The sequence below is a fragment of the Salvelinus alpinus genome, chromosome 5 (genome assembly GCF_045679555.1).
Source record: "Salvelinus alpinus chromosome 5, SLU_Salpinus.1, whole genome shotgun sequence".
NCBI lineage: Eukaryota > Metazoa > Chordata > Actinopteri > Salmoniformes > Salmonidae > Salvelinus > Salvelinus alpinus.
Window position 1 is genome coordinate 55617025 of NC_092090.1, and position 144179 is coordinate 55761203.

General features: G+C 42.8%; 2 protein-coding genes across 4 annotated transcripts; both read right to left on the minus strand.

Moving 5' to 3' along the window:
* Positions 1-13021: 13021 nt before the first annotated feature.
* Positions 13022-70921, minus strand: LOC139576352 (hypermethylated in cancer 2 protein-like). Of its 2 annotated transcripts, none has more exons than XM_071402368.1 (2): positions 70705-70921; positions 13022-16355 (listed from the first exon to the last, which is right to left on the minus strand). In XM_071402368.1, the coding sequence occupies exon 2, from the start codon at positions 16313-16315 to the stop codon at positions 14573-14575; it is 1743 nt and encodes a 580-aa protein (XP_071258469.1). In that variant the 5' UTR covers positions 16316-16355; positions 70705-70921; the 3' UTR covers positions 13022-14572. The 2 variants fall into 2 exon arrangements, with proteins under 2 accessions (XP_071258469.1, XP_071258468.1); XM_071402367.1 differs by having other exon boundaries at positions 70672-70921.
* Positions 70922-123863: 52942 nt separating this feature from the next.
* il12b2 (interleukin 12B 2) lies at positions 123864-131053 on the minus strand. 2 transcript variants are annotated; one of them, XM_071402369.1, is made up of 9 exons: positions 130915-131053; positions 130730-130758; positions 127441-127522; positions 126960-127187; positions 126742-126844; positions 126110-126300; positions 125607-125755; positions 125362-125472; positions 123864-124085 (listed from the first exon to the last, which is right to left on the minus strand). In XM_071402369.1, exons 2-9 carry the CDS (start codon positions 130742-130744, stop codon positions 123954-123956), a joined length of 1011 nt encoding a protein of 336 aa, XP_071258470.1. In that variant the 5' UTR covers positions 130745-130758; positions 130915-131053; the 3' UTR covers positions 123864-123953. The 2 variants fall into 2 exon arrangements, with proteins under 2 accessions (XP_071258470.1, XP_071258471.1); XM_071402370.1 differs by lacking the exon at positions 130730-130758 and having other exon boundaries at positions 130915-131051.
* Positions 131054-144179: the final 13126 nt, after the last annotated feature.

A 144179-nucleotide genomic window follows, 5' to 3' on the forward strand; every position in this document is an offset into this window, starting at 1 on the left:
CCAGGCGCTCTCATTCGTTGACTTCTGTAACCGTAAAAGCCTTGGTTTCATGCATGTTAACATCAGAAGCCTCCTCCCTAAGTTTGTTTTATTCACTGCTTTAGCACACTCCGCCAACCCTGATGTCCTAGCCGTGTCTGAATCCAGACTTAGGAAGGCCACCAAATATTTGTACATTTCCATCCCCAACTACAACATTTTCTGCCAAGATAGAACTGCCAAAGGGGTGGAGTTGCAATCTACTGCAGAGATAGCCTGCAGAGTTCTGTCATGTGCCCAAACAGTACTTTTAAAAATCCACCTTTCCAGAAATAAGTCTCTCAAAGTGGGCCGCTTGTTATAGACCCCCCTCAGCCTCCAGCTGTGCCCTGGACACCATATGTGAATGAATTTCCCCCCATTTATCTCCAGAGTTTGGACTGTTAGGTGACCTAAACTAGGATATGCTTAACACCCCGGCCAACCTACATTGTAAGCTAGATGCTCTCAATCTCACACAAATTATCATGGAACATACCAGGTACAACCCTAATTCCGTAAACACGGGCACCCTCATAGATATCATCCTGATCAAACTGCCCTTTAAATACACCTCTGCTGTCTTCAACCAGGATCTCAGCGATCACTGCTTCATTGCCTGCGGCCGTAAGGGGTCCACGGTCAAACGACCACCCCTCATCACTGTCAAACGCTCCCTAAAACACTTCAGCGATTAGGCCTTTCTAATCGACCTGGTATCCTGGAAAGATATTGACCTCATTCCGTCAGTAGAGGATGCCTGGTTATTCTTTAAAAGTGCTTTTCTCACCATCTTAAATAAGCATGCCCCATTCAATTTTTTTTGAACTAGAACAGATATAGCCCTTGATTCACACCAGACTTGACTGCCCTTGACCTGCACAAAAACATCCTGTGGCGTACTGCATTAGCATCGAATAGCCCCCGCGATATGCAACTTTTCAGGGAAGTTAGGAACCAATATACACAGGCAGTTAGGAAAGCAAAGGCTAGCTCTTTCAAACAGAAATGTGCATCCTGTAGCACTCCAAAAAGTTCTGGGACACTGTAAAGTCCATGGAGAATAAGAGCACCTTCTCCCAGCTGCCCACTGCACTGAGGCTAGGAAACACTGTCACCACCGATTAATCTACGACAATCGAGAATTTCAATAAGCATTTTTCTATGGCTGGCCATGCTTTCCACCTGGCTACCCCTACCTCGGTCAACAACTCTGCACCCCCCACAGCAACTCGCCTAAGCCTCCCCCATTTCTCCTTCACCCAAATCCAGATAGCTGATGTTCTGAAAGAGCTGCAAAATCTGGACCCCTACAAATCACCTGGGCTAGACAATCTGGACCCTCTCTTTCTAAAATTATCCGCCGCAATTGTTGCAACCCCTATTACGAGCCTGTTCAACCTCTCGTTCGTATCGTCTGAGATTCCTAAATATTGGAAAGCTGCCGCGGTCATCCCCCTTTTCAAAGGGGGAGACACTCTAGACCCAAACTGTTACAGACCTATATCTATCCTACCCTGCCTTTCTAAAGTCTTCGAAAGCCAAGTTAACAAACAGATCACCGACCATTACGAATCCCACCGTACCTTCTCCGCTATGCAATCTGGTTTCTGAGCTGGTCATGGGTGCACCTCAGCCATGCTCAAGGTCCTAAATGATATCATAACCGCCATCGATAAAAGACAATACTGTGCAGCCGTCTTCATCGACCTGGCCAAGGCTTTGACTCTGTCAATCACCGCATTCTTATCGGCAGACTCAACAGCCTTGGTTTCTCATATGACTACCTCGCCTGGTTCACCAACTACTTCTCAGATAGAGTTCAGTGTGTCAAATCGGAGGGCCTGTTGTCCGGACCTCAGGCAGTCTCTATGGGGGTGCCACAGGGTTCATTTCTCGGGCCGACTCTTTTCTCTGTATACACCAATGATGTCGCTCTTGCTGCTGGTGATTCTCTGATCCACCTCTACGCAGACGATACCATTCTGTATAATTCTGGACCTTCTAAGGACACTGTGTTAACAAACCTCCAGACGAGCTTCAATGCCATACAACACTCCTTCTGTGGCCTCCAACTGCTCTTAAATGCAAGCAAAACTAAATGCATGCTCTTCAACCGATCACTGCCCGCACCCGCCCGCTCGTCTAGCATCACTACTCTGGATGGTTCTGACTTAGAATATGTGGACAACTACAAATACCTAGGTGTCTGGTTAGACTGTAAACCCTTACTTTCAGACTGAGCATCTCCAATCCAAAATTAAATCTAGAATCAGCTTCCTATTTCGCAACAAAGCATCCTTCACTCATGCTGCCAAACATACCCTCAGTTTTACGACTATCCTACCGATCCTTGACTTCGGCGATGTCATTTACAAAATAGCCTCCAACACTCTACTCAGCAAATTGGATGTAGTCTATCACAGTGCCATCCGTTTTGTCACCAAAGTCCCATATACTACCCACCACTGCGACCTGTATGCTCTCGTTGGCTGGCCCTTGCTTCATATTCGTTGCCAAACCCACTGGCTCCAGATCATCTATAAGTTTTGCTAGGTAAAGCCCTGCCTAATCTCAGCTCACTGGTCACCATAGCAGCACCCACCCATAGCACCCGCTCCAGCAGGTATATTTCACTGGTCATCCCCAAAGCCAACTCCTCGTTTGGCCGCCTTTCCTTCCAGTTCTCTGCTGCCAGTGACTGGAACGAATTAAAAAAATTACTGAAGCTGGAGTCTTATATCTCCCTCATTAACCTTAAGCATCAGCTGTCAGAGCAGCTTACCGATCAATGCATCTGTACACAACCCATCTGTAAATAGCCCACCCAACTACCTCCTCCCCATATTGTTATTTATTATTTGCTCCTTTGCACCCCAATATCTTTACTTGCACATTCATCTTCTGCACATCTATCACTCCAGTGTTTAATTGCTTATTTGTAATTATTTCGCCACTATGGCCTATTTATTGCCTTACCTCCCTAATCTGTATATACATTTACATTTAAGTCATTTAGCAGACGCTCTTATCCAGAGCGACTTACAAATTGGTGCATTCACCTTATGATATCCAGTGGAACAACCACTTTACAATAGTGCATCTAACTCTTTTAAGGGGGGGAGGGTTAGAAGGATTACTTTATCCTATCCTAGGTATTCCTTAAAGAGGTGGGGTTTCAGGTGTCTCCGGAAGGTGGTGATTGACTCCGCTGACCTGGCGTCGTGAGGGAGTTTGTTCCACCATTGGGGTGCCAGAGCAGCGAACAGTTTTGACTGGGCTGAGCGGGAACTGTACTTCCTCAGAGGTAGGGAGGCGAGCAGGCCAGAGGTGGATGAACGCAGTGCCCTTGTTTGGGTGTAGGGCCTGATCAGAGCCTGAAGGTACGGAGGTGCCGTTCCCCTCACAGCTCCGTAGGCAAGCACCATGGTCTTGTAGCGGATGCGAGCTTCAACTGGAAGCCAGTGGAGAGAGCGGAGGAGCGGGGTGACGTGAGAGAACTTGGGAAAGTTGAACACCAGACGGGCTGCGGCGTTCTGGATGAGTTGTAGGGGTTTAATGGCACAGGCAGGGAGCCCAGCCAACAGCGAGTTGCAGTAATCCAGACGGGAGATGACAAGTGCCTGGATTAGGACCTGCGCCGCTTCCTGCGTGAGGCAGGGTCGTACTCTGCGAATGTTGTAGAGCATGAACCTACAGGAACGGGTCACCGCCTTGATGTTAGTTGAGAACGACAGGGTGTTGTCCAGGATCACGCCAAGGTTCTTAGCACTCTGGGAGGAGGACACAATGGAGTTGTCAACCGTGATGGCGAGATCATGGAACGGGCAGTCCTTCCCCGGGAGGAAGAGCAGCTCCGTCTTGCCGAGGTTCAGCTTGAGGTGGTGATCCGTCATCCACACTGATATGTCTGCCAGACATGCAGAGATGCGATTCACCACCTGGTTATCAGAGGGGGGAAAGGAGAAGATTAATTGTGTGTCGTCTGCATATAGACTTTTCCAATGTGTTATTTACTGTACATTTGTTTATCCCATGTGTAACTCTGTGTTGTTTGTGTTGCACTGCTTTGCTTTATCTTGGCAAGGTCGCAGTTGTAAATGAGAAATGGTTCTCAACTGGCCTACCTGGTTAAATATATATATTTTTTAAATCTATCGATTTCACATGACTGGCCAGGGGTGCAGCCATGGCTGGGCCTGGGAGGGAGCCAGGCCCAGCCAATCAGAATGAGATTTTCCCCACAAAGGGCTTTATTACAGACGGAAATACTTCTCAGCACGCCACTTTCCTGCTCCTGAGACGATCCCGTAGGTGAAGAAGCTGGATGTAGACTGGGCTGGCGTGGCTACACGTGGTCTGCAGTTGTGAGGCCCGTTGGATGTACTGCCAAATTCTCTAAAACAACGTTGGAGGTGGCTTATGGTAGAGAAATTAACATTCAATTATCTGGCAACAACTCTGTTGGTCATTCCTGCAGTCAGCATGCCAACTGCACACTCCCTCAAAACTTCAGACATCTGTGGCATTGTGTTGTGTGACAACACAGCTAATTTTAGAGTGGCCTTTTGTTGTCCCCAGCACAAGGTACACCTGTGTAATGATCATGCTGTTTAATCAGCGTATCGATATGTTACACCTGTCAGGTGGATGGATTATCTTGGCAAAGGAGAAATGCTCACTAACAGGGATGTAAACAAATATGTGCCCCAAAAAATTTAGAAATATGCATTTTGTGCATATGGAACATTTCTGGGATCTTTTACTTCAGGAAGTCCGCAGATGCAGGTTGTATACAAAAGACACCTATTGACTAACTGGAATGTTATTGCAGCCTGAATTATGCTTGGGTTGCTCCAGTAGTGGAATGGTTGTTTGTCTGGTCGTGAAGGAGTCTGTGAAAGGGCTGTCACAAACAGACCTGCCTTTAGATCTTTACAATACCTCATTGGCCTGTGGGCAGAGTTGTTTTAATGTTGAATGTGGCAAAAAGTAATGCAGGTCACGCGCTACATATTTATTTATATTCCTTTGTAAATCAGGTATGATGATAATTTGGCCAATATTAACTGTGGGTGGTTGGCATTGATTGCAGAATGGGGCACGCCCAGCAAGAGATGTGGATAATGATCTCAGGTTACAGTAGAGGTTATTTAGAGTGTAGCTAGGTCATAGACTATGATTAAGAAGTGTTGGTTGTGAGGGACATAGCACAGCTCATCACACATATACATTTGAAGATGATCCCTAGGCTTTGATGGACAGTAAAAGGGTTGCAGAGACCACTTGCAAAGACCATTATCTCACAATCAATCCCCAACCACCATAAATAATTGCATACAGCAAGTTCTACCAACCTAAGGTGCCTCTTGTTTTCCATAAATGGCATATGTCCATATATGGATGCTGGGATTACTGCCTAGACCAATGCATGAGTCACCCCAGCATGAACGCTCATTCTTCACATGCAAGTCCTTTTTAGGTGTCACATATGCTGGCCAGTCAATAGGTATATATGAGGACAATGCACACAAGCAACTTCCAGACTGCATTTTGGCTGTTAATTGGCCTCCTGACATGTGGCAGTCCAGTTCCATGGTGTCTCTGTCTCTAGCAACTGCCTGAGGGGAGGACTGACGGCTTAGTGGGCTTATCAAGGAAAGTTCTGGGAGATTCAGGATGGCATTGACATTGGATAGGTACAATTCCTTTGATATGTGAAGGCCCACTAAGTTGATGGCATTTATTGTCAATGAGTGTTAAGTTGTGTTGGTTCATTGTAGTGAACACCTCGCCTTATGCACTTGTCATGTGTGGTTGCATCCTACTCATACACCATAACTGTCACCAAGTCAACATATACAGCAACTTCAGGGCAGACAGCCAGGATAGTGGACATTATTGTCTGGAAGAAGCAATGTGCCAGCTCAACCCGAACAGGATAAGAATGTTCATCACAAATGAAGGTCATGTTGGATTCAGGTAGACATATTGTACTAGCAATGAGTCAAAGCTCACTTCTAAATGATAAGGAGGTTACTTAAGAGCTCAACCCTGGAGAGGCAAGTTGTAGAGCTAGGGAGAGGGTGTCAGAGCCCAGGATTGGATTCTCTTACCTTTCTTTTGAGCCTCACAGTTGCCTCATTGATCCTCAAGCAGTCTGCTGAGTTTTTATACGGGCTATACAAAGGTGTTTGAGTGTATATGGTGGGCATATTGGATTCCAAAAATCTGAAAAAATATAATTTAACACATGTACATATACAGGTGAATAAACCACCATTTAATGGTAATGTGGCAGACATATTGGATGCCATATTGGATTTGGAGTCAAACCTGAGGGAGGGCCTAACATAATTGCAAGGGGGGCTAAACATATAAAATCCACTGGAGAAAATAAGTTTTAGTGCCGATTACAATAGCCACAACAGCATCAACAACAAAACATGTGTAACTGTATGCAGGACCAATGAGAGCTTATTTGACTTGGGAAGTTGTCTTTTGAACAGCTACCAAAAAGTGAAGTTTACATAACAGTGAACTTTAACACTTTTTCTCAAAGCAACTGTTTTGATTATGCAAAGGTTGTTGATTCTGCTCTTCACAGGTCCTCACTATCAGCCCTAGCTATGGAAACACAATTACCCTAGTATAACACAAGGGTGTATACACTAGTGTAGCACATAGTCGAAACGCAGCATAAGTGTAGTGTTGGACAGCCATCCATCTCCTTACCCACCCAGGGCAGCCATCTCTCTCACATTCCCCAGTCTGGCAGCTCCTCTATAGGCCTTCCCAGACGAGCACAGGCAAGCCCTGACCCACCTGGGCAGGGCATGGAAATTCCACTAATTCCCACAGCTTCCTCCTAATGGGAACACTGGTGAGACACGTTGAAGATTAGGTTGCCCCTGTTGCCCCCAAACACTGATACTGAGTTAGTTATTTTTAGATGCCTCTATTGGTCATGTTCGGAATTGGACGTAGGGCAATCTGATCCTAGACCTGCACTTCAGCCAAACTCAATGAAAAACATTTAGAGTTTGGTACTTTTCGCGGTTTTAGGAAATCGTCTTGAAAATTGGGAACATGACTCAAAATGAAAAGCATGCAGAGGATAATTTGTGTATAAGCCTTGAGTGCCCGACCACCCCCTCCCCACACCCATTCCACTTCACACACATTGTGTTAGCTTGGCGCTGGTGCTAGGTGGGGGCAAGATAGAGGGCTGGAGGCTGGGAGGACAGTGCAGGGGTATAGACAGAGTCATTGTTCCTCCCTGACCCCATTCAGGGTTATTTAGCATATGACACCTCCAGGGGCACCACATTACAAATGGCACATATACAACAGCCATAAAAGTGCCCGCTCCCTCCTCTCCTCTTTTATTAAAAGAGGGAAGAGCAAAAAGAAAGAGGATGAAGGAGAGATGAAAAAAGAAAGAGCTGAAAAAATTAAGGTAGGAGAACAAGGGGGTGGAAGAAGTGGGATAGAGAGTGAAAGTGGGATAGAGAGTGAAACAGAAGATGTGAGAGCCAAAGCCAGAAAGGAAGGCATGAAAGTCAGGAAGGGACAGAAAGAGTAGAAGAAAGAGTAGAAGAGAAGAGAGTATTTGACTTCAGTGAATGGCCTGAGATATATACGTGTACACATATATACCATTTTTTTTTTCACCATGCAGGCAGTCAAGGGCATGTGCCACACCTTTTCCATCAACCTACCACTGGCTTTATCTGATAGACCAGCCAATAGCCCTCAGCTATGACAGCCACACCCTGCCTGGGAAGTATAATGTGTGTGTGTGTGTACGGAGATAGGCCAGGTATACATACTGCAGGAGCTTCCATTGCAAACTAGGTCTTTATGTGCCACTTATTCTTAACTGACATGGAGAGGTCATAACTGTCATAGATGTAGGCCATTTAAGCATTCTCTCCATGTCAGATAGACAAAAGCAATAATGGGGCTTTCAGAAATGGCTCCTAGTGAACACACACATACACACAGGTTCTTCGACTGCACACAAACCTCAAACCCTGAGGCAACGATCATTTTCAAGGTAGACAGAAAGATTTACATATACTGTATAGGACATATCCATCACTTGTTTAGTCCATACATAAGTACATACTTCACAGACATGTGCGTGTATATACGCGCACAAAAACACACAGACACACACACACACTTTTAAATAGACAAGCCCACAGACAACAACAGTTAAAGACAGACGACAACAACAGGGTTGGCTTTTCGATCAAGCTTTTAATGAAAAGATCATAAAATAACAGTTTATTTTTCTCACCACTGTATATTAAGACTGCAAGGTTGTGAGTGCTGAGGTCAGCTGTATTACACTTTTATGACACTGAGTTAGCGAGCCCCATCGCCGTAGCGACAGCTCTGACCTGAATACGAGCTCTCAGAGGAGTGGAGAGAAGGGCTCAGCCTGGGTGCTGCCGCTAGCAAGAGGAGGTCATGGCATTAGGCCGTGTGTGTGTGTGTGTGTGTGTGTGTGTGTGTGTAAACAAGTGTAGAAGAGTGTGTGTATGGGGGGAGGGAATGTTAGCCCTCAATTATTCATAGTCAAAGACCCTACATGTCCATTCCAGAACCTCTGAGCCCCTGGATCCTGATACATTATTGAACGGCGGCTGTTCATGGATCCGAGAGAAGCTTGATATACCTGCTTCACGGACAACTTCTTTAATTAAGTTTTCAAGTACTAGTTTAGCAGCTAATAATGTCTTTCCATCAACATGGAGTCATTTGACAAGACTAACAAACACTATTTAAAAAATAAGTGATATTTTGGTTACAACTGGACGGTAAAAAAAAAAAAAAACGAGTAAAAAATACATTTGCATCTGCAGAAATGCTGAGATGTAAAATGGCAAGTAAACACAGAGTTGAGGTAATCATTTTTTTGTCCCTGGAGGTAAATACTGATGTCGAATATGTGGAACACACTGAAGTCACAGATATGTGGGGAGAAATCACGATCACTAGCTTCGTTAGCCGCAGAGTCATGGAAGCTAAGGGTGGGGTCAAAGGGCGGTTGGTGTAGGGTGAGCTACATTGTGGGTATAGCGAGTGGTAGTAAAGCTTAGCGGTTAAAGATACTCCTTGGCTTTAGAACACACTGTGGTGTGCCAGACGCCATTTCAAAACTAGCTTTGGTTTAGTTTGATTAGGTAAATTGGAGCTACTCCGTAGACACAGCGCAGACCAGACCTGGTGAATAGACAGGGGACAACAACAACAGGGAGAAAAAAGGTGAAACTAGACCATCGCATGGGTGTAACTACAGTAATACAAAGAGAGGTAACTCGGACAAGCTTTGAGTAGGGAAAACATCATGGTTTGAATTCCCAGAACTTTGTATAACGTTTCTTAAAGCTTTGTAACACTGCATAATGATACTATATTTTTGAAACACACAGAAACACTACAATGATGAGGTAAGAGAAAGAGTAAACTGCAATTAATGTGAACTGATATGAGCGCGCCTGGACCTTCCGAGAGGCTTAAAAAAAGCAGCCCTAATACCCCCTCACTCTATAGAATTGTCAGAGACACAAACAAATAAAAAAGTCCAAGAGAAATGATAAGCGGCGAGTGGTTTAAGACAAAAAAATGTACATCATAGAGACGACTCTATCGTTTGGAGAAAGAAAGGGGTGAGGTTGATGAGGAGGAATTGGTTTTCTAAATGGCAGTGGCTTGGCAACACCCAGGCAGAGGATGTTTGTGAAGAGATACAATATATGGCCCACAGATGAGCCACGATGCCCGACAGACATCGACAGAGGTACACAGGGGGTTAAAGTTAATCGTTTAAACCCCTATGTCCAGCCAAACAGTGAGTAACTCCTCTTGACACCCAAAACATGTTGTTTGTTTTAACTGAGAGAGAAGATACAAAAATGCCATAGAACGTCGTCGTCATTTTGACATAAAAATGAATCTGTTCACCCCCAAAAAAGTCTACAACTTCACAGATTGTGGTTGATGGCTATGTTTTGTGTCTCATTTTTGTTTCTCCGCTTGAAATCCTCAAAATAAAATACAACCAAAAAGGGTCCTGCCTGAACCTCAGTCTCACACACTGAGAAAAGTCTTAGCGGAGGCAAGTGCAGGACCAGAGAAATAAATACATTCATCACTGACAACAATAGACATTTGATTAAAAAAAGAACACTGTCAATAAGTGTTTGCACCAACTTTGTATGAGGCAAGGCCAGCCATAAGATTGTGTTGCTTTTACAAATAGGCAGAACACAGGCAGCTAAGAAATCATCATCATCCTTTCCAAACATCAAATAAGCAGAAACATCAAGAACATTCACAGTTAAAGGAAAGATTCACTCATTTTGAATGTTATATCATATTTGTGCATCTCTGAGAAATGTTCTATGTATTTACAGGGTCATTTAATGTGTATCGGACCTATTCGCCGTTCAAGTTTTGCGCCATATGATGAAAAACGATTCATACCGGCAGTATTTCTGCCTGCTTGAACAGTGAATAGCTCAGATACACATTAAACATGAAATGACCTTGGGAATACATAGAATATCGGTCAGAAATACACAAATACAATATCACATTCAAAATGGATTAATCTTTCATTTAAGACCCTAGCAAATAGACCTGCTCACATGCAATTAACAAATCCCAGTCACTATAGTTTTCAATTATGTTTTTAAAGTCCCGAGGTACAGTAAGGCTGCATTTATACAGGCACCCCAATTCTAATAATTTTCCCACTAAATTTGTCTTTTGACCAATCAGATCAGCTCTTTTGCCAATAATTGTGCAAAAAAAACTGAATTGTGCTCCCTGTGTAAACGCAGCCTAAGAGAGTTCTAACGTCATCCCAGCCCTTCGTGCAACAGCAACACCCCCCCCCCCCCCCATCCAGCACCCTAACCCCCGTCCTGTCCCGTCCCATCCCCCCAGTCCCATCTTCTGAAGACGGTTCATAGGGCAGGGGGACAAGGTCACCCCAAAGCCAGCTGGCAGAGGGGGGGCGATGCACCCCTAAAACTGCAACCCCCTCCCCAATTTAAATATGAAGTAGTCTGCCGCAGGGTTGACGCTGACGCTGAAGCTGAAGCTTTTGTTTTGGCAGCAAAACCTCTGTGGAAAAAGCAAAAAACACATACAACCACACCTCTGACTGGCCGAGCCTCAACTGAGGTCTGTAAAACTGTAAAAGTTTATGTAAACAATGAGATAAATACATATGTATCATTTTTTTTGCCACACACTGTTCCATAATCATTCAAATGTGCTTTGGTTTAAAAAATAGTTTGTGGATTTGGGTATGAGCTTTTTTTTTAGGTCTTAGTTCTTTGTACAACTTTGCGACTATTTCGGAACATATTATGATACTAACTAAAAAGTCGACTTTTGTATTGAGCTGCCCCGCCTTTTGTTAAGGCTCTTTGTGTTAGTTGAAAAAGTACCCCCCATTTTTTTTATCTTTTAAATATGAAACTAGTGTTTTGGTTTTCTCATGAGTAAAATACAGAGAAATTGATACAATACTATGTCTTACAAATGTAGCTGAGAGTCCTACATTCATAGATGCAGAACAATCCCTGAAGTATTTGAGTAGTAGTAGTAGTAGTAGTAGTAGTAGTAGTAGTAGTATCGCAGTTTTAGTTAATATTTTTTTCGTTCTTGCCAAACTAATAAACGCTAGTTCGGCTGCAGCTGCAAAGACTTTGGAGAGATGGCTAGAGATCTTGCTGTACAAAAAGACCTTTTGAGCGTCACAGACATTACGCTGTACTGCTTAAGTGCTGACAAGAACAATAGCGTCTGAAGGCAATGCATCGTGGACTCCCGAATAAGTAAGAAGAGGTCACAGGAAAACAATTAATTACATGATGGATTTCAGGTTGGAGGGTGGGTGAGGTAAAAATACACACGTACCATGCAACCACTCAGCAGTAACTGTTTTTACCTCGGCGAGAACAGCAAAACATTTTTTTTTATAAAGTAACATCTCAGAGTCCAAGACGCAGTTACCTTGAAACGATAACGATGCTTGTATGACTGCAGCTGCATCCCTATATGATGACAAAACATTCCACAGACCAACCATGAGGATGAAGGAGGAATAGAAATAAAAAAGATAGGTAAAACCAAAATAATAGAGGAATGCCTATACCAAAAACTTGCAATGAAGGTTTCTCTCCCCCCATAGTTTACCATAAGAGTCGGGACACACCGGACAAGCTAAGACAGACAGCTTGGGTTTCAGTGGAGAATGATTACAGTAGAGGGACATGCATCCCTCTTGTAGTAGTGTTTGTAATTTGTAGTACTATGCTAATAAATAAATATTCTATAAGAATGGCCCATATGGGAGGCAACTGGGAGTACAAAAAAAAGTACAAAAATGTATGCACTCACTACTGTAATTCACTCTGGATAAGAGCACTGCTAAATTACTAAAATGTACATTTTCATAACCATGCGGTATGAGTGAATACAATTGAGAGAAGAATTGAGCTGTCCAGTGCATCCTTGCCTCTCCCTTTCCAATACAAGCTTTCCCAAGTCTGGCTCAATAAACTAACAAGCAAACTTAGAACTTCACATAAAAAATGTCATTATTATAATTTCTATCATTTTTTCTTCTTTTTTTTGGTCTGAACAGAACACATGAAATGTAATCAAGTCCTGCTTTTAGGTCGGGGAATATAAAGTGATGAGAAGGACCCTTGTTACAAATAAAAATAAAGTTCAGGGAACATTGTAAACTCTACAGTTACTTTACATGTAAAGTTTATGTTAACACCAGCCCACCAATCAGCACAAGCTTTCCTTGCAAACCATACAGAAACTCAAGAGTCTCAAGAGTCATTGGTCAATAGTCCAACACAACTGTGGGTTTCAATTGTCTGGACCTAGAATACAATTCTTAAATTGTTTTTTCATACAGGAAAAAGACAAATCAAAAGTGAAATAATTAAGTATGCTATATATCTTAAGTACATCTTTTTTTTTTTTTTTACTTTGGTTATGAACTTGTCTAGCAAAATGTGTTAGTCAGCTCCGTCCGCCTTAACATTCATTAGATCTTTGGAACACTGTGCATCTAAACTCACTAACCACTATTTGCAAGAAAATACAGTACATTGTGAGGTGGGGGCCTATTCATTGAGAAGAGCACCCGGAAAGCTATCTTTATGACAAGAAGAAAAAAAGACAGTTAAAATAATGTTAACATATAAAAATCTAAAAAGCATGAAAAACCTGTGTTGAGAGATGGGCAGGTTAAAGCAGGTTAAAGCATTAGGGGAAAAGTTACTATCTACACACTTTATACAATTAATTACATTTAGCAACTTTCAACTAATCAACGTAGAGTTCGTAAGAGTAATCAGAGGTAGCGAGTTCACAAGCCTATCGAAATAAGCTTTTCTTTTTTGTAAGGGGAGGAAAGCTATACTGACAAAAAATAAATGTACCCACCAAACGAGAAGTTCAGCCTACACCGACCCCCCTCCCTCCCGTCTCTTCCCTGTTCAACTAACTGCCCCACCCTCACCCCATATCCCCCTTCCCCAAGAAGAAACATCCGAAGACCTTCCAGTTTAAACATTCACAGAAACATTACAGGTTCTTTGAGTAAAACAAGTACCTCCATTTAGTTTTTTTGTATCCCAGGATGAGCTTTCGTGGGCAAAATGACTAACCCCACCTCCCCTCTTTCTCTTACTCAGAGACCAGCTGTAGAGTGGAGACTTTAAGGTGAGTGTGTGTCTGGAGTAAATTAAATTGAGCCCCTCATCTGGAAACTCAGACATAAAACTTTTAGGTAAAGCATGGATATGACCAACAACATCCATCCACCCTAATGCAGACATCCCTACTATCTCCAGGTTCACTCACATTAGCATTGGACATATACAGTAGCTGCTGTTTGGTTACAACAAAAACACATTCTTTGAAATTATTGCCTGTAGTGTACATCATTGACAGAGTGAATAATATTAGACCTGTCTAAATTAAAAGGAGGAATGGCGTAGTTGTTTGACTAATGAGGTTGGAGTATAGAGGGAACCCTGAATACCCCCAGAAGGGATCAGTTTGAAAAAGTCAAAGGCCTAAATACTCCCAAGTAAAGGTGTTGAGGGTGTATTAGGACTGAGAGGCATGAGGTGGGCCTGAGGTTACAGCAGTACCCCATTCACATTTACAAGATCTAAGAGAAACAACCACCGGTCCATGCCCTCACACCCACCATAGGTGACTTCAGAGAGAGGGGGGAAGGGGAGGTACACTGCCCATCTAGACTTCCAGAGGTGGTGGACATGCTGGGGTTGTTTTCCATGACCATCCTGCCACATGCTGACTCTGGACAACCACTACACACACTAAGCCAGGTGGTTGTGTATAGACATCTATGTTTATGTGTGTGTGTGAGAGAGAGAGAGAGTGTGTACCTGTGTTTCTGCATGAGTGTACATGTCCATTTGTTTGGTTGTGAGGTGGGGGAAAAATGAAAAAGCATTCTTTGGCTTGATGTTGTGTTTTAGGAGGGTGAGGTGTGCATTCTCAGGTGGCTGATGAGGTTGCGTTGCTGGGTGAACTTTCCACCGCACAACTGGCATTCGTACGGCTTCTCTCCCGAGTGGACGCGCATGTGCTCCGTCAGCCGGTACTGGCGTGTGAAGCGCATGCCACACTCATCGCATGCAAACGGTTTCAGGCCCAGGTGGCTCCGCATGTGGCGCGTCATAGTGCCTCTCTGGGTGAACATCTTCCCGCAGATGTTACATGGGAAGGGTCGGGTCAGCCAGTGGCTCTTCTCGTGCTGTCTCAGGGTCGCCGGGTCTTTGTAGCTCTTACTGCATACGGTACATTTGAAGGGCCGTGGCTCGGAGATGCCGAATGTGGTGGGAGCCACGGGGGCCGAGAGGTCCTCAGCCTCTTCCTCTTTCACAAAGGCCCCTCCCTCCTCTTTGATGTAGAGCTCGTCCTCTGTGTGCGTCTCCACATGGGCGTTGAGCTGCTCCGAGCTGGGAAAGCCCTTCCCACAGGGGATGCACACATACAAGTTGTCCCCAAACGCTGGCTCAAACCCTTCCTGCCGGTACACATAGTTGGCGCTGTGGTGCCCTCCTCCTCCACTCTCTCCATCACTATGCCCGCTCTGGTCACTGTGCTCCTGCCCATTCTCCCCTCCTTCCTCCTCCTCTTTACACTGGAAGGACTGGTCTGAGGGAAAGCTGCACCTGCTGTCCCCACCTATGCCACTGGATGAGCGGCCCTCTTTAGGTCCCACAATCACACCATTGACCAGGGGCGGGTCACGATCCTCAGCCTTCAGACCAGAAGCCTCTCTCTTGGGCCACTCCTTCTTGCGGGCTACCTGGCGGGAGCTCTTGCGAGGTGGGGGAGCGTCTGGATGGGCCTGACTGTCTTCAGGGGCTTTGGGGGTGGGTATGAGCTCCATGGGCTCTGGGCCGGTGGTGTCCAAACCGGGCAGAGTGATGGTGGAATCATCCAGTGAGGCACTGTTGGTTGTGGATACTGAGGCAGATTGAGGGGAACCCTGGGAGTTGCTGTGAGGGCTGAGTGCGTCTGTTGTGGTACACGCCGATGGAGGGCTCTTCTTGGACAGGTCCAGCCCGAGATCTGTCTCCCTGCCGCTCAAACCGTTACTGAGGTTTCCATTACTACCACTCCCGCAGGTCCCATTCTTCCCGGCGGTGCTCCCGATGAACATCTCATCATCCGAGAGCTTGTCCCGGAGGCCGTCATCGGGCTGTGGCTGGTCTGCGTCGGAGGGGGCGAGGATGTAGTGGTTGTGGGAGGCGGTGAGGGTGGAGGACGAGAGGCGCTCGTGGTTGAGGCGCAGACGGCTGAGCGGACTCGAGGTGGAGAGTTTACCCGGCAGAGGCTTGCCGCCGCTTCGCTTGAGCTTCTTCCTGCACATCGCGGCGAGGTCATGGAGCTGGAGGTAGCTGGCTGCGGTCAAGAGGGCACTGTAGTTCTGCTCACTACTCTGGTCCAATGAGGACAGGAGCTTCCCCGTGTAGATGAAGTCCAGGACTTGTCGGAAAACAGAGGGATTCACCATTTCTGTGTCCAGGTTGATGAGGTTGTCGTGGAGAACCAGGGACTTGAAGTAGATACTGCTGGCTGCTAGGATGTTCTTGTGGGCTCGGAACAGAGCGTTCTCCACCACGATGATGACGTCACACAGGAAGCCCTTAGCCCTCTGCTGGTTGAGTTGCAGTAGTATTTGTTTGGCATGATTTGGCAGTTCCATTTCCACCTTCCTTTTCTCTCTCTTCCTACACAGGCAACACCTGAGAGAGAGAGAGAGAGAGAGCGAGAGAGAGAGAGAGAGAGAGCGAGAGCGAGAGAGCGCGAGAGAGAGAGAGAGAGAGAGAGAGCGAGAGAGAGAGAGAGAGAGAGCGAGAGAGAGAGAGAGAGAGAGCGAGAGAGAGAGAGAGAGAGAGAGAGAGAGAGAGAGAGAGAGAGAGAGAGAGAGAGAGAGAGAGAGAGAGAGAGAGAGAGAGAGAGAGAGAGAGAGAGAGAGAGAGAGAGAGAGAGAGAGAGAGAGAGAGAGAGAGAGAGAGAGAGAGAGAGAGAGAGAGAGAGAGAGAGAGAGAGAGAGAGATGTTAGTGTTATCAAAAATAGGCCTAAGACCAGGGAGGTTTTCCAATGCCAAAAAAAAACAGAACAAAAAAAGCACAAATGGAATATCCGTTTGAGCATGGTAAAGTTATCAATTACACTTTGGATGGTGTAGAAATAGACCCAGTCGCTACAAAGATACAGGCGTCCTTCATAACTCAGTTGCCGGAGAGGAATGGTGACTTTAAAATAGTTACAGAGTTTAACTTCTCTAGGGTAGGGGGCAGCATTTCGGAATTTTGGATGAAAAGCATGCCCAAATTAAACTGCCTGCTACTCGGGCCCAGAAGATATGATATGCATATAACTGGTAGATCTGGATAGAAAACACTCTAAAGTTTCCAAAACTGTTAAAATAGTGTCTGTGAGTATAACATCACTGATTTGGCAGGCGAAAACCTGAGAAAAAATCCATTCAGGAAGTAGTTTTATTTTGGTTTTGTAGTTTTCTATTCAATGCCATTACAGTACCCGTTGACTTAGGCCTCAAATTGCAGTTCCTATGCCTTCCACTAGATGTCAACAGTCTTTAGAAATTGTTTCAGGCTTGTATTCTGAAAAATGAGGACGTAAGAGCAGTCTGAATGAGTGGACCCTAAAGTGTCACAGAGCTTTTTCATGCGCGAGTCCGAGAGAGTGCCTTTCTTGTTTACCTTTTATATTGACGACGTTATTGTCCGGTTGAAATATTATCGATTATTTAGGCTAAAAACAACCTGAGGATTGAATATAAACATCGTTTGACATTTTTCTATGAACTTTACGGATACAATTTTTATTTTTTGTCTGCCTGTTTTGACTGCGTTTGAGCCTGTGGATTACTGAAGAAAACGCACGAACAAAACAGTTTTTTGGATATAAAGAGACTTTATCGGACAAAAGGAACATTTATTGAGTAAATTAATGTCTGCTGAGTGCAACCATATGAAGATCATCAAAGGTAAGGGATTAATTTTATCTCTATTTCTGACTTGTGTAACTCTTCTACTTGGCTGGTTACTGTTTGTAATGATTTGTCTGCTGGGCTATGTTCTCAAATAATCGTAAGGTATGCTTTCGCCGTAAAGCATTTTTTAAATCTGACACCGTGGTTCACAAGAAGTTAATCTTTAAACTTATGTAAAATATGTTTTGTTTTCTGAATTTTTATAATGAGTATTACTGTATTTGAATTTGGCGCCCTGCAGTTTCACTGGCTGTTGAAGAGGTGGGACGCTACCGTCTCACGTACCCTAGAGAAGTTAATGGAGGTAATAAGAGAAAACTGAGGATGGATCAACAACATTGTAGTTACTCAACAATAATAGCCTAAATGACAGAGTGAAAAGAAGGAAGCCTGTACAGAATAAAACAATTCCAAAACGCACCCTGTTTGCAACAAGGCACTAAATACTGAAAAAAATGTGGCAAATGAATTAACTTTTTATCTTGAAAACAAAATGTTATGTTTAGGGCAAATCTAATACAACACATTACTGAGTACCACTCTCCATATTTTCATAGTGGTGGCTGCATCATGTTATGGGTATGCTTAAGGACTGGGGATTTTTTCATGATAAAAAATAGAAGGAATGAAGCTAAGCACAGGCAAAATCCTAGAGGAAAACCTGGTTGAGTTTGCTTTCCACCAGACACTGGGAGATGAATTCACCTTTCAGCAGGACAATAACCTTAAAGACAAGGCCAAATCTACACTGGAGTTACTTACCAAGAATACAGTGAATGTCCCTGAGTGGTCAAGTTACAGTTTCGACTTAAATCTACTTGAAAATGGCAAGACCTGAAAATGATTGTTAAGCAATGATCAACAACCAATTTGACAGAGCTGGAAGAATGTTTTAAAGAATATCGGGTAAATGTTGCACAATCCAGGTGTGGAAAGCTCTCAGAGACGTAAATCCTTATGGATAGGGGGCAGCATTTTCACGTTTGGATGAAAAGCGTGCACAGAGTAAACTGCCTGCTACTCAGTCCCAGTTGCTAATATATGCATATTATTAGTAGATTTGGAGAAAAATCCAACCAGGAAGTGGGAAATCTGAGGTTTGTAGTTTTTCAAAGCTTGGCCTATCGAATACACAGTGTCTATGGGGTCATTTTGCACTTCCTAAGGCTTCCACTAGATGTCAACCGTCTTTAGAAACCTGTTTGAGGCTTCTACTGTAAAGGACGGGCTCATAAGGGCTCGTTGAGTTAGTGGTCTAGCAGAGTGCCACAAACTCTTGACGCTCGTTCATGTGAGAAGTAGCTCTCGTTCCATGGCTTTTCTACAGACAAAGGAATTCTTCGGTTGGGACATTATTGAACATTTATGATAAAAAAATCCTAAAGATTGATTCTATACATCGTTTGATATGTTTCTACGACCAGTAATATAACTTTTTGGAATTTTCGTCCGACATTTCCGCTGGACTTACCCGCGCCTCGTGAGTTTCGATTTGTTTACTAAACGCCCTAACAAAAGGAGGAATTTGGACATAAATGATGGACTTCATGGAACAAATCAAACATTTATTGTGGAACTGGGATTCCTGCGAGTGCATTCTGACGAAGATCATCAAAGGTAAGTGAATATTTATAATGCTATTTCTGACTTATGTCCAACATGGCGGATATCTTCTTGGGTTGTTTATGTCTCTGAGCGCCGTACTCAGATTATTGCATGGTTTGCTTTTTCTGTAAAGTTTTTTTGAAATCTGACACAGCGCTTGCATTAAGGAGAAGTATATCTTTAAATCTGTGAATAACACTTGTATCTTTTATTAATGTTTATTATGAGTATTTCTGAGATTTGATGTGGCTCTGTGCAAATTCACGGGATGTTTTGGAGGCAAAGCCAAATGTAAACTGAGGTTTTTGGATATAAATATGAACTGACCGAACAAAACATACATGTATTGTGTAACATGTTGTCCCGGGAGTGTCATCTGATGAAGAATATCAAAGGTTAGTGATTCATTTTATCAATATTTCTGCTTTTTGTGTCTACTCTCTTTGCTTGGAAAATCACTATATGCTTTCTGTGACTAGTTGCTGACCTAACATAATGATATGTTCTGCTTTCGCCTAAAATATTTTTTGAAATCGGACACTGTGGTTGGATTAACGAGAATTTTATCTTTAAAATGGTGCCTAATACTTGTATGTTTTAGAAAATTGAATTATGAGATTTCTGTTGATTCAATTTGGCGCCCTGCAATTTCATTGGCTGTTGGAGAGGGGTTCCGCTAGCGGAACAGGGTTCAGGTTAACCAGAAAAGGCCAGAGAAGGCTAAAGGTGCTTCTACGCATGTTCTGATTTAACCGTTTGACGCGTACAAGAACATGGCTGTGATCATTCTACAGTGGTCCCTGCAGCGTCTACTCAAACGGCTGTGATTAGATTACTTTATTACACCAATAGAAAATACACTTAGCAACAGAATTTGGAGAATGAACAGAGTGCATCTTCTGGACCCAAAATGTATTAAATACGTAAATGAAAAAATAAAAACCTTTACCATTACAAATGTAGACAGAGGACAGAAAAAAAGCCGACACCTGATATAATTTCGGATGCCATTAAGGCGTACATCATAAAAACATACTACATTATAAAATCCATGTACACTAACAACAAAATGGCAGTGCAGAATGCCTCGTGAAAAAGGGTAGACATTTATGTCCCCAAAACATGACCAAATAATAGCACATTTACGCTGATCTGGTCACTCGTGGGAAACAACATTCAAACTGGATAATAACTCAAAACAACTTGTAAGGCTAGATCATTTTATAGATAACCACTACCAATGCAGTAAAAAAAACATGGCAGAGAATAAACACAGAAAGAATGAAGAACCGAACTCTAAAAGGAAACTAAGACTTTTCGACTGACACGGATTACCTATTTTCTCGACCCTGTACAGTAAGCGTGGAAACCGAACTGCTAAAATCAATAAATTATAAATTAGGCATGCTTGAGTTCGACCTTAAAGATAAGATGAAGGCAAGCCTTGAAATGAGTGATGAGAAAGCCGCGACACAGGAAAAATAAACTGTAAAGCTGAAGGGGTACAGTCAATGTAATCAACACAGACGTTAATTCCCAATCTGGCCCTCAACCATCACGGTCACCTAATAATCCCCAGTTTACAATTGGCTCATTCATCCCCCTCCTCTCCCCTGTAACTATTCCCCAGGTCGTTGCTGCAAATGAGAACGTGTTCTCAGTCAACTTACCTGGGAAAAGAACGGGAAAAAAAAAAAAAAAAAAAAAAATGAACTTAAGAGAGAACAAGTTGTTAAGAGAATACCTACTTGATATACAGACTAGATCAATGCGAAAAAAATCTGGTGCTTTCCGGAATTAAAGAGGATGAAGATCCAAAGAGTGTGGTGAAAGAATTCATGGTTAAAGCACTACAGATCCCAGGCGACACTGTCGACCAAATTAAACTCGAATGCATCGTTTTGGACAGAGAGGACAGCGATACGAGTGCCCAATCATTGCCAAATGTGCATCCTTTAAAGATAAAATAATAGATAAAAGCCTGGGCAAAAGACTCACCATTAAACTCAAACACGTACAGTACATCGTTTCGGACAGCGATACGAGCGCCCAATCATTGACAAATTAGAATCCTTTAAAGATGAAATAATGGTTAAAAGCATAAAATAGGCATAAACGATCGGTTCCCAAAGGAAATCGCAGAGCGACGCAAGGTACTGTATCCATTATTCAAAGACAATAGACTGAAAGGGAGACGTGTAGCTCTCGTTATTGACAAGCTATGCATTGATAACCAACTGTTTTGAGACCAAAACCACTCCATTGCTATTCTAAATAAAATGGAACATTTAATACTATTAATGGCAACAAAAACAAAACAAATTACAGAAATAATAAAATACAACAATTAATAAAGAAACTATAAATACACTATATTATTCAAGTTAGGGAATGTTGTAAAATAATTTGTATTCTATGTTTTATGTATAGTATTTATAAATAGATAAAAGATAGGACAATTCATGAAATAATAAATCCCCAAATACAAGGAACTGCAACACAAAAGATCCCAAAGCCCAAAATTAGGCAGGAATCAACAAGGTAGAAATAAAAACACAACAAGCAGAGGACACAAAAGACACAGTATGTGGGTATGTACTTCGGGCTTCGGATACTTTTGTGTTCCAGTTCCTTGTATATGTGAGGGGAGTAAGGGTGTGTAGTAAGATGGGGTACCTGTGTATTTTGTATGACTGGAAAAGTGTGATGAGTTAAGTGAGTAGGTAAGGAAAATGGTTGCAAATGCCAGAGCCCATGTGTGTCTGCGAGCAGGAGTTGTGACAGACTGAGTCTTTATATTTGCACAGATATGGTACATACATTTTCAAATTAAAATACAAATATATAGTTTATTTTTGTCCTATCATGATGGAACGGTGCCAACCCCATATCCTAGATACCGACCTGAGCGACCTACCTATTAAGGAGAAGTCCTTATCCATTTTATAGGTCTACTGCAAGTAGCCTACGCAGCCATGACAGAAAGGTGAACGTGGTCAGGACCCACAAAGCAGCACCGCCCCCTCAAAAGTCTGAGCCTGCATGGCAAGGTTGGTCCAAAAGCCAAAGCCCCTGGATGGGTGAGCATAATATACAAGGATTTTCTCAAAGCTGCTAATGAGAACCTTGATGACCTCGTACCTAGCCGGTAGGAATTCCGGTGGAGTACCCCACCCAGGTAGTGGCAGTGCTGGTAACACTGGCTGCAGTAACCCATGGGGAGGGAGTCACACTCTGACAATCAGAGAGGGGGCATATTATTGTGGCCCTGGCGGTACAGAATAATCAAACGGTCTGACTGCACAGAGGTGCTTGGGAAGATGGGTCTCAACAGGGGACCAGCGTGTGTGGGTGTTGGGGTGAAGAGGGTTTACAGACAGATTTATTCACTTATAATTCACTGTACCACAATTCCAGTGGGTCAGAAGTTTACTTACACTAAGTTGACTGTGCCTTTAAACAGCTTGGAAAATTCCAGAAAATTATGTCATTGCTTTAGAAGCTTCTAATAGGCTAATTGACATCATTTGAGTCAATTGGAGGTGTACCTGTGGATGTATTTCAAGGCCTACCTTCAAACTCTGTGCCTATTTGCTTGACATCATGGGAAAATCAAAAGAAATCAGCCAAGACCTCAGAAAAAAATGGAAGACCTCCACAAGTCTGGTTCATCCTTGGGAGAAATTTCCAAACCCTGAAGGTACCACGTTCATCTGTACAAACTATAGTACGCAAGTATAAACACCATGGGACCACGCAGCCGTCATTCCGCTCAGGAAGGAGACGTGTTCTGTCTCCTAGTCTCCTAGAGATGAACGTATTTTGGTGTGAAAAGAGCAAATCAATCTCAGAAAAACAGCAAAAGACCTTGTGAAGACGCTGAGGAAACAGGTACAAAAGTATCTATATCCACAGTAAAACGAATCCTATATCGACATAACCTGAAAGGCCGCTCAGCAAGGAAGAAGCCACTGCTCCAAAACCTCCATAAAAAAGTTTGCAACTGCACATGGGGACAAAGATCGTACTTTTTGGAGAAATTTCCTCTGGTCTGATGAAACAAAAATAGAACTGTTTGGCCATAATGACCATCATTATGTATGGAGGAAAAAGGGGGAGGCTTGCAAGCTGAAGAACACCATCCCAACCGGGAAGCACGGGGGTGGCAGCATCATGTTGTGCTTTGCTGCAGGAGGGACTGGTGCACTTCACAAAATAGATGGCATCATGAGGGAGGAAAATTATGTGGATATATTGAAGCAACATCTCAAGACATCAGTCAGGAAGATAAAGCTTGGTAGCAAATGGGTCTTTCAAATGGACATGACCCCAAGCATACTTCCAAAGTTGGCAAAATGGCTTAACGGCAACAAAGTGAAGGTATTGGAGTGGCCGAACTTGTGGGCAGAACTGAAAAGGCGTGTGCGAGCAAGGAGGCCTACAAACCTGACTCAGTTACACCAGCACTGTCAGGAGGAATGGGCAAAAATTCACCCAACTTATTGTGTGAAGCTTGTGGAAGGCTACTCGAAACGTTTGACCCAAGTTAAACAATTTAAAGGCAATGCTACCAAATACTAATTGAGTGTATGTAAACTTCTGACCCACTAGGAATGTGATGAAAGAAATAAAAGCTGAAATAAATAAATCTCTCTACTATTATTCTGACGTTTCACATTCTTAAAATAAAGTGGTGATCCTAACTGGATTAAATGTCAGGAATTGTGAAAAAAAACTGAGTTGAAATGTAATTTGGCTATGATGTAAACTTCTGACTTCAACTGTATGTGCTCAGAAAACCACCAAGTGGTATAAGACAATATTTGTCCATCTGATCAACACTGCTACCCTCAATGGCCACATAGTTCACCGCCAGCTAACAAGTGAGATGATTACTGAACTAGGTTTTTTGCAATTGGACATACAGGTCACATACAAATCAAATACAGCTCCAATATGCAATTATATTGACAATATATCACCCACCTCCCCACTGCCTCATCCTCCTCCCCACTCCCTCATCCTCCCCAATCCCTCTCCAAACAGTATGTTGCTAGCATACAAAACCTGGCTTCAATCTTCAACAAGACAGTCCAGTTTCAGTTATGATGTTAAATACTGTTTCTGAAAGTACAGAATTAAGAGGAATTATTAGTAATTAAAATACAATCAGTATATAGCAATAAAACAATAAAGCAATAAAACAATAGTATAAGAAAGTAACATAAAATATATACAACATAATATATATATATATAAAATATATACAAATAATACGTTGCATTGACAATATGACACTTATGAATGATAACTGAAGAGCTCCACAAGGGGGCGGAAGTATGCTAAACAGACCAAATGAATACACAGGCTAATGCAATGACAAGGCCAGGGCAGCTTCAAAAGACATAACACAAGCTAACACCATTAGCATTGTTTTACAGAACTAATAGAAGAATGTAGCTACATAAGAACAATTATGCATAACAGCACAAAGGTTATGAAATTAGTACCTTGCGTGTCTGTGGTTGTAAAGGCATCCACACAAAATACATTAGGCTCCATAAATACAGTGTGCTACAGTAGAAATTACATTACACGATATACAGAAACTGTATTATGATAAGGTAATAAAGCACTTACTTTGATAGGAACGCACACACGTACAAAGTAATTATTAGTAATCTGTTCTGTTCTGACTGGAGATGGGCAAATGTGTCCATACTTGACCTTGGGAAACACTGGGGGAGTGCTTGGGCTCTCATCGAATATTTTCCTGGTCATCTAGCTAATCCACGGCGTACATTAGCATAGCATGCCTCAAACGTAAATTGTCCGCCACAGTGATATGGGCTACTTCTATGTGAATTAATGAGCCAGAACGCACATCATTTCAAGCTGTTCTATGAAAATAAAAATCTTTAAAAATAAAGTTAAAACAGCCTATAGATAATTAACAGGCAGCATGGTTTGATAAGGTAAGATAACAATGTATACAGTAAGTCTAATGTCTGAACATCTCATGTTTGTTGTACATTTACATGTTTTGCACTCCATCTGAATGTAGAGAGCTAGCTAACTAGCCAGCTAACGTTTGGCTAGCTACTGATTTAGTTAACGTTAGCTATTATCAGCTAACCAGCAGGGATGAATGCTAGCTATAAATAAAATGTATTTATAGCTAGCAGGAGTTTAGGGTTGTTGCTAGCTAGTTAACTAGTGTTTGTCTGGGAGTTCCATTTGTTGATGAAGCTAGCTAGCTAGATGGCTGGCTAGTAAGCTAGTAGTTAACAACCCCAGCTAGCTAGCTAGTAATTAACAATCCCAGCCAGCTAGCTAGATAACTAGTTAACTAGCTAGCTAACACCTTGGCTAACATTCATCGGGCAACTTTGTCGTAGACAGCTAGGAGTAGGCAAACTCAAAGGCAAGCCACTACCAGCAGAAAGGAGCCCTTATTTCCACAGCCAACATCGGTTGCTACCTAGCTACATGAATCACATTTCTCTACTCCACTTATTTGTTACAGGGCTCCTGTCTTTTGACCCAGTGTAACAAGGGGGATTTCATAGCTACATAGCTAGCTATTGAAATTATGTTTGAATTCATGTTGACCTGGATTTACATTCATGTGTGTTTAGTGACATCTTGTGGTTGGTCGACAGTATTGCACCCCTTGACTTTTCTCCTCAGACTGTTTTATGTTGCTGGAGAGAATGTGAGGAGTGAGAGATTCCTTCAAGTCAACTAACACTACTGCTATGTTATGTGCTCATTACCCACCGAATAAAACAAATTGAAAAAGCTACATCATCACGTGCTTTCTTTCCTGTTGCCCTCAGAGGGAAAAACTAGAAAGTTACAAAATTTTTACAATTTTAAATGTTACCTTTATTTAACTGGGCAAGTCAGTTAAGAAAAAAATATTATTTACAATGACAGTGGGTTAACTGCCTTGTTCAGGGGCAGAACGACAGATTCTTACCTTGTTAGCCTGGCCCAACGCTCTAACTACTAGGCTACCTGCCGCCAGCGGAAATCTAATTAGCATAATAATAAAAAATCCCCACAAAAGCTGCTAGTTTAAGCTAGAGATATTGTATCTGTTTAGTTTTTTTGCATTGGATGTGTCTCAAGCCACCGCATAAACCTATGTCGCCCTTCCGCATCTGCAGTGAAAAGTGACAGAGCTAGAGCAGTGTTTGTCAGACAATGAGACATCCCGAAAATCGGTCTTCTCACAAAATCGTCTGTAGCGTCCGAACGGTTTTGCCTACAAACTATTATGAACAACCCCTCTATGGAAAGATGAGACGCTCACAAACACGGTAGTGGTCTCCGTTTTGCTCTACGACTAGACGCGTCTTGGGACTCGTCTGAAGTCGGTACAACCGATCTGCCAACTTCTGTCTGTAGCGTCCGAACAGTTTGGACTACACACTAATATGACCCCTCCATGTAAAGGTGAGACTCTCACAAACATATCAATTCTTAATAACCAATGCCAGTCACGTGATCGGGTCCTTCTCACAGGCCTCACAATGCCGAAGTACAAGTGAAGACAGAAACATTGTAAATGCAACGCCGACATTGTAGATGCAACTAGCTTATATCATTCTACTACCCCCCAAAGTAGAAAAGTTTACCTATTCTATTACCTTATTGAATTCCGAGGCGCACTTCAAAGATTTGGGGCTCCTGAGTGGCGCAGTGGTCTAAGGCACTGCATCTCAGTGCTAGAGGCATCACTACAGGTGAGATTCTAAAGGTCTCACCTGTAGTGTTGCAGGCACTATAACCAGTGCCTGCAACCTGGACCAGGGTAGTTACAAACAGCACAGGAATGAAATCATGTAATGATCACATTTTTACTAACGCTGCAGATATTTGCTTTAAAGTAGTATCCAAATCCATAGGATGTAGTGATCACAGTATAATAGCCATATCTAGGAAAACCAAAGTTCAAAAGGCTGGGCCTAATATAGTGTATAAGAGGTCATACAAGAAGTTTTGTAGTGATTCATATGTTGATGATGTAAAGAATATTTGCTGGTCTGTGGTGTGTAATGAGGAGTAACCAGACGCTGCACTTGACGCATTTATGGAACTACTTATTCCAGTTACTAATAAGAACTGTAAAAACGTCTGTAAAATGACTGTAAAAAAGGTTAAATACCATTAGATTCATGAGGAATTGAAAAATTATATGGTTGAGAGGGATGAGGCAAAGGGTATGGCAATTAAGTATGGCAGCCCAACAGATTGGCAAACGTACCGAAAATTAAGAAATCATGTGACTTAACTAAATAAAAATAAAAATAAACTACACTATGAAACAAATATAAATTATATAAAGAATGACAGTAAAAAGCTTTGGGGCACCTTAAATGACATTTTGGGAACACAAGCAAACTCGGCTCCTTCATTTATTGAATCAGATGGCTAATTCATCACAAAGCCCACTGATATTGCAAACTACTTTAATGATTTTTTCATTGGCATGATAAGAAAACTTAGGGTTGACATGCCAACAACAAACGCTGACACTACACATCCAAGTATATCAGACCAAATTATGAAAGACAAGAATTGTACTTTTGAATTCCGCAAAGTCAGTGTGGAAGTGGTGAAAAATTATCTATCAACAATGACAAGCCAACGGGGTCTGACAACCTGGATGGAAAATTACTGAGCGTTTTGTCACTCCTATTTGCCATATCTTCAATTTAAGCCTACTAGAGAGCGTGTGCCCTCAGGTCTGAAGGAAAGCTAAAGTCATTCCGCTACCCAAGAATAGTAAAGCCCCCTTTACTGGCTCAAATAGCCGACCAATCAGCCTGTTACCAACCCTTAGTAAACTTCTGGAAAAAATTGTGTTTGACCAGATACAATGCTATTTCACAGTAAACAAATTGACAACAGAGTTTCAGCACGCTTAGAGGGAAGGACACTCAACAAGCACAGCACTTACACAAATTACTGATGATTGGCTAAGATAAATTGATGATAAAATGATTGTGGGGGCTGTCTTGTTAGACTTCAGTGCAGCTTTTGACATTATTGATCATAGTCTGCTGCTGGAAAAAACTTAAGTGTTATGGCTAAAATGTGGATAAAGAGTTACTTGTCTAACAGAACACAGAGGGTGTTCTTTAATGGAAGCCTATCGAATATAATAATTCTCCCGGGTAGCTGTTTAGGCCCTTTGCTTTTTCAATTTCTACTAACGACACGCCACTGACTTTGAGTAAAGCCAGAGTTTCTATGTATGCAGATGACTCAACACTATACACGTCAGCTACTACATCGACTGAAATGACTGCAACACTCAACAAAGAGCTGCACTTAGTTTCAGAGTGAGTGGCAAGGAATAAGTTTGCCCTAAATATTTCTAAAACTAAAAGCATTATATATGGAACAAAACACTCACTAAACCCTAAACCTCAACTGAATCTTGTAATAAATAATGTGTAAATTTAGCAAATTGAGATGACTAAACTGCTTCTTGTAACCCTAGATTGTAAACTGTCATGGTCAAAACATATTGATGCAGTAGTAGCTAAGATGGGGAGAAGTCTGTCTATAATAAAGTGATTCTCTGCCTTCTTAAGAATCCTATCAACAAGGCAGGTCCTACTGGCCCTAGTTTTGTCGCACCTTGATTACTGCTCAGTCCCATGGTCAGGTGCCACAAAAAAGGACTTAGGAAAATTGCAATTGACTCAGAACAAGGCAGCACGGCTGGCCCTTGGATGTACACAGAGAGCTAATATTAATAATATGCATGTCAATCTCTCCTGGCTGAAAGTGGAGAAGAGATTGACTTCATCACTACTTTTATTTCTGAGAGGTATTGACATGTTAAACTACTTCTTCTTATTGGTGTCTCAACTACTGGCACACAGCTCAGGCACCCATGCATACCCCACAAGACATGCCACAAGAGGTCTCTTCACAGTCTACAAGTACAGAACAGACTATGGGAGGCACACAGTACTACATGGAACTCTATTCCACATCAATTAACTGATGCAAGCAGTAAAATTAGATTTAAAAAACACCTTATGGAACAGCGGGGACTGTGAAGCAACACAAACATTGGCACACACACACACACACACACACACACACACACACACACACACACACATACACATACACACACACACACACACATGGATTTAGTAATGTAGATATGTGGTAGTTGTGGAGTAGGGGCCTGAGGGCACACAGTGTGTTGTGAAATCTGTGAATGTATTGTAACGTTTTAAAGTTATTTATTTATTTTATTTATTTCACCTTTATTTAACCAGGTAGGCAAATTGAGAACACGTTCTCATTTACAATTGCGACCTGGCCAAGATAAAGCAAAGCAGTTCGACACATACAACAACACATAGTTACACATGGAGTAAAACAAACATACAGTCAATAATACAGTGAAAAATAAGTCTATATACAATGTGAGCAAGTGAGGTGAGATAAGGGAGGTGAAGGCAAACAAAATATATAAAATATATATATAAATAAATAAAAATATTTAAAAAAATATATATATATAAAAAAGGCCATGGTGGCGAAGTAAATACAATATAGCAAGTAAAAAAAACACTGGAATGGTTGGTTTGCAGTGGAAGAAAGTGTAAAGTAGAGATAGAAATAATGGAGTGCAAAGGAGCAAAATAAATAAATAAATACAGTAGGTAAAGAGGTAGTTGTTTGGGCTAAATTATAGATGGGCTATGTACAGGTGCAGTAATCTATGAGCTGCTCTGACAGCTGGTGCTTAAAGCTAGTGAGGGAGATAAGTGTTTCCAGTTTCAGAGATTTTTGTAGTTCGTTCCAGTCATTGGCAGCAGAGAACTGGAAGGAGAGGCGGCCAAAGGAAGAATTGGTTTTGGGGGTGACCAGAGAGATATACCTGCTGGAGCGCGTGCTACAGGTAGGTGCTGCTATGGTGACCAGCGAGCTGAGATAAGGGGGGACTTTACCTAGCAGGGTCTTGTAGATGACCTGGAGCCAGTGGGTTTGGCGACGAGTATGAAGCGAGGGCCAGCCAACGAGAGTGTACAGGTCGCAGTGGTGGGTAGTATATGGGGCTTTGGTGACAAAACGGATGGCACTGTGATAGACTGCATCCAATTATATAAACTGCCTTAATTTTTCTGGACTAATGGGGATCCATAATAAATACAAATATAAAGACACAGCGGTTGGAACCAAAAATCTAATATTTGGACTCATCTGACCAAAGGACAGATTTCCACCGGTCTAATGTCCATTGCTCGTGGTTCTTGTCCCAAGCAACCGGTCTAATGTCCATTGCTCGTGGTTCTTGTCTCAAGCAAGTCTCTTCTTCTTATTGGTGTCCTTTAGTAGTGGTTTCTTTGCAGCAATTCGACTATGAAGGCCTGATTCAGTCTCCTATGAACAGTTGATGTTGATATTTGTCTGTTACCTGAACTCTATGAAGTATTTATATTGGCTGCAATGTCTGAGGCTGGTAATTCTAATGAACTTATCCTCTTCAGCAGAGGTAACTCTGGGTATTCCTTTCCTGTGGCGGTCCTCATGAGAGCCAGTTTCATCATAGCGCTTAGTGGTTTTTGCAAATGCACTTGAAGAAACTTTCAAAGTTCTTGAAATTTTCCGAATTGACTGACCTCCATGTCTTAAAGTAATGATGGACTGTCGTTTCTCTTTGCTTATTTGAGCTGTTCTTGCTATAATATGAACTTGGTCTGTATACCACCCCTACCTTGTCACAACACAACTGATTGACTCAAACGCATTAAGAAGGACAAAAATTCCACAAATGAACTTTAAACAATGCACACATGTTAATTGAAAAGCATTCCAGGTGCCTACCTCATTAAGCTGGTTGAGAGAATGCCATGACTGTGCAAAGCTGTCAAGGCAAAGGGTGGCTACTTTGAAGAATCTCAAATATAAAATATATTTTGACACATGCATACAGACACACGCACACGCACACGATAACATACGCACTATACATACACATGGATTTAGTACTGTAGATATGTGGTAGTGGTGGAGTAGGGGCCTGAGGGCACACAGTGTGTTGTGAAATCTGTGAATGTATTGTAATGTTATACATTTGTATAAACTGCCTTCATTTTGCTGGACCCCCGGAAGAGTAGCTGCTGCTTTGGCAACAGCTAATGGGGGGGTGGGGGGGGTTCCATAATAAATACAAACACTACAGACCCTGGTTTGATTCCAGGCTGTATCACAACCGGCCATGATAAGGAGTCCCATAGGGTGGCGCACAATTGAACCAGCGTCGCCGGGGTAGGCTGTAAATAATAATTTGTTCTTAACTGATTTGCCTAGTTAAATAAAATGTTAAATAAAACATTTATAAATGTAAGAAATGTCCACAATTACTTTTTCTCAGCCAACAAAACGAGTAGTCTAACAAACACCAAAATCACTAGCTTATGTCAATCTACTACCCCCCAAAGTAGAAAAGTTTAGCTATTCTATTGGTCAGTTTGTTGTTCTGTGCGAAAAAATAAATATTACAAAACATACTCTGGGACAGTTGTGGGACGATAGATCCCAAATTCATGCAAACAAGCTTACATCAAAAAACTTTAAAAAGCAATGAAGCTGATGCAACAGATAAGAATGTTTAGCTTAGAATGTTGATAAAATATTATGCTATTTCTTGCATTATACGCTAAGCAATGCACACACGACAATAGGCTATACGTGTGAATGTTCCAAAATGCAATTAGAGGGAAAACACCGATCTCAAAAGTGTACCACACATGCAAGTGGTTTAATGTGACAGAGATGAACATATCTATTAGAAATATAGAAAGAGGGGAGATCTAAAGATGCAACAACTAGCATGGGTTGCTAATATGACTATTGTGCCTTTGGCTACTGGACAATGATAGAAAGCTGGTTTGAAACCCAATAGAACATTATGATTTCAATGACATAAGGAAGTGTTTATAAAATAATTCCCTCAACATATAGGCTTTGGTCGGATTTTGACTATACTTTGAAACAAATAATGACAAAACAAATCCAGGTTTTAAACAAATAATTCAATTTATGGTTAAATAATAAAAAAATGCTGACTGCCTCCACTCAGATTCCAAGGTGGGTGATGTTGCGGTGCCTCGAGTAAGTCGACAGAATCAAGCATCGGTGTGGACATGAGAGGCTGTAGCCAATACGCATCATCTATCACCTACACTTTGACATGTAGGAAAATTATTTATGTATATTTACATACACTTATGTTTCTCTTAACAGAACACCTAGTGTTTTTCAGCTTTCTTATCAATTGAATTGCATATTTTGGTTAATGGCCTTGGTGCAATGGCAGATTGGGCACCTCTTGAAGACCAAATGGCTTGCCCCTAAAATCCCAAAATTCCAGGCCTGGTAACTACAAAGAAGCCTATGCAGAATCATGATTATTTGCATCAATCCAGTGGCCATTTGTTTTGAAAACTCCATCACAAATGCACTACAGAAACACTGAATTAAAGGGTAACTACACGAAAAAAATCTACATTTCTCAGATTTTTCCAAGATGGTTAAGCGCTAAATATAAGTGTTGATATTATTTGGCAGAGGTCTTTACTTCAACATGATTGTGTTTTCCCACATAAAAAAATACTACAGTTTACTATAGAATACTACAGTACTTACTATAGAATTATTTAACTGTAGCACACTGTCGAATACTATACACACACTGTAGTATCCCTCGATCATGTGTAGTACTTACTATATAATGTTGTAGTATACTGTAGACAGTATTATCCACAAAAAAACACTGTAGTAAATACTACTATAATATCCACAAAAACACTACAGTCCGCAAAAACACTACCATTTTTTAACTATAGCACATACTACAGTATTTCATTTGCCCATCTCCCTCGCCCATGTCCCAAGTTGTGCCAATAATAAGTGAGAAACCTCCATGCCAAGAGAAACCTCCATGCCAAGTATAAACCATATATTGTGTTCCCTACAGGTTATTGAAAAGAGCAAACGCTCTGAACTACTCTGAACTATCTGTTCAGACCCCAGTTCTACTTACCCACAGGTTATGGAAAATTTGCTCTTGTAGTATTTCTCCAGTATTTCCCCAGTAGATTTACTCAAACCTCCACTACTAAGTCAAAGAGAATAAAACCCAAACACCATAGTAAATACTACGGTAATTTCTGCCAAAACACTACAGTAAATACTACCATATACTACAGCCCGCAAAAACACTACGGTAAATACCACAAGTATTAATACCATTAATATTAGTTACTATATTATACACTAGTTATTTTACTACAGTATTTATACTATAGTTACCTGTAAATAATACACTTTATTACAGTAAATACTACAGTATTCACTGTAGTTTTTTGCTGACTTTAGTCCGCAAAAACACTACTGTGAATACTACAGTAAAGTGTGCAAAAACACTGCAGTGAATACTATAGTATTTATTTAATGTGGGTTGATGTATTCCTAATACCTGGGTTGATGTATTCTTCAGACTTTTTCTGGTATATGTTGTCTAAGACCCCTTTTCCATTAGTTTCACCACAAATCAAAGCCTTGAAAATGTATATATGCCTTAATAACAAATTTGACACCCAATTTGACATGCTCCTATAAACTTTGCATGTTGGTGTTCATGGGTCCTTTTACATGGAAATGCCCATCTGCTTTCACACTGCTTTCTCTGGATCCCCCCCCCTTCTCTCACTCTCTCGGTTCCTATGATTGTCCCCTCGGAGTTGGCCAATGCGTCAGTTACCCTCTGCCCCTAATGACTGAGCTAGGATCAGTTAACCCCACCCTACCCTAACATTAGGTATAATTTCACTATTTGAATAGTATAATGATTTTTTGTTGGTTATCCGGATATTTGAAATACAACCTGAGCACTGCTGCGCGAGGGAAAGAGGCTGGAACTCTATTGCTGTGTGTGCAGCGAGCAGATGGAGGGAGAGAGACACCAAGCCAACTTGGCTACAGCCAAGACTAACTAACTTGTTGCAGCCTCCATGCTATTTATCATCCCATATAACAGTGCCTGCCTTGACTGGAATAGCCTAGAGAAGCTAGCTAAGCTTACCAGCTAACAAGGCTAATTGAGGCCACATACTGCACTTTCTCCCCAACGCCATTCAGATAAAACAACAATCTACTTGTTGGTTGCTCGTTGTAGCCTACTTCCTTCTCATTTGCCAACTTTTAATTCAATAATTTTACTCAAACTTGCATTGCATCAGTGAACTTTCACTACACTTGTTACACATTGAGGCTCTTTGCCGCTTTGATTGGCCAAATTAAACAACAAGCTACACATGTGAATGGGGAGCACCGTGAATGACATAAATGAGTAGCACCGGGCATGTCATAAAAACTACATTGAAAAGTTTTGTTGTTTTATTAAATTAATAATGGCATGGTATATCCTTGTATGTAATCCTTGTATATTAATTTAATTTAGAAAAAGCCTTTTCAGTGTTAAAATCAGCCTATAATAGTATTTTCGCACAAAAATGAAAACACAAATATTTCAATACTAACTTCCATTCAGATATTCTAACATAAAATATTATAAGCTACTCAATAACACGGGGCCCTGGATCAGCAGTTAAAAGTGATGTGATAAAATGATGTCCAGTACTCAACTCACTGACAGGGTGACGCAGAGAAAGAAAGAGGGCTCTGCTTTGATGCCAGCCAGGTCTCACTCACACGCAAACATGTACACACACCTCTGCAGGTTTTATGGGGGAATTCAAGAGGATATACTATGTAAAAGGGGCTGGGCTCATAGTGCAGAACCCAGCTCAGGAGGGAAAAAAAGCCCTCCGCCACCCCCCTTTCATTCTTTTCCCCTCCCTACCGGCTCTCCCCCTGGTCCCCCCCTTGCTGGATTCCAGGGAGCTGGTAATGGATTACGGCTGATCTATATGCAGCCAGGGTGGGACATGTGTAGGCCCAGCTCCCCCTCTCTCTGGAGCTGCCATGGGAAACATGGTTTATTCCTACCACTGGGGACTGAGGGGAGCGGTAGGCCAGCACCAGAGCAGCTACCATCTGTGTACACAATGCATATACACTACCGTTCAAAAGTTTGGGGTCTCAACGTCAACAGTGAAGAGGCGACTCCGGGATGCTGGCCTTCTAGGCAGTTGCAAAGAAAAAGCCATACCTCAGACTGGCAAATAAAAAATGTAAGATTTTGTGTGCTGGCCAGAGTTGCCTCTTCACTGTTGACGTTGAGACTGGTGTTTTTTCGGGTACAATTTAATGAAGCTGCCAGTTGGGGACTTGTGAGGCGTTTGTTTCTCAAACTAGACACTTAATGTCCTCTTGCTCAGTTGTGCACCGGGGCCTCCCACTCCTCTTTCTATTCTGGTTAGAGCCAATTTGCTCTGTTCTGTGAAGGGAGTAATACACAGCATTGTACGAGATCTTCAGTTTCTTCAAGCACTATGATGAAACTGGCTCTCATGAGGACCGCCACAGGAATGGAAGACCCAGAGTTACCTCTAACAGACATATCTCAACATCAACTGTTCAGAGGAGACTGCATGAATCAGGCTTTCATAGTGAAATTGCTGCAAAGAAACCACTACTAAAGGAAACCAATAAGAAGAAGAGACCTGCTTGGACCAAGAAACACAAGCAATTGACATTAGACCGGTGGAAATCTGTCTTTTGGTCTGATGAGCACATTTGAGATTTTTGGTTCAAACCGCCGTGTCTTTGTGAGACGCAGAGTAGGTGAATGGATGATCTCTGCATGTGTGGTTCCCACCGAGAAGCATGAAGGAGGAGGTGTGATGGTGTGGGGGTGCTTTGCTGGTGACGCTGTCTGTGATTTATTTAGAATTCAAGAATTCACACTTAACCAGCATGGCTACCACAGCATTCTGCAGCGATACACCATCCCATCTGGTTTGTGTTTAGTGGGACTATCATTTGTTATTCAACAGGACAATGACCCAACAGACCTCCAGGCTGTGTAAGGGCAATTTGACCAGGAAGGAGAGTGATGGAGTGCTGCATCAGATGACCTGGCCTCCACAATCACCCGACCACAATCACCCGACCAATTGAGATGGTTTGGGATGAGTTGGACTGCAGAGGGAAGGAAAAGCAGCCAAAAAGTGCTCAGCATATGTGGGAACTTCTTCAAAACTGTTGGAAAAGCATTCCAGGTTGAGAGAATGCCAAGATTGTGCATAGCTGTCATCAAGGCAAAGGGTGGCTCCTTTGAAGAATTTAAAATATAAAATATATTTTGATTTGTTCAACACTTTTTTTGTTACTAAATTATTCCATATGTGTTATTTCATAGTTTTTATGTCATAACTTTTATTATACAAAGTAGAAAATAAAGAAAAACCCTTTAATGAGTAGGTATGTCCAAACTATTGACTGGTACTGTATACGGTTTATTGTATACAGTTTACATACACTTAGGTTGGAGTCATTAAAACTAATTTTTCAACCACTCCACAAATGTCTTGTTAACAAACTATAGTTTTGGCAAGTCAGTTAGGACATCTACTTTGTGCATGACACAAGTCATTTTTCTAACAATTGTTTACAGACAGATTATTTCACGTATAATTCACTGTATCACAATTCTAGTGGGTCAGAAGTTACACGAAGTTGACTGTACCTTTAAACAGCTTTGAAAAATCCAGAAAATGATGTCATGACTTTAGAAGCTTCTGATAGGCTAATTAACATACTTTGAGTCAATTGGAGGTGTACCTGTGGATGTATTTCAAGGCCTACCTTCATACTCATACTTCAAAAGAAATCGGCCAAGACCTCAGAAAAATTGTAGACCACAAGTCTAGTTCATCCTTGGGAGCAATTTCCAAACGCCTGAAGGTACCACGTTCATCTGTACAAAGAATAGTACGCAATTATAAACACCATGGGACCACGCGGCCGTCATACCGTGTTCTGTCTCCTAGAGATGAACGTACTTTGGTGTGAAAAGTGCAAATCAATCCCAGAACAACAGCAAAGGACCTTGTGAAGATGCTGGAGGAAACAGGTACAAAAGTATCTATATCCACAGTAAAACGAGTTCTATATCGACATAACCTGAAAGGCCGCTCAGCAAGGAAGAAGCCACTGCTCCAAAACCTCCATAAAAAAGACAGACTACGGTTTGCAACTGCACATGGGGACAAAGATTGTACTTTTTGGAGAAATGTCTACTGGTCTGATGAAACAAAAATAGAACTGTTTGGGCATAATGACCATCATTTATGTAAGGAGGAAAAAGGGGAAGGCTTGCAAGCCGAAGAACACCATCCCAAACGTGAAGCACGAGGGTGGCAGCATCATGTTGTGGGGGTGTTTTGCTGCAGGAGGGACTGGTGCACTTCACAAAATAGATGGCATCATGACGAAGAAAAAGTATGGGGATATATTGAAGCAACATCTCAAGACATCAGTCAGGAAGTTAAAGCTTGGTCGCAAATGGGTCTTCCAAATGGACAATGACCCCAAGCATACTACCAAAGTTGTGGCAAAATGGCTTACGGACAACAAAGTCAAGGTATTGGAGTGGCCATCACAAAGCCCTGACCTCAATCCTATAGAAAATTTGTCAGCAGAACTGAAAAAGCGTGTGCGAGCAAAGAGGCCTGCAAACCTGACTCAGTTACACCAGCTCTGTCAGGAGGAATGGGCAGAAATTCACCCAACTTATTGTGGGAAGCTTGTGAAAGGCTAACCAAAATGTTTTACCCAAGATAAACAATTTAAAGGCAATGCTACCAAATACTAACCGAGTGTATGTAAACTTCTGACTCACTGGGAATGTGATGAAAGAAATAAAAGCTGAAATAAATCATTCTCTCTACTATTATTCTGACATTTCACATTCTTAAAATAAGGTGGTGATCCTGACTGACCTAAGACAGGGAATATTTACTAGGATTAAATGTCAGGAATTGTGAAAAACTGAGTTTAAATGTATTTGGCTAAGGTGTATGTAAACTCCTAATAATTTATTGGGTAAAACACAGACGTTTCGGCATCACTGTGCCGCCTTCTTCAGGGTAATGTCATGAATGCTTGAACCAGGTTATGTAGATAAACAGTGCAATTAGTGCAACCAATGGCAATAGTTAGGGGTGTGTCATAATTATTAGGTTGATTTGAATGAATTGAGTGAAACTGTTAAAAGACAATAGTTTACAGCATATTTAATATATTAGGCTATTGTTATCATTGGTATTAGCATAAGATTAGCATCAACATACACAATTGTTTAATTTAATTTCACATATATATTTAATTGTTTCCAATCTCAAATGTTTTGTTACATGTAATCTTTTGGTTCAACCATAATGCATAATAAGCATCGTCAACAGGGGGAACATATTGGGTGTACGCTGATAATGTCACGACTTCCGCTGAAGTCGGCTCCTCTCCTTGTTCAGGCGGCGTTCGGCGGTCGACGTCACCAGTCTTCTAGCCATCGCCGCTCCATTTTTCATTGTTCCATTTGTTTTGTCTTGTTCCCCGCACACCTCGTTTACATTCCCTAATCACACTGCATATATATATTCCTCTGCTCCCCCCATGTCTTTGTGTGGAATTGTTTTTGTTTTGTGTTTATTGTATCGTGCCAGTCTGGTTTTTTCACCCTGGGCATTGCCTGTACCCTATTGGGGAAATTTTGGTGAAACTTATGGTTGTATTTCTTGATGGTATTTTGCGCTTGTCAGTTTTGCCGGTTGGCTTGAGTTGTAGCTGTTTGCGCCCCTCTGTTATTGCTCTAGGCAAATAAAGTCGCCTGATCACCTATCTCTGCTCTCCTGCACTTGACTTGAATGACCAGCAGCGAAAACCCTGACAAATAAGCTGTAGAAAGAATATATTAATTTATAAGACTTGATCATGAAACATATTTGTTCATAAGAAAGGCATGAGCTCAAAGTCAATATTCAGACCACTAGGGGTCAAAGTTTGTAAATAGCATATCCAGTAGGCCTCCCTCTGTAGGCCTCCCTCTAGGATCTTGATGTTACCTCCTCTCCTTGGTAGATCAACATGATCAATGGGAGGAGATGGGATCTTCAACAATCTTCAACAAAATGAGCTGCTACTTGATAGTCAGTGTTCTTGTTTTTGTTTGTTTTTTTCTCCCCAATTTCATGGTATCCAATTGGTAGTTACAGTCTTGTCCCATCGCTGCAACTTGCGTACAAACTGGGGAGAGGCGAAGGTCGAGAGCTGTGCATCTCCCGAAACACAACACAACCCAGCTTCTTGACACAATGCCCACTTAACTTCTTGCAACTATAGGGGGTGCTGTTCCGCATTAGCATTTTTTGGTCTCCAAATTAAACTGCCTCGTGCTCAATTCTTGATCGTACAATATGCATATTATTGTTATTATTGGATAGAAAACACTTTCTAGTTTCTATAGCCGTTGGAATTTTGTCTCTGAGTGGTACAGAACTACTTCTACAGCACTTTTCCTGACAGGGAGTCAGATTTCAGAAATTTTGACCCCTGATTTGGGGTCGGTTTTAAGGTGCCTGTAGATGCTATGGAGAAACCGACACTGCCTACGTCTTCCTCTGGGTGTCAGTACGTCATCACGCTTTGAATGGATTCGATTGCGCAATCAGAGCCACTATAAAACACGAAAACGTGGAAGTACTGTTCTCTTCCTGCATGCGTCTTGCGCAAGATGGACATCAGACCTGCCTCCTTCCAAATGGTTGTTTAGCCAGTGATATTTCTCCGGTCATGTTTTTAGTCGTTATAGTTGTTAAAAACATCATAATGTAGTTAATTTGAACCGTTTTATAGCAATTTATATCCGTTTAGTGCGATTTTGAGGAATTTCTTTGTCGTGCACTCTGAAACTTTGGGCACGTTTCGGGGTCCCGTTCGATCGTTAGTGGACATTTCGAAGGACAGAGGACATCTATCGACCAAAAGAAGATTAGACCCAAGAAAGGATACATTGCCCAAGAATCTGATGGAAAATCACCTCATAGTAAGAAATATTTAATATGATAAATCGTTGTTCTGTCGAAATATTTTAAACGCATATTACGCCATTTTGTTTGTTATAGCTTCTCTTGGCGAACGCTGTATAAGAAAGTAAGGATAATTTTAGAAATGTAAATCAGCGATTGCATTAAGAACTAATTTGTCTTTCGATTCCTGTCAACCCTGTATTTTTTAGTCAAGTATATGATTAGCTTTCGATTAAACTAGATCACTCTGAAAGATGACGTCCGACATTTTGAGGCTTGATTTCCTACTATTTTCATTGTGTAACCACGGTTTTGTATGGCTAAATATGCACATTTTCGAACAAACTGTATATGTATGTTGTAAAATGATGTTACAGGAGTGTCATCGGAAGAATTCTGAGAAGGTTAGTGAAAAAATTAATATATTTTGGCGATGATTACGTTATAGCTCTCTTTGGCTTGAATCGATGCTCTGGTAACGTTTGCACATGTGGTATGCTAACTTATCGATTTATTGTGTTTTCGCTGTAAAACGCTTAGAAAATCTGAAATATTGTCTGAATTCACAAGAACTGTGTCTTTCCATTGCTATGCTTTGTCTATTTTTATGAAATGTTTTATGATGAGTAAATTGGTCATACACGTTGCTCTCTTTAGTAATTCTAGTCGAGTTGTGATGGTGGGTGCAATTGTAAACTGTGATTTCTACCTGAAATATGCACATTTCTCTAACAAAACCTATCCTATACCATAAATATGTTATCAGACTGTCATCTGATGAGTTTTTTTCTTGGTTAGTGGCTATCAATATCTTAGTTTAGCCGAATTGGTGATAGCTACTGGTGGAGAGAAAAAATGGTGGACAAAGAAATTGTGTATTTTGCTAACGTGTTTAGCTAATAGATTTACATATTGTGTCTTCCCTGTAAAACATTTTAAAAAACAGAAATGATGGGTTTATTCACAAGATCTGTATCTTTCATCTGGTGTCTTGGACTTGTGATTTAATGATATTTAGATGCTACTATCTACTTGTGAAGCTATGCTAGCTATGCTAATCAGTGTGTGGGGGGGTGGGGGGGTGATCCCGGACCCGGGGTAGAGGCTCATGAAAGGTTAACCCGGAAGCCAGCCGCACCAATGTGTCAGAGGAAACACTGTACACCTGGCGATCGTGTCAGCGTGCATTGCACCCGGCCCGCCACAGGAGTTGCTAGACCACGATGGGACAAGAACATCCCTGCTGGCCAAACCCTCCCCTAACCCTGACGATGCTGGGCCAATTGTGCACCGCACCATGGGTCTCCCGGTCGCGACTAGCTGCGACAGAGCCTGGACTCAAACCAGGATCTCTAGTAGAACAGCTAGCACTGCGGTGCAGTGCCTTAGACCACTGCGCCACTCAGGAGGTGCTGGACAGTCAGTGTTCTTACACCTGATTGAGCTGCGGTGTTCAGCTATGCGTTTTTTTAATTTATTTTAATTTTACCTTTATTTAACTAGGCAAGTCAGTTAAGAACAAATTCTTATTTTCAATGACGGCCTAGGAACAGTGTGTTAACTGCCTTGTTCAGGGGCAGAACGACAGATTTGTACCTTGTCAGCTCGGGGATTCAATCTTGTAACCTTTCGGTTACTAGTCCAATGGTCTAACCACTAGGCTACACGTTGATCCTACTACTACAGAGGGAGGCCTACTGGATATGCTATTTAAAAACACTGAAGTTGTCCTGATATTTCTTATACCTGTCCATGCCTTACACAATCAATAAATCGGCAGCCTTTCAACATTAAGCTACAATCTTTTCTGCAGATAATCCAATGGCTATCAGTCTACCGCACACGTACATACACACACACATGAGCAGATTAACAAATAATTTAGATAGCCTAAATAGACTAGTAAATTGAATGAATAAAACCATTAGGTGAAATAGCTCAGGTCTTGAAAATATGGGCAACCTTTTCCCCCTTATTATCCACAATGTGCATTAATGAGGTGAATACAGACGATTTGACTGTCGGTTTTTCCTCCCTGTACTCTCTTTCATTCAGTCTATATTCACATGAGCAAAGAATGACTCAATGTTTCAAAAACTCACGTTATATAGAGTAGGGGCCATCACCCTTTCCGATGCATCCTCCTCCTCTCCCACATGTAGCCTATTGTACCCCATGGCATGTGCAGTGTGGCTCGTTTTCAGAAAGGGAATATGTATGCCCTTTTGTCAGCAAATGATATTGGAACATTTGGTTTGATGAAAAGGGACCCCTCTGACAGCCATTTAAGATAATAAAATGTAAATGTATGACATTTTCATTTATGTTGGTTAGGAACTAAACCCTTCAAATATTCACAGAACAAAAATATAAACACAACATGCAACAATTTGAAATATTTTACTGAGTTACAGTTCATATAAGGAAATCTGTAAATTGAAATAAATAAATGAGGTCATAATCTGTACATTTACATTTAAGTCATTTAGCAGACGCTCTTATCCAGAGCGACTTACAAATTGGAAAGTTCATACATATTCATCCTGGTCCCCCCGTGGGGAATGAACCCACAACCCTGGCGTTGCAAGCGCCATGCTCTACCAACTGAGCCACACGGGACCACATGACTGGGAAAACAGTCTGTTTTATATGCATCTGTTGGTCACATATACCTTAAAAAAAAGGAAGGGGTGTGGATCAGAAAACCAAGTCAGTATCTGGTGTGGCCACCATTTGCCTCATGCAGCGCTACACATTTCCTTCGCATAGAGTTGATCAGGCTGTTGATTGTGGCCTATGGAATGCTGTTCCACTCCTCTTCAATGGCTGTGCGAAGTTGCTGGATATTTGTGGTAACTGGAAAACTCTTTTGTACACGTCCGTCCTGAGCATCCATAACTGGCTCAAAGGGTGACATGTCTGGTGAGTATGCAGGCCATGGAAGAACTGGGACATTTTCAGCTTCCAGGAATTGTGTACAGATCCTTGCGACATGGGCCCGTGCATTATCATGCTGAAACATGAGGTGACGGGGGCGAATTAATGACACGACAATGAGCCTCAGCATTTCGTCATGGTATCTCTGTGCATTCAAATTACCATCGATAAAATGCAATTGTGTTCGTTGTCCAAAGCTTAAGCTTGCCCATACCATAACCCCACCGCCACCATGGGGCACTCTGTTCACATTGTTGACATCAGCAAACCGCTCGCCCACACAACGCCATACACGTGGGTCTGCGGTTGTGTGCACGGTTGGACGTACTGACAAATCCTCTAAAAAGACATTGGAGACGGCTTATGGTAGAGAAATGAACTATTATCTGGAAACATGTCTGGTGGACATTCATGCAGTCAGCATGCCAATTGCACGCTCTCTCGAAACTTAAGACAGGTGCAGTTAATACAGGTAATGACTGGAGAACAGGAGGGCTTCTTAAGAAGCCCTCCTGTTCTCCACTCTACCAACCAGTAAGAATTCTGGCTCTCACAGACCTGTTAGTTTTTCTTTAAGAAGCCCTCCTGTTCTCCACTCATTACCTGTATTAACTGCAATTATTAGAAAATGGAAGAAGTTGAAGATGACGGTCAATCACCCTCGGTCTGGGGCTCCATGCAAGATCTCCATGCAAGATCTTTTTTAAATCGGACATGATGGGTAGATTAACAAGATGCTTATCTTTCATTTGCTGTATTGGACTTGTTAATGTGTTGAAGTTACATATTTCGGAAAAATATTTTTGAATTTCCCGCGCTGCCTTTTCAGTGGAATGTTGTGGGGGGGTTCCGCTAGCAGAACGTGTGTCCTAGAAAGGTTAAAGAAAAACGAACAGGTCTGTGAGAGCCGGAATTCTTACTGGTTGGTAGGTGATCAAATACTTATGTCATGCAATAAAATGCAAATTAATTACTTAAAAATCATACAATGTGATTTTCTGGATTTTTTTTATTCCGTCTCTCACAGTTGAAGTGTACCTATGATAAAAATGACAGACCTCTACATGCTTTGTAAGTAGGAAAACCTGCAAAATCGGCAGCGTATCAAATACTTGTTCTCCCCACTGTATATGTCTATGGTGGCCTGATATGGTTCCCAATCAGAGGCAGCTGTTTATCGTTGTCTCTGATTGGGGACCATATTTAGGTAGCCATTTTCCCTTGGGTATTAGTGGGTTCTTGTCTAGCTTCACGGTTCGTTTTGTTATTTTGTTAGTTTTGTTTAGTGTTCATTCTTAAAATAAAGAAGAATGTACGCATACCACGCTGCGCCTTGGTCTACTCCTTTTGACGGCCAGGACAATTGTAAAGAATTAAGGGGTTAAATACATGTAAAAAAATATATATTCTAAATGAAATAGCAAAATTATCCTTGGTATGACCTTCTAAAAACAATTCCATATAGCTTAGTAGAACGCCCCTCCCCCTTCCCCGGCTTAGACAAGGCTTAGAGTCTTATAGGTTAAACACTATTATTGCACACAGAGTGAGTCCATGCAACTTGTTAAGCACATTTTTACTCCTGAACTTATTTAGGCATGCCATAAATACTTATTGACTCAAGACATTTCAGCTTTTAATTTAAATAATTTGAAAAAAAATCAAAAAACGTAATTACACTTTGACATTATTGTGAGTGGGCCAGCGACACACAATCTCAATTTAAATCAATTTTAATTTGTCTGTAACAGAACAAAATGTGGAAAACGTCAAGGGGTATGGATACTTTTTGAAGGCATTTGAAACAGGTATTTAATTTGCAACAGAGTGTCATTGACTAGAACAAAATATAATTGTATGAGCTATACATCTGTGTACCAGAATTTTTGTAGCCCTGTACTAGCTAGCTAGATAGCGCAGTCCAGTCCCAGGGAGGCAGTCCATTCTGCATGCCCTCCTGACTTCGATACAATGTGTCGTCATGTATTTGTGCATGCACGCTGGTAACTGTCACAGCTATCTTGCTAGCTAACTTAGCTAGCTCATCAATCAGTATTTGATTTGCTATAAATGCACAAAGACAGGACTGTCACCACTGGTCACCTAGGTAGCTGTTTAGACCACAGGGTTGCATCAGTTTATCTTAGAATAGAGCTTGCTAGGCTGGCTAGCTAGGTAGCAGCCTAATTTGACTAGCATTGCTAGCGTCAGCTAGCTATTGTTGATACATCATAGTCGTGGGTCCTGAAAAAATCAAGCAAATGGTACTGAAATCATGTTTTGACATTGATGTTTGGTTGTTGGTTTTTTGCTTAGTGACTTTGATTTAACTACCGATATGTATCTAATCCAGTTCCGGCATAAGAACATGAGTGAAGTCACAAATTCCCGCAAGATAGACAGAATTTGCACACTCATGAATACGGAGCATCAGAAATAAAAGTTCTGGTCACGGATTACGTGTCACGACTCCCACCGAAGTTGGCTCCCCCGCCTGTTCGGGCGGTGCTCGGCGGTCGTCGTCACCGGCATACTAGCCGCCACCGATCCCTTTTCCCTTTTCTGTTAGTTTTGTTTTATTAGTTGCACCTGTTCCGATTTGTGTTTTCTTGATTTGCTTCCCTATGTAAGCGTGTGGAACCCGCCCTTGCGGGATTATTTTTGTGTTCACGTTTGTGTCGTAGGTGTTGTTGTGCTCCGGACCGTGTTTACCCTGTGTTTGGGTTGGTCAGTGTTTTGCGCCCTGTGTTTTGGGCATTACCATTTTCGGTGCCGGAATAAAGTGCATTTTTCTGCTCTCTGCACCTGATTCCTACCAACACACCTAGTCAGCCTTGACATTACGAGCCACTCACCTATCCAAAAGTTATGTCCGGCTGTAGATAATAATACAAAGAAACGTTCTGGGCAAATAATGTAAGAAATAACACCCCAGAAATACTAGAAAGTTGGCAAGGAGCTAGACACAGGGTGACCGTACAACAGTCATTTACAACATTAACAATGACTACACTGTATTACTGTATTTCTGATCAATTGTATGTTATTTTAATGGACAAAAAAGGTGCTTTTCTTTCAAGAATAAGGACATTTTTAAGTGACCCCAAACCTTTGAAAGGTAGTGTACTATTTTGCATACACATTTTACATACATGGTACTTTTATATAAAGCAGTCACATAACAATAATACATTACAAAAACATAAACTCTTTAATCTCAACCCTCAGCCACTCTCAGCCCATCCCACCTATCACCATAGACCACCCTCGTTTGGTTTCCATGTGCCATATATTTTTCAATTGTGCTGGGATGTTTTACATAATTTTTTTAACCTTTCTAATCGTATAGCATCCACAGATTGTGAGCTAAAGATGAAAACCTTTCCTACGAGTAATATTATATTATTTATTGACTGACTATGGCTTTCCAAATCGCCCAAAACTGCTATTTGTAAGGTTAATTTTAAGTGCATGTTGTGATGTTTTTAACCATTCCTGAACCTGTGACCAGAAACAAGCTACATAGGGGCAATACCAGAATAAATTATCTATTGATTCTGTCTCTTCGCAGCAAAATATACAGAGCTGAAACTGTTGTATGCCCCAAATATAATAACATTCTGTTAGTGGCAAGAATTTTATATGATAATTGAAATTGAAAAACTCTAAGTGTTGGTACTTTGAAAATCTCTTCCCATTTATTTTGCAACCTGTATGGCACAGCTATCAACATTTTTGTCCTCAAATGAAACTGGTATATTTTTCTATTCATGCCAGTTCTTTTCAGCCAATTTGTGTCTTTAATATATGGCAGGCAAACAAGTTCCCTACCTTCTCCCTTTTCCACTTGCCTCGTCCATTTTTTTGGTAATGCTGCAATCAATTGGTTGTAAGTTTGGATTGAGCACACGTGCTGTGTGGAAGGAAATTTGCAACACAAACAAACATGGAGGAGAGTGAACATGACAAAGAGCACGGAGACACAGAGCTCGTACCTAAAAGAGGGGCTACTTAGGTCGCATGGATGTGGTTTGATTATGACAAGTCTGACACGGACCAGAAAACCATCCTCTGCAAAATATGCCCACAGGCCGGTCCCGACAACAGGCTCAAACACCACTAACCTCTTTCACCACCTACGGAAGAACCATGTGAAACAGTAAGGAGAGAGTCTATGGATGAGACCCAAAAAAGTACAGTCCCGACTCAGACGTTGCAAGAGGCTTTTGCCGCGGCACACCATATGGCAAAGAATCACGAAGATGGAAGGAGATAACAGCTGCCGTTACAACTTACATCTGCAACAACATGGCCCCAATTTACACGGTCGAGAAACAGGGGTTTCGTGAGTTGGTGCTAACACTCAACCCAAGGTACCAAATGCAAATTGATATGTGACACGTATTAATGCCAAAATAACATGCAAAACAGGCAAGCACCGAGATATATATATATATATATATACACTGCTCAAAAAAATAAAGGGAACACTTAAACAACACAATGTAACTCCAAGTCAATCACACTTCTGTGAAATCAAACTGTCCACTTAGGAAGCAACACTGATTGACAATAAATTTCACATGCTGTTGTGCAAATGGAATAGACAAAAGGTGGAAATTATAGGCAATTAGCAAGACACCCCCAATAAAGGAGTGGTTCTGCAGGTGGTGACCACAGACCACTTCTCAGTTCCTATGCTTCCTGGCTGATGTTTTGGTCACTTTTGAATGCTGGCGGTGCTTTCACTCTAGTGGTAGCATGAGACGGAGTCTACAACCCACACAAGTGGCTCAGGTAGTGCACATTTGTGGCCTGCTGGATGTCATTTTGTAGGGCTCTGGCAGTGCTCCTCCTTGCACAAAGCCAGAGGTAGCGGTCCTGCTGCTGGGTTGTTGCCCTCCTACGGCCTCCTCCACGTCTCCTGATGTACTGGCCTGTCTCCTGGTAGCGCCTCCATGCTCTGGACACTACGCTGACAGACACAGCAAACCTTCTTGCCACAGCTCGCATTGATGTGCCATCCTGGATGAGCTGCACTACCTGAGCCACTTGTGTGGGTTGTAGACTCCGTAAATCCGTAAATCAAGATAGCTGATGTTCTGAAAAAACTGCAAAATCTGGACCCTTACAAATCAGCCGGGCTAGACAATCTGGACCCTCTCTTTCTAAAATTATCTGCCCGAAATTCTTGCAACCCCTATTACTAGCCTGTTCAACCTCTCTTTCGTCTCGTCTGAGATTACCAAAGATTGGAAAGCTGCCGAGATCATCCCCCTCTTCAAAGGCGGAGACACTCTGGACCCAAACTGCTACAGACCTATATCTGTCCTACCCTGCCTTTTTAAGGTCTTCGAAAGCCAAGTTAACAAACGGATTACCGACCATTTTGAATCGCACCATACCTTCTCCGTTATGCAATCTGGTTTCTGAGCTGGTCATGGGTGCCCCTTAAGGTCCTAAACAATATCATAACCGCCATCGATAAGAGACATTTCTTTGCAGCCGTATTCATCGGCCTGGCCAAGGCTTTCGACTCTGTCAATCACCACATTCTTATCGGCAGACTAAACAGCCTTGGTTTCTCAAATAACTGACTACCTCGCCTGGTTCACCAACTACTTCTCTGAGAGTTCAGTGTGTCAAATCGGAGGGCCTGTTGTCTGGAATTCTGGCAGTCTCTATGGGGGTGCCACAGGGTTAAATTCTTGGGTCAACTCTCTTCTCTGTATACATCAATGATGTCGCTCTTGCTGCTAGTGATTCTCTGATCCACCTCTATGCAGACGACACCATTCTGTATACCTCTGGCCCTTCTTTGGACACAGTGTTAACTAACCTCCAGACAAGCTTCAATGCCATACAACTCTCCTTCTTTTGCCTCCAACTGCTCTTAAATGCAAGCAAAACTAAATGCATGCTCTTCAACCGATCGCTGCCCGCACCTGCCCGCCCATCCAGCATCACTACTCTGGATGGTTCTTACTTAGAATATGTGGACATCTACAAATACCTGGTTAGACTGTAGACTCTCCTTCCAGACTCACATTAAGCATCTCCAATCCAAAATTAAATCTAGAATCGGCTTCCTATTTCGCAACAAAGCATCCTTCACTCATGCTGCCAAACATACCCTCGTAAAACTGACCATCCTACCGATCCTCGACTTTGGCGAATTCATGTACAAAATAGCCTCCAACACTCTACTCAACAAATTGGATGCAGTCTATCACAGTGCCATCCGTTTTGTCACCAAAGCCCCATATACTACCCACCATTGCAACCTGTACGCTCTCGTTGGCTGGCCCTCACTTCATACACGTCGTCAAACCCACTGGCTCCAGGTCATCTACAAGTCTCTGCTAGGTAAAGCCCTGCCTTATCTCAGCTCACTGGTCATCATAGCAGCACCCACCCGTAGTACGCGCTCCAGCAGGTATATCTCACTAGTCACCCCCAAAACCAATTCCCCCTTTGGCCGCCTTTCCTTCCAGTTTTCTGCTGCCAATGACTGGAATGAACTGCAAAAATCACTGAAGCTGGAGACTCATATCTCCCTCATTAGCTTTAAGCACCAGCTGTCAGAGCAGCTCACAGATCACTGCACCTGTACATAGCCCATCTGTAAATAGCCCATCCAACTACTTCATCCCCATACTGTATTTATTTATTAATCTTGCTCCTTTGCACCCCAGTATCTCTACTTGCACATTCATCTTCTGCATATCAATCACTCCAGTGTTTAATTGGTATATCGTAATTACTTCGCCACAATGGCCTATTTGTTGCCTTACCTCCCTTATCTTACCTCATTTGCACACACTGTATACAGACTTTTTCCACTGTATTATTGACTGTATGTTTGTTTATTCCATGTGTAACTCTGTGTTGTTGTATGTGCGCATGGCATTGTGCATGGTGATCTTAGGCTTGTGTGTGGCTGCTCAGCCATGGAAACCCATTTCATGAAGCTCCCAACGAACAGTTATTTTGCTGACGTTTCTTCCAGAGGCAGTTTGGAACTAATTAGTGAGTGTTGCAACTGAGGACAGACTATTTTTACGCACCACACGTTTCAGCACTTGCCGTTCCCGTTCTGTGATCTTTCGCGTCCTACCACTTTGCAGCTGAGCCGTTGTTGCTCCTAGATGTTTCTATTTCGCAATAACAGCACTTACAGTTAACCGGGGCAGCTCTAGCAGGGCAGTAATTTGACGAACTGACTTGTTTTGAAAGGTGGCATCAATTTTATACACCTGTCAGCAACGGGTGTGGCTGGAATAGCCGAATCCACTAATTTGAAGGGGTGTCCACAAACGTTTGTATATGTAGTTTATTATGAGGCATGTCTTATCTTGCTTCAAAGTAGCCTAGCCAAAATCCAACCAAAGGTGCAGGCAACTATTTATGAAGAGGTTTTCAAATCAAATTTCTTTCATTGTCCAGTAGCCAAAGACACAATCCTAGTCATATTAGTAACCCATGCTAGTTGTTGCATATCTCCGCTTTTTCAAACTTTCTAACTAACATTCTGTCAGATTAAATCAACAATGTTGTTTTCCCGCTAATTACATTACGCACGTAGCCTACTGCCTTGTGCGCATTGCTTTGCTTATAATGTGAAGAAATAATAGTTGACCAACATTTTATGCTCAACGTTCTGATCTGTCACATAAGCCTCATTGGTTTTTAATGTTTTTTGGATGTAACCTAAGCCTAATGGTTGTATGAATTTGGGATCTATCATCCCACAACTGCCCCAGTCAGTTTGAAATAGGCTCATCCAGAACAACAAGCTGACCAATAGAATAGGGGGATAGTAGATTCAAATAGGCTAGTGATTTTGCTGTTTGTTACTCGTCTTGTTGGCTGAGGAAAAGTAAATGTAGTCTCTTTTGACCTAAACTGCTTTTGTTTTAATGATGAGTATTGTATTGAATGACCTCTAAAAGTACATTTAAAAATGTCCCATAAAATGAGGGGATCTGCTGTACGTATGTTGTGCAAAAAAAAGTCAATTATTAATTATTTTGTCTTAGTTAAGAACAAATTGTCATCCAATAGGCTTTGATTAAATTTCCAACATCCCTGTCCACGTGGAAATTCTGTAAGAGTTATATGGAGGCCAATTAGCTGTGGTTGCTAACAGGCAGTCGCATGCACCCTCCCTAACCAGGCTCATCATTGATGACGTTATCAGAGCGTGCAACAGAACAGTGTACTGCCTTCACTCGGTTTGTTGTTTTTTTGAATTAGTTTTCATTAAATAGGTTATTGGTTTAATTGTATAGTAAGATGGAGGACTCGTTGCGCTATCAACGCTGCAGGAGCTGTATATACTTTGCCTTGTTCCGGGATGAAGTCGAACACCCTGACTTTCAGTACGACAATTGCCTGCTCACGGAGGGCTAAAGAGAAGAAGTCGCTACGCTGGGAATACAAATAGCTGATATGCACAGGCCACTGGGAAAGCCAAGACCTGCGATTTTCTCGTTTTCCTCCACTCTGAGGGCCGTGCATCACGCTGGGCTGAATGGAGTCTCGCCTTCGGGCAGGTTATCTTCAGTGGACTGGCCGCTGCTCGGAAGTGATCGCTCGCCAACGGAAAATGGAGTCGGCGGGACCTTTGTTGCTGAATCGCGGGATAATCCTGATCTGGCTGGCTGGACAGGGAGATACGTTGCCGTTCATCGCGGAAGTTGAGTGAGGCGTCCTCACAATGTTGGCATCGCCATCACAATGTTGGAACTTGTTTGCCTGCCATATATTAAAGATACAAATTGGCTGGAAATAATTAATATCCATAGAAAAATATACCAGTTTCATCTGAGGAAAGAAATGTTGACAGCTGCGCCATACAGGTTGCAAAATAAATGGGAAGAGATTTTTGTTGTACCAATTCCATGGCACATGGTTTTATGAACTGGTACGAAAAACTACACTTGATTCAACAATTAGAGTTTTTCAATTTCAATTAATATATCAAATTCACGCCACCAACAGAATGCTATATACAGTGGGGAGAACAAGTATTTGATACACTGCCGATTTTGCAGGTTTTCCTACTTACAAAGCATGTAGAGGTCTGTAATTTTTATCATAGGTACACTTCAACTGTGAGAGACGGAATCTAAAACAAAAATCCAGAAAATCACATTGTATGATTTTTAAGTAATTAATTTGCATTTTATTGCGTGACATAAGTATTTGATCACCTACCAACCAGTAAGAATTCCGGCTCTCACAGACCTGTTAGTTTTTCTTTTAGAAGCCCTCCTGTTTTCCACTCATTACCTGTATTAACTGCACCTGTTTGAACTTGTTACCTGTATAAAAGACACCTGTACACACACTCAATCAAACAGACTCCAATCTCTCCACAATGGCCAAGACCAGAGAGCTGTGTAAGGACATCAGGGATAAAATTGTAGACCTGCACAAGGCTGGGATGGGCTACAGGACAATAGGCAAGCAGCTTGGCGAGAAGGCAACAACTGTTGGCGCAATTATTAGAAAATGGAAGAAGTTCAAGATGATGGTCAATCACCCTCGGTCTGGGGCTCCATGCAAGATCTCACCTCGTGGGGCATCAATGATCATAAGGAAGGTGAGGGATCAGCCCAGAACTACACGGCAGGACCTGGTCAATGACCTGAAGAGAGCTGGGACCACAGTCTCAAAGAAAACCATTAGTAACACACTACGCTGTCATGGATTGAAATCCTGCAGCGCACGCAAGGTCCCCCTGCTCAAGCCAGCGCATGTCCAGGCCCGTCTGAAGTTTGCCAATGACCATCTGGATGATCCAGAGGAGGAATGGGAGAAGGTCATGTGGTCTGATGAGACAAAAATAGAGCTTTTTGGTCTAAACTCCACTCGCCGTGTTTGGAGGAAGAAGAAGGTTGAGTACAACCCCAAGAACACCATCCCAACCGTGAAGCATGGAGGTGGAAACATCATTCTTTGGGGATGCTTTTCTGCAAAGGGGACAGGACGACTGCACCGTATTGAGGGGAGGATGGATGGGGCCATGTATCGCGAGATCTTGGCCAAAAACCTCCTTCCCTCAGTAAGAGCATTGAAGATGGGTCGTGGCTGGATCTTCCAGCATGACAACGACCCGAAACACACAGCCAGGGCAACTAAGGAGTGGCTCCGTAAGAAGCATCTCAAGGTCCTGGAGTGGCCTAGCCAGTCTCCAGACCTGAACCCAATAGAAAATCTTTGGAGGGAGCTGAAAGTCCGTATTGCCCAGCGACAGCCCCGAAACCTGAAGGATCTGGAGAAGGTGTGTATGGAGGAGTGGGCCAAAATCCCTGCTGCAGTGTGTGCAAACCTGGTCAATAACTACAGGAAACGTATGATCTTTGTAATTGCAAACAAAGGTTTCTGTACCAAATATTAAGTTCTGCTTTTCTGATGTATCAAATACTTATGTCATGCAATAAAATGCAAATGAATTACTTAAAAATCATACAATGTGATTTTCTGGATTTTTGTTTTAGATTCCGTCTCTCACAGTTGAAGTGTACCTATGATAAAAATTACAGACCTCTACATGCTTTGTAAGTAGGAAAACCTTCAAAATCGGCAGTGTATCAAATACTTGTTCTCCCCACTGTATATGGGGCAATCAACAATCTCAGCTCTGTAGATTTTGCTGCGAAGAGACAGAATCACTAGATAATTTATTCTGGTATTGCCCCTATGTAGCTTGTTTCTGGTCACAGGTTCAGGAATGGTTAAAAAATCACAACATGCACTTAAAATTTACCTTACAAGTAGCAGTGTTGGGCGATTTGGAAAGCCATGGTCGGTCAATAAATAACATAATAATACTCGTAGGAAAGGTTTTCATCTTTAGCTCACAATCTGTGGATGCTATACGATTAGAAAGGTTAAACAATTATGTAAAATTGAAAAATATATGGCACATGGAAACCAAACTAGGGTGGTCTATGGTGATAGGTGGGATGGGCTGAGAGTGGCTAAGGCTTGGAATTAAAGAGCTTATGTTTGGTAATGTATTATTGTTATGTGACTGCTTTATATAAAAGTACCATGTATGTAAAATGTGTATGCAAAATGTGCATGTAAAATGTACATGTAAAATGTATATGTAAAATATATGTATGTGTAGCAGAAAAGCTGTAAAAAAAAAAAAAGACTTTTGTCCTCCAAAGAGGGGTGGTGGAGGGGGTAATAAAAAGTAATAAATAAACATATATATAAAAAACACATGATCAACCAGTTTCATGAGGTAGTCACCTGGAATGCTTTTCAATAAACTGGTGTGCCTTCTTAAAAGTTAATTTGTGGAATTGCTTTCCTTCTTAATGCGTTTGAGCCAATCAGTTGTGTTGTGACAAGGTAGGGTCAGAATTCAGAAGATAGCCCTATTTGGTAAAAGACCAAGTCCATATTATGGAAAGAACAGCTCAAATAAGCAAAGAGAAATGACCGTCCATCATTACTTCAAGACATAAAGGTCAGTCAATGTGGAACATTTCAAGACATTTTAAAGTTTCTTCAAGTGCATTCACAAAAACCATCAAGCGCTATGATGAAACTGGCTCTCATGAGGATCGCCAGAGGAAAGGAAGACCCAGAGTTACCTCTGCTGCAGAGGATAAGTTGATTGGTTACCAGCCTCAGAAATTGCAACTCAAATAAATGCTTCACAGACTTCAAGAAAAAGACACATCTCAACATCAACTGTTCAGAGGAGACTGCATGAATCAGGCCTTCATGGTTGAATTGGTGCAACAACAAAAAAACTAATAAAGGACACCAATAAGAAGAAGAGACTTTCTCGGCCCAAGAAAAACATGCAATGGACATTAGACCGGTGGAAATCTGTCCTTTGGTCTGATGAGTCCAAATTGGAGATTTTTGGTTCCAACCACAGTGTCTTTGTGAGATGCAGAGTAGGTGAACGGATGATCTTCGCATGTGTGGTTCCCACCGTGAAGCATGGAGGAGGAGGTGTGATGGTGTGGGGGGTGCTTTGCTGATGACACTGTCTGTAACCAGCATGGCTACCACAGCATTCTGCAGCGATACTCCATCCCATCTGGATTGCGCTTAGTGGGACTATTTGTTTTTCAACAGGACAATGACCCAAAACACACCTCCAGGCTGTGTAAGGGCTATTTGACTAAGAAGGAGAGTGATGGAGTTCTGCATCAGATGACCTGGCCTCCACAATCACCCGACCTCAACCGAATTGACATGGTTTGGGATGAGTTGGACTGCAGAGTGAAGGAAAAGCAGCCAACAAGTGCTCCGCATATGTGGGAATAAGGTTGCAAAGGTTCGGAAACTTTCTGGAAATTTTCCATGGGAAGTTAAGCTCTGGAATTTTGGGAATTTTGCTTGAATTCATCAAAAAAGTTAGCTTATAACAGTGAAACTTTTTGTGTGGGATACACATAAGGCAATTCTAGGTCTTGTAGCATATTTGGTTAAACTATCCCCAATTCAATGGAATTGCAACCCTCTGCATGCACAGTGCATTCTTCCATCACATGTACAGCTGATTATCAATATCTTGCAGACTAATGAGATGCTATTGAGCCCACACTACTACACTGGACTACTACTAGCCAAGGACTACATGCTTTCTGGTAAAGTTTTGATTACAATACTGGGTGGGGTGAATATATTTTATACGACATACGTGATTTTTTGTTAACTAGTAAATAGTAGCCTACAGCAAAGTGTGTGTAAATCATCTCTAACTTGTTAACAATTTCTGCTAGTTAGTTTTTGCTACCATGTGAGTTTTAGCTTGCTTGAGCCTGCTAACTGAGGAGTGTTAATTCACCTGTTTCCATACATGTTTCATTTTAAAACATTTATATTACAAAGGAGGTGTTTAATCTAACTGCTTAACTATTTATCTGTACATAGAATTGTATTTGGTTTATTTTTACAATTTTTCTAATCTTTACAGGAAAATGCCACGGGCACTTTCTGATGTGTGGAGATATTTCACTGCAGCTAATGTAGATGGAAAAGCTGTGTACATTTGAAAATACTGTGCCAAATCATATGAAGAATGCAACAAAGATGCAGTATCATCTGGCCAAGTGCATAAAGTTCCCTCGGTGCTCACAACAAGCAACCTCTGACAAAAGTCCCTCTACTTCTATTCGAGGTGAAAATGATGAATCAGACACCTTATCGATAGCAACAGCTCATGGTCCTCCTGGAATCAGTAGTTTTTTTGACTCAATTGAGGAACATAGTCAGAGAAATGCTGATGAATGTCTTGCTCGAGCTGTGTATGCAACTGGTTCACCTCAGGCAATGTCTATTGGAATGTGTATTGTTAGGGGTTTGGACGATTCACGAGATATCTCGATTTCTTGTTTTACTCTAAACAAATTTTAAAAAGCTATGACATCATTCTTAATTTAATTTTCTTTATTAAATATAAAAATATACAAGGCCTCGAGACCTATTTGTGCAAAACAAATGAACAACACAAATGAACACCACATACCCACACGTCTATTCTATTGTTTAGGAATGTTTGACCACTAGCTGTTTGAATATGTAATTTATATAATCATTTTGATTGAAAATGTATTCATTTTGTTAATTTGTTGTTATAACTAAAACTGCCTGTTGTTATTTGCTATTGGATTGGCAGAATGACACAACTACTAACACATTAGCCTACAGCTGACCTGAACATAACTTTTTTGAAGGCTTTTTATTCATCCAATGTCACACTTACCGATGGCGAGGTGAAGCCTGTGCCCAAAGCACTGCAGGTCCAGTTGTTCAAGCGCAATGCTTTTATCATGTTGCTCCCACTGTCAGTAGTCATGCACACCTGTCAGTCGTTGATCATCTTCCACGATGCCTGAGAGTCATTGAGACCCAGGGCTATTACTTCACCCGTATGATCATTGGGGAAGTAAGACGTCTGGAGGCACACATTTTGCAATTCCCAGTCTTCATTTATGTAGTGGACTGTCAAACTTAGGTATGGCTCTGCCGTTCTGCTCGACCATAGATCGGCTGTGGTGGAAAAATAAGAACCACTAGCCAGCTTCTCTGCGACTGTTTCGCGGGTAGCAGTGTATAATCGCGGCAGGGCTTCCTCCGTGAAATACTTGCGTCTTGGCAGCTGATATTTGTGGTCAACTGTACCTAGCAGCTCTTTAAAGCCTGGCTTTTCTACTGTAAAGATTGGGACCATATCTTTCGCTATGTAATAGGTCACTGCATCCGTTATCTCCTTCCACCTCAAACTTTTCATGTCATAAGGGATTACGTTTGAAAAGGATGCGGCTATGGTAGTTAGCAGGACTGTTGGAGCGAGTGGTCGCATTTCGCATTTCGCTCCGCAGGTAGTATTACATTTCATTACAGTACAACGGTTTGACATGTCTGATCTTAGCTAGCTACATAGCCGTCTTTGTATCAAAGATAATTGTGTAGTTTAGAGTAATTATCGTAATTACCGAGGTTAGCTAGTCAGCTATTTTCGTCCTAGTCAACACTGCTAGCTAGCCAGCAGCTAGCAGCTAGCCAACGTCTACCGTCTACCGAATAGCAGCCCTGTAGAAACTATTACATTAGTTTCTACATTACAACGGAACGACTTGATTAGTGTAGTGTTAGCTAGCTACATAGTTGTCGTTGCTGTCTTTGTATCCAAGGTAATTGTGTAGTTTAGAGTAATTATCGTAATTACCGAGGTTAGCTAGCCAGCTATTTTCGTCCTAACGTAGGCAACACTGCTAGCAAGCCAGCAGCTAGACAACGTCTACCGTCTACCGAATTGCAGCACTGTAGAAACTATTACATTACAACGGAACGACTTGATTAGTGTAGTGTTAGCTAGCTACATAGTTGTCTTTGCTGTCTTTGTATCCAAGATAATTGTGTAGTTTAGAGTAATTGTCAAGGTTACCTAGCCAGTTACCGAGGCTACCTAGCCAGCTACACTTTCAAACTAAGTCAACAACGCAGCCACTGCTAGCTAGCCTACTCCACCAGCCAGCAGCACTGTATCATTTTAGTCAATAAGATTTTTTGCAACGTAAGCTTAACTTTCTGAACATTCGAGACGTGTAGTCCACTTGTCATTCCAATCTCCTTTGCATTAGCGTAGCCTCTTCTGTAGCCTGTCAACTATGTGTCTGTCTATCCCTCTTCTATCCTCTCTGCACAGACCATACAAAGGCTTCACACCGCGTGGCTGCCGCCACTCTAACCTGGTGGTCCCAGCGCGCACGACCCGCGTGGAGTTCCAGGTCTCCGGCAGCCTCTGGAACTGCCGATCTGCGGCCAACAAGGCAGAGTTCATCTCAGCCTATGCTTCCCTCCAGTCCCTCGACTTCTTGGCACTGACGGAAACATGGATTACCACAGATAACACTGCTACTCCTACTGCTCTCTCCTCGTCTGCCCACGTGTTCTCGCACACCCCGAGAGCTTCTGGTCAGCGGGGTGGTGGCACTGGGATCCTCATCTCTCCCAAGTGGACATTCTCTCTTTCTCCCCTGACCCATCTGTCTATCGCCTCCTTTGAATTCCATGCTGTCACAGTTACCAGCCCTTTCAAGCTTAACATCCTTATCATTTATCGCCCCCCAGGTTCCCTTGGAGAGTTCATCAATGAGCTTGACGCCTTGATAAGTTCCTTTCCTGAGGATGGCTCACCTCTCACAATTCTGGGTGACTTTAACCTCCCCACGTCTACCTTTGACTCATTCCTCTCTGCCTCCTTCTTTCCACTCCTCTCCTCTTTTGACCTCACCCTCTCACCTTCCCCCCCTACTCACAAGGCAGGCAATACGCTTGACCTCATCTTTACTAGATGCTGTTCTTCCACTAATCTCATTGCAACTCCCCTCCAAGTCTCCGACCACTACCTTGTATCCTTTTCCCTCTCGCTCTCATCCAACACTTCCCACACTGCCCCTACTCGGATGGTATCGCGCCGTCACAACCTTCGCTCTCTCTCCCCCGCTACTCTCTCCTCTTCCATCCTATCATCTCTTCCCTCTGCTCAAACCTTCTCCAACCTATCTCCTGATTCTGCCTCCTCAACCCTCCTCTCCTCCCTTTCTGCAGCCTTTAACTCTCTATGTCCCCTATCCTCCAGGCCGGCTCGGTCCTCCCCTCCTGCTCCGTGGCTCGACGACTCATTGCGAGCTCACAGAACAGGGCTCCGGGCAGCCGAGCGGAAATGGAGGAAAACTCGCCTCCCTGCGGACCTGGCATCCTTTCACTCCCTCCTCTCTACATTCTCCTCTTCTGTCTCTGCTGCTAAAGCCACTTTCTACCACTCTAAATTCCAAGCATCTGCCTCTAACCCTAGGAAGCTCTTTGCCACCTTCTCCTCCCTCCTGAATCCTCCTCCCCCTCCCCCCTCCTCCTCCCTCTCTGCGGATGACTTCGTCAACCATTTTGAAAAGAAGGTCGACGACATCCGATCCTCGTTTGCTAAGTCAAACGACACCGCTGGTTCTGCTCACACTGCCCTACCCTGTGCTTTGACCTCTTTCTCCCCTCTCTCTCCAGATGAAATCTCGCGTCTTGTGACGGCCGGCCGCCCAACAACCTGCCCGCTTGACCCTATCCCCTCCTCTCTTCTCCAGGCCATTTCCGGAGACCTTCTCCCTTACCTCACCTCGCTCATCAACTCATCCTTGACCGCTGGATACGTCCCTTCCGCCTTCAAGAGAGCGAGAGTTGCACCCCTGCTGAAAAAACCTACACTCGATCCCTCCGATGTCAACAACTACAGACCAGTATCCCTTCTTTCTTTTCTCTCCAAAACTCTTGAACGTGCCGTCCTTGGCCAGCTCTCCTGCTATCTCTCTCAGAATGACCTTCTTGATCCAAATCAGTCAGGTTTCAAGACTAGTCATTCAACTGAGACTGCTCTTCTCTGTGTCACGGAGGCGCTCCGCACTGCTAAAGCTAACTCTCTCTCCTCTGCTCTCATCCTTCTAGACCTATCGGCTGCCTTTGATACAGTGAACCATCAGATCCTCCTCTCCACCCTCTCCGAGTTGGGCATCTCCGGCGCGGCCCACGCTTGGATTGCGTCCTACCTGACAATCGCATCTCTGCATGTCTGGCAGACATATCAGTGTGGATGACGGATCACCACCTCAAGCTGAACCTCGGCAAGACGGAGCTGCTCTTCCTCCCGGGGAAGGACTGCCCGTTCCATGATCTCGCCATCACGGTTGACAACTCCATTGTGTCCTCCTCCCAGAGTGCTAAGAACCTTGGCGTGATCCTGGACAACACGCTGTCGTTCTCAACTAACATCAAGGCGGTGACCCGTTCCTGTAGGTTCATGCTCTACAACATTCGCAGAGTACGACCCTGCCTCACACAGGAAGCGGCGCAGGTCCTAATCCAGGCACTTGTCATCTCCCGTCTGGACTACTGCAACTCGCTGTTGGCTGGGCTCCCTGCCTGTGCCATTAAACCCCTACAACTCATCCAGAACGCCACAGCCCGTCTGGTGTTCAACCTTCCCAAGTTCTCTCACGTCACCCCGCTCCTCCGCTCTCTCCACTGGCTTCCAGTTGAAGCTCGCATCCGCTACAAGACCATGGTGCTTGCCTACGGAGCTGTGAGGGGAACGGCACCTCCGTACCTTCAGGCTCTGATCAGGCCCTACACCCAAACAAGGGCACTGCGTTCATCCACCTCTGGCCTGCTCGCCTCCCTACCTCTGAGGAAGTACAGCTCCCGCTCAGCCCAGTCAAAACTGTTCGCTGCTCTGGCACCCCAATGGTGGAACAAACTCCCCCACGACGCCAGGTCAGCGGAGTCAATCACCACCTTCCGGAAACACCACCTCTTTAAGGAATACCTAGGATAGGATAAAGTAATCCTTCTAACCCCCCCCCCCCCTTAAAAGAGTTAGATGCACTATTGTAAAGTGGTTGTTCCACTGGATATCATAAGGTGAATGCACCAACTTGTAAGTCGCTCTGGACAAGAGCGTCTGCTAAATGACTTAAATGTAAATGTTAAATGTAGTCTTTTAGCAGACATTTTGGGAATCGGGCGACTGGAATCGTCATTGCGTAGTCTAACTAATTCCTCTCTTTCCACCGCGTGTTTCAGTTGCAGGTGATGGAAGGGGTTGGTTGTGCTGCTGCTTTTCGTAGCAATTGTCTTTCGACACATTTTGCACATGGCATTAGTTTGCTGAACATCAGACCTCTTAAACCCGAACCACTTCCATATTACTGAAAAATCAATTGCTTCCCTTTTTGTTTGTGATTTCATCCTCAATGGAGGCTGAGCTGCAAGCATTTCGCTACACTCGCATTAACATCTGCTAATCATGTGTATGTGACCAATACAATTGGATTTGATTTGAGCTGGCTTCCTCACTTTCCATTTTGGTGAAACTCTTACCGCCGCTACACTTCTCTGCCGTGGTTACAATTTGTGAAAGGCTGTCTAGGGTTATGATTGGTGGATAACCTCTGTGCACGTGTTTGGCACGCAATTGGGGCATGATTCGACATTGGGCTGACAGAGAAGAGACAGTGAGACGCTGCATTTGTAAAACGTTACAACATTATAACAGAACCTTGATTCTTGCGATACAGGCATTTTAAAACATAAACTCGATATCGTAAAACCTCGATATATCGCCCAGCCCTAATTGGAAGAGATTTCTGAATGTTCTTCGCCCAGCATACACCCCTCCAACCAGACTTGCTTTATCTACTCATTTGCTGGATGCAGAGTTCAACAGAGTTCAAGTGAAGGTCAAGCAAATCATAGAGAAAGCAGACTGTATTGCAATCATCTCTGATGGGTGGTCGAATGTTCGTGGGCAAGGAATAATTAACTACATCATCTCCATCCCTCAACCAATATTCTACAAGAGCACAGACACAAGAGACAACAGACACACCAGTCTCTACACTGCAGATGAGCTGAAGGCAGTCATCAATGACCTTGGACCACAGAAGGTATTTTCACTGGTGATAGACAATGCTGCGAACATGAAGGCTGCTTGGTCTAAAGTGGAGGAGTCCTACCCTCACATCACACCCATAGGCTGTGTTGCTCATGCATTGAATCTGCTCCTCAAGGACATCATGGCACTGAAAACAATGGATACACTCTACAAGAGAGACAAGGAAATGGTTAGGTACAGCAGCAATCTACCTCACCAAGCAAGGTGAGAAGAATAAGAGCACCGCATTGAAGCTGCCCAGCAACACCCATTGGGGTGGAGTTGTCATCATGTTTGACAGTCTCGTGGAGGGGAAGGAGTCTCTCCAAGAAATGGGCATATCACAGTCTGCCGATATGAACAGCCCCATCAAGAGGATCCTCCTGGATGATGTATTTTGGGAGAGAGTGGTAAGCAGCATGAAATTCCTGAAACCTATAGCAGTAGCCATTGCACGGATTGAGGGAGACAATGCCATCCTGTCAGATGTTTAGACTCTGCTTGCAGATGTAAGAGAAGAAATCCGTACTGCTCTGCCCACTTCACTGTTGCTCCAAGCAGAGGAAACTGCAGTTCTGAAATACATCAAAAAGCGTGAAGACTTCTGCCTGAAGCCCATACACGCCGCAACGTACATGTTGGACCCCAAGTATGCTGGCAAGAGCATCCTTCTGGTGCAGAGATCAACAAGGCCTATGGTGTCATCACTACCGTGTCCCACCACCTTGGCCTGGATGAGGGCAAGGTTCTTGGCAGTCTGGCGATGTACACTTCCAAGCAAGGGCTTTGGGATGGAGATGCAATATGGCAGTCGTGCCAACATATCTGGAAGGGACTTTGTGGATCTGAGGCTCTTTCCCATGTTGCCTCCATCATCCTCCAAATCTCACCAATATCAGCCGCCTCAGAGCGCAACTGGTCCTTGTTTGGGAACACACACCAAACCACTCAACAGGTTGACCAATACAAGAGTTGAAAAATTGGTGGACATCCGGGCAAATTTGAGGCTTTTTGAGCCTGACAACAAGCCATCCTCAGCAAGGTTGGAAAGTGACAGTGAAGATGAGGCCTCAGAGTCTGATGTTCAAGAGGTGGCCATTGAGGAGGTCCAGGGAGAAGACATGGAAGCCTGAGAGGAAGACAACCAAAGCTTTAGTTTCTAGAAAACGTTTTGGGGAGATGCGATGGATCATTGGGGATCATTTAATATTCCCTTTCTTTTGTTGTTCAGTGAAATCATTCCGTGTGAAGAGTCAACTCATTTAATTAAAGTTAAAAAAAAATTATTGGAAGGATTTAATCATTTGCAATTATGTCTACTTATGATAAGGTAAAAGGTTTATGTTTCTGTCTCCATATGATATGGTAAATATATCCAATGCAAAAAACATCTGCATTTAAATGGTATTAATATTAATTTGCATTTATTTCCTTTAATTACCATATATTCCTGTTAATTCCCACAGAAAGTTTCCACCTCTGAATATTCCCCAAAATGTGCAACACCATGTGGGAACTCTTTCAAGACTGTTGGAAAAGCATTCCAGGTGAAGCTGGTTGAGAGAAAGATGTCATCAGGGCAAAGGGTAGCTATTTGAAGAATCTCAAATATAAAACTTTTTTGGTTACTACATGAGTCCATATGTGTTATTGCATAGTTTTGATGTCTTCACTATTATTCTAGAATATGCTAAATTTGAAAGGGGGCAAATACTTTTTCACGGCACTGTACATACAGTGCTTTCAGAAAGTATTCATTCCCCTTGATTTATTCCACATTGTGTTGTTCTTTTCATTTCGGTCATTATTGTGGAATCACTACAATGTTGTTGATTCATCCTCAGTTCTCCTATCACAGCCATTAAACTCTGTAGTTGTTTTAAAAATCACCAATGGCCACATGGTGACATCCCTGAGCAGTTTCCTTCTTGTCCTGAAGCTCAGTTCAGAAGAACCCCTGGTCACTTTAATAATGGAACACTGGTCACTTAAATAATGTTTACATACTGTTTTACTCATTTCATATGTATATACTGTATTCAACTGTATTGTAGTCAATGCCACTCTTGACATTGCTCATCCTAATATTTATATATTTCTTAATTCCATTCTTTTACTTTTAGATTTGTGTGTATTGTTGTGAATTATTAGATACTACTGCACTGTTGGAGCTAGAAACACAAGCATTTCGCTACACCCACAATAACATCTGCTAAATATGTGTTTGCGACCAATAAAATCTCATTTGATTTGAGGGCTATTGTAAACGGGCTATAAAATCCTTCATAAAATCCAAATCCTTAAGAAGAATTGTATAGAATTTGGGAGAATAAATACTAGTTAACAGGTGCAGTGACCTCAGTGTTTTACTCCTGGGGGGGATCACTTCATTTACAGTGCCCCTGCGCTGGTCCGGGTGACACCCCTCCAATTAAGCCCCCGTTTTCAATATGGTCAGCCACGATGAACACAAATAGAGAGAAGCCCACCACAAACAGAGCCCTGCCCGGGGTGGAGCAGGCAAAGAAAAGAGCCCCATCCATTTCATCACCGCTTATTCGCAACCCCAGACAGATGTGCCACGTGGTTCAGCGAGAAAATAAAGAATATGTGTGTCCCCTCCCATTTTTCCCTCACACTCACACACACAGAGGGGTGACCCAGATCTGAGATGTGGGGGTATGTGACTGCTTAGTTGACCCCAAAATCAGTTTGGAAGAAATGTTCATGCCTCAAAAAGGCATGCGCCTACATCTAACTCGGCCAATCAGGAACATTCACTGTCTTCCTGGTAAACAACTCCAGTGTAGATTTTGCGTTGTGTTTTAGGTTATTGGCCTGCTAAAAGTGAATTCATCTCCTATCTCCCAGCAGACTGAACAAGATTTTACTCTAGGATTATGCCTGTGCTTAGCTCCATTTCGCTTATTTTTTTATCCTGGAAAAACTCCCCAGTCCTCAACGATTACAAACATACCCATAACATGATGCAGCCACCACTATGCTTGAAAATATGGAGAGTGGTACTCAGTAATGTGTTTTATTGGATTTGCCCCAAACATTTGCCCCAAACAAATTTTCTTTTGCAGTATTACCTTAGTGCAGTTTTTCCCAAACTCGGTCCCCGGGACCCCAAGGGGTTTTTGCCCTAGGACTCCACAACTGATTCAAATAATCAAAGCTTGATGATTAGCTGATTATTTGAATTGGCTGTGTAGTGCTAGGGCAAAAACCAAAATGTGCACCCCTTGGGGTCCCGAGGACAGAGTTTGGGAAACCCTGCTTTAGTGCCTTGTTGCAAATAGGATGCATGTTTTGGAATATTTTTATCCTGTACAGGCTTCCTTCTTTTCACTCTGTCAATTAGGTTAGTATCGTGGAGTAACTACAATGTTGTTGATCCATCCTCAGTAGTTTTCTCCTATCACAGCCATTCAACTCTGTAACTGTTTTAAGTCACCATTGGCCTCATGGTGAAATCCCTGAGCGGTTTCCTTCCATTCCGGAAACTGAGTTAGGAAGGACGCCTGTATCTTTGATGTGACTGGGTGTATTGATACACCATCCAAAGTGTGATGAATAACTTCACCATGCTCAAAGGGATATTCAATGTCAGCTTTTTTTATTTTACCCATCTACTTTTTAAAATGTATTTATTTCACCTTTATTTAACCAGGTAGGCTAGTTGAGAACAAGTTCTTATTTGCAACTGCGACCTGGACAAGATAAAGCAGAGCAATTCGACACAGTCAACAACACAGAGTTACACATGGAATAAACTAAAAGTACAGTCAATAATACAGTAAGGAAAAAGAAAACAAAAAGTCTATATAGAGTGAGTGCAAATGAGGTATGATAAGGGAGTTAACACTTCTTATGGCTGGGGGCAGTATTGAGTAGCTTGGATGAATAAGGTGCCCAGAGTAAACGGCCTGCTACTCAGGCCCAGTTGCTAATATATGCATATTATTAGTAGATTTGGATAGAAAACACTCTGAAGTTTCTAAAACTGTTTGAATGATGTCTGTGAGTATAACATAACTCATATGGCAGGCAAAAACCTGAGAAAAAATCCAACCAGGAAGTGGGAAATCTGAGGTTTGTCTATCCAATATACAGTGTCTATGGGGTCATATTGCACTTCCTAAGGCTTCCACTAGATGTCAACAGTCTTTAGAACCTTGTTTGATGCTTCTACTGTGAAGGAGGGGGGAATGAGAGCTGAATGAGTCAGAGGTCACGTGCGTTCACGTGAGAGTTAGCTCTGTTCCATTGCATTTCTACAGACAAAGGAATTCTCCGGTTGAAACATTATTGAAGATTTATGATAAAAACATCCTAAAGATTGATTCTATACTTCGTTTGACATGTTTCTACGAACTGTAATATGACTTTCGTCTGAACTTTCGCCTGGACTTGCCAGCGCGTCGTGAGTTTGGATTGTGTACTGAATGCGCGAACTAAAAGGAGGTATTTGGATGTAAATTATGGACTTTATCGAACAAATCAAACATTTATTGTGGAACTGGGATTCCTGGGAGTGCATTCTGATGAAGATCATCAAAGGTAAGTGAATATTTATAATGCTATTTCTGACTTTGTTGACTCCACCACATGGCGGATATCTGTATTGCTTGGTTTGTTGTCTGAGCGCTGTACTCAGATTATTGCATGGTGTGCTTTTTCCGTAAAGTGTTTTTGAAATCTGACACAGCGGTTGCATTAAGGAGAAGTGGATCTAAAATCCCATGCATAACAGTTGTATCTTTTATCAATGATTATAATGAGTATTTCTGTAAATTGATGTGGCTCTCTGCAAAATCACCGGATGTTTTGGAACTACTGAACGTAACGCGCCAATGTAAACTGAGATTTTTGGATATAAATATGAACAAAACATACATGTATTGTGTAACATTAAGTCCTATGAGTGTCATCTGATGAAGATCAAAGGTTAGTGATTAATTTTATCTCTATTTCTGCTTTTTGTGACTCCTCTCTTTGTCTGGAAAAATGGATGTGTTTCTGTGACTAGGTATTGACCTAACATAATCGTTTGGTGTGCTTTCGTCGTAAAGCCTTTTTGAAATCGGACACTGTGGTGGGATTAACAACAGGTTTATCTTTAAAATGGTGTAAAATACTTGTATGTTTGAGGAATTTTAATTATGAGATTTCTGTTGTTTGAATTTGGCGCCCTGCACTTTCACTGGCTGTTGTCAAGTCGATCCCGTTAACGGGATCTCAGCCGTAAAAAGTTTAAAAAATCATGTTAAACACTATTAGTCAACACAGAGTCAGTCTAAGCAACTTATTATGTAACCTGTTAAGCTAATTTCTACCCATGAATTTATTTAGGCTTACCATAACAAATTGGTTGAATACTTATTGACTCAAGACATTTCATTTTTAATTAATTTGTAAAATACTTCTAAAAACATAATTCCACTTTGACATTGTGGGATATTGACAGTTGACAGGCCAGTGACACAACATCTCAATTTAATAAATGTTAAATTCAGGCTGTAACACAACAAAATTTGGAAAAGTCAAGAGGACTTTCTGAAGGCACTAAGGAGTTTTGTTCATGAAGAAGGATTTATTTGTTAGGTTCACTTTGATCATGTGCACCTACTCTTTAGTTTTCTAGCTAGTTAATGTTAACTTGCTAAAACTGAGCCAGATAGTCACACACACTTCATATGAAATGACTGGAGTGTTAAGTGCAGCACAATGCACACAACACTAAATGCTTTACCAAGCTAACTATCTAGCAAGATGAAGAAATATTTGAATTAACTCTCCATTATCCCAGTGCCAGTTAGTTAAACGATTAGCATCGCCACTTTTTTACATCTTTATAACAAATATTTTTTAAATAATTTTTTAGGAACTCAGTCTGGGTTCCAACTTTGTGCCAGTTGCACATCTCTGATTTAAATGAAGCAAATCGGATGTAAAACCATTGTGAACAACAAAAATTAACTGCCGACACTGGGCAGAGGTGCTAAGTACTTGTCGGCAGTCAGATTTCTCAGTGATGTTTCAGAATCCAGTCTTCAGCAGAATGCCATCCCTCAGATTGAAAACCATAATGCCAGATTCAGCCCTATAGCACTTATTACAAAGAACAGAACAGTAAATAGCACATGATGCAAACACATAATTGAGGTGGTTTTCGCTCTATCTTGAAAACTTGACTGCTGACACACAATTCTTAGGAATTGTATAACATATACTTTTTGTGTAGTATTCCTTTGAGTTTGTCAGAAATAATTCAGGTAGTAGAGATGCATTTAATGGACAGCTGATGCGTATCCATGCAGTGTTGCAATCAATTGACAAAGGATGATCACCTACTCACATACGTTATACCTACAGTGTATCCGCTACACACTAATGCCTGTGTGTGTGTGTGTGTGTGTGTGTGTGTGTGTGTGTGTGTGTGTGTGTGTGTGTGTGTGTGTGTGTGTATTGACCCGCATGACCAGCGCTGCGATATCCACAGTAAGGGACAAAGAGGGCATGTTAGGGTAAAGATTCTTATGGTCCCACTAACAGATTCCTCTCCCCTTCACCTGCCTTCAAAGACTGCACACCCTGCAGGCTATCAGCACAACATTCCAAGGACTGTTTCCTCTCCTTAAACAACAACCCTTCCCTGAGGAGGTTTAGCCACTGAACAAACCACACGACCCAGCCAGGAACAAATACAGTGCTGCACGCACCAGCTAAGCACAATCCATAAGTCCCAGGCCAACATGTCAGCAGAACATATAGCCTAAGTCCCCTTCTTATAGCCCCCACACTGTAAACCATGACCACAATGTACACAGAACACACTGTCTGTCTGTCTGTCTGCGTGTGTGTGGTAAGGTAAAACAGAAAGTACTAGCAGCAGTAGCCGGTCAAGAGGAGTTTGCGCACGCAACACCCACCCACCAAAGCCACTTCATAGGCCTCTATATAACTACACAGTAATAACCCTATGTTACTCAGGAGAGATGACCTAACTTCCTGTCCACTCACTATCAATGAAGAATCAGCATGCAAGCCTGTAAAATAGATGCATCATCATTAAAATGAAAACATTGTATTTTTTTGTTCAGAAAATGCAGCTTTAGATGATTACATCATGTATACCTCGTTGCAACTATACACCATGTATAGCCTACCTGGGACAGGCAAAATCTTAGTTTGCTGAAAATGAAAACAGCTACCAGAACTCAATAGCTGACATTCCAGCTATTGATTATCTCCGTGCCCCTTGGTACTTTAACAACACAAGTCACCTGAGCAGGCAGGGCTCACGGTGCACACGTATTAGCCTACACACCTCAAAAACAGCTCAGAAGAACTGGTAACATAGCCTAGATACATTGGCTATGATTAAACAACATTTAAAAAGTAAACACGTTGTTTACTTATTTTTGACATTTTTTCCAAATGACTGAAAGGGTGGTTACACATTATGCAACATAAGCCTGGCTACGGTGAAACAACAGAACCTGCTTGGCTACAATGTAACGATATACATTCGCGGACTGCCACAAAGCTAGTCGATGTATGCAGCTGTAGAGCCGTCACGTCATCATAAAAGCTTCACTATTGTAGCCTATTTATATAGGCAACACTGCGAGTAAACGTACTTTGTGTTCTCGTTCATCAATTAAAGTGCAATGTTGTATCAATAAATGGGCTATAAGATAGATAAGGTAAACAATGCTGTGTTTAGCATCATGTAAGGCATGCGCCTACATAAAATGTACAATGTAAACAGGAATGAGAAAAGCTCGTCAAAATAAAAATCTGCCACCAAATTCGATTTTGGCCAAATTCGATATTGTATGATTTAGGAAATGAACGTGACCATGAATGTGTACTGAAGCCTACATTAATCAAATAATTGCATCCATAAAATGTTTTGTGATCAACATAGCCTCGAAGTCCAAATATGAAAAAGGCATTCCCATGAGAAATCTAATACCTATTAAATGGCATGTACAATCGAAATCATTTAATTATTAAATAAAGACAAATGTTTTTAAAAATGAGGGAGAATCGTAGTGCGCAACCTAAACTAATTGCATTGAGATCGCTTTTTTCTTTCAGGTTGCCAGCTAGTTTACCAAAGCATTAAACAGTGGCAGGCTATCATCGGGTGCAACCAACATTGCGAAATAACATAAATATAAACAATGGTATCGTATCTACAAAACCAAAAACGTTAGAAAATTAATGCTGTGATCGACAGCGGGTTTTCAAAGATGTTCATGCAGACAAAAAGGGAGCTGACATCTTGCCAAGCTGGTAGAGCCAGTATAGGCACCATAAGCGAAGCCCTTTTTGTTGGCACGCGATAGAAAGCCACCACCACAGCGAAGATCATTTGCGATTCATCCCCCTGTGCGCAATCAATCCGTTCACAACCGACAATAAACCTGCACTAGCATGCTATCCCACGCATCGGAGAATAAGATAAATAACGCTTAGATACCTTTTTACATCGGTAGAATCGTTCTCAATTTACCATCCTCTTGCTCATCTCACAGCCTTCGGGACGCCATGTTGCAAGCTTGTGACGTTGGGCTTTCTCACCCCTGACCCAAATTTGAATAGAAGCCAAATAAGAGCGGAGGAAAGGTAGACAACATCGGGCTCTTTCCTCTTCGGTGTTACATGGCGGTTTGCGGAGTGTCGGATTTTTCAACACGAAGCCCCTTCGCAATGCAGCTCGGCGTAGCCTAATAATGTTTCCCATATGCAGGCGATAAGATACTGTGAACCTGGTCTAGGCGTATCACCCACCACGGTGCAGCGCTTCTTTGTATCACATCTGTCGACTTGTAGTCATATACCTTGATTAGCAATTACAAGTCTTCTATTTCTCACACCAAGGCCGTAGACAATTTACATGAAGCAATTTCATACTTTTGTGTTTTGCTATAGTTTGTAGGCCTAATTGCAAATTAACCCTACATTCTCCAAAACTCAATCGTAACATACATGTGTAATAAGACGTTAATAGTGTTATATTGACTGGGCATGACTAGTAGGCCTATAACATCTCCAATAGATCAATGCATATTGTCATCATGGTTGGTTTAAATTAGGTTATTTTCAATTTCAGGGGAACCGTGGCAGGCTTTGTGGGCAATTTCACACAGCAAGACAAAAGCAATGAATGCTTGGGATTAGGAGACCGCTCTGGTGAGTGTGTGGTTTAATTTCTTTATCACTATTGGGATATTGTAGGCCTGCAGACAATAATAATATCAGGTCGTATAGTAGGCCTACATAACGATAGCCGACTAAACTCATCTCCACGATTTAAAATGGAGTTGGGCGTCACTAGTGTGGGCGGACTGGAGCTCCAACGTCACATGAAATTATGTTTTTAGCACAAACTGCTCACAAATTTCAGCACCCAGAGAATAGCCCGCAATTATACAAAACCAAGAATAACATAACTACGGCCGAAATAGGCCTATAATCCAATATAATATCAATGGCCATTGCAATAGGCAAAGTTTACGCCTACTCTAACATTGTGACACTTTGCCTTGATTTTGCATGTTTTTTTTAATAGCGTGCGCATTGAGTATTTAGTCTGTAAAGGGTCCCTTACATAATATTTTAGCCAACAATGGAAATCCCTGGCACCAGATGTTCTGATCGGAAGTGAGGTAATCTATTGGCCTCACCTCATAGCACACATCAAATGGCCATCAAATGGCTGTGAATTAATAAATAAATCAAACATTAATAAGACCCATGTATATGTAATATGTTATTATTCAAATGAAAACAAAACTACTGAATTAGTCGTTCATTTCTCTCTGGTAAAGTTTACATACACAAAAACAAATATTTTTAATCTGTCCCCAAATGCAATATATTTAAAATATATATATATATATAATCTCTAGAATTAGTCAATAACAAAAAATAACTATGTAGTCTTACAACTCTACTATGAAGTTTTTTCCAATTGCAACCCCTGACCTGATTTTATATTATTTGAGGTACTTTAACTTTTGAAACTTTAAACATTTCTTGTTTTTGTTTATTTTGTTTATTTGAATGTTATTTTATGTTTCTTTAGAGAAATATATGTGTAGTGATGTCCTATGTTTTTTTGTTGTTATTGTACTGTAATTTGAAAGGTAGTTTAAAAAATAATAAAGAAAAATAAAACATCAAATGGCCACTTCGGATTACTGAAGCAGCCTGGAAAAACATGTCTTGCGCCACACTGAAACCAAAACTGACATTGCTGTTTGAAATAAGTGATTGCTTAGAATAGCTGCAGACATTTCATCATTTTAGTCCTAGTTTATGACCTGTCAAGGTATTGTAGCCTAAAGAAAAAATTGGCTACTTTTAACGACTTTAAGGTTGGAAGGTGCCGCAATAATGTCATTTTGGGAGTAGCCTAGTGAACAGGGCCTTTCATGCAGGCCTAGCCCTTTTTATGGCTCGGAGCCAATGAGCTCTCCTGACACTATGGTTGCCATTAAAACTGCATCCAGCTATATAGTCCCGTGACCGAAGGACTGACGACAGGACACGACCTCCTGTCAGAGTAGTTTCCTAAAACAACTGAGGAAGATAATGATGATAAATACCACGAATATGATTGCATTCACCGGGATACGGCGGATGGAGTCCTCTGGTGCCAATATGATAGGCAACTGTTTTCTCAATTGGGAGTTGAGAATTCTGATAACTAGAAACAGATGAGTATTTTCTTTGTCTTCTCTTTTTATCAATAGCCATTTGCTTTCTAAACTGTTTTTCCTACGATTGTATTTTGAAATATTGCGATAGACCTAGACCTACAGTATTTAACTGCTTTTCACTGACCACTGCAACGCAATAATTAGCTACTTGGTGGGCTCAGTTGTGGAAAAACTACCATACTTGAGTAAAAGTAAAGATACCTTAAGAGAAATGACTCAAGTAAAAGTGAAAGTCACTCAGTAAAATACTACTTGAGTATAATATAAGTCTAAAGGTATTTGTTTTTAAATATACTTAAGTATCAAAAGTACATGTAATCGCTAAAATATAATTAAAAGTAAACTTATTATTCATTTCAAATTCCTTATATTAAGCATACCAGAAGGCACAATATATATATTATTTACTTATGGATAGCCAGGGGCAACACACAGACATCAGATCAGAGGCAGTAGGGATGACCAGGGATGTTCTCTTGGTAAGTGTGTGAATTGGACCATTTTCCTGTCCTGCTAAGCAATCAAATGTAACAAGTACTTTTGGGTGACAGGGAAAATGTATGGATTAAAACGTACATTATTTTACTTAGGAATGTAGTGAAGTAAAAGTAAAAGTTGTCAAAAATATAAATAGTAAAGTAAAATACAGATACCCCCAAAAAACTACTTAAGTGGTACTTTAAACAATTTTTACTTAAGTACCTTACACCACTGGGTAGGTTATTTGCCGCAAGCACGTCTCAAATTGCATGTTTAAAACAATCCACTGCTCATTTTTAAAAGAAGCTAATGCTCCTCTGTGGCCAAATCATGTTCTCTGGTGTAGTATTTTGAATGATTGTATTTATTTATGCAAGTAATCATATAGTTCATTTTGGCAAATTTAATTACTTTTACTTTAGGGGAAGCTTATCTTCCTTTAGCCTATTGGACGCGCCGCCTATGCCGACATCAATGTGAAAGTAACCGGTGCATAAAACTGCTAGCTGTGAGGCTTACAAGGCCGAGTTCAAATCCAGACATCAAATTCAAAGCAATCAGCGCACTGCCTAAACGGCTGACCTGCAAAGCAAACTGCCCGGCACTGTCTCTGCTCTCTGCTTTCTTAAAGTGAGAGAAAGGCAGGCAGGCTGGCAGCTTCTCTCAGAGCGATGCTCCACATGGTCCTACAGCAAGCCATTCAACCAATACCCTAAATAGCTGTTGCATTTTAAATCGGGATTGGAATGTTTTTAGTCTACTTTTTTATAGATGTTTGGTCTTGAGCGCCATACTCAACTGAGGTCCCTAACTAAGAGTGCTGATCCACGATCAGTTTAGCCTTTTAGATCACCATTTAAAAAATTGTAAAGGGGAGATCAGCACTCCTACTCTGAGAAGCTGATAGGCCTAAAACATGCAGACACAAAGAGGATTGCAAAATCACAGTCTCAATTTTATCAATAGGCCTATCTTCATTTTTAGATAGCCTATGCTAAACCCATTTCACATATATACTATGATAAGAGGCATTATGTTCAATAATTGCAATATTTCATCTTCAAACATGTAAAATAGATATGCACATGAAAATAGTTATATAAGTGAGCTGATTAAAATGATATACAATGTTATCCTTGTAGCTGTTGTCATTATGAGAACTATAAACCTGCCCAATTACAATGTAGTAAAAACAAATGTTGGGCCGTTTGAGGCCAATTATATTACTTTTAGTATTCTAGTAACAGACCAATCTGCTATGGCCCCATAGTAAGAATATATCTTCATTTAGATTAACGAGGCCTTGTCACCCCCTGATCTGGTTCACCTTTCCTTGTGATTGTCTCCACCCCCTCCAGGTGTCACTTATTATCCCGGTGTACATATCCCTGTGTTTCCTGTCTCTTTGTGGCAGTTTGTCTTGTTTTCCAAGTCAACCAGCGTTTTTCCTTGCTCCTATTTTTTCCCCAGTCTCTGTTTGGTTCTAGTCCTCCTGGTTTCGACCCTTGCCCGTCCTGACTCCGAACCCGCCTGCCTGACCACTCTGCCTGTTCTGACTACCAGCCTGCCTATCCCCTTGTCCTGTTTTTGGACTCGGATCTGGTTTCTGACCCCTGCCTGGCCTGACCTCGAGACTGCCTTTCGTCTGGTACTGGTACTGTTTGGACTCTGACCTGGTTTATGAACTCTCGCCTGTCCCCGACCTGCCTTTGCCTACTCCCTTTGTTATAATAAATATTGGATCTCTACCATCTGCCTCCTGTGTCTACATTTGGATCTCGCCTTGTGTCCTTATAGGCCTATGTGTAATGGTTTGCTACTCTCATCATTAGGTCAAAACGTATTGGCATTCTTATGGAATTTTACATTGTAATGTACATGGCAGGTTTCTAGTTCTCTGTTTTATACAGTGTTATCCTATTAAATGTTAATATCATTTTAAGTCAGCTCACATCCATTGTACATGTTTGAAGATGAAATATAGCAATTATTGATCATATCAACTTCACAAATTAGTGATTCGGACAGCTTTTTGGGCACATTCGTACCACAATTCTGTGAATAATTTAACATCTCTATATATCTGGCACACCTGGCTCATTTGGTTGTGTATTCTACATCACTATGAATATTTTAAGATATTTTTGAGCATAATACAATTATATTTCATACAGGTATGATCATGTGAAATTGTCCAATAAGACCCATTGAGTTGTTTGGCGGCCATATTGGATAAAGGCTTCTTTATAACAGAACTGATATGGCAGGCGAAAACCTGAGGAAAATCCATCCAGGAAGTGCTGTTTTTCTGAAACTACTCTTTTCCATTGCAAGCCTATCCTCCATTTAAAGGGATATCAACCATATTCCTTTCCCTATGGCTTCCACAAGGTGTGAACAGTCTTTAGACATAGTTTCAGGCTTTTATTCTGAAAAATGAGCGAGAATGATCACATCGCGTCAGTGGATAGCCAAATGTCCTCAGATTTGTGCATGCGTGCGCGCCGGGAGCGAGATCTATTCTTTCTCTCTTCTATTGAAAAGGCTACCGTCCGGTTGAAATATTATCGATTATTTATTGTAAAAACAACCTGAGGATTTATTATAAAAAACGTTTGACATGTTTCTACGAACTTTACGGATACTATTTGGAATTTTCGTCTGCCCGTCGTGACCGCACGAGCCTGTGGATTACTGAACAAAACGCGCCAACCAAATGGAGTTTTTTGGATATAAAGAGAATCTTTATCGAACAAAACAAACATTTATTGTGTAACTGGGAGTCTCCTGAGTGCAAACATACGAAGATCATTAAAGGTAAGTGATTACTTGTATTGCTTTTCTGACTTTCGTGACAAATCTACTTTGCTGCTAGCTGTTTGTAATGTTTTGTCTGCTGAGAGCTGTCCTCACATAATCGCATGGTTTGCTTTCACCGTAAAGCCTTTTTGAAATCTGACACGCCGGCTGGATTAACAACAAGTTAAGCTGTGTTTTGGTGTATTGCACTTGTGATTTCATGAAAATTAAATATTTTTTGTAATTTAATTTGAATTTGGTGCTCTGCAATTCACCGGATGTAGACGAAAATGATCCCGCTAAAGGGATCTGAGCAGTTTTAAGACAAAATAAGTGTTAAGAAAGTATTTACTAAATAAACTGAAGTAAATAATGAATAAATAAAAGTAGTAAAAATTAAGAAAATTGAAAAATAACAAATAATAACAATAAAATAACAGTAACGAGGCTACTGGTACAGAGTCAATGTGCTGGGGCACAGGTTAAACAGAGATAATTGAGGTAATATGTACATGTAGGTAGAGGTAAAGTGACTATGCATAGATAACAAAACAGAGAGAAGCAGCAGCGTAAAATTGTGAGTGGGGATCAGGACTCTTATGGCTTGGGGGTAGAAGCTGTTAACTTCTCTAGGGTAGGGGGCAGCATTTTCACGTTTGGATGAAAAGCATACCCATATTCAACTGCCAACTACTCATCCCCAGAAGATAAGATATGCATAGTATTAGTATATTTGGATAGAAAACACTCTGAAGTTTCTAAAACTGTTTGAATCATGTCTGTGAGTATAACAGAACTTATTTAGCAGGCGAAACCCCGAGGACAAACCATTCAGATTTTTTATTATTTGAGGTCACTGTCTTTTCAATGAGATTTCATTGGGAAACCAGATTTCTAAGCGAATTGCTTGCAGTTCCTACGGCTTCCACTAGATGTCAACAGTCTTGAGAAATAGGTTGAGGTTATTCCTTTGTGTAATGAAGAAATACGGCCATCTTGAAGTCGAGGCACTCCAGGTGTCCTGGACATGCGCTTCAATCAAACAGAAGGCATGCTACATATCATTTTAATCCTGTATTGAACAAATATCATCCCGTCTTCAATGTTATTGATTATTAACGTTAAAAAATGCCTAAAGTTGTATTACAAAAGTAGTTTGACATTTTTTGGCAAAGTTTACAGGTAACCTTTGAGATATTTTGTCGTCACGTTTGAGCAAGTTGGAACCGGTGTTTTTCTGGATTAAATGCGCCAAATAAATGGACATTTTTGACGGAATTAATCGAACAAAAAGACCATTTGTGATGTTTATGGGACATATTGGAGTGCCAACAACAGAAGTCCGTCAAAGGTAAGGCATGAATTATATTTTTATTTCTGCGTATTGTGTCGCGCCTGCAGGGTTGAAATGTTCTCTCTCTTTTGTTTACTATGGTGCTATGCTCAGATAATAGCATCGTATGCTTTCGCTGAAAAGCCTATTTGAATTCTGACATGTTGTGAATCCAGCCAACCAGTGTAGCTTTGATTTGGTATCTTTCATGTGTGATTTAATGAAAGTTTGATTTTATAGTAATTTTCATAGTAATTCATTTTAATTTGGCGCTCTGCATTTTCTCAAGCTTTTTGCCAAGTGATACAGTAGCGTCTTGCCTAAACTCAGATTTTTGGATATAAATATGAACTTTACCGAACAAAAAATACATGTATTGTGTAACATGAAGTCCTATGAGTGTCATCTGATGAAGATTATCAAAGGTTAGTGATACATTTTATCTCTATTTCTGCTCTCTTTTGCTGGAAAAATGGCTGTCTTTTTCTGTGACTTGGCTCATACCTAACATAATCGTTTGTTGTGCTTTCGTCGTAAAACCTTTTTGAAATCGGACACTTTGGCTAGATTTACAACAAGTGTATCTTTAAAATGGTGTAAAATACTTGTATGTTTGAGGAATTTAAATTATCGGATTTCTGTTGTTTTGAATTTGGCGCCCTGCAGTTTCACTGGCTGTTGACGAGGTGGGACGCTAACGTCCCACATACCCTAGAAGCCTTAAGAAGCTTTTGGACCTAGACTTTGCACTCCGGTACCGCTTGCCGTGCGGTAGCAGAGAGAAAAGTCTATTCCTAGGGTGGCTGGAGTCTTTGTCAATTTTTTGGGGCCTTCCTCTGACACCGCCTGGTTAGAGGTCCTTGCTGGCATGAAACTTGGCCCCAGTGTATCTCCGTTGTCTCAATCACGTTGAGGGAGAGGTTGTTATACTGGTACCACACTGCTAGGTCTGAGACCTCGTCGTTATAGACTGACTGTCTCATCGTTGTCAGTGATGAGGGCCTACCACTGTTGTGTCGTCACCAAACGTAATGTTGGTGTTGGAGTCGTGCTTGGCCATGCAGTCATGAGTGAACAAGGAGTACAGGAGGGGACTGAGCACGCACCCCTGAGGGGCCCCCATGTTGAGGATCAGCGTGGCAGATGTGTTGTAACATACCCTTACCATCTGGGGGTGGCCCGTCAGGAATTCCAGGATCCAGTTGCAGAGGGAGGTATTTAGTCCCAGGTTAGTTTAGTGATTAGCTTTGAGGGCACTATAGTGTTGAACACTTAGCTGTAGTCAATAGCATTCTCACGTATGTATTCCTTTGATCCAGGTGGGAAAGGGCAGTGTGGAGTGCAATAGAGATTGCATCATCTGTGGATCTGTTGGGGCGGTATGCAAATTTGTGTGGGTCTAGGATTTCTGGTATAATGGTGTTGATGTGAGCCATGACCAGCCTTTTAAAGCACTTCATGGCTACAGATGTGAGGGCTACTGGTCAGTAGTCATTTAGGCAGGTTACCTTGGTGTTCTTGGGCACAGGGACTATGGTGGTCTGCTTGAAACATGTTGGTATTAGAGACTCGGTCAGGGACAGGTTGTAAATGTCAGTGAAAGACACTTGCCAGTTGTTCAGCGCATGCTCTGAGTCCACGTCCTGATAATCCGTCTGGCCCTGTGGCCTTGTGAATGTTTACCTGTTTAAAGGTCTTACTCACATCGGAGAGCGTGATCACACAGTTGTCCGGAACAGCTGGTGCTTTCATGCATGGTTCAGTGTTGCTTCCCTGGTAGGCTCGTGTCACTGGGCAGCTCGCAGTTGTGCTTCGATGCACTTATTGTTGCGTCAAAAAACAGAACACTCAAAACATGAGCACAATGGCAGCTCTTCCTTTAAAGAACTCCAGACCTCGAGGGCAGATAACCCAAAAACACGGGTGGAACTAAGAAATTGAGCCAGGATTTCTGGAGGGACTACTTTTACATGCGCACCTGGCAGATAAGCATGGGTATAAAATGTTTGGGCTTAGCTTTGCTTGGGTCCTCAACATACAAACAGCTCATTGTTCAACCCTAAAGACGCAACTGGTATGTAATGTTTGGAATTATTTATTATGTTGCATCCAGTGCTTAGCACAATTTACATTTTTAACTCTGGTAGGAGTGGTGACTTCTTTTGTTGTGGATATTTTCTGACTGCAGAAGTAATTGCTTGAAGTGCTAGATTAAATTGTTTAAACGTTTACTTTATTCAAAGCCATGCTTTGTTGCTGTGTCATGCATTGTTTATTGTGTAAAATAATGCATGTTTTTTCTCTGTTTAAGGTTATCAACCTATTCCTATTCCCTATTCCTTATTCCTCTGTCATTCAACTACTCTATTCAACAAATCAACTGTTTCAACATATTCAACAAATGGCATCAAAACCATAATAAAACACTAAAAAATAATTGAGTTGTCCCTTTGCATCCTTCACGTGTTGAGCAAGCCGTTTTCAAGTTTGGGCAGAGCTGAAATAATTATAACACCTAGACAACTTGACAGTTGATAACCACCGTGGCAGTGAAGACAAAAGGATTAACGGCCTGAAGTCAGGAAAGCTGTCGTCGCAGAGGGGAGGATTGGCTTACATCTCAAAATGGCGGAGGAAACTCTTGGGAAAACAGTGAAGGAGCTGAAGCAAGAAAGAACTTTGGCTAAGAGTGCTTTTACCAAGCAAGCAAACTTCCTTAGCAGAGGTGCAAATCACATGACTAAGAGCGAACTGCGAGAGGAGTTCAAGAAGCTCACGTCGGAGGCAAAGAAGGTCAGTGAGACAAATGATGAATACAGGGCTGGACTTCTGGCAGACATTGAAGCTGGAACCGATGAAGGTGAAGAAGCTGACCTGAGCAAGCAGCAGCAGACTGAACTTGAGAAGACATTCCAAGAATGCGAAGTACAATTGGATGAGGTCAGGGGGATGATCCAGTCCAACCTATGGCCTAGATACGGGGAGGACGAGGTGAAGTCTGCAATCAAAGAAGCTGAGACCGCCTGTGATGGAGTTGCTCAAATACCTGTTATTGCTGTAAATAGAGATGGCTTCGAGCTACGGTGGGATGGTGCGAAGGCACAAGTCCAAGATGCAATCGCAAGCCTAACAGAGTGGGAGATGTGGATTCCAGTAGCAGAAAAAGAACGGCTGGAAGCCAGAGTAAAGGATCTGAAAGCATTCAGAAACAACCTTGAAGCAAGGAGGGCAGGATTTCTCACAGCGCAAAGAATTGCAGAAGAGGATAAAGACAGAGGGAGAGTGCCGCAGATGCCTGTGCCAGCTCCACTGCCGACACTGAGAATAAAACCAACCTGTTTACCCAGGTTCAGTGGGTATAAAAGGAATTTCCATCGATGGAGGAGAGACTGGGAGAGTCTACAGAAGCAGGGGGAACCAACAGGCTCAGTCGAAGTAAAGAAGATCCAACTCCTTGACAGTGTAGATGAGAAAATGTGCAGAGACCTCCGTTTGTCTACTTACAGTACTGCTGAGGACATGTTCAGGGTGCTTGAGAACAGGTATGGAAACAAGTTTACAATTGCCTTGGAGATAATTGAGGATCTGGAGAAAATTCCTGCTTTAAGAGCAAATCAGCCAAGGAAAGTTATCGACATGATCCAAACTATAGAGAAGGCATTGGATGATCTCACAGAGCTTGGAGGCACAGGAGCCATCAACAACCCTCTAGTGATCAAATCCATAGAAAGCAAGTTACCTGACAACATCAAGCGAGATTGGCTTGTCTTCATGGTTAACCCGAGGAATAATGTCACACCGGACAATCACTTTGAAAACAGTGAGGACATTTTTGAAAAATTAGAGCAGCTGGGAGTCAGTGAAAAGCCAGAAAATAAATATGCTTGTGTGGGGAGAAAATATGCGTCCACACGTTCCACAAGGAAAGGCGGCTGTGTTGTCTGTGGAGATGAAAAGCATAGAGAAAAGATCTTCTTTTGCAAGCGTTTCAAAGAACTGAAGCCTGTGGAAAAGTTGGATGCTGTAGAAAAGCTGGGGGCCTGCAAGAGGTGCTTGGTCTGTCATGGAGAAGATGATGAATGCAAAGACACTTACCTGTGCAGGAAAAGAGACTGTAAGAAAGACCATCATTTCTTTCTTTGTCTGAAGGGAGATTTCAAGAGGAGTGACTCAGACAGAAGACAATCCAATGTGAGAAGGTATACGCTTACAGAGGAGCAGGAGGATTTGTATCTAAGCTCTCCCCAGAGATGGCAGAGAAATTCAAGAAAGCATTCACCAACATCACTGCGAAAACAAACTGTGTCGAAAAGAATCAGCTGGGAGTGACTGAGTCAAGTGCAGTAGAAGAATTGCCAGTTATTCTAATGCTGCTCAAGGTAACTGCCAATGCAGGACAAAAAATTGGAACCCTGATCGACTTGGCATCGGACACAAACTACATCACTCACAGAGCTGCCAGAAGATTAAATCTTCGAAGTGAAAACATCACTTTAGTCGTTCATGGAGTCGGAGGAATGGCCATGAAGGTTAGAACCAGAAGATATCTCCTCAGAGTGAGGGTCAAAACGCCCATAGGCACGGAAAGAGCTCATGAGCTTTTCTGCTATGGTTTGAATGAAATTGCCAACATCCACAGAGTCATCAAACCTGAGCAACTCAAGAAGTTCTTCTCAGAAGTCAATCTAGGCGATCTGAGTAGACCGGAGAGTATTGAGCTACTGATAAGCCACCGCGAAGGAAGACTTGCTCCGCAAAGAGTGAAGGTGATTGGAGACCTTGTCTTGTGGGAAGGCCCGCTAGGAAAGACTGTTGGTGGAGCACATCCAGATCTGTTTGAAGAAGTGGATATAGCCGCACACAGGTCTGAAACACACTTTGCTCGATCCATGAGAGCAACCGCTGTCAAGTATCAAGAGATAGCTAAGCTGTTCACAGCTGAAACCAAAGGCACAGTTGCTCGCAGAGAGTTCTTGGATTGGTGGAAATGGGACAGCATTGGAGCAGCTTGCGACCCAAAGTGTGGAGGATGCCGGTGCGGCAACTGTCAACCAGGAGGCAAGGAAATTACTCTGAGTGAGGAAAGGGAGCTGGAGATCATAAGGAAAGGCCTCACCTACATCAAAGCAGATGCTCACAGTGATGAACCCCACTGGGACACAAAATACCCCTGGATTCAAGATCCAAGTTCCCTTCCTGACAACAGGAGTGGGGTGGAAGCCACCTTCTTGAGAACAGAAAAGCAACTCAAAAAAGAGCCAGAGTGGAGAATAGCATACACAGCTCAAGTCCATGAAATGGTGGAGAGAAGAGCAGCGAAGAAACTCACCAAAGAGCTCATTGCCAGCTGGAAGGGGCCAGTATGGTATGTCAGCCACTTGGTGGCGGCAAACCCGCACTCTCTCACAACACCTGTGCGACTGGTATGGAACAGCAGCCAGAAGTTTAGAGGGGTCAGCATGAATGACCTTCTGCTGAAAGGGCCTGATGTCCTCAATCCCAGCCGAGCAGTACTACTCAGGTTCAGGAGAGGTGTCCATGCTGCCCTCGGCGACATTAAGAAAAATGTACAATTCTGTGTGGTTGGAAGACCTGGAGATGCACCTCCACAGATTTCTCTGGAGAGACACTGAGGAGGAAGAGATTGAAGAGTATGCGATCACCAGAGTCAACATTGGCGATCGACCAGCAGGGTGCATTGCGCAATTGGCTATGAGAGAGACAGGCAAACTGCCCATGTTTGCTCACCTGGAGGAGGAACGTAGGATCCTTGAAGAGGATACCTATGTCGATGACATCCTGACTTCCCATAATGACTTGCAAAAGCTGGACCAGAACACCAAAAGCGTTGAAGAGATCCTGAAGGCAGGCGGCTTCGTCCTCAAGCCCTGGGTCCGGTCAGATCAAAGTGGGAGGCAGGAGATCGTACCAGGAGAACAAGGAGCGCAGTCAAGCACAGCACTCATTCTCCCAAACCAAATGAGGGAAGGAGACAAATAGAGCCCTTGGAGTTGGATACCTTGTTGAGGAGGATAAACTGTACCTCATGACTTCAATCAATTTCTCAAAGAGGAAAAAGAAAATGAGAGTCGGCCAAAATCTCCTTGATGAAGAGGAGAGAGGGAAAACTCCAAACCCACTGACGAGGGGAGAACTGCTGAGCCAGGTAGCTAGCCTGTATGACCCAATAGGCCTTGTCACACCTGCCAAACAAAAGGGTGCCATTCTTGTCAGAAAGGCGTTTCAGGAAGCTGGAGGGAAAACTCTGACCCGAGACACTTGGGACAAACCTTTGTCTGAAGATTTGAGGGAAGAAGCCATCCAATTCTTTGAGGAATACACACGTCTTGGCCAAATCACCTTTCACAGAAGCCTCTCACCAGTCAACTGGATTGGAAAACCTTGGGGAATAACATTCTCTGATGGAAGTGACAAGAGCTATGGAGCTGTAGTGTACTTAAGATGGGAGACCCAGCAAGGCATCAAAGTCAGACTGGTTGAATCCAAAGCAAAGCTCACACCATTGGACCAAAAGGGAGAACCAGTAAAAGCTGAAATCTGCGGTGCTGTCTATGCAGCACGACTTCGAAAGTATGTTGAAAAGCACAGTCGAATAGAAATTGAACGATGGCTCCATCTACTGGACAGTCAAACTGTGTTGGGAGCAATCCAGAGAGACAGCTATGGATAAACTTTCTTTGCGAATAGAGTTGGAGAGATCCAGAAATCCACATCCGTAGAAGACTGGTGGTGGATCCCAGGAGGCCTGAACAGTGCTGACATCATAACAAGAGGGGCAGCCCCAGAAGACCTCCAGGAAGATTCCATGTGGCAGGGTAGACCAGCATTCCTGAGGCAACCTGTGAAAGAGTGGCCACATAAGTCAGCCAAAGAAATCGCCGCGTATGCCAAGGAAGGCATAAACAAACTTCGAAGGAAAGCTTTCTCGGCAGCACTGACCAGAGCGCAGGTCAAGAGAAACCAGAGTGATGCACAGCAAAATAACGCAGATGAACCCAAGACTCGGATCCGAAGATCACCAGCCGGCTCTGCGGTAACCAAACTGATTGACATCAGGAAAATTCAGCAGTCTGACCAGGCTGATCCGAGTCATTGCCTGGGTTTGGAGAGCCGCAACGAGATGGAAAGAAATGTTGACCAAGAATTCAGCCTCAGATAAACCAAAGTGGGAGGACGCTCTTTCAACAAACTGGAGGTCCAGATCCAAACAAGCTGTACTCACTGTCGGGGAGTGTGAAGATGCACTAAGAGACTTGTTCCTTGCAGCTCAAGAAGGTATAACCTTTCAAGACACCACTCTCAACAGACTCGCTGTTTACTGAGATAAAGAGACTGGGCTCTTAGTTTGTGGAGGAAGGTTCCAGATCTTTGATGAGGACGAAACTGCCGTACCAATTCTACCATATGAGGCATGGATATCCACTCTCCTAGCTCAAGAAGCCCATGGTGCAAACCATGAAGAAATAGCAGGCACACTCCTCCGGATGAGGAAGAAAGCTTGGGTGATAAAAGGCCGGAAGCTGGCTAAAAAGAGAGTTGACAACTGTGTGGTGTGCAGAAAGGCCAGGGCCAGAAAGTGCCAACAGATCATGAGTGACCTTCCATCCGAGCGGATAACACCAGCCAGACCATTTGAGTACACAACAGTGGACTTATTTGGACCGTATGAAGTCAAGGACGAGGTGAAAAAGAAAACCTAGCTCAAGGTGTGGGGTATTGTCTTCTGTTGCATGGTATCCAGAGCTATACACACAGATGTTGTCAGTGACCAGTCGACTGAAGGCTTCCTACTGGCTTACCAAAGATTCACGGCACTGAGAGGGCACCCAAAGAAATTGTGGTCAGATCCTGGAAAGAACTTTGTGGGTGCCAGACCTGCCCTCAAAGAACTTTACCTCTTCTTGGATCAACTAAGTAAATCTGAGCTTGAAAATGAAGCTTCCAAGCATGGGACAGAATGGAGCTGGAAAATCCACCCAGCAGACTCCCCTCACAGGAATGGAGCTGCAGAAGCAGCTGTTCGTACTGTGAAGCGGGCTTTGCACAACCTGGGAGGAGAAGGACTCTTCACATGGAGTGAGTTTCAAACATTTCTCTACACGGCTGCTAACCTTGCCAATGAGAGGCCCATAGATGCAAGAACTCAAAGCCGGGAGGACTGCATAGAATACATCAGCCCAAATTCCCTTCTGCTTGGACGGATTGGACCCAGAGGAGATCTTGGATGCTTTGATTTTGAAAGCTACCCATACAAAAGATTGAGAGCTATCCAAACAGAAGTTGACCGGTTCTGGAGGAAGTGGAGTCAGTTAGCTGGGCCCAATCGTTACTTAGTAAGTAATACTAACGAGAAGTAACAAAAAAAAAGTGTATTTTTCCAGGTGTGGGCGTGCTAAACAGAGGAATAGCAATTCTTACACTATTGTTCTAAATTCAATCACCTTCTTCATCCTCATCATTCAGTTCAATACATTACATTTTGAAGTAATTTGTCACGGCTGTTTGTAGAGACGGACCAAGGCGCAGCGAATGTTGAGTTCCACATAATTTATTAAATGTGAAACTTAGCAAACAAAACAAGAAACAAACAGTGACTAAAGAGGTGCTACATACACTAACTCAAAATAGAAAATTCAATATCCCACAAACACAGGTGGGAACAAACACTACTTAAATATGATCCCCAATTAGAGACAGCGAATACCAGCTGCCTCTAATTGGGAATCATACAAATCACCAACATAGAAAATTAAACCTAGAACCCCACATAGAAATAATAAACTAGAACACCTCCCAGTCACGCCCTGACCTACTCCACCATAGAAAATAAAGGCTCTCTATGGTCAGGACGTGACATCATTCACAATTCTCAGTTTGGTTATGGTTTATGTCACCCATTCATTGTCAGTTAGAGACACATTTGCGCCTTGGGACCCAAAAGCATAATCAGTGCTCTAACTCCCCCTTGCGCTGGTCTGGAGCAATGAAGCAGTGACGGAGGGTACCGTACTAAACCAGTTGTTTAAAGATGAACTGCTGATTTGGTCAAAAAAATGTGGATTGCTCGTCAAGAAATGCTGGTGACCATGACAGAAGCTAAACTTGACATGGCTTGGGGGTGTGGTTTGATGTGGGTGTTTCTTGGGTGTGTCCTTGCCACGACCAAGACACACCCATCTGTCAGATCCTTGCCCGGACCTGTCTCCCTCCACTCAGTCGCTACAAACAAACCTGCTGCAGGTTGAGTTCAATAACTACAGGCAGATGTATGGTGAGATGCCGGAGGACGCTTTGAATAGGTCAGTAGTCTATAGAGTAAAATAAAAAAAATAAGAAGAATGCAATTGTGTTTTGATAACTTACAAATGTATATAATGCATAATAACATAGAAGCAGTGTTCTGCTAATATGTGACTGACCAGATCAAATCGGTATTTTGTAGCAAAATTTGAAATGTTTTTTTTTACATTGGTAAAAGTAGAAACTCAGAGCTACAAACTGGTATATCATACACTTTAAATGAGTAACAATGGGAAAGTAATTCTGCTTTGAAAGTTGATCAACTTGTAAACTCACTTTTGAGAAAAGGGCCTAGAAGGTGTTGGTACCTACTGGAGAGCTCTCCTTTGTCTACACCCATTCAGCATTGTTCACACCCTCTTTATCCAGCCCCACCCATCTCTTTAAGGATACACATGTGAGGTCATTGGCAAAACAAAGAGTAGTGTAGTAAAGATTAAGACTAAAAGTGGTAGTAGCCTACAATAAGGAACAATTCCAGGTAAACATAGTGTCCAGATAAAAAAGTAATAAATATGAGACACTTACCCAGACACACTTGTCTAAATTGATGGGTCATGTGAAATAAATGCTATAACCCCCAGCCACATCCAGTGGTGGAAAAAGTACTACATTGTCATAGAGTAAAAGTATAAATCATTTCAAATTCCTTCCTTCCTTTTTTTTTTTTTAAATTGACGATAGCAAGGGGCACACTCCAACACTCAGACATAATTCACAAATGAAGCATTTGTGTTTCATCAGATCAGAGACAGTAGGGATGACCAGGGATGTTCTCTTGATAAGTGTGTGAATTGGACAATTTTCCTGTCAAAATGTAACAAGTACTTTTGGGTGTTTCGGGAAAATGTATTGAGTAAAAAGTACATTATTTTCTTTAATGTAGTGAAGTAAAAGTAGCCAAAAATATAAAATAGTAAAGTAATGTACAGTTACCACAAAAAACTACTTAAGTAGTACTTTCAAGTATTTTTACTTAAGCAAAAACTGCCCAAATGCCTTCACACCAGTACATTGGCATACTTGATATACTGTTACACATGCAGTTATCGCATAGTATTCCAAACATAAGTTAAGGCCATGCAACCTGAGTTGAAACCTGAGTAGGTGCACATGTACAGTACATAAACAGATGCATCCACCATATATTTATGCGGTGGACACTTGATACGGTCAAATTATATTGTTGTGGTATGTCACAAAATCATGTTACGACCACACATATTCATTATATATCAATATTTTGCTAAGTGGATGGTCTCTACAGAAGATGTAAACGGTACAGCCAAATGGTCACTTGCATAGTGGCAATATCAGAAATAGATAGCGTCAATATAAATAACATATACAGTATTTACAAGAACAATATAAATAACGATGTCAGTGATAGACAAGGTAGTTGTATTCATACAATCAGGGGTAAAGTGATTGAGCAGCAGGATAAGAAAAATAGTAGCAGCAACATATGTGTGTTAGGAGAGAATAGAGGCACTGCAGATAGTGCTGATGACTAGTCCGTCCAAACCACGCATGAACAACGGAATATATATTCGTAGAGCCTGTTTCTGTCCTGCCCTTGACTTTGGTGCCGGGCATGTGATGTCCATAGCCTCTTTGTCGCAAAACTCGCTGATCTTGTCAAAAAGATAGTTTGTCTAGCTGTGTCCAGTCCAGGTAGTGCTTTTACAGGCAGACCATCTATGGGAGGAAGGATGCAGCTGAAACTTGGTTCCGAAAGTCCGAACGCTCCTTGGCGACAACACCAGGCTCCAGAGCATCGAAGCTGTAAAACAGGGAATAACAAAAAATTGACGTTACAACCCTGCACAACATCAATTCACCTCCCAAGTTTAGATAAGAATATCCTCAGACAAGGAAAATTATTTTTTACCTGAGTGCTGGTACTGCTTGATCTGTGACAGCGGCCTGAAGTATGGAGTCAGTTGTTGTTGCCAGCCATAGCTTTCCACCAGCACCGTACCATCCTCCAGTCCAACCAGCTGTGGGATGTTGATCGCTGTCACAGTGCTGTCCTTCACAACACCAGCAATCTCAGACAAAGTGTTCACTCTGGTCTTTCTGAAGTTTGATGAGGCCGAAGCACCAGTCAGGGGCAAACTTGGTGTGCCCTGGGATCAGGAAATGAAGGTCCAGATGGTGGTGGAACAATACCAAAGCACAAAGTTGTTTTTGTTTTGGCCACTGCAGTTATCACAATTCAGGTCCACACGTGTTTTCCCGACTCCGTAGTTGGTGAAGAAATTGTGCATGTAGTTGATGACTGCGCTGCTGCCTTTGCTTGCTTGGGCCATGTCAGAGCTGCTAGGAGAACTGGGTGGATGAAGTCAAGCGCAGAGAACAGGTTTCCAGAAACGTGGATTTAATTTTCCAATACACAGGGAAAACGATCATGCCCTAAAACACACGGGCGCATGAAAAGATGAGTCCAAAAACATCGGACTAAACTGTACCGAGAAAATTACAAAATCCACATACAAATCCAACACCAACATAACAGAATACAAGCCCGCACAACAGCCAGCGGGCTACCTACCCTTAAATAGCCTACCCACCAAACTAAACTCAAAACAGGTGCACCCAATCAGCCCAAACTAACAGAAACAAAAAGAAAATAATCGATGGCAGCTAGTAGGCCGGTGACGACGACCGCCGAGCGGTCGAGGACGACCCGGAGGGCGAGGCGCAGGACAATCCGGGTGGCGACGGTGGAAATCAGCCAAGAGGGAAGGATCTAAAATGTCTCTCCCCGGTACCCAGCACCTCTCCTCCGGACCGTACCCCTCCCAGTCAACGAGGTACTGCAGGCCCCTCACCCGGCGTCTCGAGTCCAGAATAGCTCGTACAGCGTACGCCGGGGACCCCTCGATATCCAGAGGGGGCGGAGGGACCTCCGGTACCTCACCTTCCTGAAAGGGGACCAGCTACCACCGGCCTGAGGAGAGACACATGAAACGAGGGGTTAATACGATAGTAAGAAGGGAGTTGTAATCTATAACACACCTCGTTTATCCTCCTCAGGACTTTAAATGGCCCCACACACTGCGGCCCCAGCTTCCGGCAGGGCAGGCGGAGGGGCAGGTTTCGGGTCGAGAGCCAGACCCTGTCCCCTGGTGCGAACACAGGGGCCTCACTGCGGTGGCGGTCAGCGCTCCTCTTCTGCCGCTCACTGGCCTGCCTGAGAGAGGCCTGGACTGCCCGCCAGGTCTCTTTAGAGCGCTGTACCCACTCCTCCACCGCAGGAGCTTCGGTCTGGCTCTGATGCCACGGAGCCAGGACCGGCTGGTACCCCAATACGCATTCAAATGGCGACATGTTAGTTGAGGAGTGGCGGAGTGAGTTCTGGGCCAACTCTGCCCACGGGACGTACCTTGCCCATTCTCCTGGCCGGTCCTGGCAATACGACCTCAGAAACCTACCCACCTCCTGGTTCACTCTTTCCACCTGCCCATTACTTTCGGGGTGATACCCAGAGGTAAGGCTGACCGAGACCCCCAGACGCTCCATAAACGCCCTCCATACCCGGGACGTGAACTGGGGACCTCGATCAGATACGATGTCCTCCGGCACCCCGTAGTGCCGGAAGACGTGGGTAAATAGAGCCTCCGCAGTCTGTAGGGCCGTAGGGAGACCAGGCAATGGAAGGAGACGACAGGACTTAGAAAACCGATCCACAACGACCAAAACGGTAGTGTTCCCCTGAGACGGGGGAAGATCAGTCAGGAAATCTACCGATAAATGAGACCATGGCCGTTGTGGAACCGGGAGGGGTTGTAACTTCCCTCTAGGCAGGTGCCTAGGAGCCTTACTCTGTGCGCATACCGAGCAGGAAGAGACATAGAGTCTCACGTCCTTAGCCAAGGTGGGCCACCAGTATTTCCCTCTAAGACCCCGCACTGTCCTCTCAATCCCTGGATGACCCGAAGAAGGTAGTGTATGAGCCCACCGAATCAATCGATCACGAACACCAAACGGTACGTACCTCAGGCCAGTAGGACACTGAGACGGCACAGGTTCTACCCTCAACGCCCGCTCGATGTCCGCGTCCAACTCCCATACCACCGGGGCCACCAGACACGAGGCTGGAAGAATGGGAGTCGGATCGATGGGCCGGTCATCCGTGTCATAGAGACGAGACAGCGCGTCGGCCTTAGTGTTGAGGGAACCTGGTCGGTAAGAGATCGTAAATCTAAAACGAGTAAAGAACATGGCCCACCTAGCTTGACGCGGATTCAGTCTCTTCGCCTCTCGGATATACTCCAGATTGCGGTGGTCAGTCCAGATGAGAAAAGGGTATTTAGCCCCCTCAAGCCAGTGTCTCCACACCTTCAGGGCTTTTACCATAGCTAGTAACTCCCGGTCCCCCACATCATAGTTCCGCTCCGCCGGCTCCAGCTTCTTAGAAAAGAAAGCACAGGGACGGAGCTTCGGTGGTGTGCCCGAGCGCTGTGATAGCACGGCTCCAACACCAGCCTCGGACGCATCCACCTCCACTATGAACGCTAACGAAGGGTCCGGATGCGCCAACACTGGAGCCTCAGTAAACCTTGCCTTCAACTGGTTGAAGGCTCCATCTGCCTCGACCGACCACCGTAGACGCACCGGGCCCCCCTTCAGCAGTGAGGTAATGGGTGCCGCCACTTGGCCAAAACCCCGGATAAACCTCCGGTAGTAATTGGCAAACCCTAAAAACCGCTGCACCTCCTTTACCGTGGTTGGAGTCGGCCAATTACGCACGGCGTTAACGCGGTCACACTCCATCATCACCCCCGAGGTGGAAATGCGATAACCCAGGAAGGAAACGGCTGGTTTGGAGAACACACATTTCTCAGCCTTGACGTACAGGTCATGCTCCAGCAGTCGCCTAAGCACCCTGCGCACCAGGGAGACATGCGCGGCGCGTGTGGCAGAATAGATCAAGATGTCATCAATATATACTACCACACCCTGCCCCTGCAAGTCCCTGAGAATCTCATCTACAAAGGATTGGAAGACGGCTGGAGCATTCTTCAACCCATACGGCATGACGAGGTACTCATAGTGGCCTGATGTGGTACTAAACGCTGTTTTCCACTCGTCTCCTCCCCGAATACGCACCAGATTATACGCGCTCCTGAGGTCCAGTTTTGTGAAAAAACGTGCTCCGTGGAATGATTCCATCGCCGTAGCGATGAGAGGTAGTGGATAACTAAATCCCACTGTGATTGAATTTAGACCTCGATAATCAATGCACGGACGCAGACCTCCCTCCTTTTTTCTCACAAAAAAGAAACTCGAGGAGACGGGTGACATGGAGGGCCGAATGAACCCTTGTCCCAGAGCTTCCGTGACATATGTCTCCATAGCCAACGTCTCCTCCTGTGACAATGGGTACACGTGACTCCTGGGAAGTGCAGCGTTCTCCTGGAGGTTTATCACGCAATCCCACCGTCGATGAGGTGGTAATTTAGTCGCTTCCTTCTTACTAAAAGCGATAGCCAAATCGGCATATTCTGGGGGAATGCGCACAGTGGAAACCTGGTCTGGACTCTCCACCGATGTGGCACCGATGGAAACTCCCACACACCTACCTGAACACTCATCTGACCACCCCTGAAGAGCTCTCTGTCGCCAGGAAATGAGGGGATTGTGAATGGCTAGCCAGGGAACCCCCAAAACCACTGGAAACCCAGGTGAATCGATAAGGTAAAAGCTGATCTGCTCCCTATGATCCCCCTGGGTTACCATGTCCAGCGGAATCGTGGCCTCCCTGACCAACCCTGATCCTAACGGTCGGCTATCTAGGGAGTGCACGGGAAAAGGTGGGTCTATCTGCACCAGCGGAATACCCAACTTACAGGCGAGTCCGCGATCCATAAAACTCCCAGCTGCGCCTGAATCGACTAGCGCCTTATGCTGAAGAGAGGGGAAAAACGCAGGTCAAAAAATAACCAAAAACATGTGACCAACAGGGAGCTCTGGGTGAGTCTTGTGCCTACTCACCTGGGGTGGCCGAGGAGTATTCCGCCTGCCATCTCGACTCCCAGATGGACTCCTCCAGCACCGGTCCGAAGTGTGTCCTCTCCGGCCACAGTAGGTGCAAGAGGAGCCACCTCCTCTGGTCCCCCTAGATGCAGCTCCTCCCAACTCCATCGGAGTTGGAGCGGGAGGGCTGGGAGGTGGAATGGACAGGACCCCCTCTGAACGCCCGCGGGCAGCTAGCAAGTTATCTAGTCGGATCGACATGTCTATCAATTCATCGAGGGAGAGTGTGGTGTCCCGACAAGCTAGCTCCCGACGGACGTCCTCCCGGAGGCTGCAACGGTAATGGTCTATTAAGGCCCTGTCATTCCACCCCGCACCAGCAGCCAAGGTCCGGAACTCTAAAGCGAACTCCTGGGCGCTCCTCGTCTCCTGTCTGAGGTGGAACAGACGCTCACCCGCCGCTCGGCCCTCTGGTGGGTGGTCGAACACAGCCCGAAACCGGCGGGTGAACTCCGCGTAATGGTCCTGAGCCGAGTCTGGGCTGTTCCAGACTGCGTTGGCCCAGTCCAGGGCCCTCCCCGACAAACAGGAGACAAGGAGGCTTACACTCTCCTCACCCGAGGGAGTCGGACGCACGGTAGCCAGATAAAGCTCAAGCTGGAGCAGAAATCCCTGGCAACCAGCCGCTGCTCCATCGTACACCCTCGGGGGGGTGAGACGCAAAGTGCTGGTCCCAGCCGATGACCCTGTAGGAGTGGGTTGTGTCGTCTGCAGGGGAGCTGAAGGGGCCGTCGGGAGACCACTCCTCTCCCATCGTTCCATCCTCTCCATCATCTGGTCCATCGCTGACCCGATACGATGAAGGACAGCGGTATGATGATGGACACGCTCCTCCATAGTTGGGAGAGGGGTGGTCGCTGCTCCTGCTGACTCCATATGGAGGTGCGGGCTTCTGTCTGAGGTGCTAGGAGAACTGGGTGGATGAAGTCAAGCGCAGAGAACAGGTTTCAAGAAACGTGGATTTAATTTTCCAATACACAGGGAAAACGATCATGCCCTAAAACACACGGGCGCATGAAAAGATGAGTCCAAAAACATCGGACTAAACTGTACCGAGAAAATTACAAAATCCACATACAAATCCAACACCAACATAACAGAATACAAGCCCGCACAACAGCCAGCGGGCTACCTACCCTTAAATAGCCTACCCACCAAACTAAACTCAAAACAGGTGCACCCAATCAGCCCAAACTAACAGAAACAAAAAGAAAAGAATCGATGGCAGCTAGTAGGCCGGTGACGACGACCGCCGAGCGCCGCCCGAACAGGAAGAGGCACCATCCTCGGCGGGATTCTTGACAGGCCAGCTCTCTTTTTGATGACAATGACTGGTGGATTAGAGTCAGGCGTGTTCTATTGATTGATGCTGAAAGTCAAATTACAGATACAAATATTTTTACATTATTATACAATAGATGCGAAATGGCATTCTGAGATATCACTACACACAGTTCATACAGGGAATGTTAGCTACTGTAGCTAGCCTGCCATCTAACGTCAGCTGGCTAGCTAACAGCAAGCCTTAACTAGCAATACAAACCGATTGTCATAGCTAGATAAAGTTAACCAATAGGTTCAATGTTAGCTAGCTAAAATTAGGCTATAACTAGCAACACGAAATGGCATTCTGAGAAAACTACACGAACGTTACACACACTTCATACACATAAGTTAATGTTAGCTAGCAAGCCAGCCACCTAACCTCAGCTGACATTAGCTAGCTAACAGCAAGCTTAAACTTGGGGTCTTTTGTTAAAACATGTCACGTTAACGTTAGCTAGCTAACGTAAACTCACTCACTTTTGTACATCGCCTTGGTCCGTACAATTGACCTTATATTAGCGCCCAAAAAACGTAGTACTTCCAGATCAACTGTAATGTCATTGTCATTGTAAAGCACAATTTCTCCCCTTTCCAACAAAATACATGACGAGACCTCCACGCTGCCCGTTTCTGCATGATTCAAGAAGGCAATGAGCTCCGTCGGGTCTTTTTAAAAATGGCGGGCGGGGAAGCGAAACTAATGCGTGATAGTGAGAAGGAGAGATGTCGTGTGGGGAAACGGCTTTTTTTCACTTGATCTGTCCAACTTATCACCTTATCGCCTCTAAAATGTAAATAAAACACTATAAAAAGTTTATATAATGTGTCATTACATACCTATTTGAAGGTTTGTGTCGAATTTGAATCGGGATTTCAGGGAGTTGCTAAAGTGATCTTCAGAAGTTAACAGTGGCTTTTGAGAGTCATGATCGCTTGCAGTGATGATGCAAAAAATGACTAGATATCCCCCTTACCGCTGTCACTGTCCATTTCTTGTTTTTAAACGATGAGAGAAGTGCTACACCTGGTGGAGAGAAATTGTAAGACAGAAATAGTTGCTTTATGCGTGCTGTGCGTTACGGCATGACACGTCACGATGTAACGGAGGGTCAGTTTTTTTCAACTCTTCTCCAATACTAATGAGCCATTACCATGTCGATCAACGCTTGAATAGAAACGTTGTTCACACCCCAGATTTTGAAGTCAAGACAGTCGCTACAGTCCCATTAGTTTTCTTTGCATCCTCGTTTGAATGTTGCGGTTGCGCACATTTGTACGGAATGGGGTGAGTTTACGTTAGCTAAAATATGAAATATAATCCCAATCCATAGAGTAACGTTACTAAAGTTGTAGCTGTTGTAGCTCGATTCTTACCTGTATACATGGATGAAAGATACACGTTAGGTTCATAGTTAGTTCATTGTTAGTTAGCAAGACATCAAACTCCAGCTCGCTAGCTAACAGCAAGCTTTAGCTTGCAATGAAAACAACTTTCTGACAAAATTCGAAACGAACAATATCTGATCTGTAGCTAGATTCTTACCTGTATACATGGTTGAAAGCTTTACAGCAGACTGCAACCCCTTTTATAAGACATCCTGTGTTGTTTCCGTTTAGTTTGCACAGCTTGTTTGGCCGGTTGTGTTCCACTGATTTCAAAATGTGTTATTTTCAGAGTGCGAGAGAGTCAGCATGGCACGATCATCATCCAGAAAGTAGTTCACAACTTTTCCCCATAAATTCAGGGCAGCAAAATGTTATTGAGAGCAGTAGCAACATATTTGCTGTTTTCCTTGGCTAAAGTTATATCTTTCGAAAAAACTGCAGTAGACAGGACTATCTACGCATTACGAGCAGCTCATTTTATAGACACAATATGCCACACCGCAGACCAATCCAAACTCATCTCTCGGCATGTCAGCCTACTCATTATCTCAGCTAATCATAGCTAGCGGGAAGGTTGTTGTCTTTCTCTGTGGCTAAACCAACTAGGCACGTAATTTAACAATTTTATTCGTATTTACAGATGACATACAAGTTTGAGGCACGTGAAAGTTCACATGTTCGAAAAGGCATTTCTACCAGAAAAGGCATTTTGATAAAAAAAAAAAAAAAAAAAAGCTCATAAGGCTCTCCTGTGAAGTTGTGATTTGCGACGTACGCCTAGTTTCCTGATTCGGGTCACATACTGTATAACAATGTGAAACTTTCACCTTAAATTTTTTTGTATTTTACCCCCCTTTTCTCCCCAATTTCGATCTTGTCTCATCACTGCAACTCCCCAACAGGCTCGGGAGGCGAAGGTTAGTCATGCGTCCTCCGAAACATGACCCGCCAAACCGCGCTTCATAACACTCGCCCACTTAACCTGGAAGCCAGCCACACCAATGTGTCGGAGGAAACACTGTTCACCTGAAGACCAAGGCGTGCAGGCGCCAAGGAGTCGCTAGAGCACGATGAGCCAAGTAAAGCTTACCCCGGCCAAACCCTCCCCTAACCCGGATGATGCTGGGCTAATTGTGTGCCGCCCTATGGGACTCCTAACCACAGCCAGTTGTGATACAGCCCGGGATCGAACCCGGGTCTGTAGGGACGCCTCTAGCATGCATTTCTATTTCACTTCAGATATCATGATATGTGAAGTGAAATAGAATGGTAAACACAGAGATCAGGTTGGCTCCACCAGGCTAGGTTATGAAGGTGAATATGGACAAATCTCGAACTATTTTGACCTTTGACTAGGTCAAATGCCACCAACCTGATTTAAGTGTCCTCCCTGTTCATTTATAGGAATGCTCACAGCAAGGGCATGTCTGCGTGATGCTGAGGGTCCCTTTGCTGGTCTTCTCTATGTTGCATGTTCGGCTGCAAACTGGGCATCACTCGAACAACTGCAGCAGGCAATCCTCATAAACAATGTACTTCCTCATCTTATGAGGTGGTGCTGACTGGGAGGGCCTGTGACAGGGTGACACAACAGACAGCAAAGTGGTAAATTGCATTTTGATATAAAGAAAGGACAAAAGTTTTGATAATGCACTTCACAACCAAAATGACCCTTATATCTGCTTGGCTGGGTAATCAACCCACTAGTTTATCAAACCTGATATTTTTTTAATACAACTTCTAACTTAACAAACATTACCGTTGTTGATGAAGCCGTCTATGTCATCAGGGCAGTAACTCAGGTCAAGCTAATGCTAGGTCATCACTAGTTACCACAGCCATAAACCCCATTTCTACTATTTATCTTCTTAAAGTGTGATTGTAAACCCAACCCTAACCTTAACCACACTGCTAACCTTATGCCTAACCCTAACCTTAAGACCAAAAAGCACATTTTTGTTCATAAAATCAATAATTTGCTGGTAACAGATGACATTCATATTCTGACAATCTCAAACTCACTTAAATAATACCCTTAATACAGTGGTAGTGATACTGGTTATACATGGTTATAACATCTACAGAAAAAACAGAAATGCCAAAGGTGGAGGTGTTGCAGTTTATATTCAGAACCACATTTCTGTAAAGCTTAGAGTGGATCTCATGTTAAATACTCGAATCAAATCAAAATTTATTTGTCACATGCCCCGAATACAACAGGTGTAGACCTTGAAAATGCTTACTTACAAGCACTTAACCAACAATGCAGTTTTTTTTTAAATGTCTTAAGAAAGTATTTACTAAAATAAACTGAAGTAAAACATAAATAAGCATTTTTTTTAAAGAAAAGAAATATGAAAAATACAAAAATAACAAATAATTAAGGTGTAAAAATAAAATAACAGTAGTGAGGCTATATACAGTCAATGCGCGGCGGCACCGGTAGGTCGAGGTAATATGTACATGTAGGTAGAGGTAAAGTAACTATGCATGGATAATAAACAGAGAGAAGCAGCAGGGTACAAATGTGGGTCGGCGGGGGGGGGACAATGCAAACAGTCAGGGTAGCCATTTGATTAGCTGTTCAGGAATTTTCTGACTTGGGGGTAAAAGCTGTTAAGAAGCCTTTTGGAACTAGACTTGGCGCTGTTGAAGTATTACAGCTACAGGTTCATCTGCCTCACCAAAAGCCCATTCTGGTGGGAAGCTGCTATAGACCACCAAGTGCTAGCAGTCAGTATCTTGATAACATGTGTTAAATGCTTGATAATGTATGTGATATCAACAGAGAGGTTAATATTGACTGGCTTTCAACAGGTTGCCCACTCAAGAGAATGCTTCAAACTGTAACTATGAATTTTTTCTAACTGCTGTAACAAGTAAACTATAACTAGTAATTTACTTTAAAGCAATATCCAGATCCGTTGGATGTTGTAATCACAAGATAGGAGCCATATCTAGGAAAACCATAGTCCCAAAGGCTGGGCCTAATCTAGCGTATAAGAGGTCATACAATACGTTTTGTAGTGATTCCTAACTTGTTGATGTAAAGAGTATGTGTTGGTCCGTGGTGTTAGTCCTAAATTAGTCCTACATATTTGTAAAGCTAAAAGCATTGTAATTGGGACATCATTCACTAAACCTGAAACCTTAACTGAATCTTGTAATGAATAATGTGGAAAATTAGTAAATTGAGGTGACTAAACTGCTTGGAGTAACCCTGGATTGTAAACTTTCATGGTCAAAACATGTTGATACAACAGAAGCTAAGATTGGGAAATGTCTGTCCATAATAAAGCACCGCTCTGCCTTAACAACACTATCATCAAGGCAGGTCCTACAGGCCCTAATTGTGTTGCACCTTGACTACTGTTCAGTCGTGTGGTCAGGTTCCACAAAGAGGGACTTAGGAAAATTGCAATTGGCTCAGAACAGAGCAGTACGGCTGGCCCTTGGATGTACACAAGGAGCTAACATTAATAATAATGGCTCAAAGTGGAGGAGAGATTGACTTCATCACTTCTTCTATTTGTGAGAGGTACTGACTTGTTAAATGCACTGAACTGTCTGTTTGAACTACTGGCACACAGCTCGGACATCCATGCATACCCCACAAGACATGACACTAGAACAGACTATGGGAGGCGTACAGTACTATTGTACATAGAGCCATTACTACATGGAACTCTGTTCCACATCAAGTAACTCATGCAAGCAGTAAAATTAGATTTAAGAAAATAGATAAAATACACCTTATGGAACAGTGGGGACTGTGAAGAGACACAAACACAAACACATGCATACACACACACGATAACATACGCACTATACACACACGTGCACAATTGATTTTGTGTTGAAGATACAGTACCAGTCAAAAGTTTGGATACACCTACTCTTTCCAGAGTTAAAAAAAAACTATTTTCTACATTGTAGAATAATAGTGAAGACATCAAAACTATGAAATAACACATATGGAATCATATAGTAACAAAGAAAGTGTAAAACAAATTAAGATATATATTTTATATTTGAGATTCTTCAAAGTAGCCACCCTTTGCCTTGATGACAGCTTTGCACACTCTTGGAGTTATCTCAACCAGCTTCACCTGGAATGCTTTTTGAGTTACCACAAATGCTGAGCACTTGTTGGAACCTTTCCTTCACTTTGCGGACCAACTCATCCCAAACCATCTCAATTGGATTGAGGTCGGGTGATTGTGGAGTCCAGGTCATCTGATGCAGCACTCCATCCCTCTCCTTCTTGGTCAAATAGCCCTTACACAGCCTGGAGATGTGTTGGGTCATTGTACTGTTGAAAAACAAATGACATTCCCTAAGCTCAAAATAGTAATAATAAAGTAAAACCCTTGAATGAGTAGGTGTGCCCAGACTTTTGACTTGTACTGTATGTAGTAGTAGCCCAAGGGCACACACTTAATGTGTTGTGAATTCTGTTGTGAAATCTATTGTGTATTATTTATTGATGTTTAAAAAATATATATAACTGCCTTAAGTTCGAAAGTAATGTTTTCATTTTATTAGCTTAGCAAAATTGTTATGAAAATCAGTCTTGTTTGCATAGCGGGGATGAAAAGAATGTAATTTAGGCTGAAATCTCGAATCATTAGGTCATCACACCGTTGATATAGCAAGAGACACTAATAGTTTATCGAATCCCATTGTGATGCAGGGGGGCGACACTTTTCGGCTAGGGGACATTATTTGGCATGACAGGCCCACTCCCCCTGCCGGTCATGACAGTGACTCCTAAGGAACCTCCCCAGCTCCTGGTTAGTCTTCTTTACCTGCCCGTTGGACTGAGGCCGGTACCCAGATGTGAGGCTGACGGTGACCACCAGCTTCTTCATGAAGGCTCTCCATACCCGCGACGTGAATTGGGGACCACAGTCAGAGATGATGTCCTCCAGAAGGCCAGAGTGTCAGAAGACCTTCTGGGAACAGTGCCTCAGTGACCTGGAGAGCGTTAGGGAGCTCAGAGAGTGGGATAAAATGGCAGGATTTGGAGAATATGTCCACAACAACCATAATAGTGGTGAAACCAGACAGGGGAAGATCAGTAACAAAATCTATGGACAGATGGGACCAAGGCCTCCGAGGCACAGGAAGGGGAAGGAGTTTCCCTGCTGGAGTGTGCCGGGGAGATTTGGGCACATACAGAGCAGGAATTTACGTAGCGGAGGACATCCTGTGCCAAGGTGGGCCACCAGTACTTAACGGAGATGGATTGAGTGGTGCGGGTGATGCCAAGGTATGTGTGCGCCCAAGTCAACAGCAGATGTCTTACCTCTAGGATCTGGGTGTTTCAGCAACATGGCGGAGGTGAAACGCCCCTTCAGTAGGCGGAAGGCCCCATCCGCTGCAGGACTCCAACCCAATTTACGGGGGCCACCCTTGAGGAGAGAGGTGAGAGGAGAGGCGATGGAGCTGAAGTTTTTTAATGAAGCGGCAGTAGAAGTTTGAAAACCCCAAAATCATTGTCGTCCACTGGATGGGACTGGCCATGACCTGACTGCCTTGACCTTTCCTCCATAACCACTCCCTGCAGGCTGATTTGATATCCCAAGAAGGAGACAGCAGCCTGATGGAACTGTCACTTCTACGCTTTGACGTACAGATGAATATCCAGGAGGCGTCCCAGGACTACCTGGACGTGGGCGATGTGATCCTCTAAGGTGGCCGAGTAGATCAGGATGTTGTCAATATACACAACAACTGACGTCCGAGCATGTCCCAGGACACCTCGTTCACGCATGCCTAGAACACAGACGGAGCATTGCCTAAAGCATAAGGCATCAACAAGTACTCGTAGTGCCCAGTCATCGTGCTGAAGGCCGTTGTCTATTAATCCTCCTCCCTGATGATGATCAAATTGTAGGCACTCCGCAGGTCCAGTTTAGGCCCGCGAAGCTGTTCAAAGGCAGCCGGCACCAACAGGAGGGGGTAGCGGTACTTGGTGGTGATGGAATTGAGACCTCTGTAGTCTATGCACGGATGTAGACCCCCCCTCCTTCTTGGCCACGAAGAAGAAACCTGCCGACACAGGGGAGGTGGACGGGCGAATGAAACCCTGCTGGAGAGCCTTCCGGATGTACTCCTCCATAGGTTTCAGCCGCCAACAGGGGTTAGACGCAACTGCACGGAGGCGCACAGTCTGTTAGCAGGTTGATGACATAGTCCCAGTGGCGATCAGGAGGGAGACAGGTGGCACGGGTCTTGGAGAAAACCTCCCGGAGATCCTGGTAAACCTCCGGGATGTTGGTCTGGAGGGCAACTACAGGACTCTCAACTGACGTGGAACCACAGGGTAAGGGAAAGCAGGTCTTCTGACATCCGGGTGCCCAGGCAGTAATCTCTATCCTCAACCAAGAGATTGTGTGGTCGTGGTGTTGGAGCCACAGGAGGCCGAGGATGACTTTGTGTGCGGGTGCCTCGATGATGAGGAAGGGAAGGCTTTATTGGTGCAGGGGTCCCACGGTAATGGTGAGTGGTGCTGTGATGTGTGTGATTGTCCCAGATCCCAGTGATCGATTATCCAGCGCTTGAACCGGAAACGGAGAAGAGAGCGGATATGAGGTTATGTTCAGAGAGGAAGAAAGGGTCTGGTCAGTGAAATTCCCTGTGACACCGGAGTCCACTAGAGCTGTAGGAACAACACATGAGGGACAGCCAGCTAGTGAAATCGGTACTAAAAAGGCTTTGGCGGAATGTGTTGAAGATGGAATTCTCACGCATACCCCAGGACACGGATGATCATGGGGCCATCCCTCTGCTCTAGTGGATCCCAGGTTGGGACCTAGTGGACACCGTTGAAGTCCCTCCTGACCACAAAGGGACAGAGCCCCAGCTGTCTCCGACGGCGTCGCTCAGTCGCTGGGAGGTGTGTGGCACCTACCTCATGAATTCAGGTTCTGAATCAGAACGGTCAACGAAGGAGGGAGAGAGGCGATGGGGGTATTGACGCTCCCGAAGAAGGTTATCCAGACAGATGGCTATCACCATGAGTACGTCCAAGGAGAGGGTATCTTTCTCAGCATGTCAACTCCATCTGGACCTCGTCGCTGGAGGAGGAAGCAACGGCGTTTGGATGGAGTCCCGTCATATTTGTCCAGGAGGGACAAGCGGGCATCACTCACCTGGGCATACTGCTGAATGGGCTTAGGTGCTGGCTCGCTGGGTCGACTCATGGTAGAGGATCCTCTGCTCGTTGGGGTGTGACGCACCTTGAGAAAGATCTAGACGTTGAAAAACCGGAGGACCTCATCTGTCGCTGTCCCCAGCTGGTCGTGTTGTTGGCGAAGTAGGTCTTCCTGTTCGTCGACCATCTGGGAGTTACTCGGGTTGGCTGCTGCTTCCATTTTTTGAGGCAGTATTCTTTGACAAAGACAAAGACGCAAGCGTCCCACATGGCCAACGTCCAGTGAAAATGCAAAGCGCCAAATTCAAATATATTACTATAAAAATTTAACTTTCATGAAATCACACATGCAATACACCAAATTAAAGCTACACTTGTTCTGAATCCATCCAACGTGTCAGATTTCAAAAAGGCTTTACGACGAAAGCACACCAAACGATTATGTTAGGTCAGTACATAGTCACAGAAAAACACAGCCATTTTTCCAGCCAAAGAGAGGAGTCACAAAAAGCATAAATAGAGATCAAATGAATCACTAACCTTTGATGATCTTCATCAGATGACACTCATAGGACTTCATGTTACACAGTACATGTATTTTTTGTTTGATAAAGTTCATATTTATGTCCAAAAATCTCAGTTTACATTGGCGCGTTACGTTCAGTAATGTTTTGCTTCCAAAACATCCGGTGATTTTGCAGAGAGCCACATCAATTTACAGAAATACTCATTATAAATTATGTGTTTGTCATAAATCTTCAATAATGTTCCAACCGGAGAATTCCTTTGTCTGTAGAATTGCAATGAAACGCAAGCAACCTCTCACGTGAACTCACATGACCAGCTCATGCCATTCTGGCAGACCTCTGACTCATTCAGCTCCCATTCCCCCCTCCTTCACAGTAGAAGCATCAAACAAGGTTCTAAAGACTGTTGACATCTAGTGGAAGCATTAGAAAGTGGAATATGACCCAATTTCCACTGTATCTTGGATAGGCAAAGAGTTGAAAAACTACAAACCTCAGATTTCCCACTTCCTGGTTGGATTTTTTCTCAGGTTTTTGCCTGCCATATGAGTTCTGTTATGCTCACAGACATCATTCAAACAGTTTAAGAAACGTCAGAGTGTTTTCCATCCAAATATACCAATTATATGCATATTCTAGCTTTTAGGACTGAGTAGCAGGCAGCTTACTCTGGGCACCTTTTTATCAAAGCTACTCAATACTGCCCCCCTGTCCCAAAGAAGTTAAAACAGTGCTGTACAAGATTTTTATTTCAAATTGCGTCAAACATAATTTTAGACTGTGTTCATTGAATACTGTATAAAACTATATTGCACAGTTGCAACATGCTGAAAATTGTCTCGTTATGTTCTTATCATCTCTCTTAACAGTGCTGTACAAGGTTTTGCTTTGAAATTGCGTCAAACATGATTTTAGACTGTGTTCATGGAAAACTAGTTAAAACTATATTGCACAGTTGCAACATGCTGAAAAAAAATTCATGGTGTCCTTGTAACATCTCTCCTACCAGTACAGCACTAGTTTTTCCTACAAATTGCATCAAAGATGATTTTAGACTATGTTCACGGAAAACTGTTTAAAACTATATTTCACTGTTGCAACATGCTGAAAACTGTCTCACGCTGTCCTTATCATCTCTCTTAATCGGAACGAACACAAAAGCAGGAGTAGCGTCTGAAAATGAAAACAGAAACAATACTGCCTGATGGGTGAAACAATGGAGTGCTAGATATAGAGGAAGTATTCAGTGTAGTGATGAAGTCCAGGTGTGCCTAATGATGGTGCGCAGATGTGTGTAACGATGGTTGCCAGGTGTGCGTAATGATGGGTTCCCAGTACGGGTGGTTAGTAGACCGGCAATGTTGAGCATCGGAGCGGGGGAGCGGGAGTAGACGTGACATCGAAAATATTAAGTTATTTCAGAATGAAAGTTAACTTCTTTCAGCTAGGGGGCAGAATTTTTATGTTTGGAAAAATAACGTTCCCAAGGTAAGCGGACTATTTCTCAGGTCCAGATGCTAGAATATGCATATAATTGACAGATTAGGATAGAAAACACTCTAAAGTTTCCAAAGCTGTCAAAATATTGTCTGTGAGTATAACAGAACTGATTTTGCAGGCGAAAACCTGAGGAAATCCAACCCGGAAGTGCCTTTTATTTGGACAAATCCCTGTTCCGTTGCCTGCCCCTCCTCCATTTAAAGGGGTATCAACCAGATTCCTTTTCCAATGGCTTCCTCAGGCTGTGACCAGGCTTTAGACATAGTTTCAAGCTTTTATTTTGAAAAATGAGCGAGATTTTTCAAAACGTGTCAGGTGTCCTTTGATTAGTTCCTGCGCGCTCAACATTTTCTTTCTCTGTAGTATTGAATAGGTTACCGTCCGGTTGAAATATTATCGATTATGTATGTTAAAAACAACCTGAGGATTGATTATAAAAAACGTTTGACATGTTTCTACGAACATTACGGATACTTTTTGGAATTTCCGTCTGCCTTTCAGGACCGGAACGAGCCTGTGGTTTTCTGAACATAATGCGCAAACCAAATGGCGGGTTTTGGTTATAAAACTAATCTTTATCGAACAAAAATAACATTTATTGTGTAACTGGGAGTCTCGTGAGTGCAAACATCCAAAGATTATCAAAGGTAAGTGATTCATTTTATTGCTTTTCTGACTTTCGTGACCAAGCTAATTTGCAGCTAGCTGTTCTTTCTGTTTTGTCTAGTGATTGATAAACTCACAAACGCTTGGATTGCTTTCGCTGTAAAGCATATTTTCAAAATCTGACATGATAGGTGGATTAACAACAAGCTAAGCTGTGTTTTGGTATATTTCATGATAAAAAATATTTTTAGTATTGTTTTTGAATTTGGCGCTCTGCAATTCAGCGGTTGTTTACGAAAATGATCCCGCTAAAGGGATCCGTGCGGCAAGAAGTTAACTGGCCAGCGCATCATGCTTTGTGACGTTATGTTGGCTATATATCTTGGTGCAATATTTTGTATGCTGGTTGCTCAGTCTACATATTATAATCTAATCTGTTCAAAACAGTGGCAGCATGTGCAGCAGTGGTCATTCGGTGTTTGACATGCAAAAGTGAAATAGGTGTATTTATGCTGTTGTTCAAATGCACAGATGCTTTATATATCTTCTCAAAGAAATTACCGGTAGTTTCAAAATCTTGGCATAATTTTTCTGTCATGCTGCTTTGTTGACAACACCAACCACCTCGCGCCCCGGGTATTAAGCCAATCAGTGGCCGCCGCTGCCTTGGGACCACATCACCCCCTAGGCTCATAAAACTCCACTGGCTCCCAGTTCAATACAGAAGCATCTTTAAATTGCTCCTGATCACCTACAAAGCACTTAATGGACTGGCGCCCACATACCTTAATGTTCTCCTCTCCATGTCAGAACCTCACAATCCATACACATATTCAAGTCCACACTAAAGACACACCTCTTCAAACAGACTTACCAGGATTTTCTGTTGTCTTAGTTTTTATCTTCAGTCTAGTTCACTTCCCTGGTTAGTCATTATGTTTACTTTTCTCCATGGTTAGTCTGTCCTTATGTTTAGTGTACTTTATATATGTACTTATTGAATGTGTAATTTTATAGTTTTTTATCCTGCTGATTTTCTTATGTTACTGTATGTAAAGTGACATTGGGTGTCGTGAAAAGCGCTTAAAATAAATTAAGGGGAGCCAGTTCAGAAAGGAAACCACATCAGCTGAGATGGTAATAATTAGAGGCTAGTATCAATCACACCTACCTTATTTTGCAGTCTATTTAAAAGGATGCTCACTCATCCTGCTGCTGCTTGCTGCTTCTGCTACTATGTGATGGCTTCATTTACTGTTTCCAGCATTACTGCTTTCTTTATCAATGTCCCTCCAAGACCTGTCCGATTAGGATGACCTGGTCTTGCAGTGAGATGATGGTGACAATGATCCTCCAGAGCTCTCCCATTTAAAATTCACCATGGAGGAAGATATTACCATGTCCCGTCGGAACTTGAGATTGGTTAAACAACCTATGCCCTCTATTCAGGATTGGCCATTGGTTAGAATCCCGGAGGTCCTCTGCTCAAGATATATCCGCTCCCGTGGGTTTTTCCCATGAGGAGTTGTTAGAGTTTTTGCTAGAAGCTAATGAATCAGAGTTAGTTGATCCATCCGAACCACCGGGTATGGCTCCAGCTAAGAAATGTGGGGGTTCCAACGCTGGCAAGATGGCATAGACAGTAAAAAATCTGAGCCACCGCGCCTGGCCGTCAGCCGTCCGACCCGTTTCTTTCAGCCATAGTAGACATCAAAACATATCTCGGTTGCATGAACGATAGGATTACAACATTGGAGAACAACACAGCTTCCGCCTCTGCTCAGTCTGCCAGTGCATCGGCTTCCAATGCCGCTGCTGTGCACGCACCAGTAACGGACATCATGCCTAGGGCTGTGGCAGTCATGAAAAGGTTATTGTCATGCAAAAGACTGCCGGTCTCATATTAATTTACTGTTAATTAACATAAACACATTTAACTTCTCCAGGCCTCCATCAATACAAGCCGATGATGCGCGCCTTTGTAACATCTACATTTAAAAAAGTATAATAAACCAATTGGAAACTATTCAGACCCCTTGACTTTTTCCACATTTTGTTACGTTACAGCCTTATTCTAAAATGGATTCAATTATATGTTTTTCTTCATCAATCTACACACAATACCCCATAATGACAAAACAAAAACAGGTTTATAGAAATTTGTGCACATTTATGAAAATTTAAAAACTGATATTACATTTGCATAAGTATTTAGACCCTTTACTCAGTACTTTGTTGAAGCACCTTTGGCAGTGATTACAACCTAGAGTCTTCTTGGGTATGATGCTACAAGCGTGGCACACCTGTATTTGGGGAGTTTCTCCCATTCTTATCTGCAGATCCTCTCAAGCTCTATCAGGTTGAGAGGATCTAAATAAACATGATATGAAGAAATGTATGTCAGGTGAACTGACTATGTGACCGACCGGCTCAATTCAGTCCTATTGTCACGTTCCTGACCTTATTTCCTTTGTTTAGTATTTGTTTAGTTGGTCAGGATGTGAGCTGGGTGGGCATTCTATGTTTTGTGTTTCTATGTTGGGTATGTTGTTTGGCCTAATATGGTTCTCAATCAGAGGCAGGTGTTTGTCATTGTCTCTGATTGGGAACCATATTAAGGTAGCCTGTGTTCACTGTTTGTTTGTGGGTGATTGTTCCTGTTCGTGTGTTCGTCTGTTCTGTGTTCCCATGTTCAGGACTGTAGCGTCTTCGGTTCCTTCTGTCAGTTTGTTGTTTTTGTTCGTCGTTTAAATATCCTATTAAAATATGGATTATCATCACGCTGCATTTTGGTCCTCCTCTCTTTCAACCGAAGACAGTCGTTACACCTATGTAGCAAAATGTGAAATTGTGTTTTTTACATTGGATAAAAGTAGTATATTATTGAGGAACAATGCTTCTTTGAAAGTTGGCCTTTGAAAGTTTTGGTACACCTACTGGAGAGCTCTTCTTTGTCTACATCCATTCAGCATCGTTCACACCCTCTTAACCTCTTAAGCCTTAGCCCCACCCATACCTTTAAGGATTCACATGTGAGGCCATGTGCTGAACAGAGTAAGGTAGTATAGTAAACAACAAGATTTCACGACTAAAAGTGGTGAAAGTAGTAGCAAAAATGTACTTAATCTAGTCCTTGGCCTATATCTTAAACTGATTTTGGTGCAGGTCATGTTGTTCTTGACATTACCATCTCTGGTAAACACACACTATATTTACATTTCACTAATTTAGCAGACACGCTTACCCAGAGCAACTTACAGTAGTGAGTGTATACATTTTCTCATACTGGTCCTCCGTGGGATTCGAACACAACACCCTAGCGTTGCAAGTGGCATGCCCTACCAACTGAGGAACGCGGGACTATAAAATAAAATCAAAGTTTATTTGCCAATTGCACAGGATACAGAAGGTGTAAACGGTACAGTGATGGTTACTTGCATATTTGCATAGCAGCAATATCAAAATAGAAAGTGTCCAGACAAATATTGTATAATTATTAGATGATTCTTACCCAGACACACTTGTCTAAATTGATGGGTTGTGAAAGAAATGCTATAACCACCCCCCAGCCACATCTAGCTAAGTGGATGGGTTTTCTAGACATGTTCACATGTTCATGAATACAATAGATGACCGTAATCACCCCCAGACACACCTGGCTAACTTGATGTGTCGTCTAATCATCTGGCAAAGTGGAGTCTTTTGTTTAGACATGTAGCTAGCTAACTAAACATTGAACCTAATGGTGCTTTCAAGACAACTGGGAACTTGGAAAAATACGAGGTCAAATCATGATGTCAGTAATCTTCAGGTCGAAGAGTCGGTGGTCTCGAAAGAGGCCTGCGTTGCTGAGTTGGAATTCCGAGTTGGATGACCATTCAAAACGATTTATCCCAGTCGGATATAGTTTTTTTCAGAGTTGTCAGTTATTTTGAACGCACTGAAGATGGAAGTTGGAGATTTCCGAGTTCCCAGTTCTGACTTCCCAGTTGTTTTGAATGTGGAAATAATCCCAACCCATATACTACTAGCAATACAGACCGATTCTCATAGCGAGCCAACATGCATGAATCTGCAGGTAGCTAAATTTAACATTAAGCTATAACTAGCAATGCAAATGGGTTTCTGAGATACAAATAATCTTACTACACTGATCATACATGTAACGTTAGCTAGTGAGCCAGCCAGCTCACATTAGCTAACAAGCTAATAGCATGCTTTATGAAAACAACTTTCTGACAAAATTAGAAACGTATAATATCTAAAAAATATAGCTAGCAAGACTCTCTTACCAATATGCATGGATGAACACTTCTCCCTCTCTGTCACGGCTGCCACGGTTGCCCTTAATTTGAAGATATAATCCGGAGACAGCTTCTGTGTGCTCTCTTTCTGACTCCCTCCGCATATTAGCAATCAACTGGCAGAATTATTTCCAGCTCCTCAGCTATCATACTCTGCTTCCACCAGGCATTCCACTGATTTTAAAACTTGGTCAACTTCTTTGGTGACAACAACACTGTTGATCACCGTTTCAGAAGACTACAATGTCTGGTTCAATGGAAATGTTTTTACCTAAATCACAATTTCCTCATCTGATTCATTGTCAGAGTCAGCATGACACGATCGTCCTCCAGAAAGTGGAGAGCATTAGCAACACTTTTCCAGTTCTTCATGATATCTTTCAAAAAAGCTGTGGTAGAAAGGATTACCTACACATAGTGAGCAGCTCATGTTATAGACAGTAGCATCCTACATGGTAGACCAATCTGAACACATCTCTTTGCATGTCCAGCCCATGCATTATCTCAGCTAATCATGACTAGCGGGAAGGTTCCTGTCAGCACACGGGTAACAATGACATACAAACATTAATGCAGCAGCGGGGAACAGAGCTGGGGAACTGATAAATATAGGGGAGGTAATAAACAGGTGATTGAGTCAAGGTGAGTCCAATAATCGCTGATGCGCGTGATGGGGGAAGGCAGGTGTGCGTACTGATGGTGGCAGGAGTGCGTAATGCTGGGGAGCCTGGCACCTTCGAGCACCAGGGAGGGGGAGTGGGAGTAGGCTTGTTCATTTAGCTGACAAGATATGCTAATAAGTCCTGTGCCATTATTGTATTTTATATGACTTTATAGTAAGAAGAATATAATTGAACTTAGCTGAATAAAATAGAAAGGATATTTTTCGATTATGGAGTGAATGAGCATATTAGGTGTCTATGTTGAGCGTAAAAGTAATCATTTGAAACAGGTCCTATATGCTAGATTTAGAGTTATTTGGCAACTTTAGTTGCGAATGATACAAATCTTAGAATGTCTTAGAAATTGGCATACACTACTTTACCAAAAGTATGTCGACACCTGCTTGTCGAACATGTCATTCCAAAAAAAGTGTCAAGGAAAGCCAGATTGGATTTTGTTTCACATCAATCACAAGCCAAATGTCATTTACAGAAAAAACTTGAATTGTTGCATCTCGTGAAATCGTCCATTTCCCAAATTAGCCATGGACGGAGATAAGGATTTGGACATGTGGTTTTACTTAATTCGCCGTACTGGTCAATGATTTTAACAGCAATTCTGATTTAACCATGAATTCATACATTGTGCCCCTGGCCTGAGAGGATGGAAGTTCAATATGCAGCTAGATGTAGTAGGCTAATGTTAACTAGCGGGCCTGGCGCATTGTTGCCCGCGAAAGGAAGTTAGGCTAGCGAGCAAGTATTTAGCCAGGTAGCCTAGGACAAAACTAAAAGTGTGTACTGTATGAGTCATAAAAGAGAGTAGGATGGCATTGACATTTTCTGGGTCAACGTCAATACATTTTTTGCTACTTACACACACACACACACACACACACACACACACACACACACACACACACACACACACACACACACACACACACACACACACACACACACACACACACACACACACACACACACACACACACACACACACACACACACACACACACACACACAGAGAAATCAGTACCATGGACAGTCATGTCATATTTAGCTTATGTTGATTGGACTAAATCGTTTTTGGTATCTTAGTTGTCACTATATTAGACTAAGCATAGGTGATTTGATGATGTTGAAATATTGAAGTTGAAATGGTGCTGGAATAGTGAAGGCATCTCATGTTTCCTTTGTGACTTGTGGTAACTCTCCATGGTCTATATGGTTATAACATCTACCGAAAAGACAGAAATGCCAACGGGGGCGGAACTGCGGTCTATATGAAGAACCACATTCCTGTGAAGCTTAGAGACTATCTAATGTTCAATACTGTTGAAGTAATCTAGCTACAGGTTCATCTGCCTCACCTAAAGCCCATTCTTGTGGGAAGATGCTATAGACCACCACGTGCTAACAGTCTGGATAATATGTGTGAAATGCTTGATCATGTATGTGATATTAACAGAGAAGTTAATTTTCTGGGTCATTGAAATATTGACTAGCTCTCATCAAGCTGCCCACTCAATAAAAACATTTAACCAGTGCCTACAACCTGGTTCAGGTCATCAGTCAACCTACCAGGGTATTTACAAACAGCACAGGAATGAAATCATGAACATGTATTGATCACATCTTTACTAATGCTGCAGAAATTTGCTTTAGAGCAGTATCCAAATCCATAGGATTTAGTGATCACAGTATAATAGCCATATCTAGGAAAACCAAAGTCCCAAAGGCTAGGCCTAATGTAGTGTATAAAAGGTCATACAAGAAGTTTTGTAATAATTCATATGTTGATGATGTAAAGAATATTTGCTGGTTTGTGGTATGTAAGGAGACGCTGCACTTGACACATTTATGAAATGACTTATTCCAGTTACTAATAAGCACGGTTCTACAGGCCCTGGTTTTGTTGCACCTAGCCTACTGTTCAGTAGTGTGGTCAGGTGCCACAAAAAGGGACTTAGGAAAATTGCAGTTGGCTCAGAACAGGGCAGTACGTCTGGCTCTTAAAAGTACACAGAGAGCTAACATTAATGACATACATGTCAATCTCTCCTGGCTCAAAGTGGAAGAGAGATTGACTTCATCATTACATGTATTTGTAAGAGGTGTTGACAAGCTGAATGTACCAAGCTGTCTGTTTAAAATACTATCACACGGCAGCTAAAGCGGAACGGCGACGCTACGAGGAGTTGGCTCGAGGAAATGTGCACGAGAGGCAGCCGCAGAAATGTTTTGGGGGAGGCACACGAGGAGATTGGCGGAGTCAGGTAGGAGAGCTGAGCCAACTCCCCGTGCTTACCGTGACGAGCGTCGTACTGGTCAGGCACCGTGTTATGCGGTGGAGCGCACGGTGTCTCCAGTACGTGTTCTTAGCCGGGTGCGCTATATCCCAGCTCCTCGCATCGGCCGGCTAGAGTGGGCATCGAGCCAGGACGGAGTGTGCCAGCCTTGCTCTCCAGACCTCCAGTACATCTCTACGGTCCAGGATATCCTGCGCCGGCTCTGCGCACTGTCTCCAGTGCGTCTGCACAGCCCAGTGCGTCCTGTGCCTGCGCCCCGCACGTGCAGGGCCAAAGTCACCATCCAGCCAGGACAGATTGTGCAGGCTCTTTGCTCGAGACCTCCAGTGCGCCTCCACGGCCCAGTGTATCCAGTGCCTCGGGACGTGGAGCGGGGTCCACGTCCCGCACCAGAGCCGCCACCGCGGATAGATGCCCACCCAGAACCTCCCCTATAGGTTTAGGTTTTGCGGCCGGAGTCCGCACCTTTGGGGGGGGGGGGTACTGTCACGCCCTGACCTTAGAGATCCTTTTTATGTCTCTATTTTGGTCGGTCAGGGCGTGAGTTGGGGTGGGCATTCTATGTTGTGTTCTATGTTGTCTAGTTCTATGTGTTTGGCCGGGTGTGGTTCTCAATCAGAGGCAGCTGTCTATCGTTGTCTCTGATTGAGAACCATACTTAGGTAGCCTTTTCCCACCTGTGTTTGTGGGTAGTTGTTCTCTGTTTTGTGTGTTTTACCTGACAGAACTGTTTTGTTTCTGTTCTTCCTCATTGTTATTTTGTTTAGTGTTCAGTTTTGATGAAATTTATAACATGAACACTTACCACGCTGCGTTTTGGTCACCTTCTTCCCAGGACGATCGTTACAGACACCCATGCATACCCCACAAGACATGCCACCAGAGGTCTCTTCACAGTCCAGAACAGACAATGGGAGGCGCACAGTACTACATAGAGCCATGACTACATGGAACTCTTTTCGTGAAGTCGTGAAGCGCGCCGACACCGGCCTCGGGGACGACCCGGAGGGCGAGGTGCCGGGCGATCCGGCCGGAGACGGTGGAACTCCCGCAGCATTTCAGGGTCCAGCACATCCGCCACCGGAACCCAGCACCTCTCCTCCGGACCGTACCCCTCCCACTCCACGAGGTGCTTAAGGCCCCTCGCCCGACGCCTCGAATCCAGGATGGAACGGACGGGGTACGTCGGGACCCCCTCGATGTCCAGAGGGGGCGGAGGAACCTCCCTTACCTCAGACTCCTGGAGTGGACCAACCACCACCGGCCTGAGGAGAGACACACGGAACGAGGGGTTAATATGGTATTCGGGGGGAAGCTGTAACCTGTAACACACCTCGTTCACTCTCCTCAGGACTTTGAATGGCCCCACAAACCGCGGACCTAACTTCCGGCAGGGCAGGCGGAGGGGCAGGTTTCAGGTCGAGAACCAGACCCCAGACCCGGTCCACTGCGGTGACGATCCGCGCTGGTTTGTTGACGGCTTCCCATGTCTTCTCTGCGCGCCTGAACCAGTCGTCCACCGCAGAAGCCTCGGTCTGACTGGTTAGTGGAGGAGTGGCGGAGCGAGTTCTACGCCATCTCGGCCCAGGGCACGAACGCCGCCCACTCCCCCGGCCGGTCCTGACAATAAGACCGCAGAAACCTGCCCACATCCTGGTTCACTCTCTACACCTGCCCATTACTCTTGTGGTGAAAACCTGAGGTGAGGCTGATCAAGACCCCCAGACGTTCCATGAACACCCTCCAGACTCTTGAAGTGAACTGGGGACCTCGATCAGACACTATATCCTCAGGTACCCCATAGTGCCGGAAGACGTGTGTAAACAAGGCCTCCGCAGTCTGTAGGGCCGTAGGGAGACCGGGCAGAGGGAGGAGACGATAGGACTTAGAGAAACAATCCACAACGACCAGGATCGTGGTGTTTCCCTGTGAGGGAGGAAGATCGGTCAGAAAATCCACCGACAGGTGTGGCCAAGGCCGTTGTGGAACGGGTAAGGGATGTAGCTTACCTCTGGGCAGGTGTCTAAGAGCCTTACACTGGGTGCACAGCGAGCAGGAGGGAACATAAACCCTCATGTCCTTTGCCAAGGTAGGCCACCAGTACCTCTCACTCAGACAGCGCACCGTCCGGCCGTTCCCTCGGATGACCAGAGGTGGATGACGTGTGGGCCCAATAGATCAATAGATCAGACAGAATGTACAGACGCCCGAAGGGACACTGGAGGGGAGCGGGCTCTGTACGTAACGCCTACTCAAAGTCCGCGTCCAGCTCCCACACGACCGGCGCTACCAGGCAGGAGGCCGGGAGTATGGGAGTCTGATCCATGGGCCGCTCCTCTGTGTCATACAGCCGGGAAAGTGCGTCTGCCTTAACATTTTGGGAGCCTGGTATGTAGGACAGGGTAAACACAAAACGGGTTAAAAAAAATGGCACACCTTGCCTGACGAGGATTCAGTCTCCCCGCTGCCCGGAAGTACTCCAGGTTGCGGTGGTCAGTCCAGATGAGGAAAGGGTGTTTAGCCCCTTCAAGCCAATGTCTCCACGCCTTCAAAGCTTTAACCACAGCCAACAGCTCCTGGTCCCCCACATCATAGTTCCGCTCCGCTCCGCCTGGCTGAGCTTCTTCGAGAAGAAAGCATAGGGGCGGAGCTTCGTTGGCGTACCCGAGCGCTGAGAGAGCACGGCTCCTATCTCAGCCTCCGACGCGTCCACCTCCACTATGAACGCCAAAGAGGGATCCGGATGAGCCAGCACGGGAGCCGAGGTAAACAGAGCTTTCAGGTGACCAAATATATGTCCGCCTCAGCCGACCACTGCAGCCGCACCGGTCCCCACTTCAGCAGTGAGGTAATGGGAGCTGCTACCTGACCAAAACCCTGGATAAACCTCCGGTAGTAGTTGGCAAACCCTAGAAACCGCTGCACTTCCTTTACCGTGGTGGGAGTCGGCCAATTACGCACGGCTGAAATGCAGTCATTCTCCATCTCCACCCCTGACGTGGAAATGCGATACCCTAGGAAGGAGACGGACTGTTGGAAGAACAGACATTTCTCAGGCTTGGCGTACAGGTCATGCTCCAACAGTCGACCAAGCACCCTGCGCACCAGCGACACATGCTCGGCACTTGTAGCGGAGTATTTCAGATTGTCGTCGATATACACCACTACACCCTGACCGTGCAGGTCCCGGAAAATCTCGTCTACAAAGGCCTGGAAGACTGATGAAGCATTCATCAACCCATACGGCATGACGAGGTACTCATAGTCCCCTGAGGTGGTACTAAATGCCATCTTCCACTCGTCCCCCTCTCGGATACGCACCAGGTTGTAAGCGCTCCTGAGATCCAATTTTGTGAAGAAGCACGCCCCGTATATTGACTCGATCGCACTGGCGATGAGAGGCAGTGGGTAGCTGTACCTCACAGTGATCTGATTGATACCTCGATAGTCAATACACGGGCGCAGACCCCCATCCTTCTTCTTCACAAAAAATAAACTCGAGGAGGCAGGTGAAGTGGAGGGCCGAATATATCCCTGCCCCAGGGATTCGGAGACATATGTTTCCATAGCCACCGTCTCCTCCTGTGACAGAGGATACACGTGACTCCAGGGAAGTGCTGCGTCTACCAGGAGATTTTTTTCGCACAATCCCCCCGTCGATGAGGTGGTAATTTAGTCGCCCTCTTCTTACAGAAGGCGAGAGCCAAATCGGCATATTCTGAGGGGATGCGTACGGTGGAGACCTGGTCTGGACTTTCCACCGTAGTCGCACCGATTGAAACCCCCACACACCTCCCTGAGTACTCTCATTACCACCCCTTGAGAGCCCTCTGTTGCTACGAAATAGTGGGGTTCTGACAGGCCAACCAGGGTAGGCCCAGCACCACGGGAAACGCAGGAGAATCAATAAGGAAGAGTCTGATTCTCTCCTTATGACCCTCCTGCGTGGCCATGTCTAGTGGAACGGTGGCCTCCCTAATCAGCCCTGAACCTAATGGTCGACTATCTAGGGCGTGCCCAGGGAAGGGTATATCCACAGGAACAAGGGGGATCCCTAAGCTAAGGGCAAATGAACGGTCAATAAAATTCCCAGCTGCGCCTGAATCTATGAGCGCCTTATGCTGTGAATGTGGGGAAAACTCAGGAAATGAAATAAACACATACATGTGAGCAGCAGGGAGCTCTGGGTGAGCCTAGTGCCGACTCACCTAGGGTGACACGATAGTGCCCTGCCTGCTGCCTCGACTCCCTGAGGAACCCCTCCAGCACCGACCAGCAGTGTGCCCTCTGTGGCCACAGATGGTGCAGGGAATGGCCCCTCCTCCAGTCGCCCTAAGTGCAGCACCTCCCAGCTCCATGGGTGTCGGAGCGGAGGTGCCGGGGGATGGAACTGACAGGCCCCGATCCGGACGTCTGCGGGCAGTCAGCAGGTTGTCCAGCCGAATGGACATGTACACCAGCTGGTCCAATGTGAGGGTGGTGTCTCGGTAGGCCAACTCCCGACGGACGTCCTCGCGGAGACTGCCCCGGGAGTGATCGATCAGGGCCCTGTCGTTCCATCTCGCATTGGCAGCCAGGGTCCGCAAGTCCAATGCAAAATCCTGTGCGCTCCTCGTCCCCTGCATTAGGTGGAACAGTCGTTCTTTGCGTAATGGTCCAACGGCGTTGGCCCACTCCAGGGCTTTGCCTGAGAGGCAGGAGACGAGGGCGGACACGCTCTCACGTCTTGAAGGAACCGGGTGTACAGTCGCAGTCGCCAGGTAGAGCTCAAGCTGGAGTAGGAACCCATGGCATCCGGCAGCCGTCCCATTATACTCCCTCGGGAGCGCGAGCCGGATCCCGCTGGAACCGGGTGAAGGAGGGGTGGACAGTGGTACCTGCTGTAGTGGGGCTGTAGTGGGGCTGGTGGAGGCACTGGACTACCTCCTCCTCTCTCCCAACGATCCATCTTCTGCAGCACGCGATCCATGGCGGTGCCCAGATGTTGCAATATGGTCGCGTGCTGCTGGACGCGCTCCTCTATCTCTGAAGGAAGGGCGTCTACTCCTGCTGACTCCATTCTTTCGGGTAAGTGATTCTGTCAGGAGGTCTATGTGTAGCTGGTGTATAGGAGTCAGGCGCAGAACAGCAGATAAGAGTAAATAAACAACATTTTATTTACGTAAATAAATTTTACTCAACATATAATAAATGTAATACAAAAACAGAACCCACAATAACGGAATTACCTACATAGAAACAATCACTCACAAACAAACATGGGGGAACAGAGGATTAAATAATGAACAGGTAATTGGGTGATTGAAACCAGGTGTGTAAGACAAAGACAAAACAAATGGAAAATGAAAAGTGGATCGGCGATGGCTAGAAGGCCGGTGACGTCGACCGCCGAATGCCGCCCGAACAAGGAGAGGGACCGACTTCGGCGGAAGTCGTGACATGTGCAGGCTATCATAACTTCAAAGTCTTCTCTTTTTTTTATCAACTATAAAAATACAAATGTACAGACATTTGCATAAATAACTCAATAACAGTAGCTCTTCATCCGTTCAAGCTAGAGAAACCAAACCAACCATCATGTTCAGGCTATCCTAATTTCAAATTCTTAAAAACTTTAATCAACTATAACTATAAATGTGCCACATTTGCATAAAATAACTCACCATCGTTTACTCTAGAACTGTTCAAGCTAGAGACACAAAACCAACTTTCAAATTTTCTGGCTATACTAACTTCAAATTCATATGTTCTTTTTATAAATATAACTATATATATACAGTGGCAAGAAATGTATGTGAACCCTTTGGAATTACCTGGATTTCTGCATACATTTTCAGCAAATTTGATCTGATCTTCATCTAAGTCACAACAATAGACAAACATAGTGTGCTTAAACTAATAATACACGAATTATTGTATTTTTCTTGTCTATATTGAATACATAATTTAAACATTCACAGTGTAGGTTGGAAAAAGTATGTGAACCCCTAGGCCAATGACTTCTAAAAGCTAATTGGAGTCAGGAGTCAACTAACCTGGAGTCCAATCAATGAGACGAGATTGGATATGTTGGTTAGAGCTGCCTTGCCCTATAAAAAACACACAACATTTGAGTTTGCTATTCACAAGAAGCATTGCCTGATGTGAACCATACCTCGAACAAAAGAGATCTCAGATCTCAGTTCAGCACTGTTGCTACTCTCCGTAGGAGTGGCCGTCCTGCAAAGATGACTGCAAGAGCACAGCGCAGAATGCTCAATGAGGTTAAGAAGAATCCTAGAGTGTCAGCTAAAGACTTACAGAAATCTCTGGAACATGCTAACATCTCTGTTGACGAGTCTATGATACGTTAAACAATAATGGTGTTCATGGGAGGACACCATGGAAGAGGCCACTGTTGTCTGAAGTTTACAAAAGTGCACCTGGATGTTCCACAGTGCTACTGGCAAAATATTATGTGGACAGATGAAACTACAGTTGAGTTGGTTGGAAGGAACACAAAACACTGTGTGGAGAAAAAAAGGCACAGCACACCAACATCAAAACCTCATCCCAACTTTAAAGTATGGTGGAGGGAGCATCATGGTTTAGGGCTGCTTTGCTGCCTCAGGGCCTGGACAGCTTGCCATCGTCGACGGAAAAATGTATTCCCAAGTTTATCAAGACATTTTGCAGGAGAATGTTAGGCTATCTGTCCACCAATTGAAGCTCAACAGAAGTTGGGTGATGCAACAGGACAACGACTCAAAACACAGAAGTAAATCAACAACAGAATGGCTTAAACAGAAGAAAATATGCCTTCTGGAGTGGCCCAGTCAGAGTCCTGACCTCAACCCGATTGAGATGCTGTGGCATGACCTCAAGGGAACAGTTCACACCAGACATCCCAAGGATATTGCTGAACTGAATCAGTTTTGTAAAGAGGAATGGTCCAAAATTCCTCCTGACCATTATACAGGTCTGAACCACAACTACAGAAAATGTTTGGTCGAGGTTATTGCTGCCAAAGTACGGTCAACCAGTTATTAAAATCCAAGGGTTCACATACTTTTTCCACCCTGCATTGTGAACTTTTACACGGTTTGTTCAATAAAGACAATAAAACATATAATTGGATGTGTGTTAGATTTTTTAAAATAACTTTACCATAACATACAGCTTGCGTTATTGTGAGACAGCACTCACCAACACGGCGGAGAATAGGAATCAACATTTTACACAGAAATACGAAATAACATCATAAATGTTTTCTTACTTTTGCTGAGCTTCCATCAGAATGTTGTACAAGGAGTCCTTGGTCCAGAATAAATCGTTGTTTGGTTTTAGAATGTCCATTTCTTCTGTCGAATTCGCGCCACAATGCTAGCCAAGGTTGCTAACATTCCCATCCTCTCTTGGCGCAAAGAACGGAAAACTCCAAAAGTCCCAATAAACGTTGAATAAACTGATAAAACTCGGTTGAAAAAACCTACTTTATGATGTTATTATCACATGGATCAAATAAAATCAGAGCCGGAGATATTCGCCGTGTAAACCGAACGCTTTCAGAACACAATGTCGAGCTCCGCCGGGCGCCTGAGAAGACAAAGAAAATTCCGGACCTGTCACTCCAAAAGCTCTCATTCGACCTCAGATCAAGCTAGACACCCCATTCCACCTTCCACTGCCTGTTGACATCTAGTGGAAGGCGTATGAAGTGCATGCATATCGATAAATAAAAGCCAGTTGAATAGGCAGGCCCTGAAACAGAGCCTCGTTTTCAGATTTTTCACTTCCTGTATGGAAGTTTGCTGCCAAATGAGGTCTGTTTTACTCACAGATATAATTCAAACAGTTTTAGAAACTTGAGAGTGTTTTCTATCCAATAGTAATAATAATATGCATATTGTATGATCTAGAAAAGAGTACGAGGCCGTTTCATTTGGGCACGATTTTTTCCAAAGTGAAAACAGCGCCCCCGTATTGACAAGAAGTTTTAAGCAGACTGTGTTTGTCTATTGTTGTGACCTAGATGAAGATCAGATAAAATGTTATGACCAATTTATGCAGAAATCCAGGTATTTCCAAAGGGTTCACATACTTTTTCTTGCCACTGTATATATATGCATATTTTAACATAAAATAACTCCCTAACAGAAACTCTAGAACCAGTCAAGCTAAAGACACCAAACCAACTTTTAGATGTTCAGTCTATCCTAACTTCACATTCTTAAAACGTTTGATCAACTTTAATGATATAAATTGACTTTAATTATAACATTTGCATAAATTAACATAACATAACAATCCATAGTAACTGTTGAATGGTTCAAGCTAGAGACATCAAACCAACTTTCACACATTTAGGCTATCCTAACTTCAAAACTTTTATCAACTATAATGTACCTTATTCAAATGTACCTACATTTGAATAAATCCCTCACCAACAATAACTCTTGAACGGTTCAAGCTAGAGACACTAAACCAATTTCACATGTTCAGTCTGTCCTAAATTACAATTCTTAAAACTTTGATTATCTATAATTATATAAATGTGTAAACATTTGCATAAAATAACACAACAATGTGTTATTTATCCGTTCAGTCTAGGACACCAATTCAACTTTCACGTGTTCAGCCTATCCTAACTTTCAATTCATAGAAACTTGTTTAAACTACAACCATAACATTTGCATAAATGTGCATAAAATAACCCACCAACAGTAACTGTTGAACCGTGCAAGCTAGAGACACCAACCAACTTTCCCATGTTCAGGCTATCATATCATATCACATGCATACCACATTTTCTTCAGGAAATGTACTTTTCTTGTTGAATTATTTATTTATACAGTCATTATTGCTCTTCTTTATCAAGGGTGTTTATCATTTCAGACCCCACTGTATATATACAGTATACAAACAAGGAAACAGAAGTGAGAGGCGAAAAACACATATAGCCATTTATTTGAAGATGTTGGTAACCCATTGTATAAAAGTGATAATTCCCTTTATGTAAGTTTTTTCAGATAGTTATTGTGAAAAAGGTAAGTATATTTAAGGGATAATGCCCGAGAAGTCAGTGTTTGGAGGATACAGTTGAAGTCGGAAGATTACATACACCTGAGCCAAATACATTTAAACTCAGTTTTTCATAATTCCTGACATTTAATTCTAGTACAAATTCCCTGTTTCAGGTCAGTTAGGATAACCACTTTATTTTAAGAATGTGAAATGTCAGAATAATAGTAGAGAGAATTATTTATTTCAGTTTTTATTTCTTTCATCACATTCCCAGTGGGTCAGAAGTTCACATAGACTCAATTAGTATTTGGAAGCATTTAAATTCTTTAACTTAAGCGCGTAACGATGGTGCACGTAACGATGGTGGCAGGTGTGCGTAATAATGAGTAAACTGGCGACAACAAGTGCCAGAAAGGGGGAGCGGGAGTAGACGTGACAGGCCCGTTTGCTTCCATTAAGTTCTTAGTGAATATAACATTGTTACATTGACCTGTAGTTACAACTGTGATACGTGTTTGTGGTTTGTGTAATTACACATGAAAATGCTTACACATATGAGATTTGCAAACAAGCGGAAATAAATAGTTTTAAGCTTCTCCTTAGTCTGGAATGAAATACCATTGAAGTACCTGTTATGAAGGGGGTTCCAAGCAGAATCTCTTAGTCTTCCTGGGGTACTCCTGCCAGGTGATGGCCTCAGTAGTGACCACTAGGGGAGCAGTCTCCTCAGTGTAGGGTGAAAGGGAATGGATGATTGTGGCTACGCAAGTGCCCGTGTGTGTCAAATCAAAGTTTATTGGTCGCATACACAGTTTAGCAGATGTTATAGCGGATGCAGTGAAGTGCATATGTTACTAGCTCCTAACAATGCAGTAAAATGTCAATCAAGTAAACAAATAATACTAAATTAATTAATCAAGAAACCAATCAAGAAACATCACAAATAATCGAATTAACAACCCAAATATCACTGTAACAGTAATCCAAATGCAATCTATCCATATGTACACCGGAATAATTTTCACAAGATATTAAACTAAGAATGGTATGAACAGCATTAGATATATTAGAGTGAGCTATGTCAAGATTCCAGTACATAAATAAATATGTGGTGTGTGTAAACAGTGTAACTAAAATGCAATGTACATTAGTAGAAATATTAGAATGAGCTATGTCGACAATACAGTATTTAAATACACAGTGTGAAACAGGCAGTGTACAGTGGTTGAATGCCTCTATTACATGCATTGGCTGTGCGTGCGTGCGTGCGTGCGTGCGTGCGTGCGTGCGTGCGTGTGTGCGTGCGTGCATGCGAGCGAGTGTGTTTGCGTGTGTGTGTGTGCATGTGTGTGCATGTGTGTGATAGCTTGCAATGGTGTAAAGTACTTATATAAAAATACTTAATTACTTATATAAGTATTACTTATGTCGTTTTTTTGGGGTGTTTTTTTGGGTGTCTGTACTTTCGTTTTCTCTTTATATTCTTGACTACTTTTACTTCACTACATTCCTAAAGAAAATAATGTACTTTTTACTCCATACATTTTCCCAGACACCCTAAAGTACTCATTACATTTTGAATGCTTAGCAGGTACAGGAAAGTGGTCCAATTCAGGCACGTATCAAGAGAAAATCCCTGGTCATCCCTACTGCCTCTGATCTGGTGGACTCACTAAACACAAATGCTTAGTTTGTAAATTATGTCTGAGTGTTGGAGTGTGCCCCAAGCTCTCTGTAAATAAAAAATGTAATGGTGCCCCCAAATATAATAAGCTTGTTTTACTCCATTGTTTGTAAGCAAATGTAATTGTAAGCAAACACTGTTTAGCCTCGAAACATAGTTAAAACTACATAGATTGTCAGCTATTAGACAGCTCTGTTTATGAATTTTGGAGTGGTTATATTTCTCCAGCCCCATCACTCAGCCTGTATACCAAGACAGTGGCAGGTGTCGACTTTGTTTTTGTTTGAACTGCAGCTTGCCCCTTTAACAACCTGTATATGTTGATGCATTGATGTTGTGATCTAATTTCTACAGTAGATAAAAAATAATTTCTGGTCACATTCATCAGATTAGCATTTTCATCTGAAATTTGCACAAGTAAAACAATGTCTGCATGAGGACCATCCACTCTATAGACCAACGACATGCGTGTCGAAAGTCAATAATTATCACAACTTTTTGGGAAAATGTTAAATATGACATTTTATTGGCGTATTTAACTGTCTAGATCCCAGAAACACACAGTGATATGACAATAGAGAGCACGATGTCCGTTATTCATTAGCAATGAATGCAGATCTCGACTTAGTCTTGGTCCCCTTCTTTTTTTCTGTCTTGCAGCAGATGCTATCTTTTCCTTTGCGTTTCTTTTTGCATTTCTCCTCCTTTTTGCCTCCCGTAACCACCTGTAATAAGGTAAATGGTAGAGTGTTTCCTATCCATAAGCCAACTAGATGGTTATTTTGTTTGGGCACCTCATTCAAGAAACACAACAAAGATCACCTACACTACAAAACTTGTAGGAAATATTTCATCTGATGTGTGTGTGTGTCTGTGTGAGTGTTTTGTGCGTGCGGCAGAGGAGGATGGTGGGCGAAGAATATAGCAGGATGGGCTCAATGTAATGGCTGGAATGGAATGAATGGAAAGGTATCAACACATCGACTTGTGTTTTATACCAATCCATCCTTCTATTACTCTGGCCACTAGCACCTCTGTGTGTGTGTGTGTGTGTGTGTGTGTGTGTGTGTGTGTGTGTGTGTGTGTGTGTGTGTGTGTGTGTGTGTGTGTGTGTGTGTGTGTGTGTGTGTGTGTGTGTGTGTGTGTGTGTGTGTGTGTGTGTGTGTGTGCGTGTGCGTGCGTGCGTTGTGAGTCTCTGTGGACATATCTGTGGGTGTTTGTGTTTCTTGGTCTAACAGGATGTGACGGAATAAGTGTGAATGGTACAGGCTGCCCTTCACATTGAGCCACAGTACACAACACATTAGCCCAGAAATGACTCAGATGCTACATCAGTGTCTATGTAGCAGGCTTATCCATGAGACTAGTGTAAAATGTTTTGTGGTTAAATTATATAGAGTATTTTTGCTTTCTTCCATTTTTTAATTACTATACAATCATCAAGTTCACCTTTAATATGTTACAATGATGCCAAACATCAACAAAAACACATATACTGTATGTACACCCCCCAACACATATATATACATAGTATACAGAAAACAGTATACAAACAAGGAAACAGAAGTATGAGGCAGGAAACTCACAGCTCTTTTAATAGCAATAGTTGTGACGTACAAAGAGACAGAGCCAAACCATCAGCCTACACAGAAACACCACCACAAAGATACATTGATAAAGGGACAGATATCACATCACAACTTGTAGACTGTAAACCAGGGTTGCAATGGTGCTCAGGATAAAGGTTGCTGTTAACCCTTTTGTAGCTTTTTTCAGATAGTTATCATGAAAAAGATAATTCTATAATTCAATAAATATGTCAATAGTTACCATTTTGCAGCTTTACATATTTGTTAGAAGGCACTAGTCTATGATAACCAGTGCCTGAATAAATAATGGTAGCTTACGGTGGAGGGCAATAGTAGAAATGAAGTGATACTGTAAAAAGCGTCTGCTAAATGTCATATATTATCATATTATTATTATATCTTAGTTGGTTACATTTTTCCAGGGGGTCCACTGGCTCCAGGGGGAAGGGACCAGGGGGTCTCTGGAGCGGACCCTCAGCTTACTGACCCCTCTCGGTATGAGAGGATTCATAGAGTGCTCCTCCTAGAGAGAGAAAGGCAAAGGAGAGAGAGTTATGGTTTCATTCCAAAATTCCAGTGTGTGTCAATGTGTGCATAAGCTTGCATGTGTGTGTGTGTGTATGTGTGAGTGTGTTTGTACATGTGGGTGTGTTGTACCTTTCCGTTGTCTTTAAAAATGTATCCTATCTGGTGCTCCAGAGGGAAGTAGCTGGGCGGACAGTTCCAGGTGGCTGGTGGTTCTACTTTCACCTTCAATCTCTGATCCATCACCTGGCACTTCATCCCTGCAGGACTGTCTGGCTGGACTGTGGACATGTACATAATAGGCAGGAGTGTATTCATTAGTGCACAATGTAGCAAAAAAGGTTGCCCCAAAGCGAAACATTTTACAGTGGAAAAATGAAAACAAGCATATAGGACAAATTCATGTAGGTTTCGGGACCATTTGCTTCCGTTAGCTTCTTTGTGAATACAACGGTGTTACATAGGCCTGTGATACTTGTTTTTGGTTTGCGTAATCACACGTAACATTCTTACACACATGAGATTTGCAAACAAATGGAAATTAATTTTGTTTTAAGCCTTTCCTTACTCTGGAAAGAAGTACCATGGAAGTACATGGTTTTAATACCACCTGTTATGTAGGTAGATACACTCACCAATGTCGTGTAGGTAGAACCTCTTAGTTTTCCTTAGGTACTCCTGCTTGGTGATGGCCTCAACAGTGACCACTAGGGGAGCGGCCTCCTCAGTGTAGGGTGAAAGCGAATGTGTCAGTTCAAACTCCAACCCTCCATCTTGGAGGCTGGCCGTTGGGTATACCCAGGTGCAAGATTCCTGGCTGTCAGTACTGGAGACACATACAGATGTAGAGTCTTAATTTGAGGGAGTTTGCTACAGCAGGAAAATAATCCTGCAGCGACAGGAAATGTTAATTTTTATGTGGATTCTAATTAATGGACATTTTCATTTCAAAGTGGAAATTACAAACTTTAGAAGCCTTGATAAAACTAATAGACTCCAAGTTTGCAATTTTCAGCAACAGAAGAGTGCTCAAATTAATATCCTACATCTGTACAGTACACATCAGATTAAATAAGAATGTCTGTCTGTGTCTGAATAAAAACTATGGAAAAGGCTATGTTTGTGTGTGTGTGTGTGTGTGTGTGTGTGTGTGTGTGTGTGTGTGTGTGTGTGTGTGTGTGTGTGTGTGTGTGTGTGTGTGTGTGTGTGTGTGTGTGTGTGTGTGTGTGTGTGTGTGTGTGTGTGTGTGTGTGTGTGTGTTACTTACCAGTCATGGCCCAGCCCAAGACGGACAGCTGTGAATTCACTGCTGGTCCAGCTACAGTTAAAGGTGCAGCCATAAGACTTGGCCCGACAGCTGATTAAATAATCTACAGAGAGAGGCAGAACACACACACACACACATACACATACACACATGAACAACCAGACATGTGGTAGAGACATGTGGGCAATAAACTCTCTCTCTGTCACAAACACACACACCGTCCTGTTCCTCCGGGACCAGCTCCTCCAGTAGATAGATGGATCCTAGTTTCCTGTCTCCATCCCAACAGCTGTATTCTCCATACCAGTCCACCTCATTCAGTATCAGGTTATGGCCTTGGACCTGAGTTTTGTCTAAATCCTCAGTATCGTACTTCCACGTCATAGCGCCAGAGAATGCCGTGGGACATGTCAGAGTCACCAAACTGTCCCCCTTATCAACCATGTCTACAGACACACACACACACACACACACACACACACACACACACACACACACACACACACACACACACACACACACACACACACACACACACACACACACACACACACACACACACACAGGCTTAAATTAGATCCACAATAAAACACTGAGAGTACAGTATACATAAAGAGATACAGGCAGAAACCATTGATACTTACAATCAGGAACACACACAGCTCAGAGATAAAGAGAGAAATACAAACACACACTCACAGAATTCATGGAAAGAGGTGAGACCATTCACTCTCGGTAGAATAACACAGAGGAGCATGATGACCCATGGTACTACAGTCATCTGGAGAGGAAAGAGAGTACAGGGGAGAGAGAAAGTCACACCATTTACAGGAGTACGATGAAGATGACCGTAGAGATACTTATCTAACATCATTTTACTGTTTCACCCTAATGGTTAGGGTTAGGACTTCTGGAGAGTAAGCAGACTACGGATCTGTGCCTATGGGAAACCTTTACCTGGAGTTACCTGGAGTTATCCTATTCTAATCATAATTATATGACAAACTAGCCAGTACCTAATCCGAACTTGTTTTTGGGGGAATTCATTAAAGCAATTTGCTCCAATTGGCCTACATATGGCATTATTTATACCAGTTACTCAATGTGATTAATTATTGAAAGGAAGTACAAGAAAGTTTATTGTTACAGCATTATAATTCTTAAGTAAATAATAGCCAACAAACAGGACAACACAGGACTGTCAAATAAAACATAGGCATATCTCTATAAACCCTGTGAGATAATATAGATTGGATAATGTATAGCCAGGTCCATAATTATGGATGATGAGCTGAGACTGTATAAAGATGAGCAAAAAAGACTGTATGAAATAAATAATACAAATACAGAGCTATATTGTATGCTCGAAAAAAAAAGTAATAAGTAATAAAAAATATCTAAAAAAGATAGGAGTCAAAGTTATTGGCATCCCTGTATTCAATTCTCTAGCACACACACACTGAGAATAAAGACACTGAGCCTTTTTCTAAAATGTTTTATGAGCTTGAAGAACACATTGGGGCGGCAGGTAGCCTAGTGGTTAGAGCGTTGGACTTGTAACCGAAAGGTTGCAAAATTGAATCCCCGAGCTGCCCCTGGACAAGGCAGTTAACCCACTGTTTCTAGGCTGTCATTGAAAATAAGAATTTGATCTTAAAACTTCTTAGGGCTTCTTAGGGCTTTTTCTCAATTTCCGCCTGACTGACGTGCCCAAAGTAAACTGCCTGTTGCTCAGGCCCTGAAGCCAGGATATGCATTGGTACCATTGGAAAGAAAACACTTTGAAGTTTGTAGAAATGTTAAAATAATGTAGGAGAATATAACACAATAGATATGTTAGGAGAAAATCCGGCCTGAATTTTTTTTTGAGAGAGACCATCCTCTTACAATGGCAAGTATAAGGGCATACTGAAAATTAGCTCTCTGGATGCAATTCCTATGGCTTCCACAAGGTGTCAGAAGTTTCAGTAGAAGGACACAGTCTTGGAAATTCGTGTTTGCGCGTGCCATGAAGACAGGACGCACCTGCTAAAATATTGAACATACTTCTTTCTGTAAGAAATATTATAGTTTGATTACATTTTAGGGTATCTGAGGAGTAAATAGAAACTTATTTTGACTTGTTGAAACAAAGTTTAGCGATGGCGCCAACTAAACAGACTTTTTGGGATATAAAGAAGGATTTTATCTAACAAAACAACACTACATGTTATAGCTGGGACCCTTTGGATGACAAATCAGAGGAAGATTTTCAAAAAGTAAGTGAATATTTAATCGCTATTTGTGAATTTGCCGGTGGAAAAATATTTTTATGTGGGGCGCTGTCCTCAAACAATCGCATGGCATGTTTTCGCTGTAATAGTTACTGTAAATTGGACAGTGCAGTTAGATTAACAAGAATTTAAGCTTTCAACCGATATAAGACACTTATATGTCCCTAAATGTTTAATATCCATAATTTTTATGATTATTTATTTGAATTGCGCACCCTCCAGTTTCACCGGAAGTTGTCCCGGTAGCGGGATGCCTAGCCCCATTAACTGACTTGCTTAGTTAAATGAAGGTAAAAAATATATAATACATTGGGAGGGATCTTAGACTATTCCTCCATACAGAAACTTTCCAGATCCTTGATATCCTTCGTCTGCTCTTATGGACTGCCGTCTTCAATTCAAACCACAAGTTTTCAATGGGGTTCAAGTCCAGAGACTGAGATGGCCATTACAAAAAGTTGATTTTGTGGTCAATTAACCATTTCTTTGCGGATTGTGATTATAGCTTTGGGTTATTTTCTTGCTGGAAAATCCACTTGGAAACCAGGTTTTTGGCAAAAATGTCCTGGTATTTGTTAAAGTTCATGATGCCGTTGACCTTAATATGTGGAAGCAAAATAGCACCTTAACGTCAAAGATCCACCACCATATTTTACAGTTGGTATGATGTACTTTTCTGCATATGCTTCAATTTTTCGATGCCAAACCCACCGCTGGTGTGCATGGCCAAAGAGCACTATTTTCATGTCATCTATAGCTCAGTATTTGTATCGTTTATTTTATGCAGTCTTTTTTGTTAATCTTTATGAAGGTTGCCAATAATTATGGACCTGACTGTAGCTATTCGCTGAAAAACATTACACACCCAGACTCCAGAAAGAGGTAGAGCAGGCATACTCTGATATAAAGTTTGAATAGGAACCTTGGATATGCTCTCAAATATAATAGATAATCATACAAACATACACTAAATATGAATATACCAAACATTAGAAACACCTTCCCTGTGGAATGCTTTAGACACCTTGTAGAGTCCAAGGTGTTTTGAGGATATTAATATTGAAAACATCCTCAATTCATCTGTACTGAAAGCATCCTCAATTCGTCGGGGCATGGACTCTACAAGGTGTCAAACGCATTCCACAGGGATGCTGGCCCATGTTGACTCCAATGGCTTCCCAATGTTGTGTCAAGTTGGCTGGATGTCCTTTGGGTGGTGGACCATTATTGATACAGATGGGAAACTGTTCAGCATGAAAAACCCAGCAGTGTTGCAGTTTTTGACACAAACCAGTACGCCTGGCACCTACTACCATACCCCGTTCAAAGGTACTTACATTTTTGTGTTGCTCATTCACCCTCTGAATAGCACACATACACAATCCATGTCTCAATTGTTTCAAGGCTTCTTTAACCTGTCTCCTCCCCTTCATGTACACTGATTGAAGTGAATTTAACAAGTGACATCAATAAGGAATCTTAGCTTTCACCTGGATTCACCTGGTTAGTCTATATCATGGAAAGAGCAGGTGTTCTTAATGTTTGTATACTCAGTGTATAAAATATATCAAGTGGTAATATAATCTTTGGGTAGGATTTAGCCTTCTAAAGGTTTGCACCATGTCAAAAGTTTGTAGCTGCTTTTTTCCTCATGGGGAATTTAGCCTAATTAAACATAGAATATAGAATTTCAATTCAAATTAAATGCAACTTACAGTACGTCCTGCCATAGCCTTTGATGAGCCTACATGAACACAGAAAATTAGCTATTCATTGAACTCAAAAAAATATTTACTCAAATGTAATAACCTATGCGACTTTTCAGTTCTAATTAATACATTTCCCATTGAATTGGTTCAGCCCATAAGTGTTGCTGGATTTGGGCAGGTCTTGCGCTTACCGTTATGCTGAAGTTGCGCTGGTCACGTTGATAGATTGTTGGCAGTCAGCTTGGTCAAGCTTGTAACAAAGAGTCAACTTGAGTTTCTCTCATTTTCTGAAAGTCCTTCTGTTTTATATGTTTGGCTACTGTGTGCTATTCAGCCTCTGCCCACACATCTTTGCCACGGACTTTTGGAAGATGAGAGGGTGGGTGGGGGTTTGGGGGAGGATGGAGTTGGGTGCAATTCATAAGTAAACTATTAGTAGTAGTAGTACTGTGTGTGCATGTGTGTGTGTGTGTGTGTTTGTTTGTGTGTGCGTACACATGCACCACAGTTCCATCTGAGATTAGGATCTTTAATGGTGTGACGTGTGAGGATGTTTATAGCGATGGTCGTCAACAAAATATTTTCAGAAGAAACCCCTCCACTTTGGGGAACTCCCTACACCCACCCCATACTCCCCTCAATCAAACATCAGTCATTTCTCCTTACTTTCTTTTTTTAGGACCAATATTTCATTTTTTTGTTGCTTTTTTGGTCAGGGTTAAAGCAGGTACAATATTTATATTCACATCAGATAATATATACATATATTATTACATTTTCCATTAAATATTTTCTATAACTATTTCTCCTTACTTTCATTTTCTCTTCTTTGGCATTCAACACTTGTGTCATACATAGATTAATTTGCAAGTCAAACAAGTTTTTGAGGAAACATGCCCACATGAAGCCTTTTATCTTTTATCTCTCACAGTACAGTTTCTGTCTCAACCTTATGAGGTTTATTTTAGATGGGTGGAACTAGAGAACTAACTACTGACCCCAAACACACACACACACATACGCACACACACACACATTAAATCATCATTCACATATTCAATGTCTATGAGTTTTTTGTTCAGAGAGAACTCCACACGTCCCACTACGACATTATGTTTTTAAAGTTTCGTAGTGTGTGTGTGTGTGTGTGTGTGTGTGTGTGTGTGTGTGTGTGTGTGTGTGTGTGTGTGTGTGTGTGTGTGTGTGTGTGTGTGTGTGTGCGTGCGTGCGTGCACTTTCACCACAGTTCCATCTGAGATTAGGATCTTTAAAGTTGTGACGTGTGAGGGTGTTGTAGTGATTCTCGTCAACCAAATATTTTTAGAGGAAGACCCTCCGGTTTGGGGCACGGTGTGCACACAAGGCCGGCGCCGCATAGTATTTTTCACAGGACCTCCACATTTTCTTAACGGGTTTTATAGTGAAGACATGTAAAAATGTCTTGCCTTTTAATGCGGCATGAACACAACCGGTCATGTTCTCATCTGATTGTGAAACAAATCACTTCATAAGTGGTGCATGAGTTTCAAATTCAGGGAAGTGTCACGCCCTGACCTTAGTTCCTTGTTTATGTCTCTATTTTGGTTTGGTCAGGGCGTGAGTTGGGGTGGGCATTCTATGTTTTGTTCTATGTTTTGTATTTCTATGTGTTTGGCCTGGTATGGTTCCCAATCAGAGGCAGCTGTCAATCGTTGTCTCTGATTGAGAACCATACTTAGGTAGCCTGTTCCCACCTGTGTTTGTGGGTAGTTGTTTTCTGTTTAGTGTATTTCCCCTTGCAGAACTGTTCGTTTGTCGTTTTGTTGTTTTTGTTATAGTATTCGTATTTATTAAAAGGATTATGAATACTTACCACGCTGCACCTTGGTCCTCTTCTCCTTCTCCCGACGACATTCGTTACAGAACTATCCACCACCAAAGGACCAAGCAGCGTGGTGAAAGGGACTCCTGGACAGGTGAGCAGCACTATTTGGACAATGAGACAACCTGGGAGGAGGTAGAAAGGTGGTTGGTCGACCCAGGGAGAGTGCCGGAGCCCGCCTGGGATTCTCTGGAACAGTGCGAGGAGGGATACCGGAGAATGGAGTTGGCGACACCAACACGGCTGGCAAGAAAGCCCAAGAGGCAGCCCCAGAACTTGGCGGAGTCAGGTAGGAGACCTGAGCCAACTCCCCTTGCTTACCATGGCGAGCGTCGTACTGGTCAGGCACCGTGTTATGCGGTGGTGCGCACGGTGTCTCCAGTACGTGTTCTTAGACCGGTGCGCTATATCCCAGCACCTCGCATCGGCCGGGCGAGAGTGGGCATCGAGCCAGGACAGAGTGTTCCAGCCCTGCTCTCCAGGCCTCCAGTGCGTCTCCTCGGCCCGGGTTATCCTGCGCCAGCTTTGCGTACTGTGTCTCCGGTGAGTCTACGCAGCCCAGTGCGTCCTGTGCCAGAGCCCTGCATTTGCAGGGCGAAAATAAACATCCAGCCAGGACGGGTTGTGTCAGCTCTACAATCCAGGCCTCCAGTGCGCCTCCAGAGTCCAGTACGTCCTGTTCCTCTTCCCCGCACTCGCCCTGAGGTGCGTGTCCCCAGCCCGGTACCACCAGTTCCGGCACCACGCACCAGGCCTCCAGTGCGCCTCCAGGGTCCAGTACGCCCTGTTCCTGCTCCTCGCACTCGCCCTGAGGTGCGTGTCCCCAGCCCGGTACCACCAGTGATGATCCATGGCACGAAACCTCCAGTGATGATTCATGGCAAGAAGCCTCCAGTGATGATCCATGGCACGAAGCCTCCAGTGATGATCCATGGCAAGAAGCCTCCAGTGATGATCCATGGCACGAAGCCTCCAGTGATGATCCATGGCAAGAAGCCTCCAGTGATGATCCATGGCAAGAAGCCTCCAGTGATGATCCATGGCACGAAGCCTCCAGTGATGATCCATGGCACGAAGCCTCCAGTGATGATCCATGGCACGAAGCCTCCAGTGATGATCCATGGCACGAAGCCTCCAGTGATGATCCATGGCAAGAAGCCTCCTGTGATGATCCATGGCAAGAAGCCTCCAGTGATGATCCATGGCACGAAGCCTCCAGTGATGATCCATGGCAGGAAGCCTCCAGTGATGATCCATGGCACGAAGCCTCCAGTGATTATCCATGGCACGAAGCCTCCAGTGAGGAGTCATGGCACGAAGCCTCCAACAAAGGCTGCCAGTCCGGAGCCTCCAGTGTCGCCCGTCAGTCCGGAACCTCCAGCGACGCCCTTCAGTCCGGAACCTCCAGCGTCGCCCTCCTTTCCGGAGCTGCCAGAGTCGCCCTCCTGTCCGGAGCTGCCAGAGTCGCCCTCCTGTCCTCCTTGCTCTCCCATACGTAAGGAATTAGGCACTTTACTATGTAGGCTACAGTAAACATCTCATTGTCCTGTTGGTTTTTGTCAGACTGCACTGCAGCCTAATAAACATATACATTTTAATCAATTTTTTTGTATTGAATTCAATAATATATGTGTACCACTGTAGATGCTGTGTATTTATTTTTAGAATACAGTTCTCGGTTTACAGTAGTGATGGACAGCTGGAAGCATTTTGAAAACATGTTTTCAAACACTTGTTTTTTACAAGTGTAGCAGGTCGTGAACTCTGAAAACAATGTTTCCACTCCAAGAACGGGAACGGTGAATTACTGTAATTAATTTATTCATTCAATACATTGGAATACAAAAGAAGCCATCCACCCATGATGGACAAGAGACTCTTGCCAAGAATATCATCAAGGAGGGGAGGAAAGGAGGGTAGGTGGAGCGTTGTATTTAAAGACAGTGCACAGTAGCCTAATAAACATATGCATTTTGAAATAGTTTAACAAAAAAATATATATTCTACTACAGTAGATGCTGTGTTTTTGGTTGATGGCGAAGCCATAAAGACTCTGCAACTAATCACCACACCTCCCAAAAAAGAATTGGTTTCACATATTTTGAATTAATTCCTAAATTAAATTGCTACAGCTGACATGTTACAGTTTATTCATTGTTTAATTATTAACTTCTCTAGGGTAGGGGGCAGCATTCGGAATTTTGGATGAAATGCATGCCCAAATTAAACTGCCTGCATCTCGGGCCCAGAATATATGATATGCCTAAGACTGGTAGATTTGGATAGAAAACACTCTAAAGTTTCCAAAACTGTTAAAATAGTGTCTGTGAGTATAACAGAACTGATTTGGCAGGCGAACACCTGAGAAAAATCCATTCAGGAAGTAGTTTTTTTGTTGTTGGTTTTGTAGTTTTCTATTCAATGCCAATACAGTATCCATTGACTTAGGACTCAAACGTAGTTTCTATGCCTTCCACTAGATGTCAACAGACTTCAGAAATTGTTTCAGGCTTGCATTCTGAAAAATGAAGAAGTAAGAGCAGTCTGAATGAGTGGACCCTGCCGTGTCACAGAGCTTTTTCCTGCGCAAGAGGAAAAAACCTTTTAAATTGACTACGTTATTGTCCGGTTGAAATATTACTGATTATTTAGGCTAAGAATAACCTGAGGATTGAATATAAACATTGTTTGACATGTTTCTATGAACTTTACGGATACAATTTTGATTTTTTTGTCTTCCTGTTTTGACTGCGTTTGAGCCTGTGGATTACTGAAGAAAACGCGCGAACAAAACTGAGGTTTTTGGGTATAAAGAGACTTTATCGAACAAAAATAACATTTATTGAGTAAATTAATGTCTGCTGAATGCAACCATATGAAGATCATCAAAGGTAAGGGATTAACTTTATCTCTATTTCTAAATTGTGTAACTGTTCTACCTGGCTGGCTACTGTATGTAATGATTTGTCTAGTGGGCTATGTTCTCAAATAATCGTACGGTATGCTTTCGCCGTAAAGCATTTTTTAAATCTGACACCGTGGTTGGATTCACAGGCAGTTAATCTTTAACCTATGTAAAATATGTTTTGTTTTCTGAATTTTTATAATGAGTATTTCTGTACTTGAATTTGGCGCCCAGCAGTTTCACTGGCTGTTGAAGAGGTGGGACGCTAACGTCTCACGTGCCCAAGAGAGGTTAAAGGCTCCTTTCTCAATAGCCTATGTGGTCTATGTGGTCAATTATTTAGGCACAGTTTTGCGCTGCTTTGACACAAGAATGAGGACTGGTCTTGATAAATCAATCAGAATTTTATTTACACTTTATCTCTGTTTGGGTGTTGGTTAGCCTACAATTGGGGTGTTGAAATGTTAAGAATATTTTGCTCTTCACTCGCAGTCATATAGTAGCCTACAGTAGGCCTACTCCCGACCAGTCATGTTGTACAGGGCCATATTTTCATAACGAACACCCTGAGGCCTACATGGGCTACTGAAAAATGCATTGTTGATTTTCTCGGAATAGAAACACCATAATATTAATCAAATGAATGAAGCTAAATGTATTTAAAAAATCTATTCTATATAGTTTCTTCTAACAAAAAACAAAAAAGGATTTAACGTCTCTGGTACAGCCAATATAAAAAACAGTCAAATGCATTTCTGAATTCAGTCGCTTTAGCCAACATGTTGCGGTTTATTAATTGTTTAATTGTTCAAGGCTCACTTTGTTATTTCATTTTATAACTAAAATGCTTGACTGTATTTAATCTTTAGCTCCACACAGGATGGGAGGTGTTTCAGTCATTGGTCTGGCAGAATGCCAGTTCCTGGTCGCGTGCATTCCAAACGATATCGTCTTGCTTTCCATAACTTCTAGAGACACAAAGGAATTCTCCGGTTGGAACGTTATTGGATATATATTATAACAACATACTGAAGATTGATTCTCTACTTAGTTTGACCAGTTTATTCGACCTGTTATATAGCTTTTTGAAGTTTTCGTCCGAGTTCGCCTGCATCTGCGCGAGCGTTTGGACATGTGCACTAAACATGCTAGCAAAAGTAGCTACTTAGACATAACTAATGGACATTATCGAACAAAACAACGATTTATTGTGGAACTAGGATTCCTGGGAGTGCATTCTGATGAAGATCATCAAAGGTAAGGGAATATTTACGATGTAATTTCGTATTTCTGTTGACTCCAACATGGCGGAGAAATGTTGTTATATCTGAGCTCCGTCTCAGATTATTGCATGGTGTGCTTTTTACGTAAAGTTATTTTGAAATCTGACACAGTGTTTGCATTAAGAACAAGTGTATCTTTAATTCTATGTAAAACATGTATCTTTCATCAAAGTTTATGATGAGTATTTCTGTTATTTGACGTGGCTCTCTGCAATTTCTCCGGATATTTTGGAGGCATTTCTGAACATTGCGCCAATGTAAACCGAGATTTGTGGATATAAATATGCACATTATCAAACAAATCATAAATGTATTGTGTAACATGATGTCCTATGAGTGTCATCTGATGAAGATCATCAAAGGTTAGTGATTCATTTTATCTCTATTTCTGCTTTTTGTGACTACTATCTTTTGCTGGGAAAATGGCTGTGGTTTTCTGTGGCTATGTACTGAGTTAACATAATTGTTTGTTGTGCTTTCCCCGTAAATCCTTTTTGAAATCAGACATGTTGGCTGGATTCACAACATGTGTAGCTTTAATTTGGTGTCTTTCATGTGTGATGTCATGAAAGATTGATTTTTATAGTAATATATTTGAATTTGGCGCGCTACATTTTCTCTGGATTTTGGCCAAGTGGGACGTCCACCTATCCCAGAGAAGTTAATGAACTTCTTCGACTAAAAGATCATGATCATTGGAAAGCAAATTACGGACTCCTCTTGGAAAATTCACGAACATAGCCATGGCCTCGAAACCTTTTAGCTAACTACTGGACCGTATTCCAACTAAACTACTTAAAGAGCTACTGCCTGTGATTGGCCCTCCTATGCTGAACATAATAAATGAATCCCTATCCTCTGGATGTGTACAAAACTCACTAAACATGGCAGTAATAAAGTCAAACCTTGACCTGAAATGTTTTGCATTGATGACAGATTTGAACACTCTTGGCATTGTCTCAACCAGCTTCACCTGGAATGCTTTTCCAACAGTCTTGAAGGAGTTCCAAAATATGCTGAGCACCTGTTGACTGTTTTTCCTTCACAACTCATAAAGGTCATCTGATGCAGCACTCCATCCCTCTGCTTCTTGGTCAAATAGCACTTACACAGTCTGGAGGTGGGTTGGGTCATTGTACAGTCGTGGCCAAAAGTTTTGAGAATGACACAAATATACATTTTTACAAAGTCTGCTGCCTCAGTGTCTTTAGATATTTTTGTCAGATGTTACTATGGAATACTGAAGTATAATTACAAGCATTTCATAAGTGTCAAAGGCTTTTATTGACAATTACATGAAGTTGATGCAAAGAGTCAATATTTGCAGTGTTGACCATTTTTTTTCAAGATCTCTGCAATCCGCCCTGGCATGCTGTCAATTAACTTCTGGGCCACATCTTGACTGATGGCAGCCCATTCTTGCACAATCAATGCTTGGAGTTTGTCAGAATTTGTGGATTTTTGTTTGTCCACCCGCTTCTTGAGGATTGACCACAAGTTCTCACTGGGATAAAGGTCTGGGGAGTTTCCAGGCCATGGACCCAAAATATTGATTTTTTTGTTCCCACAAGCCACTTATTTATCACTTTTTCATGCTGGAAAAGGCATTGTTCATCACCAAACTGTTCCTCGATAGTTGAGAGAAGTTGCTCTCGGAGGATGTGTTGGTACCATTCTTTATTCATGGCTGTGTTCTTAGGCAAAATTGTGAGTGAGCCCACTCCGTTGGCTGAGAAGCAACCCCACACACGAATGGTCTCAGGATGCTTTACTGTTGGCATGACACAGGACTGATGGTAGCGCTCACCTTGTCTTCTCCGGACAAGCTTTTTTCCGGATGCCCCAAACAATCGGAAAGGGGATTCATCAGAGAAAATGACTTTACCCCAGTCCAATCCCTGTACCTTTTGCAGAATATCAGTCTGTCTCTGATGTTTTTCCTGGAGAGAAGTGGCTTCTTTGCTGCCCTTCTTGACACTAGGCCATCCTCCAAAAGTCTTCGCCTCACTGTGCGTGCAGATGCACTCACACCTGCCTGCTGCCATTCCTGAGTAAGCTCTGTACTGGTGGTGCCCCGATTCCACAGCTGAATCAACTTTAGGAGACTGTCCTGGCGCTTGCTGGACTTTCTTGGGCGCCCTGAAGCCTTCTTCACAACAATTGAACCGCTCTCCTTGAAGTTCTTGATGATCCGATAAATGGTTGATTTAGGTGCAATCCTACAGGCAGCAATATCCTTTCCTGTGAACCCCTTTTTGTGCAAAGTAATGATGGTGGCACGTGTTTCCTTGCAGGTAACCATGGTTGACAGAGGAAGAACAATGATTCCAAGCACCACCCTCCTTTTGAAGCTTCCAATCTGTTATTCGAACTCAATCAGCATGACAGAGTGATCTCCAGCCTTGTCCTCGTCAACACTCACACCTGTGTTAACGAGATAATCACTGACATGATGTCACCTGGTCCTTTTGTGGCAGGGCTGAAATGCAGCGGAAATGTTTTTGGGGGATTCAGTTAATTTGCATGGCAGAGGGACATTGCAATTAATTGCAATTCATCTGATCACTCTTCATAACATTCTGGAGTATATGCAAATTGCCATCATACAAACTGAGGCAGCAGACTTTTTGAAAATTAATATTTGTGTAATTCTAAAACTTTTGGCCACGACTGTACTGTTGAAAAACGAATTATAGTCCCACTAAACGCAAACCAAATGGGATGGCGTATCACTGCAGAATGCTGTGGTAGCCATGCTGGTTAAGTGTGCCTTGAATTCTAAATAAATCACAGACAATGTCACCAGCAATGCACCCCACACCTCCTCCTCCATGCTTCATGGTGGGACTACACATGCAGAGATCATCCGTTCACCTACTCTGCATTCCAAAGGCTGGGCCTAGTATAGTGTATAAGATGTCATGCAAGAAGTTTTGTAGTGATTCATATGTTGATGATGTAAAGAATATTTGCTGGTCTGTGGTGTGTAATGAGGAGCAACCAGACGCTGAACTTGACACATTTATGAAACTACATTTTCCAGTTACTAATAAGCACGCACCCATTATTAAGAGGTGGCTTCTATCTTCAATACGGTTTAAATGCTTTAATATTCAAATGTTTAAAGTGCGTGTGGGCGACCTCATTTTACCGCAAAATGTTGGATAAAGTATATACTGCCTGGGCCTGCAGCACGCAAAGTTCCTTGTTTGTCAGACGAATCATTGGGTTGAAACTACGGAACAGTACAAAACAAGACATGGTTAATGTTCTGTGAATTTTTTTAATAATATATATATATATAAAATGTCTTACAAAATCTTTTCATAAGTCCACTCAAGTTTCTTCAACTGTCTACTGACTGTGATTAGAGCGATGTTATGCTGTGATGCCAGCAGATTCCACATTGCCTTTGCCGATCGCTCATCATCTTCAACCATGAGTGAGTCGATGCCTTGAATAGTATCGCTGGAAATGGAATATCATGTAAAAATGTGCAGCATACAGTAAAGGCCAGCAGTCGATTTATATAATCATTATTTTTAGTATTGTTAGGCCTACTTTACAGTATTGTAGCCTACTATACCTGTTCATTTTCTGGGCTTTTGCATTCGGCCCCAAGTCTAACAGTATTTTACCGACAAGTTGAATTATTATTTTTCTTGATGGGCTATCAGCAGGACAATAGACTCTTACCAAGTCCACCAAATACATTGTTTTCTAACGTCATCTGGATGGATCCATTACTAATTACTTTGGGAATAAATATCACTGAATGACAGAAATATTGGAATAAAGTAGGCTAATGAAGGCAACAAATTGTTGCTTACTGGAACACCCGAAGTCATCCAATTGTTATAATAGGATTTGAAGCAATAGCCTACCCGGGTGTGGTCAACTCTTTCAGCACCATTCCACGCTGCTCTGAGACAAGCATGGGGACTGGACTTGATAAATCAATGAGATTTTAATTTTTACTGGATCTCTGTTTGGATATTTAGCTCTTCTCTCGCAGTCACCGGTCACGTTGTACAGCACCTGAGGGTTTTGTTTTTTGTTTTTCTTGGAATAGAAACACCATAATATTAATCAAATTAAGCAACATTTCTTAAAATCAATCCCATATACTATGTTCTTACAAAAAAAGGTATTAAATTCTCTAGTACAGCCAATGTTAAAAACAGTCAGATGCTTCTCAAAGATGTCCTCTGGTGGTCAAACTAGCATTAGCTAGCATTAATGGCAAAAATGGCTGACACTTAAATAACATGCCATAGAATTCTGCGGCACCCCGCAAGCTGTGCTGCAGTATGATGCAACTTTTAAAGGAAGAACCACTGTAGTTCCACAGATTAAAGATTACAATGCAAAGGTATTTAGCATTCTTCTGCTCCATGTCAAAACTCCAGATCTGTAGGTGTATCCAAACTTTTGACTGGTACTGTATATCGGATCACCCTTTTAATTTTTAGGGATAGGCGTTCCGCTAGCAACCAACCTCGACAACATCCGGTGAAATTGCAGAGCGCCAAATTCAAAATACAGAAATACTCATAATAAACATTCATTAAAGATACAAGTGTTACACATCGGTTTAAAGATGAACTTCTTGTTAATCCACCCGCTGTGTCAGATTTCAAAAAGGCTTTACGGTGAAAGCATACCATGCAGTTATCTGAGGACAGCGCCCCGCTTACAAAAGCATACAAACATTTTCAAGTAGAGGAGTCACGAAAGTCAGAAATAGCGATAAAATGTATCACTTACCTTTTATGATCTTCATCTGGTTGCAGTCACAAGAGTCCCTGTTACACAATAAATGTTTGTTTTGTTCGATAAAGTCCCTCTTTATATCCCAAAAACTCAGTTTTGTTGGCGCGTTTTGTTCGGTAATCCACTGGCTCAAAGGCGGTCACAACATGCAGACGAATACATCCTAATAGTACTGGTAAAGTTTGTCGAAACATGTCAAACTATGTTTATAATTAATCCTCAGGTTGTCTATTGTCTAAATAATCGATAATATTTCAACCGGACAATAGCGTATTCAATAGAAAGGAAAAATAACGAAGGGCGCACAATCGGTCACGCGCGCGAACCAGCTCTGCCTCATTCTACAGTCCACTGACAAAATGGTCTCATTCTTCCTAATTTTTCAGAAAACAAGCCTGAAACAATGTCTAAAGACTGTTGACATCTAGTGGAAGCCATAGGAACTGCAATCTGGGTCCTAACCCATTACATACTGTATAGCATTCAATTGAAAGTACCCACATCAAAAAAATCCCACTTACTGGATGGATTTTCCTCCGTTTTTTGCCTGCCATATCAGTTCTGTTATACTCATAGACATTATTTTAACAGTTTTGGAAACTTTTGAATGTTTTCTATCCAAATCTACCAATTATATGCATATGCTAGCTTCTGGGCCTGAGTAACAGGCAGTTTACTTTGGGCACCTTAGTCATCCAAACCTCCGAATACTGCCCCCTATCCCAAAAAAGTGAACTTAATATATTTTTTTAAAGCTGTTGCATAGCAACTCACTGCCTTATGACAAATCATGTACACAAAATGCTCCAGTCTGGTTTTAGACCCCATTATAGTACTGAGACTGCACTTGTGAAGGTGGTAAATTACCTTTTAATGGCGTCAGACCAAGGCTCTGCATCTGTCCTCATGTTCCTAGACCTTAGTGCCGCTTTTGAAACCATCAATCACCACATTCTTTTGGAGAGATTGAAAACCCAAATTGTTCCACACGGATAAGTTATTGCCTGGTTTAGATCTTATCTGTCGGAAAGACATCAGTTGTCTCTGTGGATGGTTTGTCCTCTGACAAATCAATTGTAAGTTTCGGTGATCTTCAACGTTCCGTTTTAGGAGGACAACTATTGTTTCGTCTATATACAGTGGCAAGAAAAAGTATGTGAACCCTTTGGAATTACCTGGATTTCTGCATAAATTGGTCATAACATTTCATCTGATCTTCATCTAAGTCAACCTAAATAACCTAGAAAAAACTCCCTCAGATGACAGTCCTATAACATGTTACACAATAAATCTATGTTTTGTTCGAAAAATTTGCATATTTTAGCTATAAATCAGTTTTACATTACTGCTACCATCATAGCCACCATCACAGCTACAGTCAGAAATCGCACGGCAGTAGCCAGAGAAAATACAGACACCAACGTCAACTACTAATTACACATCATAAAACATTTCAGAACAATATATGGTGGATAGCTAATGAAAGAATAAGATCTTGTGAACAGAGCCAATATTTCCGATTTTTGAAGTGTTTTACAGCGAAAACACAATATATCGTTATATTAGCTTACTACAATAGCTAACACACAGCAGCATTGATTCTAGTCAAACGGTAGCATAGCACAGTTCGACAGATATATATGAAAAAGCATCCCAAATTGGGTCCTTATCTTTGTGGATCTTCCATCAGAATGTTCTCCAAGGGGTCCTTTGTTCAGAACCGACTTTATTTGGATCCATAACGAACGATTTCCCTCAGAATTAGCAAGCACACTGGCCGTGCGTTGCTAGCCTCTCGTTCTTGAACCAATTCTTGCGACGCATCACGTCTAAAGTCCAGAATAAATTTCAATAATATAATTAAACTATATTGAAAAAACATACTTTAGGATGATATTGTGACATGTATCAAAGAAAATCGAAGCCAGAGATCATATTCACCTTTAAAATGGTTCTTCCATGAGCCGAGTACAGTTCCTACTTCGCGCCCAGGAAAAAAAAGAAAGTGCGCACGTCTCAGTCCAAGAGGTTGTGTTCAGTCCCTGATCGAGATAATCAACTGATTTCTTCTCTCACTTCCGCATGACACCCAGGCGAAGGCGTATGACGTGTTTCTACAGTCATAAGTGACATGCCCTTTTATAGACAAGCTCTTGAAGAGAGAGTTCGCTTTTGGAAATCTCACTTCCGGTTAGGAAATGGTCTGTAAAAGGAGTTCTGTTTCACTTAGAGAAATAATTCAAACGTTTTTAGAAACTAGAGACTGTTTTCTATCCAATAGTAATAATAATATGCATATTGTACGAGCAAGAATTGAGTACGAGGCCGTTTAAAAATCATACAATTTTCCCCAAAAGTGAAAATAGCACCCCCTGGTCCCCAACAGGTTTTAAACTAATAACACACAAACAATTACACGTTTTCATGTATTTTTTTAACACACCGTGTAAACATTCACAGTGCAGGGTGGGAAAAGTATGTAAACCCTTGGATTTAATAACTGTTTGACCCTCCTTCGGCAGCAGTAACCTCAACCAAACATTTTCTGTAGTTGTGGATCAGACCTGCACAACGGTCAGGGTGTCACGACTTCCACCGAAGTTGTTCCCTCTCCTTGTTCGGGCGGCGTTCGGC

Bases quoted from the DNA above. Each gene is read 5' to 3' on its own strand.
- LOC139576352 (XM_071402368.1), bottom strand. From the start codon at position 16,315: ATGGAACTGCCAAATCATGCCAAACAAATACTACTGCAACTCAACCAG.
- il12b2 (XM_071402369.1), bottom strand. The intron at 125,756-126,109 runs GTGAGTGTATCT...ACATGTCCACAG, and splicing joins GTTCTACCTACACGACATTG to TCCAGCCAGACAGTCCTGCA. The intron at 125,473-125,606 runs GTACAACACACC...TTCTCTCTCTAG, and splicing joins TTTTTAAAGACAACGGAAAG to GAGGAGCACTCTATGAATCC.